The following is a 144,179-nucleotide window of genomic DNA, read 5'->3' on the forward strand; positions in this document are numbered from 1 at the left end:
TACGTAAAACCACAAGTCCAGATCCCTATCTCCATGCATGGCTAATTTAGGAAAGGGACAATTTTTGGTAGCTAGCTAGCCACCGGAGGACAATAACACAATAAGATGCAACAATTCATGTTGTTTCTGTCAATGATGTTTGTTCTCAATTTTATTGGAGTGAAGCCAAATCCAAACTGGCTTCCCTTTACCCTTTTTTTGGGGGGGGGGGCGCTACAGGACCATTCACAGTTGAGCTCACTCAGTTTAGCTCAACACTGATTGGCTATTATTTTATACTTTTTTATCAAGGGAGGCCAAATTCTCGCTGGCTTCCCTTGCATTCAATGCTATGGCGGCAACAATGTCATACTCTTTTTGACCAGACAGCATCATATAGATGGCCTACACATACAGAGACAGGGGGGTGCTGTTTTGCTTGCTTGGATGCTTTCTCCGGGTGAGATACATTCAGCCTCTTGCGAATTAAAGGAAAATAATTAACACTGAGAGACGAAATATAAATTATTTTATACATTTTTTATTTTTGGGGGGGGCAGCCTGGCTTCCCTTCGCATCCATGAATACACTGAAAGTCACTGCAAAGCATCAAAACATTCTGCCCACACCTCTACAGAAATGTGATGAAAATTGTTATTGCTCTTTCTTATAGAAACTGCATTCCATGGCCTTAGTTTCAATAGTTTCAAATAATACTGCAAATAAAGGGCGTTATTGTAACCATAAAAGGTGAATGGTTTACCAGGTGGAGTATTAATGCTTGTTCACACATGCTTTATGGGAAACATGCGTATCTATGGCATGCGCCAAGTTTATAAATCGAAATATTTTTGTATATGCTCAGAATGTTTAGAAATGGCGAAAGCAGAAATTTTGTGTGAAATTTATGAAACGATTATAAATGAGGCCCCTATTGATCTCATGTTGTTACCGTGTCAAATGAGTCTAATACCAGACAGCTGCTTCAAGTTCTCAGCTCCTGCCCTCAATTAAATTTTGACCTATCAGGAACATAAACAATTGCAAATCCCCTCCACTGTGCCACTGCGCCAAACCCTTGGCAACGGCAGCGCGTTAGGCAGTTCCGGGAGATGGTTTCCAGGGGCATTTCACGGAGAGCCTTTGGCTTCAACATTTTAGAATGTCCCCACCAACATTTAAGCATTTGTCTGAGAGCATAGGACCATTTATTGGACCGATATTGCCTAGCCCTTGTGCTCCTGTACCCACCAGTAAGTGCATTGCCATTGCACTGGACAAGCTGCCACATGTGCCAATATCGGATGATTGTAGAGTTGTTTGGAGTCAGCAAGACTGTCTGTACAGCCATCAAAAGGAGGATGAGGAGCCATATCAAGCTGCCTGGAGATATAGAGGCACAGGAGATAACGCGTCATAACTACCTGACACATGGTGTGCCACAGGTCTACAGAGCACTGGACGGGACTCATATCCCAATTCTTCCCCCATTAGAGGGATACCAGGATTTGGTTAACAGAAAGGGCTGGCCATCCAACATCCTACATGTGGTTGTGGATAACAAATACCTAATCAGGGTTGTTGTCTTGGCCACATCCAACCTGTACAAATAACCTCAGATGTGAACCCAGGCTGAGGTTGATGTAGAAGGAGTGTAAGTACCTCTCCTGATCGCAGGAGATCCTGCATATCCTCTCCTTCTGTGGTTAGTGAAGGGCTTCTCCAGGCAGAACCTATCCGAGTAGTTATGGAGCACACATTTGGACACCTCAAGGGGAGATGAATGATCCGCTAACAAAAACACTCCGGCATCCACTACACCTTCATGAAAACCGTGGTCTTGGCATGCTATGTGCTGCATTACCTCTGCAAGGGGAGAAGCAAAGGTTTTGGTGAGCACAAATGAGATAATCTCTACGATGCACAGCCACCTTGCCATCCACACCAAGGCCCATCAAATGATGAGGTGCACATGATAAGAGACACTCTGGTAAGACACCTGGAAAATAAGGTCATCTAAACAGCTAACCAAATAATCTTTTGTACTCTTATTCGTCTTGTCAACTACAATATAAATCAAGCGTCACTTTAAGTGACACTCACCTGTCTTTATCAATGAGAGAATATCCAAACCAAAAAGATGGCAGTAAATACTGTATTTTTTTAAAATTACTTCATGACACAAAAATGTGTATTTAATTTAATAACGTAGCACTTCCTAAATTCCAAACCGATTGAAGTTGAGAAGACACCAGTGCCTTCCGAGTTGAGAATTAATAAGAGTCTATTTGTCACGCCTGTTCCTGCCCCCCCGGCACTCGAGGGCGCCAGGCGGCCTATCATTACGCACACTTGCCACCATCATTACGCGCATTTGCGCAATATTGGACTCACTTGGACTCCATTACTTTGTTGATTGCCCCTTTATATCTGTCTGTTCCTCAGTTTGTTTCCGTGTCAGCATTGATGCCGTTATGTTTTCCCCTGTCCAGACGCTGTCTTTGTTTGTTTCTTGTCTGTTATTCATTAAATGTTCACTCCCCGTAATTGCTTCTCATCTCCCAGCGTCTGTCCTTACGCTATTGTGTCAATCTAAGTAACATAACAAAAAAAATCCTATAAAAATCCATCAGTTTAAGCTAGCTATTTCAAGCTGCTTCTCAATCTCCCGCATCCGCCTATGTCGGCCTTTCTCATCTGGTGGTGGAAGGTGGCCAAGCTACAGCAGTATTTGTCAGACAATGAGATCCCGAAAATCATTCTTGTCAAAAAAACGTCTGTAGCGTCCGAACGGTTTAACCTACAAACTCTATGGAAAGGATGTTCTCCATTTTGCTCTTTGACCCCCACAAGTGTCATGGGACTGGTCTGGAGGTAATGCAAATGGTAGTATGGAGGTGTTTTGTGGCAACAAAAATAAGGGGAATAATAAATGTGTCCAAAATATATATTTCCTGAGCTTTCTTATATCTCCTAGATATAACAAAGACACTTCAAAACCTTAATCTTTATGATGCATTTTTTGCAATTTATGAATGTGTTATTCTATGCATTTCTATGGGCTATAGTACCTAAAGGGGTATTATAGCCCCCATTGTATGACCATCTTAAAACAATTCCATATTTAAGCTTAGTACCCCTCCCCCTTAAAGGGTTTAAGGAAGTAGACATTTACATTAAAGTCATTTAGCAGACGCTCTTGTCCAGAACGCCCTACAGTCGGTGCGGTAAGACAATCACATCGAAGACATTGTAAGTATAAAAAAAGCAGCTATGACCGAAATCGTGCGAGTAAGAAAGCCAAGAATAGCACAGCAATTGTTGTTCATATTTTTGTTGTTCAAAAATCTATTTGATTCATCTGTCTGTCTCCCCGAACCCTTATTCAATTCATTCCAATGAATTGATTAACAATGCTACTTGACCTCACATTTGTGCTGTGTTGGAACATCTTCAGTTAAGCATAGCTAGCTTAATGCTGCACAGACAGACACTGTCAGTGAAAGTAAACACCAGTGGACTTGAGATTCTCCTCCTCTCTGCCTCCTCTCAGAAGGGGGTTGATGTAGCTGGGGCCCCCCTACTGGGCTTCTCCTCCCCCAGTCCCCCTCACCTCCTCCCCTGTTACGTTTGCAAAGTCCAATTTTCAGCTAATATTAGGGTCGTGACAGACAGCGCAAAGGGCTTGGTTGGACATAATGGCAACAGAATAGTAAATATGAGGAGAGATAAAATGGGTGGGGTGGAGGTTAGGGACATTTCCACGGAGCAGAGGGGCGCAGTGTGGTGGAATAGATTTTCCAATCGAGTGTGTCACATTAGATTTTCAGAGGTTGCCGGGTGGCAGGTACATGTAATTAGTAACACTTTAGCGTTGTAATGAAGCTTTTTATTTAGCCGCAACGTCGGCTCATGAATGCATAAGGAGCTGCTCTCCAGCTGTGCCCGCTAACCCGTGGTGGGGGGCCACGGGGGGCCGGGCTGAGGCAAAGCAATCTCTCTCTCTCTCGCTCTCTCTTGCCTTCTCTCTCTTTCTTCCTTTCTGTCTCTGCAGCTCTCCATTGTACCTGTGGCCCCACAGTGAAAAGGGGAGCGCAGCTGTAAGGAAGCCAAGCCTGCAGCATGGCCACTTTCCCCACAAGCCACTGCTTCAGAGGGCCTCACTGTTCATTTCCTTCTCATCTCGGGTGTGAAATCGCCAGAGGTGTGGCACTGACCTCCGGTATTATGGGGTCAAGTGCTGAGATCTGATGTACGTCAGTCTCTCAGGTCCTGGAATCTGACAGACAACATATATTGAGGAGGAAGGTGTAGGGACCTGTAGGTGCATGTGTGGTGTCAACCACAGCTAAGGGATGGGTATGTCACTTTATCATGTCTTAACATGTGATAATACCTGCCTCATCAGTGGAGAAGCAATAGCAAACATTTTAGTTATACTGTTAAATGAAATTGTCATTTGAACAAACAGCAGTATGCATCACCCAGAGCCCCCCACGGCTCCTCTACCCGCCAAGAAATTAAACGCCTCTCCTTGAAATTAAACGCCTCTCCTTTCATATAGCTCCCAATTTATTCTGACTCTCAATCTGAAACGCACAAGTTAACATCTTTTCTACTCAGGCAGATTTATAATCAGGTATAAACAACTACTTTGGTGTGGATTGAGAGAAGAGGCAAGAGAGTAGGGGAAGGGGGGTGAGAAGAGAAGCATCTGAGCAGATAACCATTAGATATGATTCCCACGATAAGAAGCCATCATTTGGCTCTAAGAGATAACTGCAGGGGGTGCCAGGCTCAACCGCTGCAATTTACTGTTTGTTTTTTCTCTCCCCTTTTTCAAATTGTTATCTCATCTGTTGAAGGGGGTTTTCATCTTAGATGATTTTCTTCTCTCTTTTTTTGTATCATCCCCAGAAGGTGAGATCACAAGCTTGCAGAAGGCAGAGACGGGCATGTTCGAAAACGATGGACAAAATACAAATATTTGAAAATGTATTTCATGGTAATTATGTCAAGTTTCATGGCCCCAGCACAGTACTGAGGCACAGCCTGGATGCCTTAATTTGTATAGAAATTGTAATCATTTGTTCATTTCAAGGTGAAAATTACATTTTTTTATTTAAATTGTATCCTGCGTGATAGGCTATTATCTAGAAAAATTGTCTCTGTGTATTAGTCTATGCACAGGCTTCACGCCTGTTAGGAGCTCCCTTCTTTTAAAAAAGGGTTTATGTACGTATTCCCTGACTAAATATGTGGTGGGGTTTCTTCTTTATTTGGGTTTGCCACTGTCTCAACTCATTTTCATGCTCTGCATTAATATGAATTAGTCTGAAAACTCAACTGATCTTTACTTATGTAAATAAATACAAGACCTCTGCATTTTTATCTTATCTCATATTTGGACTTTTCTGCATTCAACAACTTAAGACTCTTTCAAGTTAAAATCCCAAGGGTGTTCTTTCTTTGCCTCCTTTTTTCCCTTGGTGAGATGGCGGGCGATGAGGGTGGCGGTATTGACACTTCGTCTGGCGTTGAAAGGGAGAGTTTACAGTCGGGGCTAAAGACTTTTGGTTCAAATGTGTCGACTGGGCTCTTTTCGTCAACGAGGCTGATTGAGTGTCTTCGGAGAGCAGCGGGGTTAGTAAAGACCTCCAGTTTCCTCTCAGCTTAATACTGAGAGTGATGCTGGAGTGTGGGGATTAGAGAGCGGGGTTCTAGGAGAGGGCAGGGAGGGGGAGAGGGTAGGGTGCATAACACCAGAGGTTGATATTGAGGACTGTAATCGTACATTCAGGGGATTGGTGATATAGGCCTAGCACATGAAAGATGGAGGTTTTAAGAGGAACTTGAAATGAAAGAAGGGTGGGTGGAAGGGTGGGGGGGGGGCTAGTTCTGAAAATGTTGCCTCGTACCCTTTTGTAGTCAGCTAGAATAAAATCTGTCACCGAAATAAAAGGCGGCCCAGGAATGACAGTGTTAGTTAAAAAGGATACATTCTTCTCCCCAACAATCTCTCCTGACTTAAGCGCACTACTTACCATTCCAGGTTATTAGCCAATCATGACGATCTGTCTCCGTAAGCTGATTGTGGGAATGTCGGAATCCAGTGGAATCCCCTCAGCGCCCATCTGAGAGCCGCGGCTCAGGTACCTAATGTATCCTGGAATAATTATAGGATTTAGGGAGATGTTAGGCTTTGTAAGTGCTTTCATTGTGACATTTTCAAGTGTTTGACACAGCAGACTGAGAACGACACAATACCCCAGGGGGCTGGTGGGAGTAGGGAGCAGAGGAGAGAGGGAAGGAGAGGAAAGGCCAGGGGGCGGGAGAGCGGGAGAGCGGCCCTCGAAACTTCTTCAAACAGGTTTTAATCATTCCATACCTCCTGGCGGTTTTCCCTTCTGTCGTAATGATAACGTTGAACTGACCCAAAATACTCATTACTGAGAAAGTGCGGGACCTTGTACTCTCGGCTGCCAGGTTAATTGCTGTAATAGATTACTCCCTTGCCAAGTGTTTTCAATATGTTATCACTGTATAATTAGAATTCAAAGCGCCAATATTTTTTGTCTTCTCAGACCAGAACGCCAATTCAATACATGCAGTAATTAATCATAATAAATCAAATAAAATCTTTACTATACATTTCCACTTGAAACATGGAATATAGCATGTAACGTAACAGTTAAATATTATTTTCTACATTTGATGGGCGGCCCTGTTGAGACTCCTCCAATGTTTTCCCCAATGATGGGCGCGTGTGTGGTCATCATGCTTTCGTGACGTTTCATTGAAGAACCTAGATTTGCTGACTGTATCAATATATCAGCGAAACTGCATCAAATTTTCCCTAGGGGCTATAAAGTAAACTGTGATGACTTGATCCAGTTTTCCATTATGGCCATGTCTTCATTAAATAGAATGCACTGAGTGGCTGGTTAAATCAGCCTACCCAGGGGTGGGGTGAACCAATCAAGGTCCTGGATGCAGCCTGGCTGCTCTGAGGGCCAACTCTAACCCATTATTAGTCACGAGGAACAGTAGTGTGTTAGGATAGAAGGGCTGGGTCACAGAGAGTGGGGAACCAGTGAGCTGAGCCCCCCTGGTGCAAAGCCCTCACTCCATAGCCAGGTTTGAGATTATTGACTGGATTTGAATATTTTAGCCAGGGGTTCTCCTCAAGGTGGATGGGAACTGATGTAATGGGGGGTTACATGCTCCTCTTTCCCAAGTGTCAGTCATGTACAGTACCTCACTTTAATAAATTAGAAGATAAAAAGGCAAGTTAGGTTCATATTTTTCTAAAGGTAGAATCTGTAACTTTAACTTCCCAAGCAGCTACAACCGAAGTTACTGCAAACACATTTGGCCTAGAATTTGCACAGAAAACACACCTCATTTACCAAAACAAGTACAGGCCGTGGGCAGCAAGGTTGACCATAAGTTAAAGTGACAGAGTGCGCTTTTAAGTGTGATCACTTTTAATATTTTCAGTACAGAAATTGAGAAGAGACATTCAATACAAACAAACACACACACCACACACATAGACACTATAGACACTATACTGTACTGTAATGTACATGTGTGGCTCAATTGATTGAGCATGGTGCTTGCAACGCCAGGGTTGTGGGTTTGATTCCCACAGGGGACCAGTATGAGAAAATGTATGTCCTCACTGCTGTAAGTTTCTCTGGATGAGAGCGTCTGCTAAATTAATAAATGGACCCAAGACATGCTTCCCAGAAATAGCCTCTGTGGTCAGGGGCAGTATCCACAAAGCATCTCAGAAAAGGTCCTTGGAATCCTTTTCTAAGACATAAAACTTTTAGGATTATGTTAAGACACTGCTCAGACAGGAGTAAAATCAATTCATAAAATGTTATCTCAGCTGGTAATCACGGCAGTTTGAGGTACCTCAAAGGAAAGATAGTGATGATGCTCATTGACATTGTTGCATATGCCCACATAAAAAATACTACAGTTTACTATAGAATGCTACAGTACTTACTATAGAATTCTGTAGTATACTGTAAAATACTATTCTACACACTGTAGTATCCCTCGATCATGTATAGTGCTTTGTATAGAATTTTGAACTGTACTGTAGAATACTATAGTAAATACTACAGGATTATCCACACAAAAAAACACTGTAGTAAATACTACAGAAATGTCTGCAAAAGCACTACAGTCCAAAGAAACTCTAGTAAATACCACATTATTCAATTTGCATATATCCTGCCAATCCCCCTCCCCCATATCCCAATTTGTGCCACCCATAAGTGAGAAACCTACATGCCAATATTTAGACAATAGATTGTGTTCCCTGTGGTTTTAGGAAAGAGCAAAAGTGCTTAACTCTGTTCAGAACCCAGTTCTACCTACAAGATATGGAACATTTGCTCTTTTAGTATTTCTCCAGTAGGTATCCTCAAGGAGAATGCCCCCCCACCTCTATATCAAAGATAATATTTCAAAAATGTCCCCAAAAACACTACAGTAAGTACTACAGTACACTATAGTTTGCAAAAACACTACAGTTATTGCTATGCTATATTCTACTCTTTTTCAGACTACAGTATTTATACTATAGTCAAGTGTAAATACTACAGTATTCGCTGTAGTGTTTTTGCGGGCTGAAAGACTGCAGAAACACTTTAGTGAATACTACAGTAAAGTCCTCCAAAAACACTACAGTGAACACTATAGTATTCCTACCATAGTATACACTATATTATTTTTCCATGTGGGTGATGGGGAATAACCAATTATGATGAGTCATCGCCAGCTATAGCAAGCTTTAGACAACCATTAAAAGATGCAATGGTAAAAATGTTTGATATCATTTTCGCCTGATAAGATCAATTTGTTGGCATGCTTAACCTTTTTTTTTTTAACAAATTCTGATAGTTGTTAAAAGTGGATTTTTAAAAATAATATTACCGTTATATTACACTCGTCACTCTCGTCACTTCAGTTTAACAACTCTAAATTGCTTTGGCACAGTAGGCATCAAGTCACAACCTATTTGTTAACATGATGATGATGATGTGATATTGGACTCCAAAAGGATCACTTGAAATAACATGATGTGTGTTAAATAAATAATCGAAAGAAAAACGTGTGATACTGATTAGCCTAGCTAGTGGTTCTAAGTATTTAGGCATATCATGTGAAATATGTCACAAGTGCTTGTCACAAGTGCAAAACATTATTTTAACAACTCCAAAGCAATTGCATGTGGCACAAAACACACAGCCTTTTTCTATTATCAAGACAACTCCTGGTAACTCTCAACTGGTTTGGACAGCTCTCCTAAATCTAAACTAAAGAGGCTCGTGCATAAGGTTTTATTTTGACCCATAACAGTAGGAGTAAAATGTTTCCATTCTCAGCCCCAATTTCCTACTCTAAGATGCTTTGTCTATATGGGCCCGGGTCTGAGAATTTGATTTGATTTGATGTGCTAGGCTCCCCATTAGCCGACACCAATGGCGACAGCTAGTCTTACTGGGGACCGACACATAACGAGGGCCCCAATGCCCCGAGGGCCTAACATCCCCATACTGCCTCCTCTGTGAGGTCACGAAGAAAGTCCCCGCTGTAGTGATGCCCCTGGTAACACTGGCTCATTCAACTCTGGATTGTACAAACGGGGATTCTTGGGATCTTAAATCACTGATCACTGTTACTTTATAGATGTACTTGACATCAAAGCTTTCTGGAATGTAGTAGAAAGGGGATATTATGATCGGGTATTTTGTCCTATGAGCTAATGTGAATTTCTGAATGTAAAACGCCTGCATTAAATTGCTCTTCTATTCTGCCTATTACGATTAAAGATTTGATTATAATGGGGAAAATAACAGTATATTTGAGAAGCAGAGGTCAACACTATTTGATCACAGTAAACCAGAACCAGATCCCATATGAAATATACAGCAGTACTTATACAAATGTATGGTACTTAGGTACTGTATAAAGTACTAAATAAGTAGAAAGGACAGTGAAATAAAAGAGTCGACCAAGCAGTGGTCTTGGTCCAGTTTTAGAGCTTTAATTGATAACAGTTACGCCAGTGTTACAGTCAACACACCAACAGGCTGAGGGTAGTAAATGCCAATACAAGTTTCCCACTACTCTAATACTTCATACAGTAGAATAAATTATGCCATGGTAATATACACACATGCTGAACAGAAATAGAATAAAGCAAGAGTAAAAAAAAACTACAGGTAGGCGGGAGGCGGGGGGCAACTGGTGTAGAGGGGGAGGTCAGGGACGTGTTTCTTTTTTCTCTGTTTCTTTTCGTAGAAAATACACAAATTGGAAGGGTTGTGGGGAGCACTGATTGGCACAGCAGCCATAAAGTCTGTGTGGGTTTCCTGAAAATACTGATTGGACTGGTTTGGATGAGAGGGTATGATACTTCAAGGATTTTGGCAATGATCTACTTCCCAGGGGTCAGATGAACTCGTGGATACCATTTTTATGGCTCTGTGTGCTGTTTGAAGGAAGTTGCTAAATTGCTCTAGTGGAATTGCTAAGTAGCGTTAGTGCAATGGCTGGAAGTCATGCTAGCAGATACCCATAGACTCCCAGTCATTGTGCTAACGCTAGTTAGCAATGGTTCACAATACTACCTCTAACTTCCTTCATATTGGACACAGAAACATTAATGAAAGGTATCCACAATTTCATCTGACTTTGGGGAAGTAAACAAAGGGCATCATTGCCAAAATCTCGAAGTATCCCTTTAAGGTCCTGGAAAGTCATTCAGGTATGTGTGTGTCCAAAATGAGCATATGAGGCCATGAAACCCCACAGAAAGTTCAAGGGTCAGTGTCCGCGCCTCATGTTATGCCCCAGGAAGAGATAGGTAAGTGGGGGAAACGTAAGATGTTGTCTGTGAGGGTTGACAGGAACAATCCATTGGTCCCAACAGGAGGGGAACGTCTGTTAAAATGGGGGAAGAATCAACTTCCAATAGGAATGTAAATGTGAATAATGACTTTTTTTCTCTCAGGTCTGAGTTCCAATTCAATATTCCTGCTCTGATACACTTTTTCATGTGAAAATGTCTCAGCTGTTCTCTTGATCAGTGGATATTGGTTAACATCCATATTTTCCAGTTACAGAAATTGGTGAATTAAGTGGTATTGTTCATTTTCATCAATCATTTTTAAGAGCAAAAGCTAAAATACAATCTGTATTTTTTTTTTTTTTTTACATCAATACAACATAGTAAAAGGAGCAAATGAAACAAACAAATATTCAGGAATGTAACACAAATATACATTGTAAGACTTCAAGAGATGCAGCATTCACTCAACCATCAATGTCTTCTCAACCATCTCAACTCATAATCATCATTGATATGTTTTAGTACAAAACATGTTTTCATATAAACAAACCATACACAATCAGATTTTGAATGAAATATTCACTGTTTTTTTTTTTTACTTAACCAGAATATGGTTGGTTCCAGTACGATCAGATTCTACAGCTTTAATATTTACGTTTTATTTTACATCTGTTATGTATTGGGGGGCTATTTCATATTATATCAGACTGATGTGAATACTATACCTTTTAAGAACTTAGAGTCATTTTCTGGGATGCATAATGTGAGATGCAGATAATAAAACAGTTTGTATGGCACAAATATTCAATACAAACTGTCATATCTTGGAATGGTTTTCAAACAAAATAATGTAAAATAAAAAAAATAGAATGAATTTCCATAGTTCAAGTACTTTGTGATTTTGGAATGCTGCACCACTCTTGTTTTAGAGAGAAATAATGCAAATATATTGGTCATAATTTTGTAAGACACACATACATTAAGTATGACACACTAAAACCGCCACTACCCATGAAAAGACCTCCAAACAACCTCGAAATGGTAATGGCAAGTAATGATTGACCTAGCGTTAGCTAAACACATGGATGTCCTTGAACATTGAACATTTTCTTCCCCTCAAAACAATCCTCTGGTCCCTGTAGCCAATCAATGCCTGGGGGAGGCTGGGTGAAGCGGACCTCTGGAATTAAGAGTTTCCCATTGGCCGTTCATTCCCAGATGATTCTGAGGAGCTCAACGTCCCACAGAGTAGCCTTTAAGTTCCTTTAGAAATGTCGGGCACGAGATTAGAGTGGGAAGGTCAAAATCCATGACATGAGAGGCTTCAGTAGCAAGCTGCTATCAGACCTTCTCAACTTTCTCCCTCTCTTTCTCCCCACTCTCTTCTTTCTCCGTAAGCCCCTCCTCCCTCTCTTTCTCTCTCTCTTTCTCCCCCCTCCCTTCTTTCTCCGTAAGCCCCTCCTCCCTCTCTTTCTCTCTCTCTTTCTCCCCCCTCCCTTCTTTCTTCGTAAGCCCCTCCTCCCTCTCTTTCTCTCTCTCTTTCTCCCCCCTCCCTTCTTTCTTCGTAAGCCCCTCCTCCCTCTCTCTCTTTCTCCCCCTCCCTTCTTTCTTCGTAAGCCCCTCCTCCCTCTCTTTCTCTCTCTCTTTCTCCCCCTCCCTTCTTTCTTCGTAAGCCCCTCCTCCCTCTCTTTCTCTCTCTCTTTCACCCCCTCCCTTCTTTCTTCGTAAGCCCCTCCTCCCTCTCTTTCTCTCTCTCTTTCACCCCCTCCCTTCTTTCTTCGTAAGCCCCTCCTCCCTCTCTTTCTCTCTCTCTTTCTCCCCCTCCCTTCTTTCTTCGTAAGCCCCTCCTCCCTCTCTTTCTCTCTCTCTTTCACCCCCTCCCTTCTTTCTTCGTAAGCCCCTCCTCCCTCTCTTTCTCTCTCTCTTTCACCCCCCTCCCTTCTTTCTTCGTAAGCCCCTCCTCCCTCTCTTTCTCTCTCTCTTTCTCCCCCTCCCTTCTTTCTTCGTAAGCCCCTCCTCCCTCTCTTTCTCTCTCTCTTTCACCCCCTCCCTTCTTTCTTCGTAAGCCCCTCCTCCCTCTCTTTCTCTCTCTCTTTCACCCCCTCCCTTCTTTCTTCGTAAGCCCCTCCTCCCTCTCTTTCTCTCTCTCTTTCACCCCCTCCCTTCTTTCTCCGTAAGCCCCTCCTCCCTCTCTTTCTCTCTCTCTTTCACCCCCTCCCTTCTTTCTTCGTAAGCCCCTCCTCCCTCTCTTTCTCTCTCTCTTTCACCCCCTCCCTTCTTTCTTCGTAAGCCCCTCCTCCCTCTCTTTCTCTCTCTCTTTCACCCCCTCCCTTCTTTCTCCGTAAGCCCCTCCTCCCTCTCTTTCTCTCTCTCTTTCACCCCCTCCCTTCTTTCTTCGTAAGCCCCTCCTCCCTCTCTTTCTCTCTCTCTTTCACCCCCTCCCTTCTTTCTTCGTAAGCCCCTCCTCCCTCTCTTTCTCTCTCTCTTTTCACCCCCTCCCTTCTTTCTTCGTAAGCCCCTCCTCCCTCTCTTTCTCTCTCTCTTTCACCCCCTCCCTTCTTTCTCCGTAAGCCCCTCCTCCCTCTCTTTCACCCCCTCCCATCTTTCTCCGTAAGCCCCTCCTCCCTCTCTTTCACCCCCTCCCATCTTTCTCCGTAAGCCCCTCCTCCCTCTCTTTCACCCCCTCCCATCTTTCTCCGTAAGCCCCTCCTCCCTCTCTTTCACCCCCCTCCCATCTTTCTCTGTAAGCTCCTCCTCCCTCTCTTTCACCCCCCTCCCATCTTTCTCTGTAAGCTCCTCCAAATCATCTGTTCAAATAATACCAGCAAACGCCAATGAAATCTTTGACAAGATGGAAAGTAAACAACATTGTAACAATAATTATAATTTTGAACAGCAATAGGAACAGCCACAGTTATAATGACAAATAGAATTATAACACCAGTAGCTAAGTACCGTAACAAATGACCTGGTCCAAAAACTTGGGAATGAAAGATAAGCTACACTTGTTCGGCCTGCATGTGTTAACTCTTGGTAGCGTAGGTCGGGCAGGCCATTTCAATATGGGGCCCAAGACAGTAGGAGCTCATTCCCCTCTAGCTCGCCATAGCCCTGTAAGGGTCTCTTGGTTGAGGATGAGAGGAGGAATTGTGAAATGGTTGAACAGTGGAAAGAGACTGTAGCTACAGCTCCCTGCTCCTCCTTCTGGAATGGCTGCTTCAATTTCAGTCCATTTCTCTCTTCGAGACTACAAGTGCTTTGATCTTCTGTCTTGTCTCTCTCCCACAAACACACACAAAAACAGAAACACGTCTGCACATACACACACACACACACACACACACACACACTTCTGGAACTCCCGTTGGTGATGGAGGTGGCGGTGGCGGTGAGAGAGATAGGGGTGAGGGAGAGGTGCCGGTAGCAGGTCAAGGGGCTAGTGTGGGGGAGATGGGGGACTGTAGTGCGACTAATCTAGTAGGCCTGTCCCGTCTCCACCTGGAGTAGTCCCAGGACGGCTGAGTGGTCTCCCAGCTTCATCCTCCGCTGGCTGGACAGGCTCACGTTCTTCGCCAGGTAGTCCACAGCAGCTGCCGATGGAAGCACAGGACAAATACACACGTACTTAGCCTACTGTGAAAAGACACCGTCATAATGAATGAATACAATTAAATCAAGCAATCAATCATGTTTGATTTTATCGAGATTTTTACAAATACATTTGCAGTAACCTGGGGCTTCCTTTGGTTCCCCGCCTGCAAATGGTTTCTCTATAGTCACTACCCATTTGTGTGTACGTGCATGTGTATGCGTGTTACAGAGACAAACATTTGTGTGTGTGTGCATGTGTGTGTCCCATTCAAAACACACATCCTGTTCAACACGGCCACGGTGTGACTAACTAACTAACCCGGCCCCCAGGGTTCGGCCAGTCATCCAACCAGGCAGGGCTGTGACTGGACGGATCTCTGATCTCCTGAATTGACTGACCGAATACTAGAATAGAACTTTATCAGGAACACGTGTATACTCTCACCTGCGGGCAGACACTGGATCATGGGGTCAAACCCCAACTACCTACATTCCCCCATGACAACCCAGGGGCTGGGTATTGATCTAGCTCACACCTCACACTGTTTCAATTTCCCCACACAAGCTAAAAAGACATTAGGAGAGGCTGATTGGTTGGGGCAGAGGTGTAGCCAATGGGCCGCAGGGCTGGGCGTCAGGGGGGACAAACAGAGGACAGGAGAACTAGGAAGGAACAAGGGGGCAAGACTAAGGAAGCCCTCCATTTAACCCTCCATCCTAGTGATGGGCCACGTAGGGAGCAACGTTACGGAACGTGCAGGTAGAAATAGATTGTGTGTAGCTCTGTCTGTCTGTCTGTCTTTGCTGTGTGCACGTCGGCATTGATGTCTGCGTCTCCATCTGTCCTATGTGCGTGCCTCAATTGGCTCTTTTGAGATTGTGTCCAATTCAAATGACTGATATTAGGAGAAGATGTGTCATCGCCGAACAAAGGAGCCAACCAGAGGCCAGCTTATACAGCCTTAGACATGACACAGACAGGCTGCTGAAGGTGGATATTAGCATGCTGGCATTAGGGCTTATTGGCCCGTCTTTCCTTCTTTTTTATAAACATGTCTAGTCTGTCGCTCTTTCTGATGCTCCTCCCCGCTGCAGGTGATTTGAACCCCTTCTTTTGTCAAAAGAGGAGGAAGTGGAGAGGGTGTGACAGGAGAGAGGCACAGTATGTGTGTGTGTCTGTGTGCGCTTGTGTGCGTCTTACTGTAGACCGTGCCAGACTGCTGTCGGGGGTGTTGACGGGGCTGACGGTAAGTAGAGAAAGGAAGCTGTCAGGAGTAGAGGTGTAACGGTAGGAGAGGCACACCTGTGGGCGTGGAGGACGTCTGCCGACCTGTCCGTCACCCTGACAGCTGGGGAGGGAATGTGTGTGCGTATGTGTGTGTGTGTGTGTGTGTGTGTGGTGTGTGCGTACGTGTGTTTGTGTATCTGTATGTGTATGTGTGTGTGTGTGTGGGGGGGGGGGGGGGGGGAGACCTACAGTGCCGTGAACAAGTATTTGCATCCTTCCTGATTTTCTCTATTTTTGTTATCAGATCTTCAAGCAAAACCTAATATTAGATAAAAGGAACCCGAGTTTACAAACAACACTAAAATGGTATACGTATGTAATTTAATTAACAAAGTTATGCAATTCCCCTGTGTGAAAAAGTAATTATGCCTGGCAAAACCAAGCACCGCATTCCACAGTAAGAACCTCATACCAACAGTCAAGCATAGTGGTGGTAGTGTGATGGTTTGGGGATGCTTTGCTGCCTCAGGACCTGGACGACGTGCCTTAATAGAAGGAACCATGAATTTTGCTCTGTATCAGAGAATTCTACAGGAGAATGTCAGGCCATCCGTCTGCGAGCTGAAGCGCAGCTGGGTCATGAAGCAAGACAATGATCCAAAACACACAATCAAGTCTACAGCGACATGAGAGACTGATCAACAACTACAGGAAGCGTTTGGTTGGTGTCATTGCAGCTAAAGGTGGCACAACCAGTTATTGAGTGTAAGGGGGCCATTACTTTTTCACATAAGGAAAATGGATGTTGCATAACTTTGAGGACTGGCCACCCCTCATAGCCTGGTTCCTCTCTAGGTTTCTTCCTAGGTTTTGGCCTTTCTAGGGAGTTTTTCGTAGCCACCGTGCTTCTACACCTGCATTGCTTGCTGTTTGGGGTTTTAGGCTGGGTTTCTGTACAGCACTTTGATATATCAGCTGATGTAAGAAGGGCTATATAAATACATTTGATTTGATTTGTTAATTAAATAAATAAAATAAGTATACCATGTTTGTGTTATTTGTAAGCTCTGGTTCCCTTTATCTGATAGCAAAAATAGAGAATATCAGAAAGGGGGTAAATACTTGTTCACCCTCGAAGGGAAGCTCTTTTCTCCTGTCACCCAGGCTACACATCTTAAATAAAAGCTAATCAAACACACACACACTCCAAACCTCTTCCATTAGATGGGTGTGTACCCACGGAGGCGTACACAAACACACACACACATGTATTGCATTACTCACCTCATATGTATATACTGTATTTTATACCATCTATTGCATCTTTCCTATGCCGCTCGGTCATCGCTCAACCATATATTTATATGTATATATTCTTATTCCATCCCTTTACTTAGATTTGTGTGTATTGGGTAGTTGTTGTGGATTTTTTTAGATTACTTGTTAGATATTACAGCACTGTCAGAACTAGAAGCACAAGCATTTCGCCACACTCGCAATAACATCTGCTAGCCATGTGCGTGTGACCAATACAATTTGATTTGATTTGATACACACCTAGCCATTTTAATGGCACAAGACTATAGCTGTCAGGCACGTCATGTCTTGCGCTACAACAGAAGAGGTGACGGTGTCTCTCAAACGACACGTATCCTAAAGCCCCTGCATGTCGTTACCCCTAGTAACCCACAACTCACTCTGTCCGTATTGGCTGTACTGGTAGCCGGCCGTAACAGGGTCCACACTGTAGCTGGTGGTGCTGTAGGTGGGAGGGCAGTAGGACTGGGAGGAGGCCATGCTGTCCACCGTCTTGATGGACTGGTCTGAGGAGCGCTGGCTGCAGCTGGCCGAGATGGAGTTGGACGACTCCAGGCTGCCGTGGAGGGGCGAGATGGAGAAGTCATGCTGGGACTGTGAGGGCACGCCGCTGGGGTTACTCAGAATGCTCATCACCTGGGGGATGGGGGAAGGGGGGAGAAACTCAGTCAGTGTGCTGTGGATCAATGGTACAGTATATATAGGCAAAGGGTTCAACTATTGCATAACAAACTTGACAAAATATAGAGAGTTGCTCAGTCTATAATATTGGGAGTTATTAAGTGGATGACTGAACTAACGTTGAGGCAAGCAGTGTTCCTTTTGACACTAGCAAGAGGAGGGTGGGCAAAGAAAGAGATGTAGAGATGAAGATAAAGATGGGGGGGGGGTTCTCTTGGCAGAGGCAGACACCTCTCGTCCCGGGGCCTGCTCCACAACAAGCGCTTGGGGAGCCCTCCTAATCTGTAGTAGCCCCTGCAGCTCTCCCAGAGCAGCTCTGTCTCCCAGAGCTCATGAATGATTCACACTGTTTAAATAAGATCCTAAGGAGTCTCCATTAGATGCCTCTGGAGACTTCAGCAGACAGACACAGCAGCTATGTCTTCCTTCAGCTTTGATCGGCACAGATAACACACTGTAGGTGATGACATGCCAAACCTCCAGTGCTGCCTGGTCATGAAAAGACATTCTGAAATGGCACCCTATAAAAGTAGTATAGTATATAAGGAACATGGTGATCATCACAATCAAAGTAAGAATGCAAGGGTCAGCGGGCTGAGAGAAACGACCTGTTTATTGGGGATCGGGATTATGAAACACTCTGGTGTAATAAGAATGTACAGTTCAGTAGAACCAAACAAGTGTACTGGAGATCAGAATATTTGTTTTCAATGTGCCAAACATGATGAGGGGTAGAACACACACACACACACACACACACACACACACACACACACACACACACACACACACACACACACACACACACACACACACACACACACACACACACACACACAACAACCCAGCTGTTTGAACTAAACTTGACATTAGAGTATGTCGACAAGCTAAGATGGGAATGGGGAGAAGTGCATGGATAAATGGAGGGAAAGGCACACAATACAAAATAAACACACACACACTCTGAGCCTCCTCTAGCTACAACATCAGGTTCCTGTTGAGTCTCTGCTACGCTCTAGTGCCCTTTGGCTCCTTTACACTCCTGCTGCTAAACCAATTAGCCAGTAATAGAGCGGGCCACACAATCAAGCCCACATGCAGCCTCAGCCCAACCCAGAACCTGTCTGTTTTAAATAAGGGCCACAGGAGGTCCCTGAAGGAGGGCGAGGTCACCAGCTACTGTACCAAGACCAGGACAGATGTATCAGCCCTTCAAAGTGCACACACAGACACTCACACTTTCATGCATTTACGTGTGCACAAACAAGTGCATATGATGTAGGGGAGAGGGGTACATAACATAAGAGACATAAGAGACAATGGTACACACCGTAGGTGTAGGGAACAAGGTTGCACTACATGTAGGGTGTAAGGGGACAAGGGTACACTACATACCCAGCTAGCACATTTGATTCATTGGATGTTGTGGGAACGTATGTTTTTGGTTTTCCATTGGAAAGGGAGATGGAAAGGGGGATACCTAGCCAGTTGACCAACTGAATGCATTCAACTGAAATGTGTCTCCCGCATTTAAACCTCAACCTGAATCAGAGAGGTGCGGGGGGCTGCCATAATCGACTTCCACGTCTTCGGTGCCCGGGGAACAGTGGGTTAACTGCCTTGCTCAGGTGCAGAACGACAGATTTTTACCTTGTCATTGGTTCTGGGAACGAAGCCATATGTTTCCTGACCGGTTTTCTAGAACGTTCTGAGAAAAAGAAGTGAACATTTCACCTATTCTGGGAACATACATTTTTAGATTCCAGGGAGGTTCTGAGAATGTTTTACTATGGTTCCCTGAAAGTTTTCCTGGGAGGCTTTATTAACGTTCTGAGAAGGGAAATTCTAGGTTATTTGAAGGTAATTAAATATCGTTCTGAAAACAATAAGACTTTTAATAACACTGCTAGCTTAGTTTGGGTTAACGTTTTTGAACTCCAAGCACAGATAGGACAAGGAAATGTATTTGCTTAGGCATTAATCATGCAAGATAGAGGACAGAGATAGTTTTGCTGATGCTGAGAACGGAATGCATGTTTTTAAATTACATTCTTAGAACGTTCTATGAACGTTACTAATGTGTTCTTGTAGTTTTTATGGAACGTTTTCTTAATGTTCTGAGAACATGACTTGAAAGAGAACCATGAGGAAACCTGTAAACAAACGTTACGCTGAAGTAAATTCCAATAGAAGCGCTCTCCCATGCTCTAAGAAGCATATGGTTCTCAATACATTATGTGCTAGCTGAGTAGGGTGTAGGGAACATGAGTGTATGGGGACAGGGGACTCTGCGAGGGGGTCTAGGATAGGCAAGCGGCTGGAGGGCAGAGAGAGGGACTTAACAGGCGCTTCATTGCGGTTCCATTCTCCTCCACTCTTCTCTTATCTGTCCCTTAAATTAAACGCAATGCTATCAGCGCCATGCTAAATCTAGTGGTTCCAATTAGAATTCACGCCACATTCCACGCACACTTCCTCAACAGTCATGTCACCCTCCTTTTAAAAAAGGGGTAATTCTTTTAATGGTGTTATAGTGTATTTATAGGCCGATATACATGTTTTATCTCGTAGTTTTTAGTCTTTCTGGAGAGAGGAAAAAGTCATTAATGATGGCCAAGTATGAAATTCTCCATTTTACATTATATTAGTTTTCCAAGATGGACACATCGTAACGAAACGTTAAGAACTCTTTTAGTAAAGTACCTGTAATCCTCAATCCTCATTCTTCTGCCCGACCCAGGCCGTTATTTTCTCCTTCATTTGACAGAATTTCCCCCAGCGCCCGGTGAGGGCATTAGTGTGTGTCTGAGGAGCGTTTAAGGGGCTTGAGTCTCCCCAGGAAGGCGATTTAGAGCCCTACGTGGGGTAGAGGCGACCCGGGAGGTGTCAAAGCCTCCGTGTGGGGGACGAGGGGGATGAGGTAAGGGGGCCTGACACCTCTATTCAGGGCAGCGGGTAAGCGTTCTGTCACCATGGTGAGCCCATTGTGGCGCTGAAAGCCCAAATTATTCAAATCTTCATATTTAGCATAACCTTATTGACGTCAATTAAATCGGCGACTCGTAGGGGAATATTTGGAGAGTGCAGCAAGAGCTATAGGCGAAGCCTTTATGTGAGACTCATGGAGAGATGTTGTGAGATATTGTCGGCTCGGTCTCTCCAGCCTCTATCAGCACTGCAGTCAATGGAAGGCTGTCTCTGGGATGTGAGTGACTGGCTCTCTCTACAGTTGTGGAAGCCACACAGTGTAGCGACACGATCTGCTGTGATCCTAGCCACACTGCCTGTGTTCATTCCATGCGTGTGTGTGTATGTGTGTGTGTGTGTGTGTGTGTGTGTGTGTGTGTGTGTGTGTGTGTGTGTGTGTGTGTGTGTGTGTGTGTGTGTGTGTGTGTGTGTGTGTGTGTGTGTGTGTGTGTGTGTGTGTGGAGACAGAGATGGTTGGTGGAGGGGAGTGTAGGCACAGTGAGGTCCAGACCTCGGCCATGGGTTGCCGTTGTAATCTATTATTTCCTGCACTTCCACTACCACCGTCACTAAGTAAAAATCTATATTCTTTCCACATGTTTGAGTGTAACCTCTTAGTATCTGATAGGACTGCTGGGAGGAAGCAGGGAACGTTTGCCAATCAACCAGGCTGACAAACAATATCCCCAGGCTCTCTACTCTCCAACTCAAAGACCACGATCAGGCCAGAGAGAGGGAGAAGGGGAGAGAGAGATAGAAGGGGAGAGAGAGAGGAAGGGAGGGGGGAGAGAGGGACAAAGCTTCTCTGAAGTGGTGCAAAAATACCCCCTGGTCGAAAAACACACTTAACTTTCCCTCTTCTCTTAACAATGTGCTCCTCTCCGTGGCTCTCCAACCCTCTCAACCCTCGCCACCCTTCTCACTTCTATTTCCCTCCCCCTTACTTACCCCTTCATCCTCCTCCTCCTCCTCCCCCTCCTCGCTCACCCTCTCTCATTTTGGGAAACATCCCCTTTACTAGCTCAGTTTTCATTTGTCTGCTGTCTGTGCCAGTTCTGGAAGGGGAGATAATGTAAGCCAGGACCTAGTTTAAAGGACACTGCCTCAGGGCATTCCCTGCCTCCCACTCTCTGTCTGTCTGTCTCTCTCTCACACACACACACACAGATAGATTACTTTATAAATAATAATAAAACAAGTAATTAATTCTCTCAACTTCTGAGCCCCCTAGCCTCCGGCCGTGTAAACGGAGAAGTGTAAATTGATACAATGTGCATCCTTTCAGATAAATAAATAGCACGTTTGCAACACAAAAAAGCCGCCTTTCATGCAATCCTAATTTCCTGAACTGTTAAATTATATTTTTTGTCTCTGTGTGACTGTTCGACGAGAGCTCGCTGTTTGTTGGGTTTCCGGCACCGAAACAGACAGACCCGGTTGCGGCAGTTTTTTTCTCAGCTGGAGCGAAGTGGAAATGCTACGGAGGCGGAGACAGAACCAATTTAATGGCCTTCTCTTTCTAATAGCCCCCCAAAATAGAGTGGTAGTCTCACACGACTGGAACTGATACATACTATTTGCATTGTAATGAGATGTCCTATTTCATCTGGAATGAACACGATGCTGGTTTCAGTATGATGCGCTGTCAAGCCGTGCCCTCATAACTTATACGACGGAATGTCTAAATACTGCATGTACACATTTCAAGGTTGATTGATAATAATTCAACAATGAGTATCTCTTTCTACTCTGCCTGAACGTGTTCATTACCTGTACTGCAATATCGTGAATATTTCTCTTTGTCATTGTGAATAAAGTTCCCCTCTTCAAAACAATACGACAGACTACATTACCCAGAGTAAGGCTTCATAGAAGGACTCCACCTACAGAGAGGCACTGTAAACTGGCAAAGTACGAAACACAGTCTTAATAAACCACACGTGGGAGTATAGATCACACTGTGCACTAAAGACCACGACATCCCCACACAACCTAAAACCACTCCACCTGGCCCATATATCTTCCTCCCTCTTTCCCTCCCGCTCTTTCCCTCCCTCCTCCCCTCTCCCTCTCACAGCACAGGTCTGATGATGGAAAGGAGTGGTGAGTGGTGTAGGAGGAAAGAGGGGCGAGAAAGAGAGAGAGAGAAATGGATGGATGGAGGAGGGATGAGTAACAAAGGCCCCTGTAGGACTGCTGTGTAGGCCTGCGGGCCTGCCTGCCTGCCGAGCTGATAGGACCTTCTGTCTGTCTGTAGCCAACCTCAGTGCCATCAGCCCACTCCATGCTCCAAATACACACCAGCATGCACACACACACACACACACACACACACACACACACACACATTCTGGAGGAGACTGGATAAGCCTCTCCTCTCACCCTGACTCAAACGCCCCCGAATGGTGCCTTCATGCCCCTCAGTGGTCGGCAGGTAGAGGGGTCGGGCGCAGAGTGGGAAGGACTGAGCCTTCCAAATGTCACCAGGTTATCTGAAAGCCACAGAATGTCTCCCACTCGACATTAGATCTTCAACCCTGATGCCAGCTTATGGGGGTTAGCTAGAGTCTTTTGCCAGGCTTTTCAATGTAGGTTGATATTATGTTAGTTGTAGGTGGAACAAAGACGGACAACTCCAAATGTCACCAGGTTCAAGTCTACAGAATGACATCTCCCACTCACCACCAGATCTCCAACCGTGATACCAGCTTATGATGGTTTGAGTTGTTTGTCGAAGGCTTCTCAGTGTAGGTTGTAGCCTTTTACAATGTTGATATGTTGGTTGTAGGTTGAACAAAGGTTGAGCCCTCCAAATGTCACCAGGTTATCTGTATGGCCACAGAATGACTCCCATTGCCAACCCTCATACTGAGTTATTTGTTGAAGGCTTTTCAATGTAGGTTGATATCTCATTAACGTAGCTTAAATGTAGAGTATGTCGCCTATATGGAAATTAAGTCAGCGACCGGTGCAACTATATGAAGCAGAGATGAAAACAGCTAATTAAGAAGCATGACAGTATTGAATTGTGAATATCTGATGCAATCATCAGTAATTACAAGATCAGCTTATGCCATTCTACGGCAAGCAGATGGGTTCATTGTCAAAGGCAATAATCCTGAAATCCCAAACTCCCCCATCATTGAAAAAAAGAAGATTTCAATGTCATGAAGCCTGAGTTGTACGCAAACAAATCAACCCCAAATGAAAAACAAATGTATTCGTCGAGCAATGCTGCTATTGAAAAATAGATCATTTTGGCATATCTGATGTAAATCGCATGCCAATTCAAGAGACAGATAATAGTGACCTCAAATTATATTGCTGTATTCAATTGTAATGTAAATGAAGTAGCTACTATTTGCTATTTAGGAGAATCAGCCTTGGCCAACAGGTGAAAGTATGTTCGTGCACTGAAAAAATATAACATTTTCAGCACCGTACAGATCCATGGCATGAAAGATAGAAAATAATCAAATGAGTGTCTCCAAAAACTGCACAACTCTAATATATACTGCAACCCAGTTACAAGTTAACACCCCTATTCTAATACTGTAGCCCAGTCCCCCATCAAGGTGGGTAGTCTGGGTCTAGTCACTAAGTGTCTATTTCAAAGTAAAAGCCAATGCATAAATACAATTAGCAGGTTTTGTCACCGTGGAGACAGAGCTGGGTAATTAGCATCTCTGAGCAGCCAACAGGACGGGACCTCTCTCCCTCTATCTCTCACTCTTTATCTCCCTCTCTAACTCACTCGCCCTCTCTCTGTCTATCTCTCTCCATTTCTTTATGTCCTCTCTATCCTGCCTCTCTCACAATTTCCTCCTTCTTGTGCTCTCTCTATTTCTTTCTCTCTCTCCATCCATCGCTCTGTCAGACCCAAGGGTGGTGGCAGGGTGGCAGGGAGCAGATGACAGTGCTGATTGGGGCACCCGGTCGCATGTCAGTGCCTTAATTGGCCACAGCACATTAATTGAAAGTGAAAAGCGGCGTCGGCCAAAAATACAACAAACGATGGGAGGCGTGGGTGAGGAATTTTGAAGGGTAGGAGCTAGAGCTGGAGCTGATTCTGGGGCTGAGGCTGGAGCTGGGGCTGAGGCTGAGGCTGGGGCTGAGGCTGGAACTGGGGCTGGGGCTGGGGCTGAGGTTGGGGCTGGGGTTGGGGCTGAGGCTGGGGCTGAGGCTGAGGCTGGGGCTGAGGCTGGGGCTAGGGCTGGTGATGAGGCTGGGGCTGGGGCTGGTGCTGGGTCTGAGGCTGGGGCTGGGGATGGGGCTGAGGATGAGGCTGAGGCTGGGGCTGGGGATGGGGATGGCGCTGAGAATGAGGCTGAGGCTGGGGCTGAGGCTGAGGCTGGGGATGGGGCTGGATCTGGACCTGAGGCTGGGACTGAGGCTGGGGCTGGGACTGAGTCTGGGGCTGAGGCTAGAGCTGAGGCTGAGGCTGGAGCTGAGGCTGGGGCTGGGGCTGGGGTTGGGGCTGGGACTGAGGCTGAGGTTGGGGCTGAGGCTGGAGCTTAGGCTGGGGCTGAGGCTGGAGCTGAGGCTGGGGCTGAGGTTGGGGCTGAGTCTGAGGCTGGGGCTGGGGCTGAGGGTGGAGCTGAGGCTTGAGCTGAGGCTGAGGCTGGAGCTGAGGCTGGGGCTGAGGTTGGGGCTGAGGCTGAGGCTGGGGCTGAGGCTGGAGCTGAGGCTGGGGCTGAGGCTGGAGCTGAGGCTGAGACTGGGGCTGGGGAAGGGAGGAGGAGATAGCGATAGAGGGAGAAATGGAGGGAGGAAGGGTGCTCCATTGGAAGTCTTTAATTGATTCAAATTAGGCGTTTGATTGACAGTGACAGGAACTGGGCAGGGACAAGCCAGGCGCAGATGACAGCGATTAACGTGTAACCAAACAAGCTGTCATTTTACCACAACACGTTTAGCTATGGGAAACACTGGCCATATGGCTCCTTTAACCCTCAGTGATCTGCAACACACTTCCTACCACACACTGTGACATGGGCCGTGGCCGGAATCTGTCTTGCCTACTACGTACTAAAACGACATACTGTGGACTAATTACTACATACTATTTAGTACATACTCTTTAGTAAAAATGTACGCAGTAAGCAACAAATATTAACATTCTAGGCTCACGCATACCGAGAATGCCCATATGTTTTTATTATGTAAATGAGCTACCACTAAAACCATATCAGTGTGATACTGTAGCGTCGTCAATATTCATCCTTTGCCATGTTTTTTAAATATTTTGAACGTGGACATTTCTCGCCTGCACTGCTAACTGCTCTGTATGTGTGTGCCTTGGCTTAGTAGAGTGAAGCCGTGGCACAGGAGAAACCCGTCAGCGCTTCCTAACCACTCCAAAGTGTTACAAGGCCCCTCACTAACCAAAGGTTAATGCTTTCTATGGGGCTCACATCGCAGAGGAGGCGTAGCAGCAATCCGCTCTCCCTCTCCGGGTAATATGACAGCGATGGAACCGGGATAGATTCAGGAACGCCAGGAACAAGGTAAGCTTTCCTCCATTGCACCCCCCTCTCCACTTCTCCTTCCCCCTTTTGCTCCCTCCCACACCTCTCGCCTCTCCACTCCGCCGCCTCCACCAAATTAAACGGCAGCCTTTAATGATTTCGCCAGAGTGTGTTTTTTTTTCTCTCCGACCGGCCCGCAAGAGCCGGTGCTGCTACCGGATGGTGGGAAGTGGGAACTCACTGAAGCGAGGGAGGAAGCGAGAGAGGGGGACGGAGGGGGGAGTTTTGTTTGCTAAAAACAGCGGGGAGTTGGCCCAGTGAAGAATGTCAGGTCAAATTGTTCTTGACAGTGCTAATATTGGAACCTCATAGCCCATAATTACATGCAAATAAATTGTGAAATGGCTCTCAGCTGGAGACCGAGTGGGAGAGGGCTGCTGTTAGCACAAGCCAGCTGGTGACCGCAGTGCAGAGAGAGAGCGAGACTTCAATTTCAAATAATTGAAAAAATAGGTTACTTTCCTGTCTGAAGTTTTGTATATGTTTCTTCAAAGAGGAGTAACGGAAAGGCTGTTCATCAATGGTGAAAAGTCAGCCTACGGTACAGTAACATTGGACCAACACCAACATGGTCTGATTGACCGGAGTGACAGTCGCACCTTTTGCTATGCTAAGGTTTATCAATAACTTACTAGCCTGGTTAAACCAGACTAAACCCTACACTCACCATCCAGGCTAATCAATCACGGCTTCCCCACCTGTCAGAGTGGTATCTGTGACCAACAGGAAGCACATGCACCCTGCTAATCTTTCACCTCTGGGTGTCTGGTGCAGGTTCACATCAGTGGCCAGAGCCCCCCTACAGTCCAGACTCAATGACCTTCCAACCTTTTGACCTTTGAACTTTGACCGGATGCTGAACTTTGACCGGACAGTTCCACCTTGTGAAAGGCTGAGGCCCAACGAGTCACAAAAAAGACCCACAGAGGTTATGGCACAATAAGAACACCGATCTGTACCCATAGTGAAATTGTTTCTGATTGAAATTGAACCCTGCTACTGGTCAATGGGACAATTGAGGTAGTGTTGTTGTCCTACAGTAGCAGGAAGACTATATGGGGAAAAGAGTGATTTAGATTGAGAAAACCACTCTCCAAGGCTGTTAGTGTATGCTGTAGCCTGCCTGCATCCCTAAGATAGGGTTATGTTTCCATTCATATATTCCATTCTATTTGATAGCCATTGTGTACTTACTGTCTTTGGTTTAGATAACAGGCTGTGAAAATAGCTGTTAAAAGGAACTCAGAACCTCTATAATGAAGTCTCTTATGGAAATAATGGAAATGTACAGTATATACAATGAGTATACTTTCCTAATATGTCTATGTTGTGGAAAAAGATGGTGTTCTTAAGGTTTTGTATACTCAGTGTATATACTATATATATGCCTATATGATCAGTATTTAAGATCCTGTTAATGCCAAGCCCATAGAGTGTAATAAAGAAACACAGCTACTGATCTAACAGGCCTTTGCAACTGCGTGGGTCCCAGAGTGTGCTTTTCGGTCTCCACCACTCCACTTAAATCCTCATTTTCTAGGACTTACTGAAATTCATATTGGCTGCCTCTGCAAGATAAATGTAAATCGCATTCCCTTATATTCGCTATTTATCAGGATGCAACAGCATCCTCACTTTCAGCAGGAGAAATATCTCTCACCCGCACACAAACAACCTTGCATTTAAATAGCATTTTTATTGTCCTCCCTAGCCTTTCACCTCTGAGAGGGGGAATAATGTTGCCTCTCTGGGGAGAGTGAGGGCACAGAGACAGAGAGAGAGACACAGACAGACAGACAGACAGACAGACAGACAGACAGACAGACAGACAGACAGACAGACAGACAGACAGACAGACAGACAGACAGACAGACAGACAGACAGACAGACAGACAGACAGACAGACAGACAGACAGAGATAGGGTATAGAGGGAGAGATATGCTAACAGAAAGAAGGAGAGGAAGACTGAGGTGATGTCAGACCTAAAGGGAGAGAAAGAGTGAACTGGAGAGAATGTGAAAAGAGTGAGAGAGATGTCCAATGGTCAACAGAGAAATCTAAATAAATAATATAATAGTATCTTGAGGTCAGGAATACAAAGACTAGATTTGACAAGGTCCAATAATACCAAGTACCACTTGACAACAGAAAGGCAATCAAAGTAAATGAACGAGCAACCAAGTTAACCAGTGAGTCCTGAAAATATAACATTTCACATTATGCATCTCACCATGTTGTAGGCCTGTCTGTATTCTCAGTAATCACAAGGACATCCTATCATTTTGATAACCATTCACCTGCCCTAACCCCTATGTCTGGTTTCTCAAATTCCCATTGTTCAGTACAGTACCGTATTATATTCTGAATTATTTTACCTCCAGACGGTTTCGGCTAGCGATAGGCCTACCTAACCACCAGGAGGCACTGCGTGAGATAACTCAAACACCTTTTAAGGGGCTTAAGGGCTATTGAGTCCATTCTTCCAATGGAGCACCACAGAGAAAGAGAAGAGGAGGAAGGAGGAGGGCTTTCCACTCATCCGAACCACTGAAACTCTACTACCTACAATTACCAGACCAGGAAGACTCGTATTTTCTTATTTCCACGCTTCCAGCGCTGGGAGAAGAAGAAGAAGAAGAAGAAGAAGAAAATAGCAAGAAGAAGAAGAAGCAAAATGAATAAATAAGTAAATGCTAAAAATGTATGCTAAAAAAAAACATTCCGCCAGTGGATATGATTTAAATTCGCCTGATTTTCTTGGCAGGTCTCATCTTTTTCTCTTCTAAAGCTTCTTACTTTTTTTTTATTCTTGCCAAATTGAAACAGCATCTGTATTTAGGATGAGTTCTAATTAACAAGTATGTACCCTCTTCTCCCCTTCCCCCCGCTTTCCCTCTCTCTAAGTATGGAAGTGATGTAAATATATGCATTCATCCTTTTTGATATGTTGACACCGGAGCTTGCCAGCTGACACGGTGCCCAGTGAAAGAGCTTAATACCCCCAAGTTTTCATAATGTAGGAGACTAAGGAGGCACAAGTCTCTCTCTCTCTCTCTCTATATATATATATATATATATATATATACATATATGTATGTGTGTGTGTGTGTATATATATATAGAGAGAGACATATATACATATATATATATATATATTTCTCTCTCATTGACATTCAGGTGCACAGTGTCTTGTCAAAAGCAAGAGGGGGCTGGGTGAGGGAGAGAGAGAGAGAGAGGGAGCCAAAAACATCTCCCCTGGTAAATGTTTTTTTTTTGGCAACTCCTTTGCAGGCTTCTTAAATATTCATCCCCTTTTTAAAAAGTGGCTGCTGTGCTAATGGAAGTGCTGTGGTGAGGGGAGAGGGAGTGAGAGAGAGAGGGAGAAAGAGAGAGAGAACAGGAGGGAGGGAAGAGGGAGAGGGCCCCCTCCCCTTATCTCGGGCAGACAGTTGTCAGGAATCACTAGTGAGGCCTGAGTTAGCGCGCGCAGCACAGGCAGGCAGGCCTGGGGATATGGATCAAAGGGAGAGCCGGGGAGCGCTACAGTGGCTCTGATCCCCTAGTGCTGAAACCCCAGCCTTATTCGCTCACATACACACACCCAAACACACACACACCCAAACACACACTCCCCGACATCAAATGCTAGCCAGAGCTCTTCCGCCATTCCAAAACACAAATCTTCCTTCACCACCACAGCAATTGAAATTAAGGAGGAAAAACCTTGACTTTTTTTCTCAGTATTTTTGTGTGTGTGCTTTTGTTGACTTTTATGATGAATTTATGGGTTTAGTTGGGGTTTGTTTGTGGGTAATTGTTTGTTTATCTGTGACGGGTCAACAAGTTGTGTGTCCTGACAGCGAGGGATTAGGGGACCAACGTTGTGCATGTCATCTGACAATTCATATAGAAAACAGTCTGACAATGGGGTGACTGAAAATAGCCAAATAGAGTTTTTTTTAAACGTGGTTCAATAAGATCAGCTTTATTTCATCAAGAATCCAAGGCTGTAACAGAATGACTGAGAGCCAGGCTGCATACATATCAAATGCACTTTCCCATCACAAGGCTAGCATTTTCATATTGTAATTTTCTCACTCAATAATACTTGGAATTGGCTGCATTCTACTGCTAGTTTCCTACATGAAAGTCAGTAATTCTTTCGCATTCAATTTGAAAGGGGGGAGGCACAAAACGTCTTGTGTGTGCATCAGATGCCAAAAGCAATATGCACTATCCAAATTGAATTATTGCCTGTCAGAAGGCATAGACATTATGCTATTTTCAAGCTCATCATTTGGAAACACACCCGACATTGTTATCTCATGTAAATGATTTGAAACATGACGGAGGGGTCAAGATGGTTGATCTCGCAATGAAAACGCTAATGCAGTGATATCATAAACTGCATTTAAAAACAAAACGTATCTCTCATTCTATTCATTTCAACCCCCCCCCCCTGCTCAGAATGAGGGTGCATGTTGTCATGTCATCAAAAAAAGACAAATGATTCCATTTCAAGTAAGTTTTATACAACTATTTTGTTGTTTATGGACTTTCTAGAGGTTAAATCCCAGTGCTCGTACTTGATTAAAAAGAATGCAACAAATCGTGGTGAGAAACCTGTCTTATAAGCCTTCCCTTATTACCCTGAGCTCAGACTGGACAGGCTCTTGTATAAGATGATAGGCTGTCAAACACCGACTGAGATATGGAGAGTTATGTTCAAGACATGTTCAAGACTGGGAAATCACTCCCTACCTCTGACTGGTAGGGACAAAAGGGGCTTAATGGAACTAGTCTAAGTCTTAGCCATGCCAGCCATCAGTTTTACCAGGACAAGGCTAGATATAACTACAATACCGGGTGGGGGGAGAGAGAGGAAAACTACATTTTAAATAAATAACTAACAATTTGAGGTTAGTATAAGAGCGGTAATAGATGGCAGCCTCCTGTAACGTTCAATGGATGGCAGCCTCCAGGAACATTCAATGGATGGCAGCCTCCAGTAACATTCAATGGATGGCAGCCTCCAGTAACATTCAATGGATGGCAGCCTCCAGGAACATTCAATGGATGGCAGCCTCCAGTAACATTCAATGGATGGCAGCCTCCAGGAACATTCAATGGATGGCAGCCTCCAGTAACATTCAATGGATGGCAGCCTCCAGTAACATTCAATGGATGGCAGCCTCCAGGAACATTCAATGGATGGCAGCCTCCAGTAACATTCAATGAATGGCAGCCTCCAGGAACATTCAATGATTGGCAGCCTCCAGTAACATTCAATGGATGGCAGCCTCCAGTAACATTCAATGAATGGCAGCCTCCAGCAACATTCAATGATTGGCAGCCTCCAGTAACATTCAATGGATGGCAGCCTCCAGTAACATTCAATGAATGGAAGCCTCCAGTAACATTCAATGATTGGCAGCCTCCAGTAACATTCAATGAATGGCAGCCTCCAGTAACATTCAATGAATGGAAGCCTCCAGGAACATTCAATGAATGGAAGCCTCCAGGAACATTCAATGATTGGCAGCCTCCAGGAACATTCAATGAATGGCAGCCTCCAGTAACATTCAATGAATGGCAGCCTCCAGTAACATTCAATGAATGGCAGCCTCCAGTAACATTCAATGAATGGCAGCCTCCAGGAACATTCAATGATTGGCAGCCTCCAGGAACATTCAATGATTGGCAGCCTCCAGGAACATTCAATGAATGGCAGCCTCCAGTAACATTCAATGAATGGCAGCCTCCAGTAACATTCAATGAATGGCAGCCTCCAGGAACATTCAATGAATGGCAGCCTCCAGGAACATTCAATGAATGGCAGCCTCCAGTAACATTCAATGAATGGCAGCCTCCAGTAACATTCAATGAATGGCAGCCTCCAGTAACATTCAATGAATGGCAGCCTCCAGTAACATTCAATGAATGGCAGCCTCCAGGAACATTCAATGGACACCAAACAAGACAACACCCACAGAGAACAAATGTGTTCAACTCTGGCACAATGCTACTAGAACATATTATCTTCATATCTTCAGTTTGAACTATTTCATCTTGACTAGTAATCTGTCTGAGGTACGCAGTATGCAGATTGCTATTGTCTATAACATGTTATATCGGAATCGGGGAATGAAATAAGCAATAGAATGTGGTTGGAACAGGTTTTTCATGTAGTGCACAAAAGGGAGGGAAAAGAAGGTGCAGCTGGCTTGTGTTTACATCTACAGTACAGTACTTGGCAATTGTAAGTGCTGTTTACTGTTGTTGACAACATAAATGCACTTTATTTAAAGTGCATTTAGAATCGCTACACACTTTACATTAAAACAAGAATAAAATAACATAGAAAGCAAAATAAAATAAACGCCAGCTACAAAAGTGAGATATTAAAAGTTATTTAAAAACCTCAATAGTATGCATTTGTACACCAACCCACTAAAAGAAAGTGGGACAGTATGGAATATGTGCAAAACCTATATCGCTTCAAGACAGTGCTTGTCCTGGTACAAAAATTGGGGGAATAAATATTTTGTGGGGCTGATGTTAGTTGCATAAACCACAGTTGGATCAAAGTAAAGCTCTTTCCATTGCAAGCTTTGTCAAACCAATTACAACCAACAAGACACAAACTCCCTAAAACACCTTAGTCTTGTAACGAGGAAAGGAAATGAACAAACAACCACTTTGGAACAGAAATGTTCCTTTGGGAAAGAAGAAGTTGTAAAGGATGGATTGGCTGAAGAATGCTCCTCTGCTCACATCCCCAATAACACACAACAACAAACTACAACAAAAGCACGGGGGAATAAAAGAATTGTATTTACACACGCACACTTTCACGTGCATTTCCATATATATTCCCGTGCTTTGGCACTGTACGGGCTAATCATACTGGGGAAAGCTGCATCTCCTCCCATATGTTCCTGCCTGCTGTAAAGGAAATATTCTCTCTGCTGTGCGCATATAGAACGCTTTATTAAAGGCATACAGAAGGATTGGAGAAATAGTAGCCCACACTGAGGACAGAGAAACATACTCCACAGAGAGAAAGAGAGAAACGGGAAAAGCATGACATTTTAGGGAGAGAGGGGGGAGATTTAAAAGAAAGAGAAGAAGAGGAGGAATTTCGATTTAGAAAAAAAAAGGGAGGGGGCAGCTTCTTCAGCATATGCTATGAGCCTTCCCTGCAGAAAAGGGGGGAGACAGAGAAGGAGAGAAGGGGAGGAGAGGATAGTATTTGTGTCTGCAGGGGCATGGCCAGGGGTTGCTTGCGCAGAGTGGTGGTCTGGAGGGCTGAACTGTGATAGTCCTGCTGTCAGGGACGACATTAATTTATCCCACAATGAGAGGTTGATGGGATTGCCACATGTCACATGGGGACCTGGGCAAAGGGGTAAGAGAGAGAGAAAGACAGCGAGAGAGAGAGAGAGAGAGAGAGAGAGAGAGAGAGAGAGAGAGAGAGAGAGAGAGAGAGAGTTGAGAAGAGCTAGATAGTGCTGCTAAGACTGGAGAAATGTAGAAACTTTTTCACACACACACACACACACACACACACACACACACACACACACCTTTACAAAAGCACCCATGTGGAGCAACGTATTAGAATGGATGGGTTGTGATTGTGAATCACTGATCCACCTGCTTTAACAACTCATTTCTCTGTTGCTGACACAACTCCCATTGTTACGGATTTCATGTCTTTTTCTGAGGTGCTGTGAATTAACATCACGTGATTGAAACGTTTCTGTCACTTCAAATGCAAATGAAACACGTCTTCTTAAATTCTTAGAGTAATATTATTCTAAATTAAATTGACAAAATACTAGAGTTCAGTTATTTCCTATTAGAATCCAATTGAATTTAAAAAATCACTTTCAAATGCCTTTGCTAATACATAAACGCATACGTATGCAAAATCAAAGTAAAGGCCCCTCTTAATAGAAAAATCTCTTCTTGCCCATACAGTAGGCTTGGGAACTATAGCGTCGTAATCCCTAATGTAAAACAGGGAAGTCTTGTTATTTTATCTGTTCTACCGGCGAACAAGCAAGGGAGAGAGGGAGTCACGTTAATAGTCATAAGGAAAAGCCAACCCATGTCCCTGATATTTATGCAGGTTTGCAGCGCTAAGCATTAGCCTCCCAAAGCCTCACCACTACGATTAACAATCAGAAAACGCTGAGGAACGTGCCTGTTATCCCCCAACTCTCCAGTACATGAGAAAATCTCTTTTTTGTCACCCAAATCCTTCATTCTTTCTTCTCTTCTCCGCCGAAAAAAAGAGTGGAAGTATTACCAGTTTTCTCAATCTGCTTTGAGAAATATTTCAGGGGGGGGGGGCGCTCGCAATAAAATATGTGTGAATGCGGGGGTAATTGCGGACAAATGTGGCATTGAATTAAATTTGAGACTCTTTAAACACCATTTCAATCTTATTTTCTGCTTGTTAGTCAGATCTTGTTGCTCAGGGTGGGCTGGACTGCCCAGTTTTGGTGAGTAATTGCATATAATTTCCTCCTCACCAGTGGTTTGCATCAACATCCGTCCTATTCTCTATTCTGTGGCCGTTAAAAATCAAGCACGATCAGAAATTCTCATTTTCAATGGTTATTGTTCAAGATGCCGTGAGAGGATAAAGTGGACAATTCCTATTTGCATGCCACACGGACGCACAACAATGGCATTGCGGACGATCGAGGGGAAAGGAAACATTAAAGGCCTCTGACACCAATTGATTACAGCGGTGTAGCATTCCCTTATCGAGTCCACTGTCCTCTAATAAAAGATGACCAAGAAAAGAAAGACTCTTATGTAAAAACCCGATGGACCTCCCACAGAAGAGGCAGAGCAGGCTAGTTAACATCGAGTTATCACTTAGAATCTGAGGAAGAAGCTCTATAACATTAAAATGGTATACCTGTCTCATAGAATAATGCCTTAACGTTCAATGATGAATTCATCTCTATTTTCTGAGTGAAAAATACTTCATGCCTAGGTCATTCACCATGCAATATTCATCTATGGAAGTTTGTATTGGGTAGCTAAGCCTTATTTTTTTTAATCAGTTACAATGCATTAGGACAGAGCGCTTTGACGGCGAAGTCTGTTAATTCCGAAAATGATGTCGGTAGACACAGCTCGACAATTGGGTGAAAAGACTCATTAGTTGAATGTGATTACGTCTTTTCTTTGCTAGGATATCTTCGTATTAGTTGTTTCCCTGTAGTGCCTACTGAGTCGAGCGAAGGATTTGTCGAACATGGTTGTGTGTTTCAAGTTCAAACTCTAATTCGTTTAGAATCCACGTGTGTCAAACAATCGTCCTCATTTGATTTGAGGCTCAGGGATGTGGGATGAAATTAATTGTCAAACATTATCATCCAAAATCCCCCTGTAGCAAGAGGATATTGGTATCTTCTGTACTTGACACGTTTACAGTCAAAGCCACGAGAGACCCTCTTAATCAGAGACAAGCCACTGAGCGTTACTCTATCAAAATAGACACTGGGTTTCCGGGGTATGACAAAAACACAACTCTTCCCCTAAATGCAAGAATGCATGTTTTGGACTTATGCAACCAACAATCATAGCATTTGTCAGAGATCCTAATAAACAATAACAATAAACAGTAGGACAAGAAAAAAAAACTAGCAATCGAGATTCGCTTTCTGGCGCTGTAGCAAGAATAGTCCTTTTCTTTACAGCACCATATTTAGATTTGAATTGAATGGGACGTGGAAAAGTATACTCTCTTCGGAGTGTTTTCTTTATGGGTTGCAGGTACATTTCTTAGTGCGGAAGACTTGTCCTCACACACCAGCGTGACTTGGATACACACCCACACACACCCTCAGAGCAGTGGAATAACACTGCCTCACACCCTGACATGCCACCATTTGAACCCCAGCACCTACCTGTGGGGAGAGGCCGTTGCTGACGGGGTTCATGTGGTTACTGGGTGCCGAGGGGCTCATGAAGGAGTCGGAGTAGCTGGAGAAGCCATGGCGGTTGGACGACAGGCCGTAGGCCGAGCCGCCATCCCCGCCCGACAGCCCTCCCTGGTGCATGGTGGACGGTGGTAATGGCTGAGGGCGGTGAACCGTGCCACTAACGTCTGGGGTTTATGCAGAAGGAGGACCAGGGAGAAATCACATTTAAGGTCATGGGTGATGATCACATACACAGCACCATAGGAATGTAATATCATCTTAGCGCTACTGGGTGTTTGTAACAGGTCGAATCAAGTACGTGACTCAGATGTCATCTATGCGCCACGAGACTGTGTTAGCCCACTGACCTAAATCCTAGGCATTAGTTCAAGGAGCTACAGTAACATTCGCCTTCAGGTCTCAGACAAGGGTAAAATACATTAGCATTAGATCACACTAGCACTACGTGGCTAACCAACTTTGATAATGGTACCTCAACACTACATGTTAGGACCATGTGTTCGCAGGTGGTGGTAGAGATGTCTATACCTTGTGATAGTGTGGTTGTGGGGTAACCGGAATCTTGGAGCTGGTAGGTGGGTAGCGTGGGCATGCCGCTGCCTGGGAATCCGCCTGGCAACAGGTGATTGAACGCCGCCAGCTGATTGGCTCCCGCTTGCTTACGCCACCTGGCCCGTCGGTTGCTGAACCACACCTAGAGAGAAAGAGGATTTTCATGAATGAAAGAGAGACTGCACGGCAGGAAGGAGGAAAATAAGAAGAGAGAAAAATAGAAAACAAAGACTTAAAAGGGAGGGAGGCAGACCAAGGCAAAGAACCTGCAATTAACTGTTTAACTGTTCATTCAAACTGGTTGACCCAGTGTTATTTTGGGGGTGATAATCGCTATCGTGTCAATCAAACACATTTAAATCTTAATTAACACCATCAGTGTGAGGGCCCCACACACCATGGGCAAAATTACTGCAAAAAAAACTTCTTCAATTAACAGGGGCTTGCTGATGACTAGTTTCAGATGTGCTGGTGTTGGAATACATCAAATACATACATAATGGGACAGCTGGGTTGAAAGGCTGATTCACACCGTGTGCGTCCCAAATTTTCCCTATAGGGCACTACCTTTGAACAGAAATCTATGGGCCCTGGTCAAAGTAGTGCGCTACCTTTAAACAGAGATCTATAGGCCCTGGTCAAAGTAGTGCACTACCTTTAAACAGAGATCTATGGGCTCTGGTCAAAGTAGTGCACAACCTTTGAACATAGATCTGTGTACACTAAAGGGAATAGGGTACCATTTGGGACAAGGCAAAAGTAGATGAATTTGATTTGAAAATAGAAAATAGGTTTGGGCTTAAGGTTTTGCCGGCATTATACACTGAGTGTAAAAAACATAAAGAACTCTCTTTCCATGACATAGACTGACCAGGTAAATCCAGGTGAAACATATGATCCCTTATTGATGTCACTTGTTAAATCCACTTCAATCAGTGTAGATGAAAGGGAGGAGACAGGTTAAAGAAGGATTTTTAAGCCTTGAGACAATTAAGACACGGATTGTGTATGTGTGCCATTCAGAGGGTGTATGGGCAAGACAAAAGATTTAAGTGCCTTTGAATGGGGTATGGTAGTAGGGGCCAGGTGCACCGGTTTGTGTCAAGAACTGCAACGCTGCTGGGTTTTTCACCCTGCACAGTTTCCCGTGTGTATCAAGAATGAGGACATCTAGCCGTGTGTATCAAGAATAAGGACATCCAGCCAACTTGACGCAACTGTGGGAAGCATTGGAGTCAACATGGGCCAGCATCCCTGTGCAACGTTTTCGAGTCCATGCCTGACGAATTTGAGGCTGTTCTGAGGGCAAAGGGGGGAGGTGCAACTCAGTATTAGGAAGGTGTTCCTGATAAACAAACGTTGTATGTGTCTTTGAGCACCTAGTCAACGCTGTCTCAAACTGCGGCCATCAAGACAAAACACAGGTCAGACACTCAAGGCCAACATGAATGTTGCAATGCATCTAAAACGGGCAGTAAGGGATCTTTCCCCTCCCTGACCCACCTATGTGTGTTTAAATAACCAGTTAAAGGCTCCAGTTTGCTACAGCAGGACAATAATCCTGCACCAACAGGAAATGTGAATTATTATGTGGATGAAAATTCATTGACATTTTAATAGGGGTTGATCCATTTTTTTGTAAGGGAAAATCAAGTGGAAATTACAGACATCAGTAGCCTTTTTAAACCTCAAATACACTACAAGTTTTAAATGTCTTGCATTGCGGGAAAGTTATCCTGCAACAGGGTCATCAGAGACTGTAACGTTCTTTGCTTATTTTACAAGCATTTCGCTACACTCGCATTAACATCTGCTAACCATGTGTATGTGACAAATAAAATTTGATTTGATTTGGGTGGTCAAATTAAGATCCTAAATTTGTATGTATGTTTCTACATATGCAGTAGGAGACTGTTGGCCTGTGTCATTGATCTATGGCTCTTGGGGCCGATTCATCAGCACTTAATACACTGTCTGTGCAGTTAATCTCCTGTTGTCTCCCAAATGGGCCCGGCCCATTGAGAGGGCCGCTGAAAGAAGGATACAATGGAGGCTTGGCTTGAATGGGCCACAAAGAGGCCTTTTTAAACAGGCTCTCTCTCAGCCCTAGTAACGCTACCTTTCAGCTGGCTCGCATGGATCAACGGATGGATGGCCTAGGACAGGGATGCACATTTGTGCTCCACTGCTCACACACACACACACACACACACACACACACACACGTCCATATGGCTCGGCCAGATCAGGTCTGAAACACAGATGCTTCTCTTGCATGATTGCTGAATAACATTACTGTGAGAGAAACTTAACTTCAGAGAAGTGTGTCAAACTCTACACTTACACACCATTCTCCCATAGACATCAATGAATGACTCATTCTCAACAAAAAGTTTCAACTTAATTTAATCCTACAGGATATGCAAAAGTGATAGGCCCAAACTGATATTCCAGGTGCTAACACCCCCCCCCCCCCCCCCCAGCTTTAGGCTCAGCAGGACTTCGGCCTCACCCACTCCCCCAGCTATAGCTCCCTCAGCCCCCCAGCCCTCCTGTCCCTCTTGTATTGTCAGCCTCCCTCTCCACTCCCATAGGCCCAGATTAAGCAGAATGGTAAATGAAAGAGCAGTGCGTGGCTATAGGCACAAATTACCCATCTTTCAACTCCACAGGACACTAATTGCCGGGTCTTAATTAAACGTGGCAAATAAAAGAGAGAAACCTTGTACAAGTACGGGCCTACACGCAGATGGATAGCCTACACACCACACCTGAACACGCACGATTAGGCACAGACACACACAAACACACACGTGCTCGCACTTACACGCTGACACGCACATGCGCACACACACAATGTGAGAATAAAAGTGAGTGAAAGTACACACACACACACACACACCACCTATACTTTCCCCCGGGCTACCCACTTTCTTCCTCTCCTCACCGACTACATTTGCAGTTTTACATTTGTGCAAATGAAAAACATGCCTTTCAAGTGTAGAATATCATTTGGAGTTCTATTTTCGAAGGGTAGACTCTAATAATTACACGAGGCAGTGTTTGCCCTAGGTGCTAAGAGTGAGAGGAGTGAGCTAAGACACTCTCAGTTCACAAACTTGGCAGCCTTTTCTCTGCTTCTCTTCAGAATCACCACCAACGGTGTACAAACGATGTACCAAAGATTCATGACAACTGAATCTCATCCATACAACTGCGTGAGATACTCGTGACAGGTTTTTACGTCCACTCCTTATGAATAAAATCATTACTGAAAGCTGATTGCATTTAACATACCAGTCACATTGTAGGTTTTATTTAGATTTTTCACTGTGTGTGTTTACAGTAAGTCTGCTCTGTGTGAGTGCGGCTGCAGGGCTCAGTGGATTTCCTAAGAGGCTTGCTCTGAGCACCACCAAGGACTTGATACTCTGCTCTGGAATCTGACTGCAATGTCACCTTGGAAGGATTCTCTCTCTCTCTCTCTCTCTCTCTCTCTCTCTCTCTCTCTCTCATACTCCCCAGCTCCTCCCCTAAATAAAGACTGTAGTACATTACCTAGTTTAGCTCACAACAGAGCTAAAAAACATTCTGTTCTATTTTTGTGTGTATACCTGCCTGTGTGAGTGCGTGCCTGTGTGTGTGTGCTTTGTGTGCGTGTGTATCTTCTCCAGTTGGGGAGATATCGTCTGGGATTACTGTTGGGCTGGCTGGCGGGGGGAATGACTTGGAGACGGGCACGATGACGAGTAAAACCTGGATAACGTGATTGAATTTCACAGCCAAAAAGTCCAACATAACAGCGACTAAGAGGCATGAAAAAGCCCAACATCAATCTTTTCTCTCTCTTTTGCAGTAGCCTCTTCTCTATCTCTCAGTTTCTCTGTCGCTCTCTCTCTCTTTAGCTCTCTCTCTGTCGCTCTCTCTCTGTAGCTCTAGGTGGCAGGGTGAGGGCGTCAGAGCGGAGGAGTTTTGGAGAGTAAAGGGCTGAGGTTACATGACATAGGCATCCAGAGGTCAAGCCCTGATAGAGGGCCGCGGGGCCTCTCTCTCTCTCTTTCCACTGGAGATGGAAAGACAGAGATATGCTGTTTTACTGCCCACAGATGGTCCACATGAACCAGGGCACACACATATATCCTCACACACACATGCAGACGTACACACACATACACAAACTCATACACGCACCCGCGTACACACACACACACACACACACACACACACACACACACACACACACACACACACACACACACACACACACACACACACACACACACACACACACACACACACACACACACACACAAACAAACAAACAAACAAACACAAACAAACACACACATGCAGACACACACCACACACACACACACACACACTCACACACACACACACACACACACACAAACACACACACACACACACGGTCACAAAAATGCTCATGTTCTTCCTATTCATGGAACTCGTCCCATTTTTGTAGGGTATTCCCATTCTAAATGTCTTGTTAGAAAAGTATAGGCCTCGATTGCGTCCACAGTTCGAAGGATTCCATACATGGGTTTAATGAGACACCACTCTACAACAGAAGGAGTGACACCAGTAACCTGGCAACGATGGTCACAGATCAGAACAAAAGACCAAGGGAGAGGATTCTCCCAGTTAGCCCCAGACTGATCAGTCTCTCTCTCTCTCTCTCTCTCTCTCTCTCTCTCTCTCTCTCTCTCTCTCTCCCTCTCCTTCTCCCTCCCTGTATCTCTCTCCCCCCTTGTTCGATCTCTCCGTCTGCTAGCCGGGTTGGCGCTATGCTAATTAAAGTAGCTGGGAGTGTGAATCGGGGAGTCGGGGAGTGGAGGGGCGGATTAGGCCGATAAGTATCAGGAGTAAAGAGAGACTGAAAGAAATTCATTTCAACTCTAATAATAAACCCCTCTGTTTGAACACCAGAGCGGGTACACTGCCACTGCTTCCAACTCCACCGTCGACACAAATCCCATTTGTTCTTTTGTGGCGCACAAAACAAATGACTTGGAGGAGCAGCTTTGACTCTGAATGGTAGCAGCAGGGCAAGTCGCACTACAAGGCTACAAGGCTTCAGGCCTAGAGCTCCGTTTTCAGCCAGCTCCACTGCCGAGGTGGTCTAAGCGAGTCAAGGTATCGTGGGATCAAGGTATTATGATATACTTTGACACTGTGTATTGTTGATTTCATGTATTTATGTATGGAATTAATAAGTAATGGAGTGAAGTATGAGTTAGGCTAACACATATTACATGGAGGTGTGACGTGGAAGGATATGACAATTGTAATCATTGATATACAGTACATTCTCAATTTCCATGTCGCCTGTTAACAGCCACCATTCCAGCCTCACAAACCTGTCACTCCCATTGACAGAAAACATGAGTGTGGTTATGTTGTCAGCAGTGGAACATGTTTCAAGTAAGACAGGTAGCCATGGCTCAGTCCTAAAGATCTGGTAGTTCTCATCCCTGTCGTTGGGCTAGATACATATCAGTGTCGTTCATTTGTCAAACAGAGGCTGTAAAAGTATTTGTGTGTGTGCGTGTGTGTGCGTGTGTGCGCGTGTGTGTGCGCGTGTGTGTGCGCGTGTGTGTGCGCGTGTGTGTGTGTGTGTGTGTGTGTGTGTGTGTGTGGAGAGGGATAAGCTATGGTGAGTTGGTTTGATGCAATTAAGGATTGGTGGTGGCTTCTGAAGACAGATGGGCTGTTTCTCTCTCTCTCTCTCTCTCTCTCTCTGTGTATGTCTCTCTCTATGAGAACCACATGAAATGAGAAATCTGTTGATGCTGAAGACTCCTCCCCTCTCATAGAAGCCCCCCGCCCCATGACACACATACACCACAGCAGCCCTGTTTCTCACCCTCTCCCAGACATCTGGATACCATGTCAGGCAGGCAGGCAACAGCTGCACCGGCCAGGTCAACAACTAGTCCATGGTGTGCTGCACAAGCTAAGAGGCTCAGGCCACCTTTGTCTACCCTCTCCTTTGGCTCCCCGGGTACCTGACTCTAGGCCCCCTAGGCCCCTGTCTGCCCTGTCTCTGACACTGTCGAGGGCTAGTGTAAAAAACAGTTACCCCAGAAGCACCAGGTGTCTGATTCCTTCATAACAGCCCCTCTCAGTGGTGCCCTGAAAGGAGCCATTTTTAACACGCACTGAGTCATTACTGGGAGTCAATGGAGCTCAGCTTCTGGTCCCGTTAATCGTCTCCCATGAACCGCTTTACTTTGAATGAGCACTAATTCTAATTGGCACATTTGGTGTCAGAAGTGGGATCCCAATTTGTACATCCAATTAGTTTCCAAGACATACAGTAAAGTACTAACTCAGGTGGGACCTTCTTCTTCAGTCTGCTGTGGATGGAGGACTGAAAGCCCTTTGTTACTGTAGAGAACCCACCCTGGAAGGGGAGTGTGCTGTTATATTTGGCAGAGATGTGTTTTCACTTGGGGTCCAGTCAGTAGCTGACTGATGCCTCTTGCATGGTCAGTTGTATATTCAAGGGTGATGGAAAAGAGTACAGAAACGTGGAAGACACTGTCCTGGGTATACCAATAATTGACTTCAGCTCAATGTGGACAAGATTTAGAAATATGACATTTGTGTCTCACCCTCATCCATCCATCCATCCACCCAGCCTCCCATCCATTCATTAACCCAGACATCCAACCATCCATCCACCCCTCCATCCATCCTCGCAATAAGACATCTGACAAAGGAACAATTTGTCAATCTTTGGAATTACTTTGTCCAGTGGCCAAACTGTAAACTACATTTGTCCACAATAACTGGTGTGATCATTACACAAGCACACCATCTTTTTTTAAATGTTATTTTCATGTCCTGGAAATTTTTTTTCAGTGACCTTTTCAAAAATGTTATTTGGACTGACCTTTTCAAGCTTTTTTCAAAGCCTCCCAGAATTAGATTATAAGGAAAGTCGCCTAACGAAATTACTGCCACAATTCAGATACCTCAGGCTTTCACATGACATCATTTAGCCACATTATTGACAAAAAAATGTCCCTTTTAGTCATGTTTTTACTTGAATCAGTCAGTGAGCTATAAATATGTATAATGGTCTAATTCCCCCGTGGGGGTTTGTGCTAAGAGAATGGGACATTGAGCTGACCTACTAACATGGCTGAAAGCTAAACAGAGCCTCTGATATGGACTGCCAACAACAACCACATCACATGATCCGTGGAGGACCAATCCCACTGTCCCAATGATGTTTGCTTTTGAGACAGGAAAAATATGACACCAAATGCTGTTCGGTACGGAAGTCCAGAGAGGATCACCTCATAATAAAAGTTGTTTTTGTCGAGATCACAAGATAAGCTCCATAAATAAGAGTGGATGCATTGATGATGATAGACCAGAGACGATAGATCAGCGCATCCGTTTGCATTTTGATCAGTGATTAACCCAGGCAGAAACTGCATTCCGTCTGTCAGTTATAGATGGCTTCCAGTTTTGTCTCCAATACAATTTTAAAGACAGGTAAAAGTATGGTTACACTACTATTTTAAGCGGATGGAATGTGGAACGTTCCGTGCAAGAAGAGTTAACATTGACATCTCTTGTTGCAGGCTACCAATGAAGGTTTGCCAAAGTTCACCAGGCTATCACCAGACTAGAGTATTTCAATCTCTTGAATAGTTTTGACAGGGAGGTTGGGTCTGTCGATAGCAGCTGAAACACAGTCGCAAACAATAATTAACAAGTAGTGCAGAAAAATAAAACTAGTAAAAACAGCTGAAGTGGGTCACATGTTGAAGTAGCTAATTACTCCAACATTTCATGTAGGCTACAGTCTATTTGTCACTTCAGCCACAAATGGTGGGCAAAATCTTGTGGTGCTTATTGGTTTATTCGGATCGCCATGAGCTTTTGTCGAAGCAGCACGACAAGTAACAAAACACTGATCGGTGGTGTAAAGTGCTTAAGTAAAAATACTTTAAAATACTACTTGAGTCATTTTTTTGGGGGGGGGTATCTGTACTTTACTTTACTATTTATATTTTTGACAACTTTTACTTTTACTTCACTTACATTCCTAATGAAAATTATGTACTTTTTACTCCATACATTTTCCCTGACACCCAAATGTTCTTGTTAGATTTTGAATGCTTAGAAGGACAGGAAAATGGTCCAATTCATGCAATTATCAAGAGAACATACCTGGTCATCCCTACTGCCCCTGATCTGGCAGACTCACTAAACACACGTTTCGTTTGTAAATGATGTCTGAGTGTTGGAATGTGCCCCTGGCTACCCGTAAATAAAATAAAATAATTAAAATGGTGTCGTCTGGTTTGCTTAATATAAGGAATTTGAAATGATTTATACGTTTACTTTTACTTTTGATATGTAAGTATATTTTAGCAATTACATTTACTTTTGATAATATAGTCAATTTAAAACAAAATACTTTTAGACTTTTACTCAAGTAGTATTTTACTGGGTGTCAGTCATTTTCTATTAAGGTATCTTTGCTTTTCCTCCAAGTATGAGAATAAGGTACTTTTTCCACCACTGACACTGATATACTGATAGACAAGGACAGTCACACTCATTTTAAATACAACGATATACAAACAATATAACTAATTTAACTAATAATGTATGTGTAGATTGTGTGTGTTAGAGTGTGATATAGTTTGTATGTGTGTGCGTGGGTTTGTGCCATGAGATGTTGTTTTATCCCTTTTGTAAATGTAATTTTGCATTCTGCATGAGTAATTGGAGATTGGAGTTCCATGCAATCATAGCTCTGTATAATACTGTGCGTTGCAGTGAATCGTTTTGGACTTGGGGACTGTGAAGAGACCTCTTGTGGCATGTCTTGTGGGTATGTATGGGATGTTATCTCAATGACATTCAATTTAGCATCAAAATAAAGGCGCAAGTTTAAGTATGTTCCACCTGAGCGAGTCTGACCACAAGTCAGAGACCACTATGATGACACACCAAATGCGTCCATTTAGTTTTCTTCTAATGCCTCTTAAGGGGAAAGTAATCCAAAAGTAACTGAAAGTAATCAGATTAGTTACTGAGTTTGGGTAATCCAGAAGTTACATTACGAATAAACATTTTGGACAGGTAACTTGGAACTACAACATATTACATTTAGAAAGTAACCTACCCAACACTGCTTATATCCAACTGCAGCACAGTGTGCTACCATGTCCAATGGGAATGAGGTGTCTAAAAACATGCGTTGTTTACGATTGTTCGTATTGGATGGTCAGAGACAAAGACTATCTTGTCATGTCGCAGTAGACTGGAGGTCCTGAAGTGAAACACTGGCTGCAGGGAGGGGTGAGAAAAGAGTGAGGACAGGACTGACGGCTAAAGGGAAGACACTCCTGGTCTATTCTTTTCCCTCTTCTTCTTCCTCTTCTTTTTTTTCTTAAAACAAGCCCTTGATTGATTCATGTTTCTGGTGGTGGACTAGGGGCTCCCGAGAGAGGGTGAGAGATCCTCTCTAATATGCAGCGAATTTTACAAGGAGCGGTGGGCTTGAAAGTGGTGGGAAGAAACGATCCCAGCCAAGAGTATAAGGAGTGAGAAATCCATCAGGAATGCAACCCCAACTTGTCTCCCCCAAGCCCCCTTCTCACTCGGACCCAACAGCTGTTGCTATAACTCCACTGTATTTTCCCTTCAGTGTTACTTAGAGAAGGAAAAAGGAACGTACAGAGAACAGAGGAGGTGTCAAAACTGTACTTAAGTGCGAAGAAAGAACTGCTCTCTGGCCGGCTTGGAACAGCTGAAGTCTTACGAGACCCTTTACGTATGTCGGAATGAAAAAATTGGACGCATTTGATAAATACGAAACGGTGTGCGAAAACAATAGGCTTGAAAATATGTGGACGTGCGAGAAGAACGAGGATGGTGCCAGAAAATGCCAAAAGCGGTGGCAATCCTGGCTGAGAATCCCCCCCCCCCCCCCCCAAATCCAGCAATAACACTCATCAACGACAACTGGGTGCCAAATAAAGAAAACAAACACTATAAAAACACCATTGACTACTAAAAACCTTAAACCCTCCATAAACATTCAGCATTTAGCATGGTGCATAGGCTCACTCCACAGGCTAGTCATACAGTAATATCAGTAATAGCTTTAGTTCCAAGACATATGAAAAGCAAACAGTTTCCCAATTTGAAATTGAATAAATGTTCTATTAATTTTGTGGCAATCCTGGCTGAGAATCCCCCCCCCAACCCAATTAAAGAAAGAAGGCCACAATGATGAAACATTCCCCCCCCCCAAAATTGGCACAAGCACAGCTATTTTGCATTCCGTACCCCTGCATTACAGTAGACCTGATGACATTGTGTTGTGCTCTCAGACATCTCCCCTTATGGCTGACTCTCACACTGAAAACCATACTCACTCCCTACAGAGAGGACTAATCCTATAGGGTATCGTCATCCACTCTGTGCTCTCTCTCTCTCAAGTGTTGAGGAGTAGGTGCTGGCTCTGACACGCTCTTCTGTTGTTCTTCACCCATAGAATCTCAGACAAGAAAGTACCACATGTGGGACTTCTGAGCTTGTGATTAGTACTAGTATAGAGGTGTGTTGTGTGTGTGTGTGTGTGTGTGTGTGTGTGTGTGTGTGTGTGTGTGTGTGTGTGTGTGCGTGCGTGCGTGCGTGCGCGTGCTTCGTGAGCAACTGGAGGAGCTGGAGAAGGCTTTTGAGAGGACACACTACCCGGACGTGTTGGTGTGCGTGCATCTACAGCATGTCCTACCTGTACACGGGCCTCTGTGAGCTTGGTCCTCTGGGCCAGCTCTTCTCTGGTGTAGATGTCGGGATAGTGTGTCCTCTCAAAGGCCTTCTCCAGCTCCTCCAGCTGTTCGGCCGTGAAAGTGGTGCGACTGCGCCTCTGTTTCCTCTTCAGGGGAAGGTCCGGCTCCGACTCCACATCTGAGCCTTCGTCCATACGGCTACCTGCATCGGGGACAGAGACAGACAGTTGGTCTTCTTGTGTAATTCAGTCGACTGATGGACACCATACCATACTGTTGAAGTGAAATGCAGTTCAGCAGTCAAAAATGATTTTTTACGTTGCTTATAACACATTTATGGCAGTACCACTCCATTGAAAATGCATTTGACTATGTGATTTCTTTATTCGGGCTGTACATTCTTGGTTCTTGGCTATGATGATGCAGATTGCGATCAAATGTCCAAATGACCTTTGTCATGTCATAGTATACAATGCCCCGTTTACATCATTGCACCTCCCATGTCATACAACGAAGCAAACCTCTAATTAACCATTGTAGCAGGTGGCATATCAAGGTTGTGAAAGCATTACGACAACTTACGATGGCGAAAATGTATTCAAATGTACATAGTTTGAGAATCACCATATTTGAATTTCAAGTACTCTATATATGAATATATATATATAATATGTCTACCGAAATATTACATTCAAATTGACATTTAGGTCATTTAGCAGACAAGCTTATCCAGACCAACTTGCAATCAGTGCGTTCAGGTATGTGAAACAACCACCTATCACAATCAAGTAAAACCTTCAAAAGACAATTAAAACGTTCCTTAAAACAGCAGTTTTCCACAGTTTCAAGTTGACATTTTAGTCATTCAGCAGACTCTCTTATCCAGAGCAATGTCAATGCATTCAACTTAAGTGGGTAAATCAACCACATATCACAGTCCTTCCAAGTGAAACCTTCTTTACATGAGCCGCTATCTGCAAAACCAGGGCTAGCAGTTAAAAAGACAAGCGTGGGTTTGAGTGCAAGAACGACGTGTTGGTAACAACCATGGAGAGATGTTGTTCACCGAGGGAGGCAGTGGTTGATACACGGGGAGGATGGCTGTGTCCTCCAGTGACATGCCCTCCTATGGCTCCTCTAAACGGAATACGACTGTATTTTCTTCACTGTGTGGTTATTTATATGAGAGCCTTTTCTGTCAACACAATCCGGCATCAGTACACAGAATGCCCTGGGGCGGGTAGCTCAGATTGGAGGGGGGCGCTAATCTCTCCAGACCACCTTGGCGATCCGTGTAGCACTATTCTTCCACCATGGCCTGGGGCGCAACGCGACAACAAACTGGCAGTGTGTAAATATTGCCAATATATTATTGTGTGGCGGGGATTGAATGAAATCAGTGCCACACAATATACAATATACCCATGCTGGTGTTTTAAAATAACCACAGTGACAGATTATCGGGTAAATACAGCCATCGGGTTTTAATTGCGGTTCATGGTTGGCGTTGTGCTGGGGTAGAGCATGCAAAGGATAAACTGCGAAGATGCGACGCCATTGTTTCTAATGAAATGTGTAAATCGGGGTGCAAATAGAGCAAGTGGCTACTGGTAATGTGATGCCGTGTGCATAGAATTACATACATAATTTAATAGGATCTCTGTGGACGTATGTATGTACACCAGGGACAGCATGAGACTTCACAGTGGTGAGGTTCCATACAGTCCCTTGTTTGTGACATATTAGTTACGAACAGGCTGTTTGAAATTAAATGTAGGCCATTTCACCAAACACATTCATTCAGGTTGGCCAGTTGGACATTGAATGTCGACACACTACTCAAGACACTGTGCTGCTATCAAACCATAATAATAATAATAATGCATTTTTTTAACTGTATCAAAAACACTAATGTTCAAAGTGGACACAGTGTACACTTGAGTACACATTGACAGTCAGGTCTGTCCGTCGCCCAGCCCTTGCGGACAGCAGAGAGGGTCGACGAGGGTCCCTCTTTCTCATTTCCCTGGGTGTTTAAGGCTATATATATTTATTGACAGTGTTTGGGGGCAGTGAGTGTGCATGAGAGCTGATCCTTCTCCAAATGGCCCTCCACACCCCCGGCCGCCTGAAGAGGCTCAGCTCTCCAGACACAGGGCCCTAATCCTCCCCATTGCTTCTCCCTGCATTTAAGCCATTCCACATTAGGGATGGCTGCACAGCCGCCTCTCGCTGCTCTCATAGATATGCATGGAGCTAGGGATGGAGGAAGGAGAGGGGGGAAAGAGGAGGATAGGATAGGAGAGGGGAGATGAGAAGCAGAGCCTGCCCGGGGAGGAGGGGAGATAGAGGAGGAGGGGTAGAGGGGAGGGGGAAAAGAGGGGTGCAGGTCCCAGGCTGCCGCATCAGTGGCCAGGCGATTATGGGGGGAGTTGACTGGTACCAATGCTGGCTCTGCAGTGGTGGGGAGAGGGGATGGAGAGAACGAGAGAGAGGAGTGAGGGAGGGAGGGGAGAGTGGGATAGATGAGGGAGGTCAGTGTCCCTGCTTCCTCCTTGTGTCCCTCTCAGCGCTGATATGCTTTAGTACCGTGCCTCTGACCCTGTTTGCCTCCACAGCCTACCAGGACTGGGTCTTGGTCTGGGTCTGGGCGGGGTCTGGTTGGGTTCCGGGTCTGACAGACATGCCTTCTCCCTTATGACAGACTCCTTTCTCTTTTCTCTGCTCTTTCATGGCCTCAGCAACGCAGGGCAGTGGCTGCCCAGAATAATGTTTTAACATTTGATTTATTTACCCATTTAAAAACAGAACTCAACCACACATGTGGATACGTTGCATTTCAAATCATCAAGTGTAACACAATTCCTGTGCTACAGGAAAGGATGGCTATGGAGGAACTGTGACTGGCGCTCAAATCAGACCTCTCCGATAACAGGAAGTGGCAACAGTCAAATGTGGACTCAAACTGGCAGGGTGATTCTGGGCGATATTTCCATACGGATCTCGGAATGACAGCTGTGATTCTACATTTGAGTCACTGTCACTGATTCTAAACTCATTCAGAATGGTTGGGCATACGGGTGGGTGAGTATGCATGTCTTTGTTTGTGCGTGTGTATTTCTGTGTATGCATTTGTGTGTGTGTGTGTGTGTGTGTGTGTGTGTGTGTGTGTGTGTGTGTGTGTGTGTGTGTGTGTGTGTGTGTGTGTGTGTGTGTGTGTGTGCGCACGTGCGTGTGCGCGTGCGTGCGTGTGTGTGTGTGTGTATGTACCATGTGAAACCTGGGAGGTTTTCGAGGGGCAGATATGATGAGAAGTGTTGAGGTACTTGAGAGGGTTAGCAGGGCTGTATAGTAATAATGTGTCAGCCTGTGCCTCCTGTCTGCTCCTTTCTAGTGTTCTGATGAAAACCCTGGGGGGACAATTGAGAAGTGCAGAACCTGGGTGTGGCATGCAACTCTTACAGCTCTAACGCCAACAGCACCAATAAACTTCAACACTGCGAGAAAAACAACGCTGGTATGCATTTAAAGGCTTCAAAATACATCGGTAATGACACTTGACACTTGTAAATATAGTAGTCTTACTCTGAATACAACTGTCATCAAGACACATAGGACGGGAGTGATGCAAGCAACTCTGGGGATTAGTCATAGGAGTCTGTGGGTGGATGCACATTCATTCTATGCATTTGTTTGTTCATGTGACTGTATTCCTATGAAGTGAAGTGAAGTGAAGCGCCACAAGAAAAATAACCAAACCCACAAAAAATAAAGGGCTCATCAACCTGGTTTGGACTCTGGGCTCGGTGGTTTAATTAAACCAGGAATTATGGGATTAGATGGAGACTCTCATTACAGGCCACTGGAGGAGTCTCACGGTGGATGTCTTTTTGTCTCTCCCCCATCCTCACACCCCCTACACAGCCCCAAAAGCTCACGCTTGACAATTCTCAACAGATTACATGTGGACGCGGGACATGAGGCCGCATTAATTAAATAAATTCCTAGTGCCAATTTCTCTTCACATAAAGATTTTTTTTTTTTTTTTAAGTGGCCCATAGATTTTCAAGTAAAGATCTACACATACATCGTATATCCCTTTGTTGTTGTTTTGGGGGTGTTGGTGCAAAGCGATTTGCTGTTAACTCGCCATGACAACATTTGAGGCTGGTGCAGTGGGCCAGCAGATCACTTTCCAGAGGCACCTTGGAGTGCTCGGGTGGCTGGTGGCCGCAGCCTTTCGTTCCACAGAAGGCAATGGAATTTATTTGTTCTCTTCTGCATGATTTAGGGGGGTGGGGGAGGGGGCGGAATGGCACAGTATCCATCCTCTCTTTGCATCACTTTGTTTACTCTCTCGCTCTCCCTCTATGTCGCTCTCTCACCCTCTCTATTTCCCTCTCTCTCTCCTTTTCTCACTCTCTCTCTCCCCCCCTCTCTCTGTGTCCCTCTCTCTCTGTGTCCCCCTCTGCCCCTCTCCCTCTCCCTCTCTCTCTGTCATCCCACATGGTTATCTGTGAGAGGATTTGGCCCGATGTCAGAGACCGATCTTCTTCATGTTTGGAATCACCTTCAGACCCCCACTTCTCTCTCTGTCTCTCAAATGTATTTTTCTATGTTATTGTGTGTTTGACTAAACAGAAGCTGAGGCGACGAATCTTAACATGCAACGAAGAGGCTGGCAAGGAGTTCCACCACCGCATCTCCACGCTGTGTCCTGATCTGACGGTAACAACCTTAACGCCGCTGTACGCCCAGTATCACATGACCGTGGCAAACAACGACCGCCGAATGAAACTAAATAAAGTTTGACAGCAGCCCAGTGGAACTGGAAGGTCAGCGCCTCTCTGCCGATAATGGAAAGGGAGATTATGGTAATGAAGCAGACGCTGCTGGCCGATAGAGAGGCTCAACCTGGACCTCATCTTTGTCTCCGCCAGATCCCATGATTGGCATGCTAGGTCTTATCACGCAAATAGGACCATGGCGAGGCAGACGAGCAGATCCCCCCCCACCCCCAAAACAGGGGGACAACGGGCGAATGTGCCACGGCATAAATAAAAGACATGCTGCCTTCCCCAGTGTTTTTGGTTTCACTACGAAGAGCCAGTCGGTTACAGAAAGTGCCAGGGCTGATTATAATGGTGACAATTTTGCCTTTTGAATGGGATACATACAGTGCCTTCAGAAAGTATTCATACCCCTTGACTTATTCCACATTTTGTTGTATTACAGCCTGAATTCAAAATGTATTAAATAGATTTTTCCCTCACCCATCTACACACAATACCCCTTAATGAGAACGTGAAAACATGTTTTTATTTTATTTTTACAAATCTATTGAAAATGAAATACAGAAATACCTAATTTACGTAAGTATTCACAACCCTGTCAATACAGCGATTACAGCTGTGGCTCTTTCTGGGTAAGTCTAAGAGCGTTGCACACCTGGATTATACAATATTTGCACATTATTCTTTATCAAATTCTTCAAGCTCTGTAAACTTGGTTGCTGATCATTGCTAGACAGCCATTTTCAAGTCTTGTAAATAGATGTTCATGCCGATTTAAGTGAAAATTGTAACTAGGCCACTCAGGAATATTCAATGTTGTCTTGGTAAGCAACTCCAGTGTATATTTGGGCTTGTGTCCTGCTGAAAGGGGTATTTGTCTCCCAGTGTCTATTGGAAAGCAGACTGAACCAGATTTCCCGCTGGTATTTTACCTGTGTTTAGCTTTATTCTGTTTCTTTTTATCCGAACAAACTCCCTACAGTTAGAAAAAAGGATTCCAAATTGTTTCTTTTTTTGGTTCCAGGTAGAACCCTTTTTAGTTCCAGGTAGAATTATTTTGGGTTCCGTGTAGAACCCTCTGAGAAAGGATTCTACATAGAACCCAATAGGGTTTTTACCTGGAACCAAAAAAGGGTTCTTCAAAGGGTTATCCTTTGGGAACCCTTTTAGGTTCTAGATAACACCTTTTTTTTCTAGGAGTGTAGTCCTTGCCAATGACAAGCATACCCATAACATGATGCAGCCACCACCATGCTTGAAAATATTTTTTGCCATTTTTAGTTCCTTATTGCAAACAGGATGCATGTTTTGGAATATTTGTATTCGGTACAGGCTTCCTTCTTTTCACTCTGTCATTTAGGTTAGTATTGTAGAGTAACAGTTTTCTCCTATCACAGCCATTAAAATATGTTACTATTTTAGAGTCACCATTGGCCTCATGGTGAAATCCCAAACTGATCTCATAGTTTCATTTCGGGATTTTACATAATTGGATGAACGTCAATGTTTGACCCATTAATTCCGCGTGGTTACAGGGTTCATTCTGCGTGATTACAGGGTTAAAACAGAAACAACTTAACGGGTTAAGTTTAGGTATTCATTTCAAGTGGTTAAGGTCAGGGCTGTGGATTGGGGAAAGCATAATTTGCTTTTAAATTTAAAAAACAATAATGCACTGTTTCCATTTAGTATCCTCAAGTACTCTCCCTGCTTCCTAGACAATTATGAATTGCCATGGTGCAGTGGTCTAAGCAGCACTCTCTGGCACTGAGCAATGTGAGTTTGAGCCCAGAGCAGGGCCACTGTTTTTGGTGAGCGCCGAGGATGGCATATATCAACATCCTCAGGATCTTTTCAAACTTCTGAAATCAGAGTGTGTTCCTAGTGACCAGCCTGGAAACCGCTGGGCAGTTTCCTTCCTCTCCAGCAACTGAGTTCGGAAGGACGCCTGTATCTTTGTAGTGACTGGGTGTATTGATACACCATCCAGAGTGTAATTAATAACTTCACCATGCTCCAAGGCATATTCAATGTCTGCTTTTACATTTTGTTTTACCCATTTACCAATATATACCCTTCTTTAAGAGGGATTGGAAAACCTCCCTGGACTTTGTGGTTGAATCTGTGTTTGAAATGCACTGCTTGACTTAGGGACCATACAAATAATTCTATGTGTGGGGTACAGAGAATAGGTAGTCATTAAAAAATAATGTTAAACATTATTGTTGAACATAGAGTGAGTCCATGCAGCTTATTGCGTGACTTTGTACACATTTGTAATGATTTAGACTTGCCATAACAAAATGGTTGAATACTTATTGACTCAAGACATTTCAGCTTGTCATTTTTAACATAATTCCACTTTGGCATTATGAAGTGTTATGTGTAGGCCAGTGACACACAATGTATTTTTAATCTATTTTAAATTCAGGCTGTAACACAACAAAATGTGGGAAAAAAGTCAAGGGGTGTGAATACTTTCCGAAGGCAGTGTATAGCACATAAATATCACATTCTACTTTCGTTATACACACATGCACACACAGAAACAAATCTCATTAACACTTAGGGTCGAAATTAAAGGCAGTCCTGCTATTGTTGAAGTCATCTGGGATGATTAAATAACGATAGCTGTAATTCCATGTGAAAGTTCTGGGGAGAGTGATAAAATGTCAGGGAGGCTCTGCGTTTATCACCAAATTAGAGGCTAATTAAGTATCTGGGAGTGTGTACACCCCTCCAGGGTCCAAGGCATTCTCCAATGCCATATGTTTGCACACAAAAAAATACATTTGCAACCTTCCCCTCTAATTGAGGAATCAATCTGAAACAGGAATCAAAATGAACATTAGCTAAATTCTCTCATTTGACTCTAATTAAATAAGCCTGTTCATTAGCTACATTGGAGGCTGGTGTTTCCCAGTGGGATCATATTGTTGTGATAAGAGCAATCAATTGGAGATTCTGCTGCCTGTTTGGAAGTAGTGTGAGGAGGCAGCTAGCGCTTTGCTTCACCACAGACCGTACTGTACTGACCATCACTCTGGTTTGTGAAGTCCAAAGGGATACAGAGCATGACTGTCTTTCTTTTAGTGTCAGTGACGCAAATGCCATTGACACATTGTCTAGAAAGATAGCGTACAGTTAGTCACACATGTAAAGTAAATGAACTATTAAATATAATACATAGTTCTTGATAGGGCTGTCAAACGATTAAATGTTTTTTTTTATCAAGTCAATGGCATTGGTTTTCTGTGGGTAACTACGATTAATTGCAATTTTTTAAAAACATTTCAAATTTGATCCTCATGAAAGATGTTTTTATTTTAAACTAATCCATTGGTTTGTTGGTATAATATATTTTGATTATAAAAATGAAAAATCAACTGTATTCTAAGACAATAATAACGTATTCTTAGACAATAACAGCCAGGTCTGATTAAAGTAAAATATCATACAGCTATTAGATCTAGCCTAAACTACCTCTTATCAATGTTCAACATGAAAGTCTCAAGCTCTTACGGTACTAGAATTGGGATCATTTGCTTTAATCGTTTGACCTGAATAAGAACTACAAACAAAACAGTAGGTTAATGGAATGGAAGTTCTGTTCTGATTAAAATCATTGTGTTGAATTTTGAGCCATTCAGCCATTCTCGTTTGGTTAGCTAGCTAGCGAACGTTAGCATAACTGCCTAGTATACTTCTGTGTAAACTCATTCTTTGCTGTTATCTAAAGAAACGCATGGGAAAGTGTTTATGGTTCGAAGATTTCCTTCAACTTTGCTCAAAGCTAAGCGCATAGTGGTTGATTTCAACACCACAAGAGAGGCAGACAGCTCTACAGAAGCTGCTAGCCGTAGAGACCGACAGCAGTGAGCGCTTTGTGTGATGCGCTCAAAAGGGTCCATGCGGAAACTCAGACTGGAAATGCATGTTATTAAATGCGAGAGAAAAAAATTGACGGTGTGAAACATTCCAAAAGTTTACTACAATTCAAATGTTCACCTTGACAACCCTAGTTGTAATACTACAGAACACATTTTTTTACACACAGCATATCATGCCGTCATATTGTATTCCCCTACACGCCAGCTTATAATATGTTTCGATCACCCTCTAATGTCGCTGAGATCATTTTATTATCATTATTGACATTTGTGTGGGTATTATTAGCAGTGTATCATGAGCATGTTGTCTACATTATGTAGGTACCTTGTAAATAAACTTCTCTGCATTTATCACCTTAATTACTTTCATGGACTTTACATCAAGTGCGCATGTTTGTTCCCACAAGAGACGCGTCTAATGTAAAGTAAATGTAAACATTGGCGAAACATCCATGGTTTGTTGACTGTTGACATGAGTTTGTTCGTCCCGGACGTCGGCCAAGACAGAGGGACAATGAGCGGCAGAGCTCTGGAGAGAGCAGCATGTACTCATTATGGGTCATTCTGAAAATCATATTAGTTCCAGTATATTTACAATCAAGGCCTGCTTTCAGTTTTACACAAGCATTGACCAGTTTCAGCTAACGGAATAACTCCACGCCATGCGTCACTGTCTACAAAGTTTTTATTTGATTTGATTACTTCCTCAAGAATAACTGTGTATTGTCGCTGTATATTTCCTGAACAAGTTTATCCTTATGCGTGTGTGCATTTTGTTGCCATTGTGCAACCCTTCTCTTTGTCTGACAGTTTAAAGAGGGAGAGAGAAAAAAAAACACACTGTACAAACAGGCCATTATGTTGTGCTATCTCTGACATGCATCTGTTTCTCCACAGTCTCTCAGGCCTTGGGGCTAGATTTATCCAAACCTGCGCACCCCCCCCCCCCCCCCCCACCTCCTCCCCCATTCCCTGCAAGAGATCTTAAGTTCACTGTACTCACTGTCTACAGAACACCACAGTGGATTGGATGGGATGCAAGAGAGGATGGATAGGAGGGGGGGATCAGGAGGATTCACTTGCTATGACATATAAATTATCTTAATGGTCATTGCATCAAATTCAGGCATGTAATAACAATGTTAATTCTCAAAGTTCTCTCTTTTGATTCACATTTGTCTCATTGTATGGTTGCGGTAATACTAAGAAGAAGAAGAAAACAGCAAGAAGCAAGTGAACAAGAGAAGGAAAGGACGGAGTACGGTTCCATAATCTCTTGCTTCCACAAGAAACAATTAGGCCCCTATTCTTTCTTTTTTAAAATGAAAATAAAAAGTAACGGAGGAGGGATGATGAGTGATGCTCGTTTAGGGGTCTTGTCATGTTCCTGAAGCGGACCCCTTAAAGAAAAAAATAGTGTCCGCCGCCTCTGTGTGAGGGACTCAGGGCCTCCCAGTCCTTTCAGGCCCAATAGAGGCAGCACCTCAGGGGGCCGCTTGGCCCTGAAAAGAGAGCCTGACAACCCACCGGTGCTCCGTGGGGCATCAATAAACGCTGACATATTGACTCTCCTTAGCCGAACAGCACACCTAAGTGCTGACTGCATATTAAACCATTAAAAGGTTGGGAAAGAGCATGGACTGCACCAAGTGGGTTGGAGGGCGGGTGGGGTAGGGTGGTGGAGGAGAGTTGCAGGAACGTAGGCCTGGTATATTGATGGGGGGTGGGAATTTGGCACCTGGAAGATGTATGTGTTGCCCAATGTGTGATGCATCTCTATATGGCTCATTTAATAGCTAGTAATTTAACAACAACATGTAGGGCTTCAATAGATGTACAGTATTTGATTATAATAGTACTAGAGACTTAAGGGAGTACTATGGTTTGCAACAAATCATATCTCTGTATCTAAACCTCACATATAACACATACTGTACAGTCATCCTGACGTGTACAGCTGTGTAACCACTCACACTTTCATTGAAGAAAAATGCCCCATTCCAACTGAATCATTTTAATTTGCTATCGAAACTGTGAACAATGACCACCCATTTGGAAAGGAAGTGCTGAGCTAACGTCGTCAACAGAAACTGGAAAGAGTGCTCATTTGACCTGCCAGAAATAGGAAGGCTGCTTGGCGTTTGAAGAGCAGGTGTCCATTTTCAACAGATCTCCCTCTCTGTACCCGACGGTGCTCTTTCATTTCCTGATATAAAGACCTCGCTAATTGAGGTCAAAGCGAAAGTAATAAAATTATGAAAGAGCCACAAAAGGGAAGCTGGCAAACTCTGCCAATTGGCATCGGACTCTGATCCCCCAACAAACACCCTCAAATCCAAGCGGACAATAAATAGGCCAAACTAAACTGATGGAGAGAGTAGGACCATGAATAAAAACCACAGACACTCCAAACAGAGTAGCCTACAGAGCTGTATTCATCTAACTCATTCAATATCCAATAAATAAGCCATCATCCCACAGTGACTGCAACACAATGGCCATCATTTAGTAAAAAACACAAAAATGTATAGTTACATCAAAGCATACAGTGAATGGTGGCATAGGTTGTAAGGTTTTGTTGAATATACAGTATTTTCAAAATGTAGACTAATTCAATAGTTTCTAATGAATATTCATGCATAGCTTAAAATTCACACACACACACACTCCTAACACCAAATGAGTCCCCCATCCCAACACCAAACTTAAGTTTTTCCATCCAAAATCCACAATATGCTGTTAACATTTCAGAGAATTCATTATATCATGGATATCATCATCACACACACACAACACACACACACACACACACACACAACACGGTATAGGCTAGGACACAGCGCAGCCCGGCTCTGTCCTCTCAGTAGATGCTGTATAGAACTGGTATTGAACTCAATCTAGCCCTCACAAATATGTTAGCCTTATCAAGGCATTACGTCTTAGCAAACTAGCGGTTATTAAATGCAAAGTCTTTATCTGCTCTCTCTCCCCCAGCTGTGGCATGCATATGTCTCATTTACTGATAGAAAACGGCCTTATAAATAACAAAATGCTGACTGTCAATATAACCACAGAGTTAGATTATGACGGGGTGGAAATATAATACTCAAGACAAAGCTATATTAGAGATATACAAATGCAAGCCCTTAGTGGACAGCTCGGGGCTTAAAAAAGAAAATGCCAAAAGTTTTATAAGAGCAAAGAATAATCTTATTTTGAATAAAAGCAGATTAATAATCATAGAAAAGGGTTTTCCTCCCCCTGCAAACAAAATAAGTGATTTCGACTTGTTGAGTCTATTTAAAGATTACAGTTAAAAGGTGCTTTGAAATGCAACCCATGTGTTTATGTGAGAGGGGGAGATAGCTGAGAGCTTGATCTGGTGCCTTTCTGTTGGGAGTGCATCCTTTTAAAACCAAGATGAAAAATCAACAGTGTGGCAGCTGTCCTTTTCAAGCAGATCTGATATCCACTTGGTGAAACATTGGTCAAATCAAGTCTAAAACAGGAACGAGAAACTTGTCTATCACTTAGGCGGCTCAAATTCAATCGCATGTGTAAATAAACGGTGAATAAAAATGAACACATAATGACTTGTGGGAATCGTAAGAAAGAAAACTACTCCCTTTTGGCAGACACACCATGATAGAATGAATTATCTAAAATGTCAACAGCATATTGTGGATTTTGGATGGAAAAATTGAGTTTGGTGTTAGGAGGGGGGAATCATTTGGTGTTAGGTGTGTGTGTGTGTGGAGGGGGGGGGGGGAAATCAGCATGAAGGGAGAGTGCCAGTGGATGCATAAGTAAGCCCATTAGTAAAAACTGTAAGACAAGCCCCCTGTTTGAAGCTGGGGGAGAACAGCCTCACCCTCTCCCTCCCTCCCTACCACTCTCCTGCAGCTGGCCTGCCCTACTGTTGTTCACATATTGGCCACCGCATTCACTATTCAAGTCGGTGGGGAAAAATCTGAGCAAATTTCTGATTTGTAACACTCTAGGAACATGTTTATTGTCTTTGTGTGAGGGCAAAACACACATATAAATAAAGCAAGGGCAGAGATCCCGGGGTGAAGATGCTAAGGAGCAGAAAATGGGAGATTTTATGGCCATAAGTGGCGTGGGCTAATGGTGATTTTTAAACTATTGGACCATGGTGTTAACTACTAATCAGTGCTGTGACACTGGCCAAATGCCTTTGTACTTAATTATATATGTCATGCCCCCATTGTCGTGGAATTAGCCCAGAAGGATTGTTGTTCATTTTAAACATACTTCTTGGACAGAATGGAATGTAGACATTTGTCTAGCTACTCACTAACCAAGCACACACAATGGCAGAGAGCAACTTTTTTATATAAATAGGTGACCATTGTGAAGTAATACTGAAATCATAAAATTGGTTGAAATGTGTTTGTCCTTCATAAAAATGGTTAACACTGTCTTAGGCCATGAAATGGGAGGGACTTATCAATTGAATCCATAAAAATGAGCCCAATAAATATTTCAAGGAAGCAATTATATTGGGTTATAGAAAATCTCATCTCAGTTCACTGCTGCCTTGCAGACAGTTGTGGTGGAGAAAAGTGAAGATGAGGAAGAGTTAGGTGGGGTGTTAATGGGCAGAGGATGACTTGGCTGTAGCCTCAAGGCCAGGATAAGTCAGCACCACAGAGACCTGTGAACCCAGCCAACTGAAGTAAGCTTTGCCACTAAATGTGTTAGCGTCAACCATTTTGTGAAGCAGTCAGGGCTCTCAGGAACGTTATTAAAAATAGTTGTTTGGATCCTAGATGCCGATCAGACGAGCAGCGCTCCAAGCCACGCTGTATTCATCGACACTGGCACGCCTGTGTCTGCTAGAAGTTCCATCTGAATTATCGCTGCGTCTCCATAACAATATCGTCATGTTCACGTTGCTGTCCAAATCATCTCTTGTATTTATCTCAGCTCGTACATTTCCCCTCGCTTATAGCCTAGCATTTAGTTTGGTACAACAGGAGTTAATATAAGCCACGCTGTCTGCCTGTCCGACCCCGAAAAGTGTTTCACTCTTGAAATGCGATCTCCCCTGTACCATTGAGAACAAACGTTGTCCAGACGAGACCAGGCGAAATTTCACATCAACATCATTATTATTTTATGCCAATAGAAAAAAAGCTAAAATAAACAAAAATGCAGCTAGTGTACTGTCATTCCTGGTGCAATGTTTGACGAAACTGAGTTACCTGAAGTTGACTAGCTAGCTAGTAAATGACAAGAACTTTGGTCAGCCTGTATAGCAAAAATGTTTTTTTTAGTACGGGCGACCAATCCTTTTTCAAAAATGAAATGTTGCTAACTATGCAAAAATAATTAACGACTAGAGCGTCTGTAGCAACATGGCCAAAATAACTAACGACCAGATGTGTGTTCGGATTATATCTTCTAGTGGAAGAATGTCATTTCATGAAAATTGTATCAAAATAACATTTTTAATGAAGATATTTCATTCATTGTTATTTGAATATGTTGGCAACCTTTTTAAAACTGCAATAAGGCACACGGGTCAGTGCGATGTAATGAATATAGTCCCATGTAAATGGGTTGACTGTCCCACCGCTTTGCCAAACAATGCCATTTACCTGTGAGTATATTCATTACATAGTGCCTCTTGTGTCGTATTGCTTAAAACAATCATCTGTAAAAAATGTCCAACTTCACTTCAAATGAGCCGCAAGCTAAATGTAATATGCCTATTGGTTAGAGTCTGTTGTGGCAATCTTTGGATATCCTAGAATACAGACAGGTGTTGGTTACCTTAGTTTCCATCGTCCTTTTATGACTGCCTAGTAAAACAAGTGATCTACTCCATAAGCAAGCAGCAGGTTTTAAGGGACAGGTTTACGGTGAAATAAAAGCTTTTAATTTGAGACGCCTGTTTGCACTCCTGTCTGATTGACCCACGCTCCTCCACTGAGATGTAGAATCACACAAAACAGCACAAGAGGGAAATATATCAACGCAAGTCCTCACAAGTATCTTCAAATAAATATTGACAATCCAGATAATATACACAGAATATTTTTTTCACGAAGTATATGGGTATTTAAAGGGGTTTGACACCATCAAAACTAAGTACACTATGTTTACATTACTAGAGAGCGGCACCAAACATATCAATCACATTGAGTAATTCTTGATTGTTTTTAATGCAACATTTGCCCACTCTTAAATAACTGCTTAGAAAACACACTAGGAAGTACTCATCTTTTTTTTTAAATAACCCCTTTTTGCGAGTGATCCCAAGGATTCAAAGAGAGCACTCTTGTGGTGGTGAAAAGAGAGGCCTCTTAAAAAAATACAAATCATCAGTTTGAACAGAAACGGACTCAAACCCAGCCACCAATATGGCTGTCCCCAGGCTTCAACACCCAACAAAACAGTACTGTCAGCTCTCCACATGACTATGGCAATATCTCTTCGTAAAACAAACAGACAGGGGGTTGCCCAGTAAGCCAGACTGTAGCCTAATAAAGACATTTTCAGAGTACACAAAGAAAGCTTCCAATTCACTGCCACTAAGTTCATAACAATAACAGCAACAGTTGACACTGACAGGAAATATAAACAACAAGTGATTGGGAAATGTGCGAGAGCAGAGTGTAACCGAGGGGGCTCTGTTTAGAAAACTAACAAAGTATTGATATTTCTTCTCCACTTTTGTTTGCTGCGACGTCATCCTCTCTAATGGCTGTTTCAGAGGGTAATCTCGCCCTAGTCTTGTCCCTGCTCCACGTGTACCCCCTTGTGTTGTCCCCCAAGATCCAGCCCGCCTTACACGGCTTGGTTGAACAGACGCCCAATGACCACAGGCCATGGAGACTGATTGTGTTGCTAATTGTGACACCTGCTAGGGATGGCTGCTATAGGCTGTGTCCGCAGTGCATTCAGACACCCCCCAGGCTGCCCAGGGTCACCTCTCCCGGGTGGTGCCCACTTAGGGAGCATTGGGCCTGGGCTGGATACACTCACAAATCATAGTCCCCAATTAGGTTGTAGGCCGGGGTGGAGAGGGTTTAGAAACTTTAGTCAGTGAATTTCGTAAGAGCAGTGTTTCCTCAGGCTGTTGATTCCACAGTCACTGCTCAGCAAGGTTCTAGCTGGTAAACATCATTTAACATTCCAAGAGAAATGGTTTCTTTGCAATTATGTTCAACGACTGAACTCAAAGCGAACCAACACACTCACTGACTGATCTGGCAAGCAGGAACTACTGCTTGGACTGAGAACAAAGTTGTTTCGGCTGAAAGGAATACCATCATCGCTAAAAGCCACTTATCACCCATTCAACCTGCATGTGGACGAGAAATACTCCGGTTCATACCGTGAAAAAGCGAGGGAGCATAAGTAAAACGTTTCTCTCTCCCTCACTCTCTTTTTCATTGCGATTAGCATATTTCTCTCAGTGTCGTGACACCTGCTGTCCAGAGTGGGCGTGCGGAACACAAGGCTTTACTTCAAACACAAGCAAAAAGATCAGCAAAAAACAACGCTTTGACTCGACCAGACCAACCAACCAACCCCCAGATTGGAGCCTTCCCACTGCAGATGTACATTAATGCATGGAAATACAAATCGGCACCGCAGCAGCACCGAAGAGTAAAACCCCTCCTTTTTCAACATGGCTGTCGTCTAGCTCGATTGTGTCAGTTTGAGGGAGCCCATTCAAACGTATTCATGCATCTGCCTTTGAGGCTCAATGGAAGCTAGTTTATAAACTGTCAGCCTGTTTGCTTGAAGCCTTTGGTTTGCATTGTTTCCTTCCCCTTAATAAACTTTTGGAGGAGTTCATCAACTCGCCTGAATAGCCAATGGTGCGGGGCCAAAGACACAAAATAACAGACGGTTCTCTATCCCCATTCACTTTTTTTTTTCTTTCTTTCCCTTTTTAAGTGACTGCTTGTATATCAATAGACTGAGTGGGTAGACACACATCAGGGGGATTTCAGGCCAAACCAAAAAAAGCTGGTTTAGCTACAAAGAGGCTTCTAAAAGGCAAAACACAAACAGTTGACGTTTAGCTCCTTGGTCACTGACACTAACAGAGGGAGTTATGAACTATAACGCAGATACAACCTGGATAAAATCGACAATGAGTCTCTAACTTTAATGTGTGTTCTCCTGAAAGTACAGTTATATCACGCAAACAGACACTAATGATTGGGCAGACAACATACACTTAACATGGCCTAGCAAGATAGTTAGGGCCTTGCATTGCATAACCTCAATCTCTCCAGAATGGTAGCTTTGAGTGTACAATGATAAAGTTAGGGTGTAAAAATACATAATTTGAATTAAAGTGAATATAAATGATTTGATGGTTGTTGGTTAAATATATTCTCACATATATTATTTAGGATGGCATGTAAAATAAGTGGCACAAATTACATTCATGCAAAGACTTATATAGAACCATTAATCCACTTTCAAACCTTTCAACGGCTTCAAGGTTTATTTTAGAAGAAAATGTAGGGGCTTAATGGTTGCTTAATCTCTATATATTTAGGGTCATTTCATACCCAATTAGAATGGATTTGTGCATTTTGAACAGCGTTTGCTTTTAGGGAGTCGAATCCTAGACAAATACACTTGTAAGAATGACTTTCTTGTGCCTGTGTCGACAAACTAAGATGTCATTATGCCTCCATTTGCTTACAGGTCCACCTGGGCAAAAGTAACGTGGTTCCCTTGGTGTGTGAGATAACTTCAATTTGAACATTTCATATTAACGTTCCTCTCTGATTCAATCCTGTTTCTGTCACTTTGAACTTGATCTACGTTCTTGGAAATGGGCCACAGCAAACTCACAAATATTAACTTGCACAGAGTGAGCTAGGTAAACGTACCAAAATACCATTTCCCCAAAAACTTTCATTATCAATACATAATTCATATTCTATCATATAAAGGTTTGATTTACATAATAATGATAAAAATAATCAAATGTTATTTTAAAGATGTTATTGCAGGTGCAGCGAAATGCTTATTTGACAGATTTTTTAAAATACTACTAATAATGTTATGATAAATGATACTACGGTTCTTAAATAAATATACCGTTATTATCATTCACCAAATTATAGGCTACTGTAGGCTACTTTAAAAGGGTAGGCTATATGGGACGTTCTTAACAGCTATGCTAGGTAAACTCAGCAGTCTCGACCTTAATTAACCTTGTGCTGCAATGTTCTCATGGTATGAGGATGTGGTTTGAACCTGAGCATTGAGAACTTGTTATGGTCCAGTTATTATAGGCTGAGATGAAAGGGTTTAAGATACCTCTCCTACCGTGGGCCGTCTCCCTAGGTTCCCCGGATGAATTACATGAGAGAGCGAAATGAGTTGGATTTAACTGAAGGTATCCAGACCCCAGGAGCCGCTGTCAAATCCCCACACATGCGGTGTCTAATAAACCAGTCATGCACAAAATATCAAGTTAACACAGCAGACAGGCAAACGAAAAGGAAACCACTGGTCTTTATTGCGTGGTCAAAACTCATAGGCTATACTGTAGGTGGTGGTTTGGTCTGCTTTTCTTTGTAGGATACATGCCTGGTCTTAATGGTGCAACTTGAAACCGACGAAAAAGTGTAGATTAGTAGAATCTGGCGATGTTAATTTAACATGTTTTACTCAAAGATACGATCCGGACCTATTTTCTAAATTCTGCACCATCAAAGCGTTATTCGGTGGGCTATTATGAATGGCCTAGGTGTCATGTCATTTTCGATTACTTTATGTGTTTGGTGCAATATTTGACTGATTTATATTTGATTGATAAATCCCCAAAATGCCCCATGAGTAAAGTAGGCTACTTCTAATTTGACAAAACACCCTCGATAACCCTGCACAATAAGACATCTCCAAAATTCACTATGCGTCTCACCAAGGGATCAATTAACCGTCAAAACATTCGGTGACATTGTCAATCCGTTTGTTTAGCCATATTTGTATAGTTTAAGATTTTTGTGTTTTCCTTTGTCCCATTGGCTATCATTTGCAAACGGAGCTTAATGGTTGCCCAAGGCTTCTGACTGCCCTGGACCTCGTTTTGCTCATTTCTGCTTTGTGAAATGCTTCGCTTTTGTTCACTGATCAGTCTCCCATTGGGTCGCCAAACAAGATTCTTGGCATTTGTCGGCAAAATGAAAGCAGGATTAAGGAATGGCTACTGAACGCTCTATGGCAAAGAAGTGGGCTGCTATTCTCGCTTTCAAAACCGCTTCCCAGTTTAGTTGCCCCTCTTTATATATTTGTTTTCTCAAAGACGCCATTGATGCAGTTGGAAGTGATGAAGAATAAAAGGAAAATCAACAAGTAGCCCAAGCTCTATTTTTCTTACTACAATAGTGACAATATTTGTGCTTCAGTTTGGTCAAATATATTTAAATATTTTCAATCATAATGCGGTTATAATTATACATTAAATAACATGTTTATTCAATTGGACATAATACCAGACTAAGCTACATCTGAATTGAATTAAACATTCGATATCAGATATTAATATAGACTATATTAACTAATTTTCATAGTTAAAAGGCATATAGGCGTGTATATTTGATGAACGACCATGCACGACTAAACATAAGCCCATTTCCTCATCAACTGATGAGCGGTCTTCATTTGGGGTCAACAATAGTTCCTTGGCCTTCCAATTTTATGGGCAGCGTACAACAATAGACTGATGGCGAGTCGTGGTATCAAAAACACTATTTGTGACACCACATAGGAAGCCCGGAGGCCAATACTTTTATTGGTGTCAGCAGGAGTTTTCCCTTGTCGTTTGTCCGATTTGTTCCTCAGATCTCGCAGGGCCATGTCCCCCACCAAGCTCCCTAGTACATCCCTGACCCCAACCAACTAGAAATGTTTTTCAATGTAATTGTTGTCAATGACAAATGGAAATGAAATGCAACATTATATATACATTTAAAGTAAATGTCCAGTGTTTCGATACATAATGAAATAGGACCTATAATTAATTCGATTATGAGCAAAATAATTTTCCTTAAAATAAATGGTAATTAATTATGTTAAAAAGCAGCTTTGCTGTGTTGAAATGGTGTGGGCGTACCCCAACAATAGAATGGTGTGGATGTATATTGGTCATTAAAAAATATGAACGCCAGTAGACCACTGATTGGCCAGCTCAGCCAATGAGGCAGGATGACATCATTCTCCATGAGGAAATAGCAAGCATGTTTTTAAATGGTCTGTTTGAGATACAAGTTTGAGATGGAGTTTTTGAAGTGTTTCATATCCAATTTATGCTTTGACCACAAATACGAGTATAAGACAAGTCAACAACATTATTTGGGTATGAGTTAACAGAATATGAACTTTTAAAAGTGAGATTTTCACTGGACAGTTAAGCCTACTTTAAAGTAAAATGAATAACTCCGTGAAAGTTCTACACCTTGAGATTTGGTGAATGTTTGGGTAGGGGGGAGTTAATTCCTTTAAAGTTATTGAGCAGGAAAGGATTATGTACTTGCCTTTATATGAGGAGAAAAAAAATCCCCATGTAGTCTACAGAAGACCTTGGAATTTTCCTAAGTCGCCCAAAAGGGGAGATTGTCCCTTTAAATAACCCACCAGAGATTCGAGAAGTATTCGCTGCTGGTAGCATGTGCACTCGTATAGGCCCTGTCCCACATGGCAAAAGTGCTTTAATTAATAGACAGGCAGGCTTGAAAGCAGCACTGGCAGTCTGTAATATGATGAACTCCCATTGTGGTGGTGTCACCACAAATGTTTCTGATAAGCAAAAGCACCCAAGGATCAAAGACTATAAGCCTCTCAATTTCCTCTAGCCGCTTCTTACTTTTCCTCACCTACTTTTTTCTTCCTCTCTTCTCTTAAAATGTCTGAAACACACAACACGAAATCCCCTTCATGAAAACCCCAGGGTCTGCCTCAGGTTAGCGGGTCATCCAGAGCATTGGGGTATAATTGCACATTAATATTCGACGTGATGAAGAGGCTTACGCTAAGATCGTTCTTTCTCTAGATGTCTTATGTCTTATGAATTGACAGGACAAAATGTGTCATCAATGTAAGATTTCCCCCTGTCCATTTTAAAAATGCGTTCAATCAGCTGCTGTGATGGTGATGTAGACTATAGCCCAAGTCACGGAAGGGAAAAATATACTTCGCCATCATAATATCATTTTCCTAATCTAATGAGTGTATACTAATTTACCGCAGTACCCCCCATGGTGTTTCTTGCTTAATAACGACCATCTAAATGCATTCTAAGGAATGCTCTTGGGGGAATGTGAAGGTGTTGGGCTGCCTGTAAGATGCACAAAAGCATGTAAACCATGACCCCTTATTCAATGAACGTATATAAATATTGTTTGATGTCAGGGAAGCAGGCTTAACAAAACTGATTTAAATAAATTACAGAAGAATTATGTTGCCTCTTAAATCTCGTTTGGGGAATGAGTGATTTTGACATCTCCCCATGTTTATTTTTAGTATAGGTCCTACATGGCCTTAAAAAGCACAAGGCCCTAGTTCACCGGATGAATGGGGCATCTTATTATTCCTAGCATTAAAGAGATGCAACATGCTTAACAAAGACTTTTAAATAGTAAATTATGGTCATTTGTTGCTGGTTTGGCTAATTTGATTTGTTCCACGAATTATGTCACTTGGTTTATCGGGATTCCGTGTAATAGAGTTCCGTCTGGTCGACGGGTTTATAGCCTACCCATGCACATTTGTTAAACCTCTAAAAAAACACTGTATTTCTGGCCACAACAGTGGAATTAAATGGTATATAATTATTATTTCGGTCTTGAAACCTTGTAAGGGAGAATCGCCATCAACATTAACTGCATTCGTCACGGATAGGCCTACCCAATCGAAAGGTTTAAAGTAGAAGTGTACATAATATCTTAATATCAGCATACTATTAGAATGAAATAACAGTTATAGGAATATATATATAAACCCAGCATACATTATTATTATCATTATTATTAGCATTATTATGTCTATTGGGCTATCATTATCATTTGTGATGTGATTATTATGACAACTGATGCAACCCCCTCCGCTATTAAAATATTCCACGCAGCCTGTTGTTTTTTTGCTTTTTATAGGCTATGTTTCTTAAAAATCTCGCCATGTAAATTCCAATGAAATTTGGAGAGGCAGCGAGGGGGAAAGGGGAGGTTAATCCGAGTTGAATACATTGATGCTCAGCACAGGACCAAGCCTGTGATGATTGTGTTATCTCTACCCAACATTTGGGTCTCCCTCAATTTCAACCCAGCCAAATAGCTGCGAGAAAGTGCAGATGGAGTCACTCTCGATGCCTTAGGACATTTTTTTTATTTATTAATAGCTAAATAACTTCCCCATACGTTCACTAAATCTCTCTCACCATTCTAGATGGATTTGTTTGAAGTGGTCTTTCGACACATCCAGGCATCCTTTTTCTTTCAATGAAGCTTAGGCTATTTCGGACTCCTAAATATAATTTTCGATTTTCTACAACTGTCTCGGAGAAAAAGCAGCACGCATGCCAGATCATGCTCCGGAATATGTAATATGGCAGCCTTTTGTTTTTATTCAGTATTGCATGACTCCTCAATGTGGCTCAATAGCTCCTCTTATTTCTATAACCATTTAAATAAGTAGACCATTTATATCATGGTTTTATGGGTACTTTCGGTCGCTCTTTGAGTTCTCGGTATAGCCTATCTATCATTTCCAAACGCGTTTTCTAGGTTATATGTCTCCTTTTAAGACGTGTATTTTAACGTCGTTTGAAATTGAATACAGAGAACGGCCGTGTCTGGGGCCTGGGGATGAGTGACATCTCGCTATCTCCTTGTGGCCTCTATCATTTCCTCTGATCCCACTCACAACAGTCACAAATCCCGCCTGGCCCCTGTTTGATTAGATTGAGAACCTCAGGTAATCCGACCGTTTGTTCAAGTGTCCATTTGTCCCTTCTATCACGCACGAGGGCTGAAGATGGTGCGTGTTGGTTTAATCAAAACCAATTGTTCTTTATGAATTGACCGATACACTCCTTTCAGCCACCATTTAGGTGTGCATTTTCTCAGCACCAATGCATCATTTGAAATTAGGTCACTCATCGACCATAGGCTATAGCTATGCCAATGGGATGATCAATGCAGATATCCTGATAACGGTTGAATGCAATCTTTTAAACATTGATATGATCACGTAATAAATCCTTGATCTCGATCATAATGATGTACTATCTATTTGTAAACATATATTGAGACTATTACCTTATAATTAGTCCACTCTAGTGTAACAAAACATCATATCATAAGTCTTTACATCTCAACATAAGCTCTTTGGAAGGGGCAACGTATGCCACTATCAGCAGTCCCCTTCTAAACTTGGCAAACATGTCACTCACGCAGTGTTTAAATACGTTCTAATGCAATCTGTCAATATCAGCATGGATGGAAAACATTTGGCCTACTATTATACGGAGCATAGCTGCAGTATTCTCTTACCCAAAAGCCAAAGCCTTCGCAGTCAATTTAAAATCCGAATGGACAGCAGCGGTTATTTTTGAAAGCTCAGACTTCAAACACGATGCCCCCTTGTTTGGTGAAACCACCCCCGCTGTATTCTAATAAGCCTATGCATCTAGCAATTTGCTTGCAATATGAACTGTACAATTCACTTCAAATTGACATTTCCATCACCAGATTCGAGTTTGGCATGTTAAGAGTTATATGCTCCAATGCAATCCCAAAATAAAAATGAAATAAAACAAAATAAATATATGAATACAATCTCGACAACTATAGCCTATAAAAGAAACCTAAAATCTCATGAATTTGTGCCTGCGGCTAGCTGCAGAGTGGGCCGTTTAGAGATGAAAGTGAAAAGAAATAAAAGGCTCAATTTAATCTGCTCTAAAACCCTTCAACATAACGTTTGTGCTTGAAACTCCAAGAGTGAGGGCTGATAGGGGATAAATACATTTCTTACCATGCCTGCGAGCTATTACACCCCTCTCCAACACAGACGCCTATTCAACAGACACCGGTTTCATTACGAGCTGTAATAAGTCTTAACATTATTAAATGCCAGCCGGATGATAGAATGAAACAAGCGCAGAGAGGAGTCTTTTTAAGAATTAAAAAAAAAATGGGACAGTTGGTAGCCTGGTTTCAACATGTCACCATCAAAAGCCAAAACGTGGGCAAAACATTTACAGAGGGTTTGCGAGACCATTTAATGTCCAAAAGAACGCAGGATCTACAGTGGGGCCTATGGGTTAATGTACATTATAGGCCATATATCCATAGCCTATATAGCCCAATCTTAGTTACTTTCACACGGTGTATGCATGGGCTAGGCTACTGACAAATAGGCCGATGACAACGTGGTTTGAAGCCAATCAGGTTAGATTTCTAACGAAGAATTGTGGTTTAATCAAAAGCGCTACAGCCCCCGCTGGCCCCTGAATCGGCTCAATTGTTGGCGGGTCAATTGTTGGCAGTGGAACCCGTTTCAACACGGCTGTCGAGCTATCATGGAGAGGCGTTCTGTCTACAATACGACATGATCATACAGCGACACGTAAAATAAACAGTAGTCCATAATGAACTGGTGTCATGTCCCATAGGTCAGTTATGTACAGATCTACTAACAAGGTGCAGACAACTTCATGCTCGAGATAAACCAACAACACAGGCCATTTCATGACACGAGCCCATAGACAACAAACTATAAACATCTATCAATGAATCGGTTTGTGAAATAGATGAAGAGTATGTTAATAGGCTAGTCTACATTCACTTACAGACCCATTCACCCCACCCCCTTCATTGAGAAAACATCAGTAAAGGTTCAGTTAGAACAGAAAATAACTCGATTCTAAAAAGCATATGCATTTCCAAACAACAATCGAAACGCATTTTGCACCCTCCACTGCTTAATCTATTCCAACAGACGATTTTATAATATTACAAAACTATATACCAGCAGGGTGGATTGAATAATTCATTCGCCTTTCGTTCTCCTCTTGGCCTTTTGTCCAAAGTTTTCTCCCCCTTTCTTTGCGGGTTTTTAAGTGTGAAAAAAACGTCCCGCTCCTCCTTTCACTGCCCTGCTTTTGAGGGGTTTGCCTTTGTACCTCAGAATCCTAGCCTTCAATGGAGTGGAAGTCTTGAGAACTGAAGTTCATCTTCAAGTTTAGAGAGGCTGTCGCTTTAGAGAAAGGCTTTTTGTGCGACCGTTTACACAACAGATAGGCTACAAAATGGTTGATCATTTCATTTGGAAATCCCTGTCTTTTTTTCAGACACAGGATCTAATGTATTTTGACTAGATAATACCGAGGTCCCATCAAAAAAGCGCAAGGACAAAAGACAACCCCGTTTCTTTGTAGCCTAAATATTCCACATAATAAAATATATATTTAAAACTGACCCAAAAAATGACAACTAAAAAAGTGTAACAAATAATAATAAGCCATTTTCAAATAGACCTAGGCCTGATAAAAAAAAAAATTAGGCTACAATTGCGGCCGGTTTATCGTTTTAGCAAATGACTAGCTTCCGGTTTATTTTAGCTTACATATTAGTTAGCCTATAGGACTATGATAATACCCAGCTATGAAGCAGTATACACGCGCTACCTAAATAGGCTAATGTCCAGGATCAAGAATCGCTGCAACCTGCTGGTCGTAATTGATATTGATTGTTACATCGGTCATCTGTCAGTTGTCGTTTCAAGGGACCATTTACCAGCACCAAAGGAGTCTGTTGTGCAAATGAATGCAGTCACAAATACCCTCCGTCAAGGCTCATATAAATAATTAAGCAGGTCTAGTTACGCTTGTATTGGAAAACAGCTTAACATCACGAAAAAAAATCACAAATGTGTGCAAAAGAGTAATTAGGTCCGTTTTAAATTAAGGAAGTGCATTCCGTGAACAAAACAAACAAAGCTGAACAAAAATATTGCAACATATTGAGACAGGATGTTGTGCATAGGCCTGTAAGAGGTTGTTTTAAAACGCGAATGTAATCCAATTGAATTAGCCTACCTTTATCGCCAAGAATGCCATCGATGCTGTGTTTAGTTTTCTTCTCTCCGTCTTCATCTTTTTTATCACAATCTTCTTCATCATCTTTCTTCCCAAATCGAGCTCTCAGAACACGACTAATGGAACTCACTACAAGAATAAAAACAAAACAAGGTAGGCCTAGAGTAATTGCATAGTCATTACACACAAGCTAAAACAAATGTAGACAAATCGAAATAATAACCTAATGCAATTAAGTTCAGGTGACACTATAGGCCTGTTTTTAGCCGACATAAAACTATGCTGGTAGTTCTAAATACGTCATCAACCTAATGTTTGTGATGGTTTCATATAAACCACTATTATGGAGAACTAGTATAACAAAATATATATGAGCAAACATCACTTGTGTAGTAAAAAGGGTTGCTTACCAGATGAGGCCTCACCTGAAGGAACTGTGCTTCTGTCACACACCCCGTCCTTCAGCAGCTTGTCTCGGATCTCCCAGCTGAACATGCCGGGATTCTCGCGCTTGTACTCCTCAATCCGTTTCTCCACATCGGGCGTTGCTACCTGCTTTTGGGTTTAATTTACGCAGAACGATAGTAGAACAGAGAGAAAGAAAGAGAGCGAGAAAGAAAATGAGAAGCAGAAACAATGCAGAAAATAGAATAATAAACAAGAAAAATACAAAAAGAGGAAAGGAGAGGAGAAAGAGCACGAGAAAAATAACTTCAGTACAGGTTGAATGTACTGAAAAATAAAATCTGAATGGACTAATTCCGTTTTTTAAAATATATATTAGTAAACTTCAAAGTCTCAAGGCACCGGAAATATAGGCTACGAAATTGCTCGTTTTTGTCCATTTCGATGGCAGGTTAATAAATAGGTAAGCAACAAACATGGAATGGAGTACAATATCCACAATAAATACCATAGATGTCCAGTTACTGTTTAAATATTTGGTGGTCCATAACGGTAAACAGTCATGATAAATAAGAATAATAATTATACGAATAATTATAAGAATAGGCTAATATTAATAGTATTATTAATAATAATATTATTAAATGTATTTTGATATTTTTAGGATATTAGCGTGTAATAATAATGGTTGTTGTTGTTTTGTGAGGTAGAACTTTCTCAAACTCACTCTGGGTTTGCTTCCTCCTATTGCCCCGGGTCGGATTGATCCTGTTTCTTGATACCGACAAAGAATTTTGGACACGCAACCATGGGAAACTCGTAGCTGTCGTGAGATCACGCAGGGACGGATACCGTGGTGGGCCATCTCCACTATCTTGTGTCGGATATGATTTGGCAGTGGTCTTCCGTTGATGAACACTCCACCGAGTTGGTTAACCCGACCTTGACCCAGGGGAGTTGACACTGTGCAGAAGAAAGAAGGCCTACTGTGAAAACATTTCGTGTACACATCAAATGCAACATTGGCATTAATACCTTATTCGGAATGCATATTGTTTTACAGTGCAAATGATGACTGCTTGATCTTTAGGCCTATAGGCTACATGTTTGAATATTTCGCATATTTTTGTAGCGTTCGAAGATTTTTTGATAGGCCAATATGCATATGTGGATGCCTAATGCAATTGTTATTAGTCTATACGACCTAGTGGAAGTCTATTGCACAATGTAGGCTAGGCCTATATTTATGTAGTCTATATATACAAATAAATGAATGTAGCCTATAGGCTGTCCTATCAGAAATGAAATGTGGCCATAAAAACATCAACATAAAGGCCTAAACCCACTGTTACTACATTCAAAGTAATTGGACACATTTCCAATAATGCTTGAAGTGAATGAATCCGTAGCTTGCTGAATTTGAAAATGACAAAAATAGACATTTTAGAACAGAATCGACAAGTTATTTTGGGGAAAAATATTTGATTTGAAGGCAGAATTTGTCATTAGCCAGATGACACTTGAGTGTTCCATCCGTCATTGAAGAGGCTGTGAAGTGTGTGGCTTTGTCCGGATTCATTATTCACCGCCATGCCGTACAAATATTGATGTAATCCTTTGATTCGTCGTTTTGATGTGTATTTTACTTTTATTTCCAGCACCAGGACACTTCAACAAATCCCGGATCTAAGATAACTTGCAAGCTTCGTGTTCTCGGATATTTTATTGGAGCTACTTGAGCACGAACCTTGTCTGGGAGACGCTCCCACGGACGATTAATCAATGCAAATAAATTGTGCCTGTACATTTTATTCACACGTTTGTCTATTTACATAAACAGTCACATAATCGAGTACCCAGACATTGTGAAATCCTAATATAAGTTTGACTTTCGTAAAACATATTGTAGTCTACAGAGGGGGCAAACGTGTATAAAATAATGAATAGACTAACTTGTCCTTTCAATTTGTATAACTAATTGTATAACTAACATTTAACTAACATTTTGCCGTTTCAAATGTGATTGAGGATAAAGGCCCAAATCAAATGCACATTTTGTTGATAAACAACGTGCTTTAAATTAGTAATAAATGTTGCTTGGAATGATACAGTAATTTCGACAATGATGGATGTTTGTCAATTGCATGCATCACCTACCTTCCAAAGGGAAGCCAGTGCGCGGATAGTTTTGTCCAGGCGCTGGTCGCATCATTCGCGGTACTGTTCCTGGCAAAGACGACTGCATTCTACAGCTAAAAGTAGCAGGAAAAACAAGGCCAATAGTTCATCGGCTAAACTAAGTCGAGACTTGTTTGTGGTAATTGAGTTTGACGATGAAAAAAACAAGTGCAGTCCACTCAACAAAAAAAAAAAAATGAAAAAAGACAAATAGGCCTATACTCATCCAAACGGACGAATCTCTGAAAACGAAAGACCCCAAAACCGTAAAACACACTTACTTCTGATGTAGCACGGTGGGGAGCATGAGCGGAACAGGACTGCTGAGAAAAAGGTACACTGTGTGTGTACAGAGAGAGGGAGGAGGGTGTCCCTTAACTCTCAAGTGCGCAAAGGTTGCTTAATTCTTTACAGCGTTTTCCTAAAAGCTCTGGTAGTTTTTGATGACAAAGTCTGCATGGAGGTTGGGTGTTTATGTGATAACTTTGGCGCACGGCGTAGGGGGTTGTCGCGCGCGCGGATAGGCTCTTGGTCTGAGCTTTCTTTTATTCATGAGGGGAAGCGGAGTACAGCCAAGTTTTCTCCACCAATCACAAAAAACGGCATGCGACGTAAAACACATTTTGCGCCTTCCCATTCATTGCATGCCGCATCAAAACCATCCCAACCTTTTAGATGAAACTGCCACTGGGCCCTGGAGATTCTTCTTCAGTGAAAGATAAAAACAGTGTGTTTTGGACGTAGAAGTAAACTCAATTCAGGATTTAAGTGTGTAGTTTGTTGTTTCATTGACGCATATGAAATATAGGCTTTTAGTTGCATATGGCTTAAAGACGCGGGCTATGTGTACAGTCATCTCTAATCTAATCGCATGATAATATAGACAGGAAACGCGATTTGATCTAAACAACTAGAATACATGACTGACTCATTCATTGCAGAAGGTTTCCAGTTTGCTCTGGACACACCAAGTCGAAGATGTCCCCTTTTGGAAAGTAATACATTGTTATAATAGACTTACATTAATTGCATTTGCTTGATGAACAAGTTTGGACCAATAACATCAATGATGCTTTTAAATGGCAATTATGCAATAGATTCTACGGTCTTTGGTGCCATTTGGATGTGACAGGGAACATATTCTTACCACGAATAACAATACCTCATAATAAACTAATTTGGTTAGAGATACAAGTGGCAAAGTAAACTTCCTAATAGGTTTTATCAAATACTAAACCGTATATGTTTTATTTGCGTAATTGGAATACACATGTTGTTGTTAATAATAATTTTAAAAGGTCTCCGTTCCCGAGTTGTTGTTCTACTAAAAGATCTAGGGACTATTGACATATACACTGAGTATACCAAACATTAGGAACACTTTCCTGATATTGAGTTGCCCCCCTGCCCTTCCCCCCCTCTGAACAGCATCATTTCGTCAGGGTAAGGACTCAACAAGGTGTCGAAAGCGTTCCACTGGGATGCTGGCCCATGTTGACTCCAATGCTTGCCACAGTTGGGTGGTGGAACATTCTTGATACACACGGGAAACTGTTGAGTGTGAAAAACCAAGCAGCGTTGCAGTTCTTGACACAAACCGCCTGGTACCTACTACCATACCCCATTCAAAGGCACTTACCTTTTTTGTCTTGCCCATTAACCCTCTGAATGGCACGCATGCCCAATCCAAAAGGGGACATCTTCGACTTGGTGTGTCCAGAGCAAACTGGAAACCTTCTGTAATGAATGAGTCAGTCATGTATTCTAGTTGTATAGAACAAAACGCGTTTCCTGTCAATATTATCATGCGATTCGAGATGACTGTACACATAGCCCGCGTCTTTAAGCCATATGCAACTAAAAGCCTATATTTCATATGAAACTCCATTGTATATAGACTTATTTTTCTACTGTATTATTGACTGTATGTTTGTTTTACTCCATGTGTAACTCTGTGTTGTTATATGTCGAACTGCTTTGCTTTATCGTGGCCAGGTCGCAGTTGTAAATGAGAACTTCTTCTCAACTTGCCTACCTGGTTAAATAAAGGTGAAATACAATTTAAAAATTGAAAATGTCTCAGTTGCCTCAAGGCTTAAAGATCCTTCTTTAACCTGTCTCCTCCCCTCCATCTACATGGATTGAAGTGGATTTAAAAAGTGACATCAATAAGGGATCATATCTTTCACCAGTACTCACCTGGTCAGTCTACGTCATGGAAAGAGCAGGTGTTCTTAATGTTCTGTAAACTCAGTGAATGAGTATACACTGGCGTTGAGTTAGAGATAGGACAGGCTACATTTAGCCTATTTGTACTTTAATGCTTAGGACACAAGCATAGTCTATACGCCTATAGCCTGCCCTATTCTGTAAGTTTGACCTCAATCAATAAATAGTCTACTCATAAATAGACCTAGTTGACAGGCTTATGCAATAATGAACATACAAGAAAATATAGGTAACTGACAAAATAAAGGAAACACCAACATAAAGTGGCTTAATAGGACGTTGGGCCAATACCAGCCGCCAGAACAGCTTTAATGAGCCTTGGCATAGATTCTACAAGTGTCTGGAAATGGAGTGGAAGGATTCGACACCATTCTTCCACAAGAAATTCCATAATGTGATGTTTTGTTGATGATGGTGGAAAACACTTTCAGGCACAGCTCCAGAATCTCCCATAAGTGTTCAGCTGGGTTAAGATCTGGTCACACACACACCCTTTAAACCCCTTATGCTCTTTTGAGACCACTCTTTCAACTGAGATACCTTGCCATGGTAGCCAAAATCCTGGGCCACAGGGCAGTTTTATACATGACCCTAAGCATGTTGGGAACCACACCTGTGTGGAAGCATCTACTTTGAATGGATTTATACTTTGTATCCCTCATTTACTCAAGAGTTTCCTTTATTTTGGCAGTTACCTGATTGAGCAGTCCTGAAGTGGGTAGTAGGCAGAGGCGGATTTAGGTACAGGCGAAATGGGCAGCCGCCCAGGGCGGCATCTTGCCAGAGTCTATCAAATAGCGCACCTCTAACTTTGTACAGTACTAATGCAATTAGTCAAATCAGTCACACTACAAAATGCTACCAAATAAACCACAATTCATTCATAATACTGTGAATATATAGTTTCACAGACATATTGTTGCATTTTTGTCTGGTTGTGCAAAATCCTTAAGAAAAACATAAAACCAGTCTGCACACCACCAAGGTGAATTGGTTTAGTCTTGACTCTTGGTTGACAGTTTTGTGGGATGGTTAATGAGTTGATGCTCAAGTGCCAAATCAACACAAATTTGTTTCTATTTGTCTTTGTTACTTCTTTTTGATATTTATTTTTGTATATATTTTTACATTTATATAGTTTTAAGTGTTATGATTATTTATTTGTGTTGTTCTAAATGTCTGAAAAAAAATTACAGTTAGTGCAGAATGGTTCTGTTTTTTTGTTGGCGGGGGCTGAAATGGGGGTTCGCCCAGTGAGCCATACAAGCTAGAACCGCCACTGGTAGTAGGCATTTAGTTAGGCCTGTTTGTTATGTTTTTATCATAGCCTATACCTTGCTTTATCATAGCCTATACCTTGCTCAGCGAAAATGTTAATTAGGCCCAAACTTGTTGATCCTTCCTCATGATTTCCCGTGGCAGGGTTGAGGGAGCAGAGGTAACTGCGCGCCGCTTGACATGCAGTGTTTGGCGCGGAAGTAGGGTTTTATGGCACCAGCACACCTGTTGCCCATCACACTTTGAATAGGATCATCCTGGACATATACTATCTTCACCGATGCATATCATTTTATCCATATGCCTACATTTATGATTTTGCAGGATTTAAATCTCCATACTATTTGAAACACTGAGAGTTGTTAATAATAACACATGGACATTCTTAATTGGTGGGCCTTTTTGCATGTAATCCAATTCAAGTAATTACGAACGGGTTGAAAAACTGACGTGCACTCTTGGTATCTAAATAATTGATGTCAGTTACTTGTATGTGTTTAAGCGCCATGTCATGTGGCAACCACTAGAGGGAGACTATGTTCCAAAATATGGAGGTACAGCAAACGGAATTAATTTAAATTAAACCAAGCAATACTACATAATGTTTGAAACTGTAAATACGTCTCTCTCTCTCTCTCTCTCTCTCTCTCTCTCTCTCTCTCTCTCTCTCTCTCTCTCTCTCTCTCTCTCTCTCTCTCTCTCTCTCTCTCTCTCTCTCTCTCTCTCTCTCTCTCTGTACACCTACCCCCAAAGCGTGTTTGGGTTAGACTGGATGTCAACCCAGCGTGTCATGCTCACATCTGCACAATATTATTTGAATGTGTTAGCGCTTCCTGCAGAGAATTGTTTGATCAGGCCTCTGAAAGAGTGAGTGTAGAATATCATGTAAAAGGAAGTGGTGGCTGTATTCCTATAGATGTCAAGCTTAGAATTTAAGAGAGAGATAACATTTTTATAATGCTACCCATAATGTTCCCCTAATGTTTGAGTATCCAGTTTTCCCTTATGGGAACATTCTTTCTATGTTAACAAAAATCTTCCGAGGAACGTTTTTGCATTAGAGTTAGGAGAATATTCCCTTAATGTCAAACAGAACATACACAGAATGTGGATACCATGTTCTCAGAATATACAATATTAATGATCTGCTACACTTGTGCTATCTATAACTTAAAAGGGTTCTTTGGCTGTCACCATAATTCTAAGATAATTATGCAGAACCGTCTTTGGTTTCAGGTAGAACCCTTTCAGAACCCTGCCTTTCCACAGAGGGTTCTACATGGAACCCAAAAGGGTTCTACCTGGAACCAAAAAGGCTATCCTATGAGGCCAGGCGAAGAACCCATTTGGATCCTTTTTTTCTAAGCGTGTAGACACGTTGCAAGGTCATTGAAGTATCCAGTTTTCTGTGGGTTAGGATAATATTCCATCAACATCCCACCAAACATGGTTCCCATGTTCTCAGAACATAAGATATTAATGTTTTACAGACGTTTCATGGGAACATTGAAAGAACATTTCTGTGTATCGGTTGTTAGGACATCGCCTGATGGAACCCCAATAATAGTTCAATTACATCTTGTTACGGTTGCTAAGCCAGTCATGACCCTGATTGGTGGATCACTGATCCATTCATAGCTCTTTGTCTGTTGGCAAGGTTAGGGATACTCACACAGTGCATTGAACATACAGTGTATTAAACATACATATTTTGACATGTTTATTTATACAGTAATTAAAATTCAACAGTCCTCACCTGGGAAGTGAACTCACAACCTCTTGGGTCATAGTACACCAATCTTTCTGCTACACCACCATGTTCATGTCATGTAGAGGTTAATCTGACTATTTATCAGAATAAAGGTAAGTCCCAGCTGCAGACTGTGTCGAAGTAACAATGTTTATTACAGCAACAGAGGCAAATGTGCAGGACGGCAGGCAGGCTCAGGGTCTGGTCAGGCAGAGGATGGAAATCCAGATAGGGGCAAAGGTACAAGACGGCAGACATGGTCAGGGTCAGGGGCAGGCAGAGTGGTCAGGCGCAGGCAGAGTGGTCAGGCGGGCGGGTTCAGGGTCAGGACAGGCAAGGGTCAAACATCAGGAGGGCGAGAAAAAGAGAGGCTGGGAAAAGACAGGCGCTGACAGGAAAAACACTGGTAAGCTTGACAAACAAGACGAACTGGCAACAGACAAACAGAGAACACAGGTATAAATACACAGGGGATAATGGGGAAGATGGGCAACACCTGGAGGAGGGTGGAGACAATCACAAAGACAGGTGAAACAGATCAGGGCCTGACACTATTCTCATAATTGATTTTATTTACTTATTTCAGCAATTTAAGGGCTTTCAGTATAGTTGTCTAGTGTTGGTGGGGCATGTTAGTTTTTCGTGAGTATACTTTTAACAGAGTTGAGATTAACTTGAAAGTTACTTCACCCTATTGTTTACATCCTTACACCAATCAATTTGTTTCAGATCTACACAAGTGTCTAGGGATAAGGGAGTAGGGTTTCTTCTGGACAGGACAGGGCCTAACTATACTGACGCAGTAAGCACATGTCTTAGGGGCAATCCTTATTGGGACAGCGGTTGGAGCCCAAAAAAGTTGGAGCCCAAAAACATTACTTGCTTCAGAAAGTATTCATACCCCTTGACTTATTCACATTTTGTTGTGTTTACAGTCTGAATTCAAAATTGATTACATTTATTTTTTTCTCACCCATCTACAAACAATACCCCATAATGACAAAGTGAAAACATGTTTTTAGAAAAATGTGCAAATGTATTGTGAATGAAATACAGAAATACCTCATTTACATAAGTGTTCAAACTCCTGAGTCAATACTTATCACTGCCAAAGCAACTTTGGCAGTGATAGCAGCTGTGAGTCTCTCTGGGTAAGTCTTTAAGAGCTTTCCACACCTGGATTGTGCAACATTTGCACATTATTCTTTTCAAAATTCTTCAAGCGCCGTCTTATTGATTGTTGATTATTTCTAGGCAACCATTTTCTGACTGAACCAAGTTTTCCTCTAGGATTTTTCCTGTGCTTAGCTCCATTCCATTTATTTTTAATCCTGAAAAACTCCCCTGTCCTTAACAATTACAAGCACACCATGACACAACAACACCTCATGACACAACAACTCTTCCCCCACGTGACCGACTTGATGTGTGTACAGTACAGGTCAGAAGTTTGGACACGTCTACTCATTTTTACTATTTTCTACATTGTAGAATACTAGTGAAGACATCAAAACTATGAAATAACACATGTGGAATCATGTCTAACCAAAAAAGTGTTAAACAAATCAAATGTATTCTAGATTCTTCAAAGTAGCCACCCTTTTCCTTGATGACAGCTTTGCACACTATTGGTATTCTCTCAACCAGATTCAGCTGGAATGCTTTTCCAACTGTCTTGAAGGAGTTCCCACATATGCTTAGCACTTGTTGGCTGATTGTCCTTCACCCTGCAGTCCAACTCATCCCAAACCATCTCAATTGGGTTGAGGTCGGGTGATTGTGGAGGCCAGGTCATCTGATGCAGCACTCCATCACTCTCCTTCTTGGTCAAATAGCCTTTACATAGCCTGGAGGTGTGTTGGATCATTGTCCTGTTGAAAAACAAATGATAGTCCCACTAAGCGCAAGCCAGATGGGATGGAGTATCGCTGAAAAATGCTGTGGTAGCCATGCATGTGTCTTGAATTCTAACTAAATTACTGACTCAGAGTCACCAGAATTGGACATACTTTCAAAATCTTATCTAACAAGCTAGCAGTCATTATCATGAATCATAGATAAAATGTATAGGTGCTCATCAGCTATTTAGAAGAAAAAGAAACGCACACCTATTTAGGCGAGATGCTGGCTAGCGGAGTAGAAAACCTGAAAATAAAGGAGAGCCGCACACTCTAGGAGCTCAGATGCTCATCAGCTATTGAGCATAAACATTACACAACAAGATGGAAATTGCAAATTCAACAATTAGTAGTTTTGGATGAATCAGTGGCTAACTGCAAGCATTGCAAAGCAATCACTAGCCTGCTATTCAGTAGAGTGGGTATGTGGTCCAAAGTCTGGGGTTAAGGGTCTCTTTTCCTAGCTTAAATTATAAACATTCAACATTGACCATAGTGTCAATCCAGGATGACTTCTGCCGCACTCAAACAACTGGAAACTCAGAACTGGGAAATCTGATTTCAGTGAGTTCAAGACAATTGGGAATCGGGGAAAAAATTGCTTAGACTGGAAAAATATGCTTTGAACGGTCATCCAACTCGGAATTGCAAGTCGGGAACTCGGGCCTCTTTCTTGAGCCCTGACCTGAAGATCACTGACGTCATCATGATTCGACATAGTTTCCCCCCCCAGATTTCCCAGTTGTCTTGAAAGCACCATAAATCCAGAGAATGCCAGATTTGAAAACAAAGTTTGATGACAACATTTGCCGACGAAGGACCGCCGCGCCACCTTCCTGTTAAAGTGAGCACAGCACAACAAGGTGAGTCCAAAAATGTATTGTATGCTGCTGCATAAATGATCTATCTCTAGGGAGATATGTATACTGTAGCTAAGAAAGTAATACTTAGTGTATGTTGTGTAGTAAGCTGTTTGTAGCCCATGTGCCTCACCCTAATAATTTGGTCCCGATTTCTCTCCTAATTTCGCCTACTGTTCAGATTTGGTGGTACACATATAGCCTATAGCCTGTTTTAGATAACTGTAATCATCAAATATTGTAAGAGCTTTCATTGCCTGCTTATATTCCCCCTTTATTTATCATACAGTTTTGACTTGGTGTACAGGGAGAATACTGCAAGAACGCCCCATGTTCTGAATTCTGTCACTGTACATTTCAAAAGCGCTGAAAAAATAGTTATCTTGGCCACGTCAGTCCTAGCTCGCTCATTGATGTCTTAATCGAAATTACGGATTGCCTCTTATCTGCTCTCATCCTCTTATGCCATAGCTTGTACATCTCAATTGTCAGTAGAAACCACATTTGTTTAAGCAAGACAGCCATATCAGCTATGTTCTTTTAAAAGGCAGTAAATGAGGTTGCATTAACTGTTTCGCTGCCAGGCAAGGCTCCGCTGATAGCCAGGTGTAGCAGTGGTAAGGTGTTGGGACCGCTGTTGGGACTCTGCTATTGGGACAGCTTTATGCAGGCCCTAACAGTGTGTGGGCACCATTTGTCACCGTTGTAGCGCAATTAATATATTGTTTAATGTTGTGTTGTGTAGTGGATTTGCTGGAATGCATCTAAAAATGTATTTTTTTCATTTGCCCCACCAAGATTTACATGCTACAATCGCCACTGGTTGCCATATATGAAGCAATCATAGAACCCTTTCTGAGTGTAGGGCAATCACCCTGCTCTCACAAATTATGAGAGAAATGGCGGTGGAAATGCCTTAATGCGCAAATATTGTTGTAATAACCATCATATTGAGGTAAACTTGGAGTCACGCGATGATATGGTGTGTGGTCCTCCCATTACGACTCGGGAAACCATGAAGTTTATTAGATTACAGATTAAATGAATTATTATAAACTTCACAGGGTGGTGAAAGTGCACAGTGACTTGATGCTCCTTTCCAATAAATACTGTATCAAGGGTCTTATTCTGGTGACATGATGATCGATGCTTGACTGCCGTTTGTCAAATAGAAATATCAAGGGTCTTATTCTGGTTATCCATAATAATCTCATCATGTGGACTAGCCTATCTGCACAGCCATACCCACACTGTATCTGCCAGCTGTTGACTAGAGCACACCTGTCAAGACCAGAGTGGGCACGTTTGCTATTTTTAGACAACAGTGTTTGTGACAAAACGGGTTCAAAATGGGATGGAAACACATTAAACTTAACATTTTTACTCAATACATGAAAACGTACACAATGTTATGTCATCACGCACAGATTTTGTATTTGCAACAAGTCAGTTTGGTGGAAAGGCCTACACATCATTGGTTGGAAAATTAGCATATTTTCTTTATTCGTATTTTTGAATATTCGCATTAAAACCTGTAGTAAATTGTTTGGGAACCTAACTATTGAAAGATGGGAATCTGTAGGATTTCCCCTTGAGCATGAATTATGACCACATTTTCACTACTTCATAAATTATCAGTATTTATTAATTCTATATAGCTGAGCATCTAAAAAAAACTAAACAATATGCGCATCTCCCACCAGAGATGTGTTTCCATCAAAATGACTTGTTGCGGATAAGAGGCTGTGTGTGACGACGTAGTGCACATTAAACTACCTTCTGTGTTGAAATTCCCTTGTACAGAATAAAAACGAATTAAATGGGTTTCCATCACATTTTCAACTCAACTGATGGTTTTCTCACAAAACAATGTTGTGTTATATAGCGAATGTGCCCCTAATTCTAAATAGATCAGATAGGTGTGTTGTAATAATGATTTTAATATACAGTGCATTTGGGAAGTATTCAGACCCCTTTTCCACATTTTGTTACGGTACAGTCATATTCTAAAATTGATTAAATTAATGACAAAGCTAAAACAGGTTTTTAGACATTTTTGCAAATGTATTAAAAATATAAAACAGAAATACCTCCTTTACGTAAGTATTCAGACCCTTTGCTATGAGATTCGAAATTGAGCTCAGGTTTATCCTGTTTCTATTGATTCCTTGAGATGTTTCTACAACTTGATTGTAACCCACCTGTGGTAAATTCAACTGATTGGACATGATTTGGAAAGGCACAACCCTGTCTATATAAGGTCCCACAGCTGACACTGCATGTCAGAGCAAAAACCAAGCCATGTGGTTGGAATTTCCGGTAGAGCTCAGAGACAGGATTTTGTCAAGGCACATATCTGGGGAAGGGTACAAAAAAATGTCTACAATATTGAAGTTTTTCAAGAACACAGTGGCCTCCATCATTCTTAAATGGAAGAGGTTTTGAACCACCAAGACTCTTCCTAGAAGAGGAGGTGACCAAGAACCCGATGGTCACTCTGACAGAGCTCCAGAGTTCCTCTGTGGAGATGGGAGAACCTTCCAGAAGCACAACCATCTCTGCAGCACTCCACCAATCAGGCCTTTATATTAGAGGTGACAAGGCGGAGGAAGCCCCTCCTCTGTAAAAGCCACATGACAGCCCGCTTGGAGTTTGCTAAAAGACCCCTAAAGGACTCCCAGACCATGACAAGATTCTCTGGTCTGATGAAACCAACATTGAATTGTTTGGCCTGAATGCCAAATACTTGAACCTGATCGAAAAAAGCTGTGCAGCAACAATCCCCATCCAACCTCACAGAGCTTGAGAGGGTCTGCAGAGAAGATTGGGAGAAACTTCTCAAATACCAGTGTGCCAAGATTGTAGCGTCATACCCAAGAAGACTTGAGGCTGTAATCACTGCCAAAGGTGCTTCAACAAAGTACTGAGTAAAGGGTCTGAATAGTTATGTAAATATGATATTTCAGTTTCTATTTATAATACATTTGCAAAAATGTCTAAAAATCTGCTTTTGTTTTGTCATTATGGGTTATTGTGTGTAGATTGATGAGGGGGAAACGTAACAATATTTGAATAAGTCAAGGGGTCTGAATACTTCCCGAATGCACTGTACATTGTCAAGAATGTGAGAGTAGGATGACTCCCTTTGTGTGTCTCAAACCCAGGCCACCTATAAGGGGATCCAATCCGGCCCCTCGGGTGGTATGATATTTTTTTTCTTCATATAAATATTATTATTGATTTGTTTTTAGGTGGGGGGTTGACTCAATAAACAGTTGAAGTCAGAAGTTTACATAAACTTAGATTGGAGTCATTAAAACTCGTTTGTCAACCACTCCACAAATTTCTTGTTAACAAACTATAGTTTTGGCAAGTCGGTTAGGACATCTACTTTGTGCATGACACAAGCAATTTTTCCAACAATTGTTAACAGACAGATTATTTCACTTAAAATTCACTGTATCACAATTCCAGTGGTTCGTAAGTTTACATACACTAAGTTGACTGTGCCTTTAAACAGCTTGGAAAATTCCAGAAAGTTATGTCATGGCTTTAGAAGCTTCTGATAGGCTAATTGACATAATTTGAGCACCTGTGGATGTATTTCAAGGCCTACCTTCAAACTCAGTGCCTCTTTACTTGACATCATAGGAAAATAAAAAGTAATCAGCCAAGACCTCAGAAAAAAATTGTAGACCTCGACAAGTCTGGTTCATCCTTGGGAGCAATTTCCAAACGCCTGAAGGTACCACGTTCATCTGTACAAACAATAGTACTCAAGTATAAACACTATGGGACCACGCAGCCGTCATACCGCTCAGGAAGCAGACGCGTTCCGTCTCCTAGAGATGAACGTACTTTGGTGCGAAAAGAGCAAGTCAATCCCAGAACAACAGCAAAGGACTTTGTGAAGATGCTGGAGGAAACAGGTACAAAAGTATCTTTATCCACAGTAAAACAAGTCCAATATCGACGTAACCTGAATGGCCGTTCAGCAAGGAAGAAGCTACTGCTCCAAAACCGCCATAAAAAAAGCCAGACCACGGTTTGCAACTGCACATGAGAACAAAGATCATACTTTTTGGAGAAATGTCCTCTGGTCTGATGAAATGAAAATAGAACTGTTTGGCCATAATGACCATCGTTAGGTTTGGAGGAAAAAGAGGGAGGCTTGCAAGCCGAAGAACATCATCCCAACCACGAAGCACAGGGGTGGCAGCATCATTTTTCTGCAGGAGGGACTGGTGCACTTCACAAAATAGATGGCATCATGAGGTAGGAATATTATGTGGATATATTGAAGCAACACCTTAAGATATCAGTCAGGAAGTTAAAGCTTGGTCGCGAATGGGTCTTCCAAATGGACAATGACCCCAAGCATACTTCCAAAGTTGTGGCAAAATGGCTTAAGGACAACAAAGTCAAGGTATTGGAGTGGTCATCACAAAGCCCTGACCTCAATCCTATAGAAAATGTGTGTGCAGAATTGAAATAGCTTGTGCGAGCAAGGAGGCCTACAAACCTGACTCAGCTCTGTCAGGAGGAATGGGCCAACATTTTCCCAACTTATTTTGGGAAGCTTGTGGAAGGCTCCCCAAAACGTTTGACCAAAGTTAAACTATTTAAAGGCAATGTTACCAAATATTAATTGAGTGTATGTAAACTTCTGACCCACTGGGAATGTGATGAAAGAAATAACAGCTGAAATAAATAATTCTCTCTTTTATTATTCTGACATTTCACATTCTTAAAATAAAGTGGTGATCCTAACTGACCTAAGACAGGGAATATGTACTAGGATTAAATGTCAGGAATTGTGAAAAACGGAGTTTAAATATATTTGGCTAAGGTGTATGTAAACTTCCGACTTCAACTGTATGTTAAAATAACTGAAATCATATTGAAACTGTGTATAAATTATAATGGATTTCCCTTAATACAGTTTCTTGACTGTGCCCAGCTTGCTAATAATCACCAAAATGATAGCTAGACAATCAGGAAGCATCAAAAATTCAAAAAACGACGGATAGAGGACTATTTTCTTCTCACATTTTCACGGCGTGGAAACAACCAGTCTTCAATGTGGCCGTACCTTATTAAAGACCGAATGTGGCCCCCGGGGCAAAATGAGTTTGACACCCCTGCTCTAGGGCCTGTGCTTATTGGGCCAGTATAGTTAGACCCTGTCTAGAAGAAACCCTAACCCCTCCTCCCAAGGCACTTACTGTATGTAGATGAAAAAACTTGATAGGTGTAAGCAATAGGGAGAATGCAATTTGAAGTAAATATCAGCTCTGTTAAAAGTACACTCAACAAAAACTATTTTATTGATCATAGTGTTTAAAGGAGTATCATTAAAACAGGTTAACATGCCCCACCAACATTAGACAACTATACAGAAAGCCTTTAAATTGTTGATATAAGTAAATCAAATAAATGATGAGAATAGTCTGATTAACTGATACCTGACACACATGGTGGGATAGCAGGAAAATCAGGAAAATAGCAGGAAAATCAGGAAAATAGCAGGAAAATACCGTGAACCAAGAGGTCATGATTTCAAAGAACACGTGAGAACATTTTGAATAAGAATTTGATGGTGATGGAATATTCTCCTAACCCACAGAAAACTGGACACATGAACGTTCTTGCAACGTTCCCATGAAACATGTCTAGAACGTTAATGTGTCTGTTCTGAGAACATGGAAACCATGTTCTGTGTATGTTTGGTGGGACATTGATGGAATATTGTCCTAACCTTCAAAAAACTGGACACATGAATGTTCTTGCAATGTTCCCATGAAACGTGTCTAGAACATTCATATCTTAAATTCAGAGAACAAATAACCACGTTCTGGTTATTTATATTTGACGTTAAGGGAATGGTCCCTTGGAAACAATCCTTGCACATCACAGGAACATTCCTACGAAAATGTGAGTTATTCACCTAATGAGACTTAAGGGAACATTTGTTGTTAGTTGGATAGATCCCTGGACTGCAGAAACCTTTTACTGTACATCTGTGCTACACACTTATTACTTTCACAGTACAGTTTGATGTGGCCTACTAAATACAATATGATACCTGTTATTAACAGTTAGTGTTGGTATATGAATTATAATAAACAACAAGTTATACAAAACGTTTTGCCAGTGAATTAACTACTGTATATATTTTTTTGTTTGTTTGCTATACTGTGTTCTGTTAATACATGTGGCTTGAGACCTCAAAAGATAGACAGTGGAGTTGAAAGACTCACTGAAAGAGAGGATGTAAGTGCTCTGAGAAACAAAGATGGAAGATGGAAGGAACAGCCAAGAGTGTGGAGAGAGCAGGTGCCCCGAAAATCTACCCCCACGTCATTGGAACAAGAGTTGGAAGCCACATGACATATTTAGCATGGGGGCCAATGGGGGGCCGAGCAGGGGCCCTCCATCTGGACTTGTTAAACGGTGTTAAATCACTGGGTTCTGCCGTTACACCCTTTCACCATATATCATCACCAATGGGCTCCAGGAATGTAAGTGATGTAGAACCACTATGTAGAACACACACACACTGTGTTTGTGTGTGTGTGTGTGTGTGTGTGTGTGTGTGTGTGTGTGTGTGTGTGTCACAAACTCGTTCTCCATACTACATGCAATCTGCTCTCCTATTGCATTACCTCAATGATTTACCATTGAGTATGTTGGTCCCCATCAAACATTCCACAGTGAGTGGTTCTCCTCATGATGTCATACTAAGATCATTAGAGTAAAAGTACATCTGGGTATCTGTAAAAGACAGACAGAGCGCCCCGACTCTCATATAATCAATGTATGAAAAGGAAAAGTTTAGAGGTTTTGTCGGGAGGACTTTCCAATACTTTCCACTGGTTGGACTTTGGTTCCTAATGGAACCACTGTGACACCTCTGTAACCTTAATGACCAGGGCCTGAATCTGCAGGCTACAATGTTCAGTTTTTTAATATTTTTTTATCCGTTTTGGAAGACTAACTGTCCAAACAGCAAGTTACAAGTGACCAAATTGGATTTGTATGTGTTCAGACAGTTGTCATTACAGATATGGTTACACTAGTTGTCATTGCTGATTGATGTTGGTGTTCCTGCTTCCTCTCACTCAGAAGTTGTTATGTAGCAAGCTAAGGTGACAACAATGCCTTCCATGGAAGTTTCCCAGTTGCTTTGAATGTTCTAAATCATAATGTAAGTACACTTCTAATTCCTTAAAGGATAAGGTGAATCAAACTTTCAAAACAAGGGCTTTTTTCGCTAGCCACAATAGTCAACAAGCAAGGTAGCTGTTTAGCTTGCTAGCACACTAACTAATTTGTTTGTAAACAAATAAAAAGGTAGTTAACCATGTTCTTGTCAAATTGTAAACATAGTAGCTAGCAAGCAACAAGAATGCCAAGTAGTGCACCACAGTATTTCCCATAAAACCTAGCGGTAAAACACGTAAATGGTTTCAATATTTTTTGGGGTGGCAGCGTAGCCTAGTGGTTAGAGCGTTGGACTAGTAACCGCAAGGTTGCAAGTTCAAACCCCCGAGCTGGCAAGGTACAAAATCTGTCGTTCTACCCCTGAACAGGCAGTTAACCCATTGTTCCTAGGCCGTCATTGAAAATAAGAATTTGTTCTTAACTGACTTGCCTAGTTAAATAAAGGTAAAAAAAATATATATATATCTCATTTTCCTATCTCTCTCGTACAAGGTGACATTTATCAATATATTTGGCTCTATTTACTCTTAGATTCGAAAATGCTAATTAGCATCCAATAGACCTCATGCAAGACTACAAATCCCTGCAAGTTCCTGCACGTCATAATCTCTGACACCTTTGCTGTTAGCTAGCTACTTAGCAACCTTGATCCAAAACTAAAGATATATTGAACATTTTAATTTACTGTTCAATATTTTATTTAACAAATAATTGTTGGCATATTTATGCATTTGGTATTGTGTCTTGTACAGAATACTATCTAGTAGCAGTCAAATATTTACAATGTGCCATGAATACTAGGCTCATTTTTTGCAAAGAAGCTAGCTAGCTACCTACCTAGATGATATTAGCAACATGCCCTTATTTGATCAGATCCTCTTCTCCTTCAGATGGTGGGAGGTCCATATTTAATCCCTTGTCATTTATGACAACTATATCAACAAGGTGAAATATATTTCAATTCATGGTGTCAGAATGCACTACTGTATTAAAGCAATTCAGAACTAACTTGTTGAACATATTATGTTGCAGATTCAAAGCATGAATTAATAAGCATATTATTTGACAAGAAAGCCCCTAGTCACCCATCAATCACAACAAACACTTGAATGCAAGAAATCAAAATAGTGAAAAAGGAATACATATGCTTTTCATACTTAATAACATATTAACATCTGATGAAGCAAAGATTAAATGATTTATTGATCAATGGCACAAACCTGGGACACTCAAGAGCACCATATTAACTATTACTACTATCCTAGAGCGAACAGATTCTTCTGCGTTTCCATTTTAGGAATTAGACCAGCACGAATAACACAATAAGTAAAACAACGTATTTTGCAAATTGAGAAAGTTACAAATTGAGAAACAACTGAATGTGTAAGGTGGGTTTAATATACAATACCAAGTCAACTCTAGCAGAATTATAAACATACTGAAAATAAGCAAGCCATGCTAAATGCAGCTACAGTTGAAGTCAGAGGTTTACATACAATTAGGTTGTCGTCATTAAAACTCATTTCTCAACCACTCCACAAATGTCTTGTTAATAAACTATAGTTTTGGCAAGTCGGTTAGGACATCTACTTTGTGCATGACACAAGTAATTTTTCCAACAATTGTTTTAACAAACAGATTATTTCACTCATAATTCACTGTATCACAATTCTAGTGGGTCATAAGTTTACATAAACTAAGTTGACTGTGCCTTTAAACAGCTTGGAAAATAACAGAAAATGATGTCATGGCTTTAGAAGCTTCTGATAGGCTAATTGACATAATTTGAGTACCTGTGGATGTATTTCAAGGCCTACCTTCAAACTCAGTGCCGCTTTGCTTGACATCATTGTAAAATCAAAAGAAATCAGCCAAGACCTCAGAAAAAAATTGTAGACCTACACAAGTCTGGTTCATCCTGAAGGTACCACTTTCATCTGTACAAACAATAGTACTCAAGTATAAACACTGTGGGACCACGCAGCCGTCATACCGCTCAGGAAGCAGATGCATTCTGTCTCCTAGAGATAAACGTACTTTGGTGCGAAAAGTGCAAATCAATCCCAGAACAACAGCAAAGGATCTTGTGAAGATGCTGGAGGAAACAGGTACAAAAGTATCTTTATCCACAGTAAAACGAGTCCTATATCGACATAACCTGAAAAGCCGCTCAGCAAGGAAGAAGCCACTGCTCTATAACCGCCATAAAAAAGCTAGACTATGGTTGGCAACTGCACATGGGGACAAATATTGTACCTTTTGGAGAAATGTTCTCTGGTCTGATGAAACAAAAATGGAACTGTTTGGCCATAATGACCATCGTTAGGTTTGGAGGAAAAAGGGGGATGCTTGCAAGCCGAAGAACACCATCCCAACCGTGAAGCATGGGGGTGGCAGCATCATGTTGTGGGGGTGCTTTGCTCCAGGAGGGACTGGTGCACTTCACAAAATAGATGGCATCATGAGGTAGGAATATTATGTGGATATATTGAAGCAACATCTCAAGACATCAGTCAGGAAGTTAAAGCTTGGTTGCAAAATGGATCTTCCAAATGGACAATGACCCCAAGCATACTTCCAATGTGTGGCAAAATGGCTTAAGGACAACAAAGTCAAGGTATTGGAGTGGCCATCACAAAGCCCTGACCTCAATCCTATAGAAAATTTGTGGGCAGAACTGAAAAAGCATGTGCGAGCAAGGAGGCCTACAAACCTGACTCAGTTACACCAGCTCTGTCAGGAGGAATGGGCCAAAATTCCCACATCTTATTGTGGGAAGCTTGTGGAAGGCTACCCGAAACGTTTGACCCAAGTTAAACAATTTAAAGGCAATGCTACCAAATACTAATTGAGTGTATGTAAACTTCTGACCCCACTGGGAATGTGATGAAAGAAATAACAGCTGAAATGAATCATTCTCTCTACTATTATTCTGACATTTCACATTCTTAAAATAAAGTGGTGATCGTAATTGACCTAAAACAGTGAATTTTTACTTGGATTAAATGTCAGGAATGATGAAAAACGGTGTTTAAATGTATTTGTCTAAGGTGTATGTAAACTTCCGACTTCAACTGTAGGAATTATGACTCATAGTGTAATACTCTATAAAAGTTTTTTGTTTAACATCAGGGCAACAGCAATCTAATTTGACCTTTTAGGCACAAGTTGCATGGTCAGTGCTGATCCTTGGGACATCCCTACCCTAAACCCTAACCTTAACCATAACCATAACCCTTACTTAACCTTAACCCTTACCTTACCCATTTTAAATGTCAACTTCAATACGGTAGGGATGTCCCAAGGATAGCACAGAACCAAGTCACATGGCCAGGATTTAGAATTGTATCTGACTTCAAAACCCCCTATGTATGTGGTTTTAATCTGCTTTGAAAATGTGTAATTCCATGTGCTTTTTGGCTGTTCAGACTGCAGGAAAAATATCAGATTCAAATCTGATATGCAATTTTCTTTAAGGGATTCTAGTCACTTCAATCTGCCAGTGTGAACAAGCCTAAAGAGTCACAGAGCTAGGATCAGTTTAGCCTTTTAGATCATGATTAATAGGCGTATATGGACGGGGACGATGAGGGGGGGGGGCGACGGGGGTTGAGACGACTCCTACTCTGTGATGCTTTCTGAATACAGGCCCTGGTCATGTGGATGACTTTAAAAACTGTAACTCGGTCACTCTGGAACATTCACCATCTTCTTGGAAGCAACTCCAGTGTAGATTTGGCCATGTGTTTTAGGTTATTGTCCTGCTGAATTCATCTTTCAGCATCTGGTGGAAAGCAGGTTTTCCTCTAGGATTTTAACAGTGCTTAGCTCCATTACATTTATTTTTTATCCTGAAAAACTCCCCAGTCCTTAACGATTACAAGCATACCCATAACATGATTCAGCCACCACTATGCTTGAAAATATGTAGTGGCACTCAGTGATGTGTTGTATTGGAATGTCACGCCCTGACCTTAGAGAGCCTGTTTATTTCTCTATTTGGTTAGGTCAGAGTGTGATTTGGGTTGGCATTCTAGTTTTCTATTTCTTTGTTGGCCATGTAGGCTTCCCAATCAGAGGCAGCTATCTATCATTGTCTCTGATTGGGAATCATACTTAGGCAGCCTGTTTTCCACCTGAGTTTGTGGGATCTTGTTTTTTGCACTGTAGCTGTCTAGCCCTGCAGTACTTTAGGTTAGTTTATATTTTGTTGTTTTGTTGGTGTTTCATTATTAAATTATCATGAACACTTTCCACGCTGCGCTTTGGTCTCACTCATTCAACGACGGACGTAACATGGATTTGCCCCAAGCATAACACTTTGTATTGAGGATAAAATACATTTTTTTAAAGTATTACTTTAGTGCCTTGTTGCAAACAGGATGCAGTATTTGTATTCTGTACAGGCTTCCTTCTTTTTACTCTGTCAATTAGGTTAGTATTGTGGAGTAACTACAATGTTGTTGATCCATCCTCAGTTTTCTCCTATTACAGCCATTAAACTCTGTAACTGTTTTAAAGTCACCAATGGCCTCATGGTGAAATCCCTGAGCGGTTTCTTTCCTCTCCAGCAACTGAGTTCAGAAGGACACCTGTATCTTTGTACTGACTGGGTGAATTAATACACCAACCAAATTGTAATTAATAACTTCTCCATGCTCAAAGGAATATTCAATGTCTGCTTTTTGAAAGGTTTTCCAATATACCAATAGGAGCCCTTGTTTGTGAGGCATTGGGAAAACATCCTTTGGCTTTGTGGTTGAATCTGTTTTTGAAATTCACTGCTCGGCTGAGGGACCTCACAGATAATTGTATGTGTGGGGTATAGAAATGAGGTAGTCATTCAAAAATCATGTTAAACACTATTATTGCACACAGAGTGATTAAGCACATTTTCACTCCTGAACTTATTTAGGCTTGCCATAACAAAGGGGTTGAATACTTTTTGACTCAAGACATTTCATTTTAACATTTTGGGGTGTTGTGTCTAAATGTAATCTATTTTAAATCCAGGCTGTAACACAGCAAAATGTGGAAAAAGTAAAGGGGTGTGAATACATTCTGAAGGGGGTTATATATTTTTGTTCAGTGTATATATGGCGAGGAGGACTGTAGTGTCTCCTTTGTGTCACCACACAGGGCGGCTGGGCATCCCTGAAAACTAATTTCTGTAAAACAAAGTTAAATGTTGCTAATGGGACACTGACAAGGCAAAATAATATTCAGAATCCTCACTTACTGAGTACAGATTTATCTCAAGCAAATATTACATGTCTGATTATGATTAGCATTACTGAATATCTGAATTTGCATGAGTACTCATGTCACTCAAATTAGGAACAACCAATTCAGAAAGAACATTTATCTATGTACTGGGATTTTAATGGGCATCTCTGTGGGGCCAACACCTATTTTATTTAATCTATTGAACTACACTCTTAATAAGACAGAGCACACTCATGCATATCATAATTAATTATGATAAAAATATTTTATTTATGGAGCGCTCTCAAAAGTGTCAACTCTAAATGCAGGTGCAGTGACGAACACAGATTTTTAACATGTACTATTTTTCATGTTTTTTCAACATTATATGAAATGTTTAAGACATCCGAGTTCTTGCATGTCTCAAGATGAGAGCAAAGTTGAAGACCCCCTCTCCAACAAGCCGGTCCCTGGCATGTGATAGACTGGTTGGTTGTTTTTCTATAATCAGTTAGCACAGCCTGCCTTTGAAAATGTCAGAAAGAAAGGATTCTGTTTAACAAAGATGAAAGTTACAGCCTCAATTTTACATGCTGTCTCAATTGGTTTCACTAAATCAATCTGGGTGACCAACCCATGAAAAGTGAATCAGTTGATGCCCCATATGCCTCCCACTCACTCCCAACCCAACTTTCATTTCTGCTGTATAAGTGTGTGGGTGAGTGAACACGTGATAAAATATAAAAATTATTTGTGTACAGTACACATTTTTATTTTGTGGCCATTTTATATTTTACAATTCCATTTGTTTTCCAGGTTTAAGGGTTACTGGAAAATGATCCTGAAAAGATGAGAAGTACAAGTAAAATGGCCCCCAAACATGTGAAATTGATACATCTGTGGAGAACATATTTCATGAAACGTGTGAGAATAGGTTGAAACCTATTATTGTGTCTTAGGCTCTTCCTCATTTCTGCAATGCTATCTTACGACTATAGACTGTGTGTTGAAAGTGAGTCCACTTGCCACAACTTACACCAATATGTATAAACAGCAATAAATGCTAAAATGAAACTTTTTCAACAACCAGTTCATGCTTAGTTTAAAATGACATGATCTGGCACAATAGCTATGCTTGTTTGACTGTGAACTGAGAGTCTGTACAGGGTCACATTGTAGTTCATTGTTCCCTGTCGAGGGTCCTAGATTGAGAAAGCTGGATAGTTTCCTTTATAGTGAGTATGGTAGGCCAGACTGACATTGCAATCACAACACTGGTTCAGCAAGAGACCAAGCCGATTAGAGAGGCAAAACATTGATTTAAATCCCCACTTTTCTCCCCCAATTTTCCAAATGCGTTGGAAGCCATTGGACAGGAAGTAATCCATTGAGTCTGACCAAATTACTCGGCAAAATCGCTCTTCTCAATCTTTCGGCTGTCTCGTCATGACCGTTTGGTTTCAGAGAGCGTGGAGGACTCAGTAAACGACCTGAAACACAAATGTTAGTGCAAACCCATAATCCGATTGAAAATGGAGAAAACGATTCCCCATACAATTAAATGAGGCGTTCGCTAGATTTAGGGGCCACTGTGTCTATGGTCACCATAGACAACCCCAGTAATCTTAATTAGGAATGGGGTATTGGATACAGAGATAAACCCTGCCATACCCCCTTTCAGGGAATTTGGACATAAACTTCTACCTCAGTGACAGCCCAACCATTCTTGGTGTGTTAAACGTCTCAGTCATTTTGCAACCGTGCTTTATGATGGAAGCACTCAATGCATGACCATGACTACTACTACTACTACGTCTTCCGCAACTTCCATCTCCTCTACAGCCATTGTCATGTTCTCATTGTTGAGCTAGTCATCTGGTTCTACATGTGTATAAAAGTATGGAACCGGCATTAGGCCTACAGTATGTGCAATCCTTAGAAGCACGTAATACCATTTAGATACTTACTGAAAATCAATCAGTCTCTCAAACATAGAAAATACCTATTTTACTGAATATTCTGCCTTTAGACCTGGTAGATTCATGCAATGGCACATGAGTAAAATTGCATTTGTGCACATTTCAGTTAGACACTCAACAAAAACATCCCATTGCCATATTGAGAGCACACTAAACCCAACACAAAGTTCATGTTCGCAGAAGGCCAGTATCGTAAACATAGCTAATTTCTTATGGTGGGGTATTTTTCACCATTCTCCTGCTTGTTATCGGCCCCATCCAAGCATCGCTAACTTGTTTTTCACAGGCGATTACTGCTGGAACAGGCTGTCTCAGAGTCCAGAAGAGCATGGGACCTCCATGAGGGGCGCGAGGCACCTCTGGGATCAATGGTAGCCATTTTGTTGATCAACCAACGCAGATCCACCATGCAAGATGCATTTCGTTTGCTAAGTAATTATCTGAAGTGCCTATTCATTGGGCGATTTTTCACAGGAAAAAGTAGACAGCGTGATGATGACGCTGTTTGGTTGAATAACATTTCTAGTCTTTATTTGGCACAATGTTATATTATATTATTACTGTGGACGGACTGCTGGGGTATTCTTACTCTTCCTCAACTGATCTACTTTAAAGGGCATGTCCAGTCAGTAGAGCAAGCAAGAAGGTTATTAAAGTTCTTTAGTCTATTGACTGCTATCGCTGTAGCGCAAAAACAGATATTGCTTTTTGTGTACTTTTGTTCTCTTAAACTAGACGATGAAGGCAATACTTCAATTTGTCCACCTAGAGAGCCTCCACATTTCTATTGGGAACCAAAGTTTGCTATGCAATGGTGTGGCCGACAATGTTAGACCTACTTTTGGGTTATGCAGTTTCAACCAGACCTCTGTAAAATATGCATTGTATTTTGATGCAAATTTTCAAAGTCATTTTTTAAAAGTCTTTTCAGACTATGCCGCAATTTCAATCAATTGCATGTAACTAACTGTAAGTCGCTCAGGATAAGAGCGGCTGCTAAATGACTAACATGTAAAATAAAGGAAAGCCCACTACAGGTTCACTCCAAATGTTTAATTTACTCTGTATCAGGGGTGTTAAGCAGTGGTGTAAAGTACATAAGTAAAAATACTTTAAAGCACTACTTAAGTTGTTTTGGGGGTATCTCTACATTATTTTACAATGTATATTTTTTGACTACTTTTACTTTTACTTCACAATAATGTACTTTATACCAGTGGTGTAAAGTACTTAAGTAAAAAATACTGGAAAGTACTACTGAAGTAGTTTTTTTGGGATATCTGTACTTTAGTATTTATATTTGGACAACTTGTACTTTTACCCATAGTACAGAATGATGACTTAAAAGGGTGGACATCTGTAGATCTGAATGTCAGGAGTGTATACAAGCTTTTGTTCCCGCCCAGCTCATACCTGATTACAAAACAAAGCTTATCACCATGATTCGTGATGTTGATATCTAAGTCAGGTGTTAGAGCTGGGACAAAACCCTTTACACATTCCTGCTCTTCAGGACTTCCTGCAATGACTGAAACCAGACCAAACAGCTTACTAGTAGCTATACTAATGACCGGCTGTCCAGAGGGTAACAGCAAAGAGAGGAATATCTAAAGTAAGCACACTGTTGACTCACAGTGGTGTAAAGTACTTAAGTAAAAATACTTTGATTTGTTTTTTGGGGTATCTGTACTTTACTAGTTATATTTTTGACAACTTTTACTTTTACTTCACTTCATTCCTAAAGAAAATTAGAAACTTTTTACTCCATACATTTTCCCTGACACTCAAAAGTACTTCTTACTTTTTTTAATGCTTAGCAGGACAGGAAAATGCTCCAATTCACACACTTATCAAGAAAACATCCCTGACCATCTCTAATGCCTCTGATCTGGTGGTCTCACTAAACACATGCTTCATTTGTAAATGATATCTGAGTGTTGGAGCGTTCCCCTGGCTATCATTATTTTAAAAAACAGGAAAATGGTACAGTCTGGTTTGCATAATATAAGGAATTTGAAATTATTTATACGATTACTTTCAATACTAAATATTTTAGCTACTACATTTACTTTTGATACTTAAGTATATTTAAAACCAAATACTTTTACTTTGTGACTTTCACTTTTACTTGAGTGATGTTCCATCAAGGTATCTTTACTTTTACTCAAGTATGACAATTGGGAACTTTTCCACCACTGGTATTAAGCACATTACAACAGACACACAATCAATTGCTTTTGTGGAAATTGGCACATTACCTGTGTGATCTGAGACAGGTCACCAAGTTTGACTGACTGGGTTTTGACCCTGGGTCGTCCAGACAGCTCAAGACCATGCTAGAACACTGAGCTAAAGTTTGGGCATTAGCATATATACCTAAACCCATCTCTGCTCCACATGCATTGATAATCTATCATATTGAAGTGAATTTGGGGTGTTGAGAGCATATAGAACCAAACTCCTGATCTTCTTGTCCCAAAACAAACACACGAACCAGTCACTCTCCTTACCAAAAATGTCAACCAAAATTGATTTCTGGCTCTGTGAAGTCATGTATTCATAATCTACACAGAAATGGTTACAACATAAGACCACTGTAATATTATCCTTATAACAATTTGAATGTTGTATTTCAAAATGATACTGACAGCCTAGGACTATTGTGAAAGCCCACTACAGGTTCACTCCAAATGGTTAGGTTACCCTGTATCAGGGGTGTTAAGCAGTGGTGTAAAGTACTTAAGTAAAAATACTTTAAAGTACTACTTAAATTGTTTTTGGGGGTATCTGTACATTATTTTACTAGGTATATTGTTTGACTACTTTTACTTTTACTTCACTACATTCCTAAAGAAAATTATAAACTTTTTACTCCATACATCTTCCCTGACCCCCAAAAGTACTTGTTACTTTTTTAAATGCGTAGCAGGACAGGAAAATGGTCCAATTCACACACTTATCAAGAGAACATCCCTGATCATCCCTAACGCCTCTGATCTTGCAGACTCACTAAACACATGCTTCATTTGTAAATGATGTCTGAGTGTTGGAGCGTTCCCCTGGCTATCTGTTCATTTAAAAAAACAAGTAAATGGTGCCGTCTGGTTTGCATAATGTAAGGAATTTGAAATGATTTATACTATTACTTTTGATACATAAGTATATTTTAGCTACTACATTTACTTTTGATACTTAAGTATATTTAAAACCAAATACAGGTCACCAAGTTTGACTGACCGGGTTTTGAACCTGGGTCATTCAGACAGCTCAAGACCATGCTAGACCACTGAGCTAAAGTTTGGGCATTAGAGCATATACCTAAACCCATCTCTGCTCCACATGCATTGATAATCTATCATATTGAAGTGAATTTGGGGTGTTGAGAGCATATAGAACCAAACTCCTGATCTTCTTGTCCCAAAACAAACACACGAACCAGTCACTCTCCTTACCAAAAATTTCAACCAAAATTGATTTCTGGCTCTGTGAAGTTATGTATTCATAATATACACAGAAATGGCTACAACATAAGCCCACTGTGATATTATCCTTATAACAATTTTAATGTTGTATTTCAAAATGATACGGATCATAAATGCAACAGTTGGGGACTATTGTGACAGTTGGGGACTATTGTGACAGTTGGGGACTGTTGTGACAGTTGGGGACTGGTGGGACAGTACGTCAGTTAGGTATCAAGGTGCAAAGCAAAAGATGATCATCTTTTGTGTTGATGGCATTCTGGAACGCTTCACTTGTATATATTATATAGAGTAGGGAAGGTTGCAAATAATTGGTCATGTTTATGCCAATGTCTTGTATTTTAAGGAAGATGGCATTACTTTTTATTTGGTTGACTTGCTACAAACATTTGCTACTTTGCAGTTTGAACCTTTCTTACTGAAAATCTTTTCAATGTGAAAGCAATACATTTGAATTAGGACAAATGTCATTTTGTACGTGATTGGAGAAAAACGGAGACATTGTTCATCTCTCCGCTGTGAAAGGGTATGTAAAAAGAAAGTATTTATATGGCCTCATTTTCCAGACTCATTTTATTAGTGACTAGTGATCTGAAATGGCATGCAATTGCAGTTGAGACTTGTTGGGCATGATACAATCTAAACGTTCATTGATTCTAAATATCCACTTGTTTCAGATAAGTAATACCATAAGAAAGAGGTAAAAAAAAAGGAGGAAATCATATAAGGATATTTGGCTTCATCAGATAGATCCATTTAAGGGGCAGCAGGGTAGCCTAGTGGTTAGCGTGTTGGACTAGTAAACGAAAGGTTGCGAGTTCAAATCCCTGATCTAATGAGGTACAAATCTGTCGTGCTACCTGTGAACAGGCATTTAACCCACTGTTCCTAGGCCATCATTGAAAATAAGAATTTGTTCTTAACTGACATGCCCTGTTAAATAAAAAAATAACTGGGGCGTTACTTCAATTTCTGATATTATACTGCCATCTACTGTTCACAATTTGAAAGCATCTACTTGATTGAAGCAAGGATATTTTATAGAACGAAAGCTGGATTTCATATGCAAAACATTGAATGACAGAAAACAGATGGGCCTTGAGCGTCAACACCGAGCGTCAACACCGTTGCGCTTCCAATTACATGCTGGCCTCGTTTCGTTCGCGAGCGTTGCAAAATAAATGTACACACGTTATTGAATAATTTCATCCAAACTGCTCCCGCCCATCAACAAGCATCTGCTTAAGGAGGCGCTAAATAGACGCTTGATGCACTGCAAGTCCTGCCTCTCCCATCTCCTCATTGATTTTTAGGAGCATATACCCATGTGGTGATTGAAAGATGAATAAGGTCCACACTCCAGTCCAGCTGGAGGTTGGTTGCCAACACCATATAACATCCACAGAAGAAGAAGACTGAACTAGGAGAGATTACTAGAAACTAACTAGGTTTCTCCTTTTCTTATTTTAAAAGAAGCTGCAATGTGACATTGGTGTAGTGCTTTTTTTTAGGTGAGAGCGAGCACAAAAAAAAGAATGAATGAAATCATAATTTCTCAAAGTATGTACAGACACTGAACAAAATTATAAACGCAACATGTGAAGTGTTTGTCCCGTGTTTCATGAGCTGAAATAAAAGATCCCAGAAATGTGTCATAAGCACAAAAGGCTTCTTTCTCTCAAATTTGGGGTGAAAATGTTGTTACATTCCCGTAAGTGAGCATTTCTCCTTTGTCAAGATGATCTATCCACATTTTTTGAAATATAATACACCTTTATTTAATTAGGCAAGTCAATTAATTATACTCCTGAGCAAATATTCCATAACTGCAGGTGGCAGTAAATCAAGAACCTTAGGTTTAAACCTGTTCAGAAAACACAATTCAGGTGGCAGTATGCGCCCTTTCAGTTTGTTTACCTAGTCAAATATAAGAAGAAGAAATGTACTACTTTAAATAGCAACTGAACATAATAAGCAACTTCAACTTTGGAAAACGGCCTATAGACAGACAGGTTGGCTGACATTGTCACGAAAATTATGTAAATGATTTGCGTGCATCGACGTGGCCTGAAGGCGTGCGTTGTTATGATTCTGAATGGTCAGATAGCTAGGAACAATGACAAGAAGCTGGGGACCCGTAGGTGGCTCGTTTCAGCTCATTGAATCTTGTTATTGATACCATGTCTTGTTTTTTAGGTGTTTTGACTGATGTCATGACTCATGTCTATGCTAATATGATTAAAATAGCTAGCTATCTAACCAACGACTGTAACAATGAATTTGAGAGACAGGAAGTGCTCATTTTGCAAACGCATTTGTGTTTTCAATCAAAATTGAGACTAAATCATATTTACATGTTGTCAACAGTCTAAGCCAACCCTGTCTGTTTTGCCCCATAGTTGCGCATACATCGGTTTTGTTGCTAAACAACCAACCTGTCTACGTGACATCGATGGGTCAGAAACATTTATTCTAGTGTCAAAACTACAATGTGTAAATGGGATCATTTTGAGGATAAGATTTGCAAGATAATTCGGGAAAAAATGGTATGTCATGGAATGAAGGGTACGTAACAGTTTCTTCAAGTTTTATTAGCGAATCGCAACCAACTGCATACACCGCCATCTACTGTACTGGAGTGTGAAGCCGGTCACGATTTATCTATACCACTATATTATCTTAACTAACCTTGAATTTCTAATCAAATAAAATAATTCTCTACAAACATCACTACTCCTATCACCCCCACCAAAAATACCACCCACTCCCCATTCCCGTCCAACCTCTCTGACCCTGTCAAGCCTCTCCATTTCTACATCTTACATTTCACAAAATAATAATACATGTTAAACCGTTTCCTCTTCCATACATCCATTACACATTCCAGTACCATGTTTCCCTTTCAATTTCAAAGATGAATTCAGTCCCTTATGCCCTAATCTCATCCTACACAACCTCCTCCTTTATGTTCCCATGATATGACACTATCTACCATGCAGATGTCCTTGTCTCTGCCAGAAATCTAACCCATTTTTCGGAATAAATGTTTTCATTTCTCCTCTACCCAACTGCACCTGTATGTCCACAATATTACTTTTCACTGCTCTTTTTGCTATTATACAGTGCATTCGGAAAGTACTCAGAGCCCTTGACTTTTCCCACATTTTGTTACATTACAGCCTTGTTCTAAAATGGATTAAATTGTTATTTTCCTCATCAATCTACACACAATACCCCATAATGACAAATCAATAAAAAATGTAAAACTGAACTATGACATTTACATAATTATTCAGACCCTTTACTCAGTATTTTGTTGAAGCACTTTTGGCAGCAATTACAGCCTTGAGTCTTTTTGGGTATGACGCTACAAGCTTGGGACACCAGTATTTGAGGAGTTTCTCGCATTCTTCTCTGCAGATCCTCTCAAGCCTCTGTCAGGTTGAAAGGTGAACCTTCGACCCAGTCTGAGGTTCTGAGCGCTCTGGAGCAGGTTTTCATCGAGGATCTCTAATGTACTTTGCTCCGTTCATCATTCTCTCGATACTGACTAGTCTCCCAGTCCCTCCTGCTGAAAAACATCCCCACAGCATGATGCTGCTAGGGATGGTGCCAGGTTTCCTCCAGACGTGACGCTTGGTATTCAGCCAAAGAGTTCAATCTTGGTTTCATCAGCCCAGATAATCTTGTTTCTCGTGGTCTAAGAGTCCTTTAGGGCAAACTTCAAGCGGGCTGTCATTTGCCTTTTACTGACGAGTGGCTTCCGTCTGGCCACTCGACCATAAAGGCCTGATTGGTGGAGTGCTGCCGAGATGGTTGTCCTTCTGGAAGGTTCTCCCAACTCCACAGAGGAACTCTGGAGCTCTGTCAGAGTGACCATTGGGTTATTGGTCACCTCCATGACCAAGGCCCTTCTCCCCCGATTGCTCAGTTTGGCTTGGTGGCCAGCTCTAGGAAGAGTCTTAGTGGTTTCAAACTTTTTCCATTTAAGATTGATGGAGGCTACTGTGTTCTTGGGGATCTTAAATGCTGCAGAATTATTTTGGTACCCTTCCCCAGATCTGTGCCTCAACACAATCCTGAGCTCTACAGACAATTCCTTTGACCTCGTGGCTTGGTTTATGCTCTGACATGCACTGTCAACTGTGGGACCTTATTTAGACACGTGTGTGCCTTTCCAAATCACGTCCAATCAACTGAATTTACCACAGGTGGACTCCAATCAAGTTGTAGAAACATCTCAAGGGTGATCAATGGAAACAGGATGCACCTGAGCTCAATTTCAAGTCTCATCGCAAAGGGTCTGAATACTTATGTAAATAAGGTATTTCTGTTTTTGTTTTTTAATACGTTTGCACAAATTTCCCAAAAACATTTTTGCTTTGTCATTATGGGGCATTGTGTGTAGATAGATGAGTAAAACAAATAATTTGATCAATTTTAGACTAAGGTTTACTTAACAAAATGTGGAAAAAGTCAAGGGGTCTGAATACTTTCCGATTTCACTGTGCATCGTTTGTAATTTTGTACCTTTGCGCTTCCATGGCTTTCTGTTGTACTTCACATCCTCCGTATGCTGCACTGTTCTCCGTCACAGTTACAACATTCCACTTTAGCATCAGGCCCACATTTCCCATACTCGTGATCCCCACCACACTTTGCACATCTCATTTTACCTTTGCACCCATTAGCAACATGCCCCATCCATTGGCACTTAAAGCACGGAAGTGGAGTCGGCACATATTCTCTAACCGGATAACTGAGTAGTGATCCTAGCTGCACCCTATTCGGCAGGTTCCCAAATTGTAACAATGCAATTGTAGTGTCCACTCGACTCTTTTCATACTTTTCGCGTCAATAACTTTTCCTCCATTCGGGGAAGCCTTAACTTCTTCCATGGTAATTTCCAATGGCATCCCAGTAATTACTCCTCCTCAATGCACGTCAATCTGTGTCACATAACAGTTTTCCTTGGGTTGGGTTTATTTCAACCCTGCCCACAGCTGGCAGCACCCAAGTAATTATCACATTGGAGCCCAGCTGCACATGATATAATCATAATGCCCATGGTCAATTAAGTTTGACATCCCTATGAGGCTAGTTAGGGACCATCAGTAACTTACACAATGTACATTTTTATTTAACTAGACAAGTCAGTTAAGAACAAATTCTTATTTACAATGACAGCCTACCAGGGAAGTGTGGGTTAACTGCCTTTTTCAGGAGCAGAACGACAGATTTTTACCTTGTCAACTCAGGGATTCAATCCAGCAACCTTTAAGTTACTGGCCCAACGATGTAACCACTAGGCTACCTGCCACTCCATACATGGGACAAACTAACTATATTATAGAAATTAATATACAAATATTGAAAGCATTTAATAAGACAACTAAAAGGTGTGGAACATGAAAATATTTTCCCACTTACATTGTGTAATTATTTGATGGTCCCTAACGAGCCCCACAGATAGGCTATCCAAAGTCAATCCAACTTTGCCAAGGTCACACACCAGCTGACTGAAGCTAAATGCTGAAAGAAGTTGGCAAGCTAGCTTGCTAGATAGTCTAGGCTTTTCCAGATACAAGATCTGGTTAGAATGTTTCAAGTTATCTAGAAGGGTGAGTGACTGTAACTGTGTACTGTTTTGGCAGGGTGAAAGTACAAACGCTTCCCACATTCGAACACACGTACAAGAGACACCCCACATCAAAGCAAGCCTCCAAAATCCAAATCTCATTCTCAGTCGCATTTCCTACTAAGGATAATTGAAACTGAGGCTAAATCAGGAAGTTCAGGCGCCCCGGAGGGTAAATTTCTCCTTATTTGCAGTCATTTTACGCAATATCTTTAGCATGCTGGTAGACTATTGGTTAGATTGTTGGGCCAGTATTCAAAAGGTTGCTGGATCGAATCCCTGAGCTGACAAAGTAAAAATCTGTTGTTCTGCCCCTGAGCAAGGCGGTTAACCCACCGTTCCCTGGGCAATGAAGATGTGGTTGTTGTTTATGGCAGCCCCCCACACCTCTCTGATTCAGAGGGATTGGGTTAAATGCAGAAGACACATTTCAGTTCTACAACTGATTAGGTATCTCCCTTGTTTCAAGATTGGCTTACTCTGAGTTTGGTGTACGGAACACAACAAAGGTTTTTAATGACATTCCAAAGTCACTTGGCTTGGCTTATTAGAAATGTACACTAGGGGGAATCCAGAGATGTCCGTGTACACGTGCCACCTCAGTAGAATCACAGAATTGTCACCATGGAAATATAATCTAACTAGATCATTTTTTTCTATGGTTGTCACTGCAAACTATTGTCCACTAGATGGTGCCTAAGACCTTGATGTGGACAGAATTTAAAACAACTTGACCCCTCAACCCTGCTTTTTCCTGTAAGGGAACGAACTGTAGCCAGTAGCCTGTTAAATAGCAGGGATCAAGTGCAGTTAGCGTAACATGGTTTTGTTATGTCTCATGTTGTTGAACTGCACACGGTTTAGAAGTTGTAGTAACTCGTGATAAAACAGTAGAACCTTTAGGTTGGAATGGATTATAGTATGGATTATGGATGACCGTGGACAATGGTGTCTCTGTTTCGTTTAGTGCCATGATCAGTTGTGTAAAGCACTTAAGTAAAGGTACTTTAAAGTACTACTTAAGTTGTTTTTTGGGGTACCTGTACTGTACTAATTACATTTTTGACAACTTTTACTTTTACTTCACTACATTCCCAAAGAAAATAATGTACTTTTTACTCCATACATTTCCCCTGACACCCAAAAGTAGTCTCTACATTTTGAATGCTCAGCAGGATCAACATTTTTTCAAATTCACGAGAATCAAGAGAACATCCCTGGTCATTCATACCGCCTACTGTGTTGGAGTGTGCCCCTGGCTATCCGTAAATAAAAAATGAATTGTGCCATCTGATTTGCTTATTGAAAGCAATTTGAAAGGATTTATACTTTTACTTTTGATACTTAAGTATATTTTTGCAATTACATTTACATTTAAATAAGTATATTTAAAACCAAATAGTTTTAGAATTTTACTCAAGTAGTATTTTACATGGTGACCTAAGGTATCTTTACTTTTACTCAAGTCTGACAATTTAGTACTTTTTTCCACCACTGGCCGTGATAAAATATTCTCGTTCCTGTTTCAGCTCATACTGAAAATAAAAAGTATAGATTGAAAAGAGTGTCCTGTGACAATCCAGTTGTTTATCAATGTTCAACACCGGTAAGTTGAACCATTACTATAGTACAAATGTTAGCAAAATGTGTTTGTAATACATATCTGGGTATGTATGGGGTTAACCACTGTGCATGTTATGATGATGATTTTAATGTGTAATATGACTAATTTACCATAAAGCAGTATTGTATTGAATACCATATGATAGCCTGAAAATGAAACGAACAAAAAAACATTTAATAAATAAGGTATTTATTTAAATAGATTAAGAATACATCATTCAACATTTTTGTCCAACACAAGCACTTTTAAATACTGTAGAGAACTACCCATGAAATGACAACACTTTTTAAAGCAGAATGTAACCATGTCTGCTGTGGGACAAACTTCAACGTCTGTTGATGTAACAAGTATCATATCATGTAAACAGTTTTCTGAACTTCAGAATGAAAGGTAACAACTCTCGTTTACAGCACCTCCATAGCCCCCAAAAAACGATGTAAATACCCCATATCCATTTGAAATAATATAGTTTGGTAATTGAAGTCATGAAATTGGCTAATCTAAATGGTTATCAATCTCATGCACTATCCCTTAAAAATGTATGTTGTAATACACAATTGTACAAACTACAAAGTCACCATACATACAGTCCTTAAAAAATACTATAATGAATTATATTCCATGTTAATTGCATTGATCATATTAAGTAGTCCTACCAACTCATAACAATTTAAGTGCAGATATAAATCCATAGTATTTACCTTATTATTGGGCGGGAAATGACTGTATAGGGAAGTGTAACCAATACAACTAATATCACACCCTCATTCGATCTCCCTTTAATACAGGCACTTTTCAAATACATTTACAAAGACAATACTGTGAGGTGAAATCAAGAGTTAAACTTGGCCAAATTGTGATAATATAAATAATGTTAAATGAAAAAAGTAGATACAATTATGAGAGAGAGACTTATTTATAGAATCAAAAAATCCACAACATCCACTTTGTGTAATACTTGAAAACAGACCAGCTGTTCGAAATGGAGGAGCGACCCAATCTCCATTCATTGTTAAAGGCTCTGTGTTTTTCCTGTGTTTTATCAACTCAAAAAACTGATTGGATTGAATCAACTCAAAAAACTGATTGGATTGAATCAACTCAAAAAACTGATTGGATTGAATCAACTCAAAAAACTGAATTTGATTTTTAAAGTCATCAATGTAAAGGAATTTCTTTCTTTTTTTACCCACCTTTTAACCCAAACCCATGACACAGTGAAATGTTTAGTTGTTTAGTAAAATGTTTAGTATAAAAACGGCTGCTTTGGGCCTTTTAATGTAATCACATAGATTGTGGGGTAACTTTGATGTACAGCAAAGTTCAACAAGCCCCCCCCCCCAAAAAAAATGCCTTTCGTGAACTAACACCTTCACTTCACCTTTTCCCCTCTTACTATCTCTGACTTTGTTTTAGGAAACATTGACTTACTGGGATAAGTGGTTGTCCCACATAGCTATCTTAAGATGTATCTTTAAGTTGCCCTGGATAAGAGCATCTGCTAAATGAATAAAAATATAACATTTCTGAGTCAAGGCTGTGTCAGGTAATCCAATAGGATGCCTACTAGGGGGGAAATCTTTGTGACGTCCAACTCTGGTCATACTGGGTCATATTCATCAGTGCACACACTAGCAAAGCGTTTACCAACAGAAAACGAAAATGAATGTTTCTTATTGGACAAGTTCAGGTAGTCCCTCCCTGTTTCAGTCGGGTTTCTTCCATTTGGTGACTAGTTAATACGACTCCGGCTGAAAAGGGATGATTTCTATACATATTTTTTGTGAACAGCTAATTAGTGGGTATATACTCCCTAGACTCTGAATATTATAAATAGACCTTTCCCCACATTGAGTAGAACATTTTACATTAGTTGATACATAACCATGAACAGCTGGGACCAACTAGACCTAGATAGATTAGTTTAAAACTAAACATGTCTAGTAAACCGATACCTTCAAATAAATCCCTCAACAGATTGGTCTTTCAACAGCAAAATAAGGTACAACAAATGTTTCACTTGCATGTCTTCAGTTAACCCATACCATTTAACAAAACACTACTCACAGAGCACAACAAAAAACACCTTATACCAATCCATCACACTGTTTTCTGTTTGAATACAGTGACAGTACAGATCTGACACTTGAAGCCTCCAGGCATCTATGGTTTAACTTTGCGAAAATTCTGTTTGTTGCATCAAGTGAGGTGGCAAAAGTTTTAGTGGTAGCACCCTAGACTGAATGACTAAGGGTTCGTCCCGAAATGGCACCCTATTTCCACTATAATTAAAGATGCACATTAGTGTGTGGGGGGTCAGTCTTCAAGCTTTCCGCAATGCTGAAGCTCTATATGATGACAGGAGGTTTCTGCCTGTTCTGGCAACCCCACTCTGAGCTGGGAGTGTTGCTGGACACTGTCTGCCTCCTTCTCCCTCAAGAACATTTCTAACCTGTCCATGTAGGATGGCCGCCGGGGTAGGAGGAAATAGTGCGTGGCACTGGCTTTCCTCCCATCCTCCATGATAGGCACGATACAGGGGGAGCGTGGGCCCACCAAGGGCCCAGTGGACCCCTCCCTATGCTGCTGTTGTGGCCTCTGGAGGCCTTTGCTGACATATTTGGGGTTGGGGGCGAAACTCTGCGTAGGCGGCATCACCCCATTCACGTATATAGGGAGGCTCTTGGGACTAGGGGTGCTATCGGGGGGCGCTATCGGTTTCCTGGGAGGGACTTTGGGAGGCTTGTCCTTGTCTTGGTCCTCGGTGACAGACCAACGGTGGCAGTTGGCAGTCTTGGAGGGGCGTGGGGGGATGGGGATGCGGGGAGGAACTTCAGGCTTGTCCAGCTGGGGGTTGCCCCTGTAGCTGCCATGGTGGTGGTGGTGAAGGTGACACGACTGGCGCAGGCCGGAGGGCTTGAAGGAGCTTGCAGGGCCCGAGTGGGAGCGCCGCAACTTGGACCATTGGGGCCGATCGTGTTGCTTGCTAGAAATGTCCCTCGCTGCTACCACCACGGCCCCTGGCCCTCTCTGTCCCCCAAACTGGGCCTGCTGCTCCTGGGTTCCACTTTGGGCTCCACCATTAGCCAAGCCGCTAGCCCCGGGGGGCCCCTCAAGGTAGGCATAGTTGACCTGGCCACAGCCCCTGAAGCTTCGTCGTCCGGTGGCTCCATAGTGGAGGGCCAGGGCATTCGTGGAGCAGCGCTGAGGAAGTAGGTGCTGCCTGTCGTCGATGAAGAATTCCACCTCGCTGTCCGCCGCCTCATCTGAGGAGTTATCCTCTGGGTCAGGGAGAGGGGGCAGGGGCTTGGGGCCGCAGGACGGACTCTGCTCATAAACTGATAGTCTCTGGAAGGAGGGGACCACCTGGTCCCCCTCAGGAGGGCGGGGTCTGGTGGAGTGAGAGGTCAAGGGATGGCTGCTAGAGTACAGTAGATGGTAGGGCTGGGGCATCTTGTCTGTAAAGACAGCAAATAGAGAGAACATTTAACATAACTTGAATGAAAGGGTCATATTTGCTATACAGAATGAATCTGATAATGTTTTTAATACTCACAATTTACAGTCAAATTAAAAGAGAATGAGCAAAGGAGAAACATTAATTTATTGAACATGGAAAATAGAAAACAGAAACATTTTAGCCTTACAATTATATTATCTTCACTCTTATCTCCTCCCACAAAACAACAGATTTGAGCCAAATGTATTCAACAATAGTGTACAATACACAACCACACTACACATAAATGATACAAAGAGCATCAATTTCCATCCCAAGGAAGGAGTGTCCTCCACAGACAGACCACTTTCTGAGAGGAAGCTCTGCTCTCTGTAAAACATCAGCCACAACAACACCCAGATTAGTTGACAAATAATTTATCAGCGACGCAAGTGACAATCTTTAAGAAGCTTCCCATAACCTTCGGGAGCTTCCTGAACAACATCCTCCAATGAAAACATCCGATTCTGATTCCGCCACAGAGCTCAGGGACAGCCAGTGACCAGACAGCAAGAGATAGCCTTCTTCCTTTCTCTCTGCCCCAGCCCTCCCTCTCTCCCATCCCCAAGCCCAGTGTAGACTACAGCAGACCTGGGTCCAAGCAGTATTTATTTACTTTCAAATACTTTAGGTGAACTTGATTTAGCTTTTAGCTGACCTGGCATAATGGAACCAAACCCCTCCTACATTTCCGCTTTTGGGACTATTCCATTGTTGCCATTATGCTTGGCAAAGCTCAAGAAAACAAACTACTATTTCAATCTAGGTCTGATCAGACTCAATTCAACTCTAGGCTCAATCAAATCTACAATCCAGTATTAACGCAGTAGCAAATAAAATTTAAATTCCATTTGTCGAAAAACACAACAGAACAGCTTTGGATCGGAAACAATCCTAGGTAGACACTGCCACAAGTGGAAGGTTCAAGTTTTCTAAATAAGACACATGGCATGTCCACAGTATGAAGTACTTTGTAAACAAAGACACTGGGGAAATGTGTGTTTACACACGCAGCCCAATTCTGATGTTTTACCCAATTATTGGCAAAATAGCTGATCTGATTAGTGGAAAAATATCAGAATTGGGATGCCTGTGTAAACGCAGCCTCAGACTGGTTGAATTGAATTGTTTTTGCTAGTGCAAAAATATTGCAAATGTCTCCCGCAAAAGTATTTCACTCACTGTCAAAGCCCTGGGACACTGTGTGGTGTTGGTGATGCTCTCTCAAGTTGTGTTCCATCGCGTCGTCAGCATCCAGGCTAAAGCACAGGCTGAAACACAATGTCACACAGACGAATGCTTGAATTCAACACTTGGCCACGTAGATAGTAGATACAGTATGTAGACTGGTCCTACACTTGTCATTGTGGCTGTAATGTCATGCATTATGTATGCATTAAGCTTGAGTCCGAATTCTAACTTCCGGCAACCACACGTAATTCAAATGAACTCAAAGAGAAGTCAATGCAGGATTTTTGTGAGAGTTGGGCGCGAGTTAGGATTCGTCCTTCAGTAACATGATTGCACTAAACCCATTCTCACTTTTTGCAATAACCATACTATGTATGTCAATATTTGACAAGCATCAATATAACAATATCAATTACACAATTTGAATGAAATATTTTTTTTAAAATAAAAAATGATTGCAACAATAATAACAATATTAAACATCAATACAGGGACATTCCTGTGAATACAATGAAAATACAACTGATTATCAAGTATTTCGGAACTATATTAAGTATTTCAAGTATTTCTGAACTACACTATTTTTTTATGATGAAATGTTTATCAATTACTAATAATTCCTTAAAGTGTACCTTAATGTAAAGTGTTGCCCACTCACCTGTTTGTGCCATGTGGCTGTCCCCAGTAAGCCTTGTTTCGGGCCATGCTGTGACAGAGACTGGGGGAAGGCAGGCTGCTCCTAACGGACATGTACATGTAGATCCATTGAGCACCCAATCCTCACAGAGACACTGTCCATCTGCTTACTGCAGTCCAGCCAACCAGTAGTAGTCATCCTGTCTCCTTGTTAGGTGCTGGCATACCTGAATAAGAGTGTGACAGAGAGAGAACGAACGAGAGACAGAAAAGGCACGAGAGAGGGAAAGAAACAGAGAGAGAGAGGAAAAGAGAGAGGGTGAGAGAAAGATAGTGAGAAGAAATAAGCAAACATTCAAGTGTTCATCAACTATGTTGCTAACCATTTATTTCCCAGGCCTGTTTCAGCTTCCTTTTGCCTGGTATTTTTGCCTCTTACACAACAGGTAAGCTACCTGGTACTAAATACATAGTGGGCCTTGTTATAATAAATCCAGTCAACAACAAAGTAATTATTAAACAATGTACTTTCCATTTGACAATGTAATTTCTCTGAAAACACCAAATAAATTACCAATATAATTTAATCATAACCTCTTACCCCTTTAACCATAACCTGACCACTACACTCCTTGTACCAGCGGTTGCTTTGCCTTGCTTTACTGAGCTAAGCCTCTCATGTGTGTCTCTCCTTTGTAGATCCAGCTCAAAGAGCCTGACTGAGTCTGACTGAGGCTTGGAGTTGCATTGCACAACCTCTGGGTCAACAGTGGGCAGGCCTAAGCACTTTCTCCACTCCTTCTTCCCCTCCCAGGCCTGTGAGGCTGTGCTCTGCTCTCTGTACTCTGTAGTCATTCTTATTGCAGTGCTGCAGCGTAGGCCCACACCAAGGGGCCACAACAGAGCCCTTTCAACAGAGGCCATTGTGCAACAAGCTCCTGTGACGCTGGAATGACAAACACTCCCAGTGTGACAGTGCGCCAACACTCACACACACGCTTTACTGTGTGTGCGTGCGTGTAGCCGAATGTGCGCAAAGTTCCTCACACATTTGCATACAAGCGTGCACTCACACGTACACACACACAGTAAAGACCTACTTGGTCAGGAGGAGAGCGCCACTGGCAAACAGTTCAAGTACTTTCCATATGTCATATGAAAAAAGTGAATGTCTGATACCACAGAGATCAACATGTTTTTTTCAGAGCTGTACAGCCAGGTGTTCTTGTCAACTTTTTCTTTGAACATAGTCTTCATACCACCCAGGAAAAAAGGTTCAATTCCAAATTCAAAACACTGACAGCTGACAGCTGACAGCAACAATATCGATAATGACAAGTCCACTGGGGAGAAAGACTGGACAAAGTGTCACCACAATGCTACACAACAACCTGGGCCCTTTCCTTGCGCCACGAACGGGTCATGGTCTTGCGAAAAGCTGCTCTTTATGCAAGTGTCAGTGTGATAAAAGGGGATTTGAACTATAATTGTAATGGTGAAATGTTGGTTAACGTGTGGTGTGGGAAGCTTATGCATATACCATCCATGGAACGCTCTCTAGACAAGACATAACATTTATCTACCTTCAAGTACAAGAAACAACCTTCTGCGTAATTTATGTCAAGAGAGAGCTCGGAGATGCAAGAAACCAAACAATAAGGAATTCTACCGGCAAATAACTCAGTGGTCATGAATGAGGCCACTCTGGGCCATGAATGGCCCTTTGTGTTTTGGCTGTGCGGAGAGAGAGAGGCCTGCAAATCCCAACGAACTCTCCCATGAGGTCAGGCCAGAGACATGCCATGGAGACATCCAGGGATGGCAGAGGTGTGTGAGAGAGAGAGATTCCTGGTGAGATTATGACCCGCCATTGGCATCTAGAGATCCGTTTGAGGAAGGGGAAACTAGCCTAAAACACAGTCAGCACTAAGCCCATTAGAAGAGATAGGTGTTTATCATTTATCAGGGACAGTAGGATAAGGGGGGGTGTTGTAAACATTACACCATTGATAAAGCCTCTAACTTTTACCCATTGAGTGAAACAGGTGTAAATGATGCTATTCATCACATATCAAGCTTCTCTGGCATTCAGCCATTTGTGGACTATTGCCCAAATTAAGGTTGGCAGCAAAGAGAAAAGTGAAGAACGGTGATAACTTGTGCAATATTACACCAATATAAACTATATTTTAAGATGGAGCAACTCACTTCTGATAGTCTTTAGTTTTAAGCCCTGAATACCAATAACACCACCTATCTCCATTTGATCATAATACATCATTACTATTTTCTCTTTTCATAGAGCCCATATTGCAATTAGGTCTACAATATTATGATTTGCTTTATAAAGTGGCAAGAGAGCAAAGCAAAGAAAAATCAAGGTAATAAAGACAAAAATATATATATTTAAACATGACCAGAATATGTTATATTTGGCCTGGCGTAGCCTTATATAATAGGCTTGTTATTATCATGGCGTATTACACGTCAATAGCAACATTCTTATTATGCATTTCTGTCAAATGTATACTGTGATGAAATAAAATTCATTTTGTCACTGTCAAATGTTCCCAACCCGGGAAACTATACCTGATCTACCTGTGCAACAGGCAAAGAAGCATGAACAGAATAACACACCCTGTCCGGCAGACTCTCCCAGCTGACCGGTGACTCAGGTGCGAATCATTTCCCAAATAGAGGCCCTCAACATTATTCCATTACTGTGTTCAAGTCAAGTTTATTTGTCATATGCACAGGATACACATGGTAGGCGACACAGTAGGCTACAAGTAAATGCTTAATCGCATATTTCCGAAAATAGTATTAAGATATAAAATAAATAAAAAGCCTGTTGATCTAATAATCTTCTCATTCACAAATAGGCTAGTGTCTGTTATTGACACAATACTTTCATTTCAGTCGCAGCAGGCTTTAACATAGTAGCCTACTATGTTAAAACAGCCTATTTGATTGTAATATTGCTACTATACTGTCATTGTAAATTAATTTATTAGGCTACTTACCATCAAAGTAGGCTGTTGTGTAGTGGAGGTATCGTAGTATAGTAGCTCCTTCGATTTCTAGCAGGTCTATCCAGTTATTGGCCGACTGCTGACGACAACAAAACTTGCACGTGCTATATCTTTTCCGACAACATTCGCTCGGGGAATTAATTCGCTCACAGCAACGCGGTTTCTCTATCTTTTTATAAGCATGGGTCAACGCTTGAACATTTGCTCCACCCGCGCCTTGCTCTTAAAGTGACCAGTTCTTATTTCCAGCTACTTGTATCTATCCTCTCTCTTTGACATCTCTCCAATACAGCACTGTTCCGAGGTGTAAAGACAGGCTACCACCCAGAATAGTCTGACATAGTAACCTGTCCGACTTCTGACACCAATTGGACACTTCTGACACCAGCATAGCAAAGGAGGGCGGGGATTCTTGGAACAAACATTTAAACCCAACAGGAGGGGTTCGATTATCTGGTGAGGACACTACAGTAAATACTGGTCAACTGGACATGATATGTTAATAACACTGACGTGTTAAACACTTCCAGAGTAATTAGGCTACAGTTTAATAAGTCGTTTTCGATTATACCAATTTATATTAACATGTATTTCTGTCAGTGGGGGACGAGGTGTTGATGACTGTAGATACTATCACCATTCACCAACGTTGTTTACCACCGAATGAGGTCTAGATTTAGATTTGATTGGGATCCCCATTAGCCAACGCCAAAGGCAGCATTCGGGAAGTAGCGGTGCTGAGGGTGCTGCTTCATTTGAAAGAAATTGGCAAAATTATGTAAATGAAGTATTTCTGTATTTTAGTCACAATACAGTTGCACATTTTTCTAAAAACATGTTTTCACTTTGTCATTATGGTGTATTGTGTGTAGATGGGTGAGAAAAAAACGTAAATTTAATAAATTTTTAATTCAGACTGTAACACAACAAAATGTGGAATAAGTCAAAGGGTATGAATACTTTCTGAAGGCACGGTACCTATACATATGCCTTATCTAGGTTTACTAGGTCAGATGTGGAGAGGCGTTGTGTTGTGAGGTGTTGTTTTATTTGTTTTTTAAAGAAAATGTTGCTGTTTGCTTGGATAATTTGAGATGGAAGGGAGTTCCAAATGATCATAGCTCTATATCAGGGTTCCCTAACTGGTGCCCGCAGGCTGAATTTGGCCCATGGGTGATTTTATTTGGTCCCCCCAAGTTTCCTGGACATAAATGACTGCAAGAACACCAGCATATCAGCTCTAAGTGATTTTAATTGACAAAATCTGTTCCAAAGTATTCCCATGCATTATAGAGAGCATTATAGAGAGATATATGTGATTGTTTGAAATTATTGTTTTCGTCAAATATTACATCTGTTTGGGCTTCTTGTGGACTACAAATTATTTGTAATTATGTTCCGACCCCATGACCATCCCCTCAAGAAAGAATCGGCCTGCGGCTGAATCTAGTTGATGATCCTTACTCTATGTAATACTGTGCATTGCGTTTCCTTGAATCACAGTATGGACATTGATGAAGTGAAGTTATATTGCACGTCAGATAACAATGTGGGAGTGAGGGTGTGGGGACCCAAGAGCGTGTGTGGGTGGAAGTTCACGGGCGAGTGTGTGGGTGGCTTTGGGCGAGTGTGTGTGAATAAGTGTTTACATGACAAGTAGTACAATGTGTGTGATCCATAAAGATCCAGTGGAAGGGCCATGTGAGCAGGTTGGAAACCTCTGTCTGAACTAACTTGTCTGTTGTACTGACCAATATAATATCCATGAACTTTGTTCTGCCAAACCAAACACACACACTACCCACCTAACCCTTCACCCTTCCTTTTGGCCAGGAGTTTGATGTGTTGACATCATAGAGACAGGAACTGCCATATAAGGTCATGTCTGACTGCACCTGCAGCCAGGCTGCAGAGGAACAGAGTGACTCTACAGTATATAGATCCACTGCAAATGCTCCAGCAGCACAACAGTTTAACAACAGAATCATCTGGTGGTTTGACAGTTTTAAGTGTGAAATAGACATCTCATGTCTATCTGTGTCAGTTCTCACTAATGTCACACAGTATTTATTTAATAAATTGATCACTAGTCACTTTAAATAATGCCACTTTAATAATGTTTACATATCTTAAATTACTAATTTCATATGTATATATTGTATTTTATACCATCTATTGCATTTTTCCTATGCCGCTTGGCCATATATATATATATGTATTTATATGTACATATTCTTATTCCATCCCTTTACATTTGTGTGTATAAGGTAGTTGTTGTGGAATTACAGCACTGTTGGAACTAGAAGCACAAGCATTTCGCTACACTAACCATGTGTACGTTGCCAATAACATTTGATTTGATTTGAGTAATTGAACAGCTCACATCTGCAGTCTCATAAAAGCATCTTTGCGACCTCCACGTCAATTGGGCTTCTTTCTGCCAAGCTTTCTGCTGGGATAATTCAAGCACGGGAATACCATGAATCGTTTCCTAATAAAACAACCAGTACGCTGGTTATTACCCAGCGGGTGACGTTTGGAAGTTTTGTTCATGTATTTTTAGCAACCAGTAAAAAAATATTTTGGGGACTTGTAAACTGGTTTTGTGGTTGAGAAGACGTCATATAACAGATTACAACCAACTGATCTCTGCTATAACCAGGTATCTTGTCTTTTTTCATTACAAGATAAAGATGTTATTGGAAAGATGTTATATTTTGGTTGTTATCAGTCAAATAACCATATAACAACCAGATAAGTTAATAACAAACATTTCTTATACAACCATTACACAACCTGACCATAAAAAGAGGTCATAATGACGTCATCATTGCAACCGTTTTTGCCCACTGGATAGAGCACTCAATGCCTAAACACAACATAACTATTCTCTAAGGCTTGGCTGGATTCAATCAATTAAACTGGCACTGATGTCAAACTGCACTCTGGAAAAATGGCTGTTTTCATGTCATGTGCCATTAAAATGTAAGATTATATCAAGGTAACTATTGGCAAATATAAATTGTTGGAAGTAATATGAAGTCACTTTGATTTTAATCAGCAATTTTTTGCAGAACATGTTTCCATGCAGTTTTGATTGAATTTCAGCTTAAGTCTTTAATCATCTCATGGATCTTGAGGTCCACTTAGTGAGAGGACATTAACAGACATGCATGATATATGGCTTGGTCCTCTCCCCCTGTTCCCCCCTACTGCAGCTTCTTACAATGGGCCATTCCACTGAGAGCTCTGTGGGTTGTAGCTACGGTATGGGGTGGGCCCAACTGAACTCCCACAGGGGGAGGTCGAGTCACTTCCTGCTTTGAGACCTCTGTCCCTCACATCTGTTTGTGCCATGCAGATCCCCCATTTGCAACTTCCTCGGCTCCATCTCCATCAAAGTCTTATGATGGATAGATTGCCGTGAAGAAATCTTCAAGCTCTTTGACTTCAAACGGTTGGTCTGAACTGTTTGAAGACAAGGAGACGTTTTTGAGTTTTTTTTTAGCAATAAAACTCAACATGAAATCAAGAATCTGTACATTGTATGAATGTTGAATGTTCATTCTCTTACTGGCTGGCAGTTAGCCATGCTGACATGTGTAGGAGGTGAAATATCCCAGCTGTCTTGATTAAAGGTGTTCAACTGTACACATCCATTCTGGTAAATACATTGTGTAGACTCGGCTTCATTACATCATGTCAAGAGGAGTTTCCTTATAGAAAAACCACCTATGAACAAACATGACATAACAATTACATTTCCAGGACAGGACTTTATATGGCTGGAATGAACTTTGAATTGAACTATAAATGATGTTTAAGTAATGTCCTTGAATCTGATTGTAAAAGTAAAGTTTTAATGCAGTAGTTAAGAATGAATACAGTTAGTGCTGTTAAAAGAAATACATTATGAGAAAGCAACAGGTAGGGAAAACGTTCATTTTGCAACATTAAATCCAACTTGATCTCAATACACTTACCAGTCAAATAGACTCCTAAAGTACGTTGAAATCAATTAAAAAAACGTTATTTCCAAAACACTATATCCACCCATTTTTCACATTTGTGTTTCTTCATCAGAAATGATTGCCTATGGGTACCTCCATGTATGTGTAAAATATTATTGTTCTCAGATTTTCAATTCATAGATTCTAGGTGTTTTTTTTGCAAAACGCTGTATATCCATTGTTGAGCTTGAATGGAAAGGTCATTCCCTTTATATTTGACTGTGGTATTTGATTGTCTCACCTAGCTATCTTTAGATGAATGTCACTCTGGATAAGAGCATCTGCTAAATGATTAAAATGTCAAATGTAAATGTTTTACATACAGATCTCATGTTACTGTACTGATTCATTAAAAATATATATATATATATAGTTCTTTATAAAAAATGTAGTTATTTGTTTCATTTGCTGTGTAAAACCTAGCAGTACTACTTACTTCTCTTAGAGTGAGGCGACTATATAGTATAGCATTTAGCAAAAAAATCTGGATTATTTGTCTCTTTGTGATAGATTTAAAAGAAATACATGTCTGTCATTGTCACGCCCTGACCTTAGATATCTCTGTTTTTCTATATATTTTGGTTAGGTCAGGGTGTGACTAGGGTGGGTACTCTAGGTTCTGTATGTATAGAGTTTTTGTATGTCTAGGGGTTTTTGTATGTCTATGTTGGCCTGATATGGTTCCCAATCAGAGACAGCTGTTTTATCGTTGTCTCTGATTGGGGATCATATTTAGGTAGCCATTCTCCTCATTTGTGTTGTGGGATCTTGACTATGTGTAGTTGCCTGTCTGCACTATTTTGTATAGCTTCATGTTTCGTTTGTGCTCTGTTTTGTTTTGGAGAGTTTTCAGTTTATTAAAATTATGTGGAACTCTACTCACGCTGCGCCTTGGTCTCACTCATACAACGATCGTGACAGTCATTCAACAACCCCATGCTATGATTAGATAGTTAAAACCCCCACCTTTCCCTTTCATAAGTTCTTTAAACAATAACAACTAACCATGTAACATTTCTGAAAATGGATATATAGCGTTTTGGAAAGAAACTCTTCAAACTATAATAAAATTGAAAACCTAAAAGTAAAATCCATTCCCCAGCAAAAAGTAGGTCACATGTGGGAAACATGACAATGAACCTTTATAGGATTAAGATGGGATGAGACACGAGTTTATGGTCATTATCACACCCTGATCTGTTTCACCTGTCTTTGTGCTTGTCTCCACCCCCTCCAGGTGTCGCCCATCTTCCCCATTATCCCCAGTGTACTTATACCTGTGTCCTCTGTTTGTCTGTTGCCAGTTTGTTTTGTTTCGTCAAGCCTACCAGCATTTTTCTTGTGCACCTGTCTTTCTCTAGTTCCTGTTTTCTAGCTTTCCTGGTTTTGACCATTCTGCCTGCCCTGACCCTGAGCCTGCCTGTCATTCTGTACCTTGTCACACCACCCTGGATTACTGACCTCTGCCTGAGCCTCCCAATCTGTACCTTTTGGACTCTGCTCTGGACTACTGACCTCTGCCTGCCCTTGACCTGTCATTTGCCTGCCCCCCTGTTTCTGTAATAAACTTTTGTTACTTCGAAACTCTCTTCATCTTCTCCTGAGCCTTGATAGTCGTAACTGTATGCTCCTAAGCAAACAATGTCAACACAGCCTTGCATTCCAACTCCACTACACTCATACCTCTCCTTTGCGATATCAAAACGGTATTGGGTAAAGTAGGTGTACAGTATAGTATACAATGGGTATTTCACTATTTCATGACCACTTGAAGTGATCCGCCTCATTCTCAATGGGCGATGTCACAATCAGAATCCAGGAAACGTGTCATAAAGTTTGTGATTAAACTGTGTGATGAGGGCCATGACTAATGTCCATATTTCGTTCTTACTTACTCACTTATCAATTTATTCCACTGTTTGTATTATCACTTTTCTGGTATGTGATTATAATGTACTGCTTTTTTTCTCTCATAAAGCCTCCTCTTGAGCACAAGATGAATCATTGTCCTTCACAAAATCGAGGTCTATATGGGTCCGTTTCCTTATATGGATCAGTTTTCCTTACCCAGAGATTAAGTGTAGCCCTGGATGAAATATCATTGTTGATATATCATTTTTTTGTCCAGGCCAGGACTAGGCTTAAGGTCCTAGAACCCTGCCCTATGTGTGTTATAGATACAGTACCAGTCAAAAGTTTGGACACACCTACTCATTCAAGGGTTTTTCTTTATTTTTACTATTTTCTACATTGTAGATTAATAGTGAAAACATCAAAACTATGAAATAGCACATATGAAATCATGTAGTAACCAAAAAAGTGTTAATTAAACAAATCAAAATATATTTTATATTTGAGATTCTTCAAAGTAGCCACCATTTGCCTTGATGACGGCTTTCCACACTCTTGGCATTCTCTTAACCAGATTGACCTGGAATGCTTTTCCAACAGTCTTGAAGGAGTTCCCACATATGCTGAGCACTTGTTGGCTGCTTTACCTTCACTCCGCCCAAACCATCTCAATTGGGTTGAGGTATGGTGACTGTGGAGACCAGGTCATCTGATGCAGCACTCCATCACCCTCCTTCTTGGTCAACTAGCCGTTGAAAAACAAATGATAGTCCCACTAAACGCAAACCAGATGGGATGGCGTATCGCTGCAGAATGCTGTGATAGCCATGCTGGCTAAGTCTGCCTTGAATACTAAATAAATCACAGACAGTGGGTCTTCCTTTCCTGTGGCAGTCCTCATGAGAGCCAGTTTCATCATAGCGCTTGAAGGTTTTTGCGACTGCACTTGAAGAAACTTTCAAAGTTCTTGAAATTTTACGCATTGACTGACCTTCATGCCTTAAAGTAATGATGGACTGTCATTTCTCTTTGCTTATTTCAGCTGTTCTTACCATAATATGGACTTGGTATTTTACCAAATAGGGCTATCTTCTGTATACCACCCCTACCTTGTCACAACACAAATGCATTAAGGAAAGAAATTCCACAAATGAACGTTTAACAAGGCACACCTGTTAATTTAAATGAATTCCAGGTGACTACCTCACAAAGCTGGTTGAGAGAATGCCAAGAGTGTGTAAAGCTGTCATCAAGGCAAAGGGTGGCTACTTTGAAGAATCTCAAATATAAAATATATTTAGATTTGTTCAACACTTTTTTGGTTACAACATGAATTCATACGTGTTATCTCATAGTGTTGATGTCTTCACTATTATTCTACAATGTAGTAAATAGTAAAAAATTAAGAAAAACCCTTGAATGAGTAGTGTTTGACTTGTACTGTATGTTTATTTGAAATAAAGTAAGCTTAAGAACAAATCGTTCCAGGAGTGCTACCAATATGGCAACCCAGTCATTGAATGAATAACTGCTATATTCCTCAGTGTACTGTAAACTGAATATCCTGATAGTCTTTCCCTCTACTCACAAGTCACTTCCTTCTCTCTCAGATGTTCCTTATTGAGTTCTCCTTTATGTGTTTACTGATGTCTGCCCGTAGGCCCACATCCTCGGGTTACGCTCTGGGGAGGATGCTAGCCAGAGTAGCCAGGTGACTGTAACTTGTTCTTCCGTTCTGTGAGCTCTGGAGGGTGGGCTGCTGTAGGGATACAAAGGCCTAGCGTGGTGGTGTGGTAATGACATTACCGCGCCAGAGAGCTACTCTGCTAAATGGTTTTGGCTTATCAGTCTTCATCTCCTCTCCTCTCACCAACACTATCACCACTTCCATTTCCTAATCGTTGTAGCTAACATCCAATAGTGCCACTTTTGTGGGATTTTTTATTTAGAATTGATATGCTGATGAAATATCCCATTAATTATGGAAATTATTTGTCTTATGCCAATTCATAGCTATATTTCCTGTATCGTATCTATTCATTGTGCATTTTCTTTAAATTAACCTTATACACACCAGTATCTGACTGGTGTATTTCTAGGGAGATCCAACCAATCATAGCCATGTCACACCTGCAGTATGACTCAAATAATAACATGTATACCAAGGCAATATCATAGAGCCCAATCTTGTTTAAGCAGTGGAACCTGACTGGCTAGTTGGAAAACTTGTACTTCCTGTTGTTGTACTAAAGAAGAATTGGTACATTTGAGTCATATCCAATCAGTGAGCACCTTTTTACATGTGGGGAACCATCCAATGATCAAGCGGTCAGCTGGAGGGAGTGGTTTGCCACTGTCACCCCATGGTAACACACACACATACAGTACACAATGTCAAAATACACACACACACAATGTCAAAATGCACACACATGCACTAATTAACAGTGTGATTTCAATAACAGAGGCTTGAACAATCGGATGCTTGTTTATCAATGTGTCAACGTGAACGCATCTGTCCCTATCCAACTAAACTAGTCATGAAATAACCCTGGCTGAATGAAAGCTTGGCATATCTGCTTTGGTCCAACATGAAAAGGAACTGGACTCCTTAGATGTATGCGTGGGCTATACCATGACCTTTGACCTTGACCCAGAAGAGAACAGCTGTCACAGCAGGGTGGCGGGCTGAGACATCAACCACGGGGAGGAAGAGGAGGATGGACAGAGGATGGATGATGTTTGTTTTTCTTCTGCGAGTCAACTAGGAGGTGGGAGAAGAGCTCCGGTAGCCCACAGATGTGGAATAGGGTTGATATACCTGAACCAATGAAAGTTGTGAATAAGGCACTTTAAGCTGTATGCATTAGGGCTGTAACAATATTGAGTCTTTAAAGTTGATGACACAAGTGTACCAATATTCTGTGTCTGTGTTGTGTATATGCATTGGTCATTTCAACTGGATAACCTAATCAAAACACTGCACTCTATCATATTGAGGGAACTTGAATGCAGATGGGAAAACCCACTAGGCACAGACGTCTAGTTTTGATTTACATTTGGTTGAGTTGTCAACTAATGTGAATACAACATGAAAACATCAAAAAGTATTGACATGTTATTGGATTTAGGTTCAAATTTGGGTGAAAAAAATATGAAATTCCCTTACGTTGATGACTTTTTGCAAACCCAATCAGTTTTCCACCTGTACATATCCCATCTGTAAACAGCCCATCTATCTACCTCTCCCCCATGCTGTAATTATTTATTTATCTTGCTCTTTTACACCCCAGTATCTCTACTTGAACATTCATCTTCTGCACATCTACCATTCCAGTGTTTAATTGCTATATTGTAAGTACTTCACCACCATGGCCCATTTACTGCCTTAACTCCCTTATCTTACCTCATTTGCACTCACTGTACATAGACTTTTTTGTTTTCTTTTTTTCTACTGTATTCTTGACTGTATGTTTTGTTTATTCCATGTCTAACTCTGTGTTGTTGTATGTGTCGAATTGCTATGCTTTATCTTGGCCAGGTCACAGTTGCAAATGAGCCTACCTGGTTAAATAAAGGTGAAATAAAAAATTTCAATATACAAATTTATTCAATGTCTTCACAAATGTTATTTTGTTGTTGAAATGTTGTGGAAACAATGTTGATTCAACCAGTATAAATGGCATTGTACTGCATATACAGCATTTCAGTTACACACAGTTGTTTGCAATCATGGCCAGCTATGGTTAGAAATGTTGAAATATGGTTCTATATAATTTTGTTGTGTTGTGTGAGTGTATACAGGGGTGTATTCATTACGCCGATTCTGTTGCAAAACGCTTTGTCTGTTACAAATGTTTAGCAACATAAACAGTTTACTCCAAACGGAAACCGGTTTGCAACGAAAATGAGAGTTTCCGATGGACAAATTCAGGTAGGTCCCTCCACGTTTCATTCTGTTTTCTTCTGTTTGGTTCTTAAACGATTTGCGGTTTCCGTTGCAAGACGTAATGAATACTCCACTGGATTCCATGGTTGGTATAAAAAGTTGGTAGTTAAACCCTAGTGAAAAGTATAGAGTATTCAGTCTGTATCGTAATCCTGGGATTCCAATAGAACAGAGTATGTTTTTTAATCAACGATAATTGTTTCAATTGCCAGCAGGAGATTGGAAATGAAAAGATTAGCACTAGACTACATACACACATACACATACTTTCACAGGATGCTGAGAGAGGGTGAAACAAAGTGAGTCAGTGACTAAACAACTGGGCACGGAAGTGGGCATGGATTCAAGTGATTTTAACACAACACAAATTATTTCATCGTGACGGCCAACTGTGAAAGGCAAGTTTAAGTAGGATCTCCTAAATGAAAGGGGTGATTCTTTGCTGTTTGCCCAGGATACAGCACTGGAGGCCTGGGCAGCTTCCCTACCCGTAGTTCCAGGCCATGGAGGTTTGCAGGCCCAGCAGGAAGCCTTCCGCAGCCCATTGTGAGAGAAAGGCCAGTGCATTAATTTACCAGTGAAAGACTGGGAAAAAGAAACTCCAGCACACTGGCATTCTTGTATGATCCACAATATTTTTAAATGGGGCTACTACTACTGAAGTACTCCCAATTAAAAAGAGGAAGAGAGGGCGAGTGGGGAGACAGAGAGACATAGATAGGCTAATCTGGGATTAATTCAAGAGAGATATGTAGGCTTATGATGAGTGGGTTGGAAAGTAAAAATGTATTTCCACACCAACACTGAAAATATGATGAACACATTCATGTTAAGTTCTACCTCATTTACCTGTATACAGAAAGTACTTTGTGAAATGTTAAACGCTTATATTCATCATTCTATGACATTTTTATATTTACTTGTTTTCTTTCCCCTCAGGGACGCTGTGAGTGGATATGGGTGACAGTGTGTACACAGCGTGTGTAACCACCTCCTGGTGAATGTGGTGGTGGTGGTGCTCGTGTGTGTGCGTGTGTGTTTGTGTATGAGTGTTTGTGAAGTTCTGTTGTGTGTATTCATCTGATTAAGTTAGGGGAGCAGTGACTGGGACGTCTATGTATTTTCGGCCCACAAATTTCCTCCGAGGTCCTCTGGCCTCTCTCTCTGGCAGGAACTTGTTTTGGAATCCAGAGGCATTACAAAATATAGCCGCACCCCCTCCTCCCTCCTCCCACCTACTCACTCCCACCCTCCTCTCTTTCCATCCACCTCACACTCCACTTCCTGTTGAGTCACAGAACAAGACAGAACCATGTTTTACACTTTTACAGCTCCCCTCATCCCTTTCTCCCTCCCTTCTTTCTGCTCTGTCTTTCGTTTTGTTCAATCCCTTACAGAGGGAGAATGAGTTGGAAATATCTTTCCCTTGGCAGCAAGCAAAATCAATGAATAGCAGATGGTATATGTGTACAGTATGTATCCATTCCTGGCAATTGAAGTTCAGCAGAGTTCATTGCTACAGTGCATGACAAAGTGGATCACTGAATTATGAGCTTTGCAGAGAATATTCAACGGCAATATTATACCGTAAAGAGAGGATAGAGGGGAATCTGTGAATTGTAACCATCCTAAGTGCTGGTATGTATCAACAAACACATTCAAAGGCGCACGCACGCACGCGCACGCGCACACACACACACACACCACAAACCACACACACACACAGAGAGAGAGATACATAGTTAGCGTGGAGGCACAGCAGCCAACTGAGTCAGCAGCAGTATGTTAAATGAGTCAACCAGGCAACCACTGAGCCCTTAGTGTTTCCAGGTCCTCCCACACACATACAAGCACGTAGCCTACATTACACAGTGCCCTCCCTTTGCCTCACCATAGACCTTTCCCTCTGTCTGCCAAATTTGTTACCACCTGGTTTTTATTAAATGTAATGATGCTTGTATAATGTCAAAGTATGCAATATTTTTTATAGCGAGGGAAAATGTTTGAGGCAACAAAATTGGACAGAATTGGACAATGTTGTAATGACATTTCTCACAAATGGGCTCTCTAGTAGTTACTTTACCATATATGTAGCCTACATAATGTTAGGGAACGAGAAACACTGAGATAGGGTGCAAACAATTTAAGGGTTTTATTTATAAAATTTGCAAAATACAAATTAAAACTAGAACAAAGTGCTTTAAAGTGCTTAAAAAAAAATCGAAATAATAAACGATTTATTTAATATTTTTAAACAGACCGTCCTAAAAGCCTCAATTTAAAAAAATAACTGAGGATAAGGTTCAGGAACAGAGTGTAACATACAACTCACAAGAGGGGACTACAGACAGAGAATTTGGGAGTGGCCAGTTCCATTCTCAGATTGAAGGGGGAAGTCTGCAAACATCGATTTTAAATACAGACTAACATTATATAAAAATGTTATTGTCACGACTTCTACCGAAGTCGTTGCCTCTCCTTGTTCGGGCGGTGCTCGGCGTTCGATGTCACTGGTCTTCTAGCCATCATTGATCCATTTTTCATTTTCCATTGGTTTTGTCTTGTCTTCCCACACACCTGTTTTCAATCCCATTCATTACCTGTATTTAACCCTCTGTTTCCCCTCATGTCTTTGTCAGAGATTGTTTTATTGTCAGTGTTGTTTATTTGTTGTATTGGTGCGCGACGGGTCCTCGTACCCATGGTTTTTCATGTCTATAGTTTTTAGTGTTATGGAGCATGTTCTGTGGACAGTTATTAAAAGACTCCATTTACACTCTATTTTGACTCTCCTGCGCCTGACTTCCCTGCCACCTATATACACAGCGTTGACAGTTATGTACTGATCAGATTTGAAATACAAACATAATTTGACATTATTGTAGCATTAGTACACAACATCAATGTATCAAACTACTTAGCTATTTTAAACTCTTTAAGGGAAATTAATTCCCCCGCGGTGAATAGAGGGGTGGCATTTCCCAACACTGCTCCAGATCCCTTTTTCAGTATTCGTACTTCAGTATTCCTTTACCAGAACACAACCGGCATTCATGCTGCGCAGACATGTTGCTGGTGTGGTGATACTGATGATTTGTCGAGACTGATGGTTTGTTGACAGCAGTAGCATTTTAGCTAAGCCTAACCTACTACTTTTTGCAGCAGTTTATGAGAACAACGCAGCAGGTTAGGGGAATTAGCGTAGCAGGATAGGAGAATTAACGTACCGGATTAGGAAAGGTGTAAGGGTTAGGTTTAGCAAAAATGATTATCCCGGACGTGACAACTAGATAGAGCTGTACTGGTAACGTAAACTCACCCCATTCCGTACAAATGTGCGAAACCGCAACATTCAAACGAGGCTACAAAGAAAACTAATGGGACTGTAGCGACTGTGTTGACGTCAAAATCGGGGGTGTGATTCAAATTCGACACAAACCTTCAAATAGGTATGTAATGACACATTATATAAACTCTTTATAGTGTTTTATTTACATTTTAGAGACGATAAGGTGATAAGTTGGACAGATTGAGTGAAAAAAAGCACACAACATCTCTCCTTCTTACTATCACGCATTAGTTTCGCTTCCCCACCCGACATTTAAAAAAGACCAGACGGGGCTCATTGCCTGCTTGAATTATGCAGAAACGGGCAGCATTTAGGTCATGTAATTGATTCTGTTGGAAAGGGGAGAAATGTAGCTTTACAATGGTATTGACATTACAGTTGATCTGGAAGTATTACGTTTTTGGGGTGCTAAAATAAGGGCAATTGTACGGACCAAGGCGATGTACAATTTTACGTGAGCTTACATTAGCCACGACCATACAAACCTCATTCTCGACAAACCATCAGTATCATAACACTGGTAACTCTGAAGAGACATGGAGGTGAAGACATTATGGGTAACTTTTACGGTTTGTTGATAATGGTAATGTTTAAATTATAAAGTTAGATTATTAAATTATAACAGTGACTGTTAATGTAAAACTATGAAGCAGGCATTCAAGAAACACTTAACAAATGTCAAAATTCAAAAAGGCAATCTCTGCGATAAAGTTATGTGATATAAGAAACAAAATATATTTGTCACGTCGCTATTTATATATTATGTGTTAAGTGTATCGCCATGTGGATAGTGCAAAGTTTGACAGTTTTTTACTGTGCAGTGCAGCAGTCACACATACAGACCTGGGCCAATAGGTACTTGATTTAGCTTGCCTGGCATGACAGGTTGACAGATTTTGCACTTTTGGGAATATTCCATTGGCTCCATTTTGCTGGACAAGCTAAATCAAAAGCATCTATAATATTCGAATGAGAACAAATACTATTTTGACCCAAAGAAGCCACTGACTTGAGCCAGGCTAGAGTATTTCCTATGATTCTATCCCTCTTTAGTGATTTAATTAGTTTACACTATACCCACCCACATATATTGTCACAGCCATATAGGAATTGTGTTAATTGCTACAAGAAATGAAATGTGGTTCTACTGGTAATGTGGACATTGACGTAGCCAGGATTACTCACATTAGAAGTGTTGCAAGAACCTGATCACTCACATCAACATTCCCAACACTGTAGACAATGACATTAGGTCATGACATGAGCAAATAATCCGTGGTATGTACAGTACTAGTCAAAAGTTTGGACACACCTACTCAGTCAAGGGTTTTTCTTTATGTGTACTGTTTTCTAATGAACTTATCCTCAGCAGCAGAGTTAACTCTAGGTCTTCCTTTCCTGTGGCGGTCCTCATGAGAGCCTGTTTCCTCATAGCGCTTGACAGTACTTGAAGAAACTTGGAAAAGTAAAAAGAAAATCTGCATTGACTGACCTTCATGTCTTAAAGTAATGGACTGTCATTTCTCTTTGCTTATTTCAGCTGTTCTTGCCATAATATGGACTCTCTTCTGTACACCAACCCTACAACTGTTCATTTAAATGCATTCCAGGTGACTACCTCATGAAGCTGGTTGAGAGAATGCCAAGAGTGTGCAAAGCTGTCGTCAAGGCAAAGGGTGGCTACTTTGAAGAATCTCAAATATAACATATTTTGATTTGTTTAACACTTTTTTGGTTACTACATGATTCCATGTGTTATTTCATAGTTTTGATGTATTCACTATTAATCTACAATGTAGAAAACAGTACAAATGAAGAACTACCCTTGAATGAGTAGGTGTGTCCAAACTTTTAACTGGTACTGTATATAGTCCCTCCATTTGAGAAAGTCATAAGTATTTGGACAAATTCACTTATAGTGTATTACAGTGGTCAAAAGTTTGGTATTTGGTCCCATATTCCTAGCAAGCAATGACTCCATCAAGCTTATGACTACAACATTTTTCGATGTATTTGCAGTTGTAACGCCTGTCGTCGGAAGGAGTGGACAAAGCGCAGCGAGAGAAGTGTTCATGAGTTATTTTATTATCACAAAAACACTTGAACAAAATGAATGCGAACAGTTTTGTCATGTAACAGACTAAACAGAAAATAACTACCCACAAACGCAGGTGGGAAAAGGGCTGCCTAAGTATGATTCCCAATCAGAGACAACGATAGACAGCTGCTGTAATGCTCCGGGTGTCGTGGGTGTGGAGTCAAATGCAGGAGACAGAGTTCAATGCTGTGCGTCTTTTACTAGCACCAACGCAACACAGGGTGCTCACAAAAGTAATGTTCCCAAACACAGGGGAAAAAGTACAATGGAAAAAATCACGACTAAGCACGTACCTCTTACAACAGAGCCGAAGGTTTACAATGAAATAATCCCGCACAACAACCAGGCAGACCGGCTGTCTAATAAAGACAAACTAATTAAACATGAACAGGTGCTACCACTAAACATACAAGGAGGGGGAGGAAAAACAATCAGTGGCAGCTAATAGGCCGGTGATGACGACCGCCGAGCGCCACCCGCCCGGGAAGGGGAAACACCCTCGGTCGGACTCGTGACAGTACCCCCCCTCTGACGCGCGGCTCCCGCAGCGCGCCGACACCGGCCTCGAGGTCGCCCCGGAGGACGAGGTGCAGGGCGATCCGGATGGAGGCGATGGAAATCCCTCAACATGGATGGGTCCAAGATGTCCCTCACCGGTACCCAGCACCTCTCCTCCGGACCGTACCCCTCCCAGTCCACGAGGTACTGCAGGCCCCTCACCCGGCGTCTTGAGTCCAGAATGGCCCGGATCGTGTACGCCGGGGTCCCCTCGATGTCCAGAGGGGGGGGGGGGGGACCTCCGGTACCTCACTGTCCTGCAGGGGACCAGCTACCACCGGCCTGAGGAGAGACACATGAAACGAGGGGTTAATACGATAATAGGAAGGGAGTTGTAATCGATAACACACCTCGTTTATTCTCCTCAGGACTTTAAAGGGCCCTACACACTGCGGACCCAGCTTCCGGCAGGGCAAGCGGAGAGGTAGGTTTCGGGTCGAGAGCCAGACCCTGTCCCCCGGTACAAACACGGGGGCCTCACTGCGGTGGCGGTCAGCACTCCTCTTCTGCTGTCCACTCGCTTGTCGTAGAGATTCCTGGACGGCCCTCCAGGTCTCCTTGGAGCGCTGTACCCATTCCTCCACCGCAGGAGCCTCGGTCTGGCTCGGATGCCATGGTGCCAGGACCGGCTGGTACCCCAACACACACTGAAAAGGGGACACGTTAGTAGAGGAGTGGCGTAGTGAGTTCTGAGCCATTTCAGCCCAAGGAATGTATCGTGCCCACTCCCCTGGCCGATCCTGGCAATACGACCGCAGAAACCTACCCACCTCCTGGTTCATTCTCTCCACCTGCCCATTACTCTCTGGGTGATAACCGGAGGTCAGGCTGACAGAGACCCCCAAGCGTTCCATGAACGCTCTCCATACCCGAGACGTGAATTGGGGGCCCCGATCAGAAACGATGTCCTCCGGCACCCCGTAGTGCCGAAAGACATGGGTAAATAATGCCTCCTCAGTCTGCAGGGCTGTAGGGATACCGGGCAACGGGAGGAGACGGCAGGACTTAGAAAACCGATCCACAATCACTAGAACCGCGGTGTTCCCCTGAGACAGCGGGAGATCGGTCAGGAAATCTATGGACAGATGTGACCATGGCCACTGTGGAACGGGGAGGGGTTGTAGCTTCCCTCTAGGAAGGTGCCTAGGAGCCTTACTCTGAGCGCACACTGAGCAAGAGGAGACATAACCCTTAACGTCCTTAACCAACGTAGGCCACCAATACCTCCCCTGAAGGCTCCCCACTGTCCTCGTCACCCCAGGGTGACCCGGGGAGGGTAGGACGTGAGCCCACCGAATCAGTTTGTCCCGAACACCAAGCGGCACGTACCTTCGCCCCGCTGGACACTGAGGAGGCGCGGGTTCAGCCCGTAACGCCCGCTCGATGTCCGAGTCCACCTCCCATACCACTGGGGCTACCAGCTTTGAGGCGGGAAGGATGGGAGTAGGTTCGGTGGACCCATCCTCGGTGTCATAAAGGCGGGACAGTGCGTCAGCCTTCACGTTCTGGGAGCCCGGTCTAGAAGACAAAGTAAACCGGAACCGGGTGAAGAATATGGCCCACCTTGCCTGACGTGGGTTAAGTCTCCTAGCTGCCCGAATATACTCCAGATTCTGGTGGTCGGTCCAGATGAGAAAAGGGTGCTTAGCCCCCTCAAGCCAGTGTCTCCACACCTTCAGAGCTCTAACCACCGCTAGCAACTCCCGGTCCCCCCACATCATAGTTACGCTCCGCTGGGCTGAGCTTCCTTGAGAAGAAAGCGCAGGGGCGGAGTTTTGGTGGCGTACCCGAGCGCTGTGATAGCACGGCACCCACCCCAGCCTCGGACGCGTCCACCTCCACTATGAATGCTAGAGAGGGGTCCGGATGCGCCAACACGGGCGCATCAGTGAACAGCGCCTTCAACTTGTTGAATGCTCTGTCCGCCTCTGCTGACCACTGCAACCGCACCGGGCCCCCCTTCAGCAGTGAGGTAATGGGAGCCGCTATCTGGCCAAAACCCCGGATAAACCTCTGGTAGTAGTTGGCAAAACCCAAAAACCCCTGCACCTCCTTTACCGTGGTTGGAGTCGGCCAATTACGCACGGCCCTAATGCGGTCACCCTCCATCACCACCCCCGAGGTGGAAATGCGATATCCCAGAAAAGAGAAGGCTCGTTTAGAGAACACGCATTTCTCAGCCTTGACATATAGGTCATGCTCCAGCAGTCTACCAAGCACCTTGCGCACCAGAGACACATGCGCGGTGTGAGTGGCCGAGTAGATCAGAATGTCATCGATATAAACAACCACTCCCTGCCCGCACAGGTCCCTGAGAATCTCGTCTACAAAGGATTGGAAAACGGCTGGAGCATTCTTTAACCCATACGGCATGACGAGGTACTCATAGTGGCCGGATGTAGTACTAAATGCGGTTTTCCACTCATCTCCCTTCCGAATACGCACCAGACTGACTATACGTGCTCCTGAGATCCAGTTTTGTGAAGAACTGCGCTCCGTGGAACGATTCCACCGCAGTAGCGATGAGAGGTAGAGGGTAACTATACCCCACTGTGATGGCGTTTAGACCTCTATAATCGATACACGGACGCAAACCTCCCTCCTTTTTCCTCACAAAAAATAAACTCGAGGAGACGGGTGAAATGGAGGGCCGAATGTACCCCTGTCCCAGCGACTCCGTGACATATGTCTCCATTGCCAACGTTTCCTCCTGGGACAACGGGTACACGTGACTCTTGGGAAGCGCAGCGTCCACCTGGAGATCTATCGTACAATCCCTTCCCGGTCGATAAGGTGGTAATTTAGTCGCTTTCACTTTACTGAAAGCGATTGCCAAATCGGCATACTCCGGGGGAATGCACACCGTGGAACCCTGGTCTGGAATCTCCACCGACATGGCACCGATGGAAACTCCCAAACACCTTCCAGAACACTCCTCTGACCACCCCTGGAGAACCCCCTGTCTCCACGAAATTTTAGGATTGTGCCGGGCCAGCCAGGGAGTCCCCAGTACCACTGGAAACGCAGGCGAATCAATAATAAAAAAAACTGATACGCTCCCTATGATTCCCCTGCGTCACCATGTCCAGTGGGACCATGGTCTCCCCGACCATCCCTGACCCTAATGGCCGGCTATCTAGGGAGTGCACGGGGAAAGGAGAATCTATCGGCACCAGCGGAACCCCTAACTTAAGGGCGAGTCCGCGATCCATAAAGTTCCCAGCTGCGCCTGAATCGACTAGCGCCCTATGCTGGCAAGAGGGAAAAAAGTGAAGGAAAGAGATTAAGACAAACATATGGCCAACAAGGGGTTCTGGGTGAGTTTGATGCTGACTCACCTGGGGTGACCGAGAAGCGTTCCGCCTGCCATCTCTACTCCCAGACGGACCCCCCCAGCACCGATGAGACGTGTGCCCTCTCCGACCACAGTTGGTGCAGGGAAGGCCACCTCCTCCGGTACCCCTCGGCGTAGCCCCTCCCAACTCCATGGGAATGGGAGCGGAGGGGCTGGGTGGTGGAACGCACAGAACCCTCTCTGAACGCCCGCGGGCAGCCAGCAGATTATCCAGTCGAATGGACATGTCGATCAGCTGATCCAGTGACAGAGTGGTGTCCCGACACGCTAACTCCCGGCGGACGTCCTCTCGGAGACTACACCTGTAGTGGTCCATAAGGGCCCTGTCGTTCCACCCAGATCCGGCTGCCAAGGTCCGGAACTCCAGCGCGTAATCCTGGGCGCTCCTCTTCTCCTGCCTGAGATGAAATAGTCGTTCTCCCACCGCTCGGCCGTCTAGAGGGTGATCAAACACGGCACGGAAGCGGCAGGAAAACTCTGTGTAGTGCTCCCGCGCTGAGTCTGGGCCATTCCAGACTGCGTTCGCCCACTCCAGAGCACGACCCGTGAGGCAGGAGATGAGGACACTCACCCTCTCTGCTCCTGAGGGAGTGGGTCTGATGGTGGCCAGGTATAGCTCCAGCTGAAGCAGAAACCCCTGGCAACCCGCCGCCGCTCCATCATAAGCCCTCGGTAGCGTCAGACGGAGGGTGCTGGAGTCGGGAGATGGGGAGTCCGGAACCGTGGGTGCCGAAGGTGGAGAGAGGAGACCACTCCTCTCCCATCTGTCCATTCTCTCCATCACTTGATCCATCGCGGATCCGATGGAGGACGGTGGTGTGGTGGAGAACCCGTTCCTCCATCGATGGGAGAGGGTTGGCTGCTGCTCCTGCTGACTCCATAAATCAGTGGTGCGGGATTCTGTAATGCTCCGGGTGTCGTGGGTGTGGAGTCAAATGCAGGAGACAGAGTTCAATGCTGTGCGTCTTTTACTAGCACCAACGCAACACAGGGTGCTCACAAAAGTAATGTTCCCAAACACAGGGGAAAAAGTACAATGGAAAAAATCACGACTAAGCACGTACCTCTTACAACAGAGCCGAAGGTTTACAATGAAATAATCCCGCACAACAACCAGGCGGGCCGGCTGTCTAATAAAGACAAACTAATTAAACATGAACAGGTGCTACCACTAAACATACAAGGAGGGGGAGGAAAAACAATCAGTGGCAGCTAATAGGCCGGTGATGACGACCGCCGAGCGCCACCCGCCCGGGAAGGGGAAACACCCTCGGTCGGACTCGTGACAGCTGCCTCTGATTGGGAACCACATTCGGCCAAAACAAAGAAATAGACAACATAGAATGCCCACCCGAAATCACACCCTGACCTAACCAAATAGAGAAATAAAATGGCTCTCTAAGGTCAGGGCGTGACAGCAGTTTGTTATTGATGCCACTATCAATGTACTCATAGGTTCTTAAGAATATAGTTCTCATAAACATGCTCACGTAATGCCCTGTTAAATGATTAATGATGTTAGTAGAGAAACAATGGTTATGCGAATTCATGGTTGTAACATATGGTTGACGAGTCATATTGTGATCCTACAATAAATCTATATCAAGCATCATACACATTGTTAGTCATGAAGGCTCTGCCATAGGGGAATGTGTACTGTCACTCTTTGCATATTAATTCACTGTTTGGCAGCTGGGTGGGCGGGAGCGTGTCCTGTGCACACACGCTGTCACGCCTATTCCTGCGCTAGACGTGGCAACCTTCATTATGCACACCTGCTCCCTGTCATTACGCACACCTGGACTTCATCACCTTGATTACCTTCCCTTTATTTAGCCCTCAGTAACCAGGAAATATTGGTTTGTTTTCATTCACGGTCTGTATGTGGCGCATGGTTTATTTAGCTGCATTCTTAATGATTAAACTCATCTTCTGCACCTGCTTCCTGGACTCCCGGCCTATATGTGACAGAACACTACCTCATACATTTTGGAAGGAGCAGAAGATAAAGACATCTCCCAGATGGTTGGTGAACAGGGACAGCTACTCAGTAAACAGCTGGCTCATCTGGGTGCGGCTATAGATGAGGTCCTCTGTGTCCTCCACTGCCTTGACACCACCCGAGAGGATTCGCCTACAACTAGCGGAGGGCCTTTTACCTCGAGTCGTCCCGGTGAACCAGTCCCTCAGCCTACCCAGCAGTCTGCCTAGGGAGGTGATGCCCGACTGTCCCTCCTGGACAAGTAGAATGGGACTCCATCCAAATGCCTTGGCTTCCTACTCCAGTGCTCCCTCTATTTCGCCCATCAGACTGGAGCCCCACCACCGAGAGGTCCAAGGTTGCCACGGTCACTTCCCTACTGACCAGGCGGGCGTTGGCTATAGCCGTCTAGGGGAGAGTGACTCTGTTCACAGCGGTCTTCAACCATCCAGCAGAGGGAGGTGAGTGACTATTCCAACTCCGGCAGGGTGCACAGACAGCTCAGGAGTACCTCACCTTCCGGCCAGTGGCAGCCTCCATCGGAGGTGGTCAAGATGGAGTTGGCGTGCCTGGATGACAACCTTTCATTGGACATGCTCGTCACGATGGCCATCCATCTGGACGACCTCCTTCAGGAGTGCCAGCGCTTTCCTTGTTCTCCTCCTTTGGCCATTCTGAGGCAGAGCCTGAACCCATGGAGTCAGGGGTCACACCTCGTCGAGGCAGAGCAGTATCACCAGAGACACCTGGGGCTGTGTCCCTATTCTGGCCAGGAGGGGCATCAACTCCAGCGGTGTCTGGTGCATCCCAAACAGAGTTCCACTAGGCCAGAGGGACGGCCCCGTGATCATCCGTCTCCCAGGTGAGGTGTGAGTATTCCTTCATGGTTTTCCATCAATCCCTTCCTGGTTTCCATTTTGCTGGCTGTCCCTTAGGTGTTGCCTATACAGCCCTAGTGTACTCCGGTGCCGTGGGGAATTTCATCGACCAGACCCCCGTCTCCTATCATGCACATCACAGCACCACTCATCCTTACCGTGGGACCCTTGCACCAAGAAAGCCTTCCCTTCCTCATCACTGCACCCATTCAAAGTCTCCATGGTGATGGATAAACTTTACATCAATGGGCAACTATATAGGGACTCTAGAGTAACTCCCTGGCTATTTTAATTCAATGTTCAAATCTGAGTTTGTTGTAGTGTATCATGACTTCAGCTATAACAAATGCATGCGCTATTGATCTCCTTGTTACGCACGCCTCTATGTAGAGGGAACGCAACACCCTGCTACAACTCAACTCTCCGTGAAGTGAAAGAGGTATGGACTGTAGGTCCGAGTAAGGATGACAAAAGGCAGAGAATTTACCGTTTACTAGGAACTTATTCCTTCACACGGTAATATGGGGAAAAGGGTCTGGACGGAACCAAAGAAAGTAAATATCAAAGCCCCATCTCCTATCTTACCTGCCTAACCACTACTTACCTAATTTAGCACCACCTGGTGCCCTAACCAAAATACAGGGGGTGGTCTGCCCAGGTCTTACCTATTGTGCCTAGACAGTGAATATACTACGGGTATATGTATGCCCGCGGGCCTCTTGCCTAAGCACTCCCTAGGTGCCTTCCCCCTTGGGAACAAATGAAACAGAATAACACAAACAATTTCAATAACCAAAAAACTGCGTCCTATTGACACACAGACATAACCAATCAGCTCTCTCACTCAACCAATACAGGACACACCAATCTCCCTCTGAGAACAACCAACACAGTACCACCATCAGCCTCCTCTCTCAGCAATGATCTTTCTGCAATCGCCTCTCAGCAATGATCTTTCTGCAATCTCCTCTCAGCAATGATCTTTCTGCAATCTCCTCTCAGCAATGATCTTTCTGCAATCTCCTCTCAGCAATGATCTTTCTGCAATCTCCTCTCAGCAATGATCTTTCTGCAATCTCCTCTCAGCAATGATCTTTCTGCAATCTCCTCCCAGCAATGATCTCTCTTCTGAACAGAACACTGGCTTTTATAAAGCTTCAGAAAAAATGCGTAATTGGAGACAGCTGTGTCTTGACGAGGGGGTGGGGTCAGCTCTCCAATTAGCCATGGAGTCGACCAATCAGCTGCTTGAGGAATTTCGGGAAGCCATTTTCTGAAATACACACACGCAAATACACAAACTACAACTGGGGAATGTAACACTCCTCTTGACAAGTAAAGGGTTGCGATATGCAGAGAGCTGTGGTTTGAAACAAATGGTTAATGATTGTTTTACGAATCCCTTTTGGCCTGACAGTCTAGGGGGGATGGTAATGAGACCCGTAACATAACTCATGCAATTTATAATAGTGACAAAGTAAAAGTGAGAACGAAATAACCACGACAACTGAAATCTACCGTCAAACTCAAGGTTTATTGTAAAACACACGGTAATGGGGGGAGCAGGAAAAGGGGCTGAGCTGGACCCAAGGAAAGAAATAATAAGTATTCAAAAACACCCCTAAGCTAGACTAGCCTATTTCAACACCAGCTAACTAACTAACCAAAAATACAGTGGGTGGTCCGCCCAGTTCTAACTGGGGTATTTAACAAAGGTTACCTACGGGTAGTGTATGCCCATGGGCGACTTGTCTTGTTTCCCCCTTTTCCCACCAGTAAACAAACACCATAACCAAAAACAATACTCACAGGTGATGACAAAGTGATATGGAGGTGCTCAAACAAAAGATAGCTCAATACATAAAGAGAGTGAAACAGAGAGATCTACAGACATGGCATTTACAGAGAGATTGAGCTCTAGAGCAAACAACTGACAGGGTTTTTAAACCAAGGGAAAGGAACTGTGATAGGGTAGGAAACAGGAGGAGGTGTGTCTTCTGATTGATGATTGGGGAGTGATGATTTTCACCTGTGAGGGGAGAAGGAGAGAAAAGAACACAGGATACACACACAGGATACTGGTATCCGTAACAATGATACAACTAGCTCATCAACTAAGTTAGGTCACTGTTCGGACACGTGCATTGATCTGCTCTTCTGTAATATACCATTGCAATGCTTAAAATCCAGATCAATGCCAGTGGGCTGGACAGACCATAATATTGTGACCATAACCATGAACACCAAGGTTCCTAAGAAACCTCCAAGGATTGTGGTCAAGAGAAATGTTAAAACACTTAATCAGGAGCTATTTCAAAAATGATTTGGCTGATTTATCTAGAGGATGATTTAAATCACGCTACATAATGTTTCATTGATTTGCTCATGGAGGTAATGAACCATCATTCCCCAGTAAGAAAGAGTAGCCTGGTTGAGGATGAAAATCACCACCTGGGCACCAGGATGCCTGAAGACCTGCTTTCCTTTACCTTGTGGTTCCATATCGGTTGAGAGTAGAGGTCGAACGATTATGATTTTTCAACGCCAATACCGATTAATCTGCCAATTTTTTTAAATGTACTTATTTGTAATGACAATTACAACAATACTGAATGAACACTTTTAACATGCATCAATAAAATCAATTTAGCCTCAAATAAATAATGAAACATGTTCAATTTGGTTTAAATAATGCAAAAACAAAATGTTGGAGGAGAGAGTAAAAGTGCAATATGTTGCATGTAAAAAAAGCTAATGTTTAAGTTCCTTGCTCAGAACATATGAAAGCTGGTGGTTCCTTTTAACATGTGTCTTCAATATTCCCAGGTAAGAAGTTGTAGGAATTATAGGACTATTTCTCTCTATACCATTTGTATTTCATATACCTTTGACTATTGGATGTTCTTATAGGCACTTTAGTATTGCCAGTGTAACAGTATAGCTTCCGTCCCACTCCTCGCCCCTACCTGGGCTCGAACCAGGAACACAACAGCCACCCTCAAAGCATCGTTACCCATCGCTCCACAGAAGCAGCGGCCCTTGCAGAGCAAGGGGAACAACTACTCCCAGTCTCGAGTGACGTTTGAAACACTATTAGTACGCACCCCTCTAACTAGTTAGCCATTTCACATCGGTTACACAAGCCTAATCTTAGGAGTTGATAGGCTTGAAGTCACAAACAGCGCAATGCTTGAAGCATTGCGAAGAGCTGCTGACAAACGCACGAAAGTGTTGTTTGAATGAATGCTTAGGAGCCTGCTGCTGCCTACCATCGCTCAGTCAGACTGCTCTATCAAATCATAGACTTAATTATAACATAACACACAAATACGAGCCTTTGGTCATTAATATGATCGAATTCGGAAACTATCCTTTCAAAAACAAAACGTTTATTCTTTCAGTGAAATAAAATACGGAACGGTTCTGTATCTAACGGATGGCATCCCTAAGTCTAAATATTGCTGTTCCATTGTACAACCTTCAATGTTATGTCATTATGTACAATTCTGGCAAATTAATTACTGTCTTTGTTAGGAATAAATGTACTTCACACAGTTTGCAATGAGCCAGACGGCCCAAACTCCTGCATATACCCTGACTGCTTGCACAGAACGCAAGTAACACCATTTTCCTAGTTATAAGAAATTCATGTTAGCAGGGAAAATGAACTAAATATGCAGGTTTAAAAATACATACTTGTGTATTGATTTTTAAGAAATGCATTGATGTTTATGGTTAGGTACATTGGTACATACATTGCTTTTTTTCGCTTGTTAGGCTGTGATTCAATGACAAACAGGCACCGCATCGATTATATGCAACGCAGGACACGCTAGATAAACTAGTAATATCATCAACAATGTGTAGTTAACTAGTGATTATGTTAAGATTGATTGTTTTTTTAAAATAAGATACGTTTAATGCTAGCTAGCAACTTACCTTGGCTTCTTGCTGCCCTCGCGTAACAGGTAGTCAGCCTGCCAAGCAGGCTCCTCGTGGAGTGCAATGTAAGACAGGTGTTTAGAGCGTTGGACTAGTAACCGGAAGGCTGCAAAAACTAATCCCAGAGTGGACAAGGTAAAAATCTGTCGTTCTGCCCCTGAACAAGGCAGTTAACCCACTATTCCTAGGCCGTCATTGAAAATAAGAATGTGTTAACTGACTTGCCTAGTTAAATAAAAGTGTAAAAAAAAAAAAATGTCCAATTGGTGTCCAAAATTACTGATTGTTATGAAAACTTGAAATCAGCCCTAATTAATCGGCCATTCCGATTAATCGGTCGACCTCTAGTTGAGAGTCCTGTGAGCGCCCACCAGCCCATCTTTCCACCCTCCCGTATCGTTGGCCCCGTGATTTGGGATGTAGATGTGGACATCCGCCAGGCTCTGGAGAGGGACCCGGCGCCTGCTACCTGCCCTCCTAAGCACATCTACATCCCCACGGTGGTGAGGGATCGGCTGTTGACCTGGGCACACATCCCTTGCCGCTGGACACCCAGGTATCACCCCCACCAATCAATCCATCTCTGTGAAGTACTGGTGGCCCAACTTGGCACAGGATGTCGCCCGCTACGTCAACTCATGTTCTGTATGTGCCCAAACAATCTCCCCGGCACACTCCACCAGGGAAACTCCTTCCCCTTCCCGTACCTCAGCAACCTTGGTCCCATCTGTCCATAAACTTCGTTACGGATCTCCCTCTGTCTGATGGTTTCAGAGCTATTATGGTTGTAGTGGACAGATTATCTAAATCCTGCTGTTTTATCCCTCTGGTCTCCTTAACGCTC

The 144,179-nt window shown here is 42.3% G+C and overlaps 2 protein-coding genes and 1 non-coding gene across 6 annotated transcripts; 1 reads left to right on the plus strand and 2 right to left on the minus strand.

Annotated features, from left to right (window-relative positions):
* The first annotated feature begins 8,381 nt into the window (after positions 1 to 8,381).
* On the plus strand, positions 8,382 to 8,436 carry LOC115132882 (U7 small nuclear RNA). Its single transcript, XR_003864138.1, has one exon. It is a non-coding gene; the product is annotated as a U7 small nuclear RNA (small nuclear RNA).
* A 5,166-nt stretch (positions 8,437 to 13,602) lies between these two features.
* On the minus strand, positions 13,603 to 76,341 carry LOC115132031 (paired box protein Pax-7-like). 2 transcript variants are annotated; one of them, XM_065020657.1, is made up of 9 exons: positions 75,819 to 76,341; positions 74,389 to 74,624; positions 73,682 to 73,811; positions 73,257 to 73,385; positions 47,475 to 47,674; positions 36,662 to 36,827; positions 36,098 to 36,297; positions 17,369 to 17,624; positions 13,603 to 14,442 (listed from the first exon to the last, which is right to left on the minus strand). In XM_065020657.1, the coding sequence occupies exons 1-9, from the start codon at positions 75,904 to 75,906 to the stop codon at positions 14,327 to 14,329; spliced, it is 1,521 nt and encodes a 506-aa protein (XP_064876729.1). In that variant the 5' UTR covers positions 75,907 to 76,341; the 3' UTR covers positions 13,603 to 14,326. The 2 variants fall into 2 exon arrangements, with proteins under 2 accessions (XP_064876729.1, XP_029520080.1); XM_029664220.2 differs by having other exon boundaries at positions 73,667 to 73,811.
* Positions 76,342 to 109,178: 32,837 nt separating this feature from the next.
* LOC115132032 (ERBB receptor feedback inhibitor 1) lies at positions 109,179 to 117,732 on the minus strand. Of its 3 annotated transcripts, none has more exons than XM_029664221.2 (4): positions 117,356 to 117,732; positions 114,355 to 114,559; positions 113,688 to 113,776; positions 109,179 to 112,464 (listed from the first exon to the last, which is right to left on the minus strand). In XM_029664221.2, exons 2-4 carry the CDS (start codon positions 114,450 to 114,452, stop codon positions 111,323 to 111,325), a joined length of 1,329 nt encoding a protein of 442 aa, XP_029520081.1. In that variant the 5' UTR covers positions 114,453 to 114,559; positions 117,356 to 117,732; the 3' UTR covers positions 109,179 to 111,322. The 3 variants fall into 3 exon arrangements, with proteins under 3 accessions (XP_029520081.1, XP_029520082.1, XP_064876730.1); XM_029664222.2 differs by lacking the exon at positions 117,356 to 117,732 and adding an exon at positions 114,934 to 116,326; XM_065020658.1 differs by lacking the exons at positions 114,355 to 114,559; positions 117,356 to 117,732 and having other exon boundaries at positions 109,179 to 112,835; positions 113,688 to 113,771.
* Positions 117,733 to 144,179: the final 26,447 nt, after the last annotated feature.

This window comes from Oncorhynchus nerka, linkage group LG7, assembly GCF_034236695.1.
Source record: "Oncorhynchus nerka isolate Pitt River linkage group LG7, Oner_Uvic_2.0, whole genome shotgun sequence".
NCBI lineage: Eukaryota > Metazoa > Chordata > Actinopteri > Salmoniformes > Salmonidae > Oncorhynchus > Oncorhynchus nerka.

What these genes read in the sequence shown, in the direction of transcription:
- LOC115132031 (XM_029664220.2), bottom strand. Translation starts at nt 75,906, where the DNA reads ATGCAGTCGTCTTTGCCAGGAACAGTACCGCGAATGATGCGACCAGCG. An exon ending in CACTGGCTTCCCTTTGGAAG is followed by an intron (nt 74,625 to 75,818) that starts GTAGGTGATGCA and finishes TCTTCTGCACAG; the next exon opens with TGTCAACTCCCCTGGGTCAA. An exon ending in TGGCATTCTTGGCGATAAAG is followed by an intron (nt 47,675 to 73,256) that starts GTAGGCTAATTC and finishes TCCCCGATGCAG; the next exon opens with GTAGCCGTATGGACGAAGGC.
- LOC115132032 (XM_029664221.2), bottom strand. Translation starts at nt 114,452, where the DNA reads ATGTACATGTCCGTTAGGAGCAGCCTGCCTTCCCCCAGTCTCTGTCAC. An exon ending in CAGCCACATGGCACAAACAG is followed by an intron (nt 113,777 to 114,354) that starts GTGAGTGGGCAA and finishes ATTGTGTTTCAG; the next exon opens with CCTGTGCTTTAGCCTGGATG. An exon ending in AGTGTCCCAGGGCTTTGACA is followed by an intron (nt 112,465 to 113,687) that starts GTGAGTGAAATA and finishes CTGTCTTTACAG; the next exon opens with ACAAGATGCCCCAGCCCTAC.